This window comes from Salarias fasciatus, chromosome 17, assembly GCF_902148845.1.
Source record: "Salarias fasciatus chromosome 17, fSalaFa1.1, whole genome shotgun sequence".
In the NCBI taxonomy this organism is placed as follows: Eukaryota; Metazoa; Chordata; class Actinopteri; order Blenniiformes; family Blenniidae; genus Salarias; species Salarias fasciatus.
The window spans coordinates 21,270,871-21,372,346 of NC_043761.1; the positions used below are offsets into that span (position 1 = coordinate 21,270,871).

General features: G+C 46.5%; 8 protein-coding genes across 11 annotated transcripts; 4 read left to right on the plus strand and 4 right to left on the minus strand.

The window, feature by feature from the left end:
* The first annotated feature begins 5,844 nt into the window (after positions 1–5,844).
* On the plus strand, positions 5,845–17,132 carry LOC115404160 (sushi domain-containing protein 3). Its single transcript, XM_030113380.1, has 5 exons — positions 5,845–6,406; positions 15,044–15,235; positions 15,312–15,465; positions 15,546–15,731; positions 15,811–17,132. Exons 1-5 carry the CDS (start codon positions 6,046–6,048, stop codon positions 16,133–16,135), a joined length of 1,218 nt encoding a protein of 405 aa, XP_029969240.1. The 5' UTR covers positions 5,845–6,045; the 3' UTR covers positions 16,136–17,132.
* Positions 17,133–18,108: 976 nt separating this feature from the next.
* On the plus strand, positions 18,109–19,246 carry LOC115404713 (P2Y purinoceptor 1). Its single transcript, XM_030114106.1, has 4 exons — positions 18,109–18,330; positions 18,406–18,508; positions 18,580–18,789; positions 18,864–19,246. Exons 1-4 carry the CDS (start codon positions 18,109–18,111, stop codon positions 19,244–19,246), a joined length of 918 nt encoding a protein of 305 aa, XP_029969966.1.
* Positions 19,247–21,902: 2,656 nt separating this feature from the next.
* LOC115404157 (aryl hydrocarbon receptor nuclear translocator-like protein 2) lies at positions 21,903–35,102 on the minus strand. Its single transcript, XM_030113377.1, has 17 exons — positions 35,034–35,102; positions 29,496–29,607; positions 29,377–29,415; positions 29,260–29,301; positions 28,911–29,062; positions 28,760–28,842; positions 28,581–28,673; positions 28,067–28,184; positions 27,828–27,977; positions 24,695–24,929; positions 24,207–24,313; positions 22,903–23,053; positions 22,766–22,818; positions 22,573–22,684; positions 22,392–22,482; positions 22,192–22,303; positions 21,903–22,122 (listed from the first exon to the last, which is right to left on the minus strand). Exons 1-17 carry the CDS (start codon positions 35,077–35,079, stop codon positions 21,965–21,967), a joined length of 1,854 nt encoding a protein of 617 aa, XP_029969237.1. The 5' UTR covers positions 35,080–35,102; the 3' UTR covers positions 21,903–21,964.
* Positions 35,103–39,166: 4,064 nt separating this feature from the next.
* Positions 39,167–49,956, minus strand: LOC115404159 (serine/threonine-protein kinase 38-like). 2 transcript variants are annotated; one of them, XM_030113379.1, is made up of 14 exons: positions 49,604–49,956; positions 45,109–45,248; positions 44,807–44,858; positions 44,590–44,712; positions 44,427–44,510; positions 44,220–44,343; positions 43,952–44,106; positions 43,780–43,882; positions 43,635–43,696; positions 43,370–43,487; positions 43,085–43,208; positions 42,699–42,794; positions 42,528–42,616; positions 39,167–42,430 (listed from the first exon to the last, which is right to left on the minus strand). In XM_030113379.1, the coding sequence occupies exons 2-14, from the start codon at positions 45,240–45,242 to the stop codon at positions 42,303–42,305; spliced, it is 1,392 nt and encodes a 463-aa protein (XP_029969239.1). In that variant the 5' UTR covers positions 45,243–45,248; positions 49,604–49,956; the 3' UTR covers positions 39,167–42,302. The 2 variants fall into 2 exon arrangements, with proteins under 2 accessions (XP_029969239.1, XP_029969238.1); XM_030113378.1 differs by having other exon boundaries at positions 42,525–42,616.
* Positions 49,957–52,046: 2,090 nt separating this feature from the next.
* On the minus strand, positions 52,047–54,789 carry med21 (mediator complex subunit 21). The gene is made up of 4 exons (XM_030113593.1): positions 54,732–54,789; positions 54,327–54,441; positions 53,508–53,608; positions 52,047–52,609 (listed from the first exon to the last, which is right to left on the minus strand). The coding sequence occupies exons 1-4, from the start codon at positions 54,771–54,773 to the stop codon at positions 52,430–52,432; spliced, it is 438 nt and encodes a 145-aa protein (XP_029969453.1). The 5' UTR covers positions 54,774–54,789; the 3' UTR covers positions 52,047–52,429.
* A 20-nt stretch (positions 54,790–54,809) lies between these two features.
* On the plus strand, positions 54,810–57,636 carry fgfr1op2 (FGFR1 oncogene partner 2). Its single transcript, XM_030113592.1, has 7 exons — positions 54,810–55,098; positions 55,551–55,601; positions 56,124–56,260; positions 56,381–56,498; positions 56,634–56,776; positions 56,869–56,982; positions 57,198–57,636. The coding sequence occupies exons 1-7, from the start codon at positions 55,071–55,073 to the stop codon at positions 57,333–57,335; spliced, it is 729 nt and encodes a 242-aa protein (XP_029969452.1). The 5' UTR covers positions 54,810–55,070; the 3' UTR covers positions 57,336–57,636.
* Positions 57,637–57,871: 235 nt separating this feature from the next.
* tm7sf3 (transmembrane 7 superfamily member 3) lies at positions 57,872–65,344 on the plus strand. Its single transcript, XM_030113591.1, has 12 exons — positions 57,872–58,289; positions 59,322–59,476; positions 61,741–61,891; positions 62,128–62,248; positions 62,830–63,001; positions 63,092–63,269; positions 63,452–63,538; positions 63,741–63,821; positions 63,895–64,047; positions 64,133–64,233; positions 64,308–64,470; positions 64,553–65,344. Exons 1-12 carry the CDS (start codon positions 58,214–58,216, stop codon positions 64,804–64,806), a joined length of 1,692 nt encoding a protein of 563 aa, XP_029969451.1. The 5' UTR covers positions 57,872–58,213; the 3' UTR covers positions 64,807–65,344.
* A 2,294-nt stretch (positions 65,345–67,638) lies between these two features.
* gas2l3 (growth arrest-specific 2 like 3) lies at positions 67,639–88,459 on the minus strand. 3 transcript variants are annotated; one of them, XM_030113217.1, is made up of 10 exons: positions 88,322–88,429; positions 80,419–80,543; positions 78,924–78,981; positions 73,639–73,825; positions 72,813–72,931; positions 72,577–72,718; positions 71,030–71,093; positions 70,822–70,963; positions 70,166–70,270; positions 67,639–69,752 (listed from the first exon to the last, which is right to left on the minus strand). In XM_030113217.1, the coding sequence occupies exons 3-10, from the start codon at positions 78,945–78,947 to the stop codon at positions 68,364–68,366; spliced, it is 2,172 nt and encodes a 723-aa protein (XP_029969077.1). In that variant the 5' UTR covers positions 78,948–78,981; positions 80,419–80,543; positions 88,322–88,429; the 3' UTR covers positions 67,639–68,363. The 3 variants fall into 3 exon arrangements, with proteins under 3 accessions (XP_029969077.1, XP_029969076.1, XP_029969079.1); XM_030113216.1 differs by having other exon boundaries at positions 80,419–80,547; positions 88,322–88,418; XM_030113219.1 differs by lacking the exon at positions 80,419–80,543 and having other exon boundaries at positions 88,322–88,459.
* Between the last annotated feature and the right edge of the window lie 13,017 nt (positions 88,460–101,476).

Genomic DNA, 101,476 nt, shown 5'->3' on the forward strand with positions numbered 1-101,476 from the left:
CTAGCAAGCCACATGCAGCTCGAATGGTAGCTTATAACAGTATGGTAACACCGCCAATACATTTATCTGAATGTGTTACACAAATGTACAGCGAACATTACTCTACAGACACACAAACATCTGCATTATACTCCTCATGTCACATCAATTAATGTTGTTTTTCAAAGGGGTGCAGTATCAAACCTGGCAACCAGCCCGTTGACGGCATTGTTTACAACACTGACACTTGAACGCAGCACATGCTTGCGGGTCACCATACCTCAGTCAGCCAGGGATGGAAATAGCACAAGATGGATCGGCTTGCAATAAAAAAGGACAAAAACGATCTCTGCAGCAGCACTTCAGCTACAGAGGATTTGTTGAAGTTTTGGAGGAGCTGAAGGGTGAGTTTGAATCCAGATTCAAAGATGTAACCTCTCTGGTGGTGAGGTCATTCCTGTCCATTCATTCTGTCTCTGCATCTCAAAATCACTCACTACACACCCATTGCAATGACAATAAAACAGCTATTTTATTCTTTTTTTATTTATTTCCTGTGGGTTTCAACTTTTACCTTCTCTGATGTCAGCCTGCAGAGGAGCTGTCCAGCCTCCTGCGGTGCTGAATGTGTCGGAGACACGTTCACTGTCATGACTGCTACCGGCTTTATTAAGAGTTTATGTGTTTTCGAGGGACTATTTCCTTTAAATTAAAAAGAAATATATGTTTTAAAAGTACCTCAGTCAGTATTCTATTCATTTATGTGACAAACCCAAGTTGAAGCATTTACATTAAAAGTATGTAATTTAAAACTATTAAAACAATAAGTTTTTTAAAGTGTCTTAAACACACCCAAAGGTACGATGGTAAAGTAAATAGCAGGAAAACAAACGGTGACTCCAAAGAACCAGATCATTACTATTATTTGCATTCATATTTTGATTTTTGGTTTATGTTATCATATTAAATTGTACCATCAATGCAATATATCGCATTACAACATCCATTCTTAGGTGCTTTTTTTGTTTGTATATTCCCCAGTGTGTTAAGCTCATCACTGTAAATGTGTGTGACTCTGGTGTTGGACTGTGTTCAGACTGTATCCTGCCTTTGTTCCTGAACAGATGAATCCAGGTGAACTGGGACTGTGCTCAGGTTGAAGCTGCACATCCTCCGACGGCTGCCAGATGGTGCTGTGCATCAGTCCTGCAGATCTGAGCTCCAGATGTCTGCAGCGTCCAGAGAGAGGATGTGTTTGCATCGGTTAAGCAGAGCAGTCTCTTTAGCTCACACTTCTCATGACCACTATATTTTTTCCCCTGGTTTTCTCTGTGAAGGTTATGCATGTTTGTATTAATTGTAAGCTTTTTAAGCTCCCTGGCCGTCTTTTTCTAGGAGTGATTGGCAGCGGCGAAGCTGTTTTCCTCTGGACTGCAGCTTAGCGAAAGGCCTCAAATGTAAATAGAAAATGTGGCAGCAGATTGCGGCGAACTGTGAGCCCAGATTAGGAGCTGCATCCAAAATGCATCACACACACAGGCACACACACACACACACAGAAATGCATGTTGTTTCATCTAAATGTTCCTCACTGATTTGCTTGGAACCATTTGGAAGCGTTTGCTGTCGTCCCAGTTATTCCTGGCCTCTCTCTGAAGCCCCAGACTCGCTGAAGAGCTCAGGGAAGCTGCACTGGGAGCAAAAGTCACTGCACGTTTGCATGTTTTACCATCTGACTGCTTATTTCTAATCTGCGGCTGCTGCTCGCCTCCCAAATTAACGTCAAAGCTGCAGGGAGTCACCCAAAGCTCCGATCTTCACTTAAATCCCTCCCAAGCACAGATTAAGAGGCAGTTTCAATCTTTAGAGTGGAGATTGTGCACGTGCGGAAGCCAGCGAGGACTCCGAGTGGAAACATGAACTTGCAGCAGGTAAAAATGAATTTATTACCTCACCTCACTGCTGTTGTGAAAACAGCGCCTCAGTCAGTGCTGAAGTCGGCAAGTACGCTCCAGCGGCGGTTTCCTGCCGAGGATTATTCCCCAGCTGGCCCGGGGTCCTGATCCGCCCTTCCTGCCCTTCAAATCCTCCCCTCACACGTTTGACCTCTGCTGTCCTCCTCACGGGTCGGGATGTGTTTGTCGCAGCGGGAATCAGAAGCCTGGAAATGCTGCTTGTGTTCAAAGAAAGAAAACACGCACGTGGTCCGGGTTCTCAATCTCCGGCCCCCCGGCTGCGTCGGACCCTGAGGGCTGTTTACTCTCAGCGCGATTTAGACGAATTATAGAAAGGCCAGACGTGCTCAGACTAATGCTGGACTCGCTTTAGAAGCAAATGGATCTGGAGAAAAACGGAAAACAAACTAAAATATTCAATACATTTAAATACATGATGGGACAAGAAGTGACCTTGAAAACTAAAGATAAGCCTGCAGTAAATGCTTTAAGAAACAGTTGCCGACTTCACTGCATTATGATCATGTAAAGGATACGACTTGATTTGCTGGTGCTGCCAATATGAGCCAAGTCCGTTTTAAAACCTCAGTCAGAGAAGCTTCTGGCTCTTCGTTCCAGATCTGGCCGATATTGGTAGAAACCGGCGTTGTGTGAGCGTCACAGATAACCCAGAGAGGAACAATGTCCTGCATTGAGCTTCGTTACAAGTCGACCTCTTTGTTTTGCGTGACCGAGCATCCTTCACACACACACACACACACACAAAGAACCACACATACACACACACACACACGTGTCCATAGAAATACATGCAAAAACCACCAGGCGTGTGTGAATGAACACTTATTGCATGGAGGAATAAGAGGCTATTGTACGAATGTGTGTGTGTGTGTGTGTGTGTGTGTGAGTGTGTGCATGTGTGTGTGTGTGCATGTGTGTGTGTGTGTAGCATGTGCGCTGCTGATGCTGTGTTTTCGCATTATATAAGCGCATTTAGTGTATCCTAAGATGTCGCATTAGGGATTAGGCTGATAGAGACAGAGCTGCAGATCGCGAGCGTTTGCACGTGCACTCACACACACACACACACACACACACACTAACACACTCCACATGCACGCACCTTTATTACTGACCGACCCAGAGCGAGCATGTGAATACCTTTGCTTTACTGTTTTCCAGTGCTGTAACCGTTTTTCTTTCAAGTTGACATCGCAGTCTAAAAAAACGTCCACATGTGAAGAACGTGTCAGTTTCACTTGACTTCTACTACGTTTGACTCCGCTGAGCAGTTTCCAGCAGATTAGCTTCCACATCCGGTCAGTCGTAATGCGAAACGCTCTGCAGAGGCCGATACGCCGCTCCGTGACGCTTTGTTTACACTCCTCAGCATATAGTCTGTCTCGCGATTATTTATTCATGTTCAAAATGCAGCAGGAAGCGCATAAAGCACCTTGTACATAATTAAACTGTGGACAGACGACGCTGCTAAACGTTGTGTAATCAGCGGGAGCTTTAGCTTAAAGTCTGAGACTGAAATGATGAAAAGAAAGAAGACTCTTGAGGAGTATGATATGTGACGGTGGAAAGGTCGGGATTGGTCATATACAGTGTAAGATGGTCTCGAAATGGAGCGCTGCGCTTTAATTTACCCACATTACAGTCATGAGCACGAGGACTTTTACATGACAAACTCATATGTGCTGTCAGAGCAGTGGATGTCACATTAGAATGAAAACAACCCACCCAGCAGCTGACTAACAACACATTTTACCCCATTTCAGCAGCCGAACTACCAATAAAAGAAAAAAATCCTCACCTTTAATCTGCTTCAAGTGCATCAGCTCTGAGTAAAGACTGTGTATTCGCTGCCAAGCAAACAGACGCAAAAAGCATCAAGCTTGCTTTCACTGGAAAAATTCAATAGAGAGAGAGATTCTTAAGAAGCAGACCAGACAGCAAACAACGAAGTATTAGGAGATAATCTGAAGGCAGAAGAGACGCCGCCGGATGAGCTGATTCAACACAGTCACAACCAGTCAGGCTGGAGGAAACCTTCCTCTACCTTCTCATTTATAAAGCCTTCACAGCTCTAAGCAGCACCGTAGCAGAGATCACTGGTCGCAAATGGAAGTTTACAACGGCTGGGAAAGGCCCGACTCATGGGAGTCCAGGAAATAAAACCATAGTTACAGACGAACCACTGCCATGGCAGGAGAGCAAAACCCACCCGTAAAAGTGGAGAGGCCGGTCTGCGGCGGGGCTGAAGACGGAGACCTTTACAGGTCCTTGTAGGCAAACTCCAAACACATTTAAAGGAATCGAGACACTCCCCGCACAAGTTGTTTTCCTGCAGGAGGCAGAGACTGTGTCGCCATCAAAGCCTCGCCTGGTTCAGCTATAATTTAATGGCTCAGAATAAAAAACTTTCCCGGTGTCCACTTTGGCGAAAGCGCCGCTGTAAATAATGCAGTCTGTGGCAGGCGTGGCCGCCACGTCCCCCGTCTACCGGCCAGCCGCTTGATAGATGGCGGGTTTTCTCGGGCTTGGATCTCACTTCATCTGTCTCTCTTTTCCGATCTCTCGCCGCCGTTCTCCCCGGCCTTGTTTTCCCGCTGTTCCTGTGTCATGGCTCACCCCCCCCACCCCACCCCCCGCTGCTCCGGCTCTCTAATGGCTCTCCCACCGGCTCCACCTCTTGTCTTTCCTCCCTCCGTCGTCCTATTTTCGGCCCCACAAAGCATCAATTATTCATATCTTTGGCCGACGGGAGAGCGATCGGCGAGGGCCGGCGGGGTCGTCACATTACACCTGAGCGTCCACCTGTGCCTCTCACGGCCCCTCCTGAGGAAACGTGCACATGCACTCGGAAGGAAAAACACAAAAAAAGCGGGCGCTGGAGAGCGAGGAGCAGGTACCCGAGTCACGTTTTCCTTCACATGGGCGCAGCGAAAGAGATATTCAGATACACAGTTATTATGAATTTATCAGGCAACAGAGGAAGTCTCCAGACTGCGGTTGTGTTATCTAACACACACACACACACACACACACACACACACACCGCCATGTGCATTAAGAGAAACCCTCAACTCTGACACGGAGTGAACCTGCAGCGCCAGGCCCCGGCATCCAGAAAGGCGTAGCGAGGCGGTGATGAAGCGTCCGTTTAGCCGGAGTTCGTCTTTGTAATCCGGGGCCCCGACAGCTGGACGCCGGGCTCATTTCCCAGATTTCAGTGAACACGGCAGCTCAGCTTGTTTCACCGGACATGTGAGGAAGAGACGTATTTTATACGTTAGAAAGAAGATTCTCCTCACATCATGTTCATTCATCACTTCACAAATAGTCTCGACGTGCGTTTTTTTTAAAGTTTTGTTACGTTTTTTAATACGCTGCTGTGACAGTAAACTCTCGTCAACTCTTCAGACCCTGTTTGTACAACATTTTCAAGTGAAATCACATCGTTTTCACCCTCTGCCTCTCGCTGCGCGCTCGCTCTGTGCGATAACATGCGTCCCCCTGACCTGGGGGGGGTCAGCCCTTCTGCTGGCGACCTCTGCAAAACATCGCCATCAGTCTGAAACCTGTAAAAACTCCCCAGTCTGCAGGAGCGGGACGCAGCGAGACGGGGGCTGAGAGGGGGAAAGCAGCCACCAGGAATATCGGGACTTAAGGCTGCATGAGTTACAGCTCAGCACAGCTCAGCGAATGAGTTACTGTTATGCAAGAGCTCCGTCAGCCCAGCTGGAGATCAGAGAGAGAGAGAGAGAGAGAGAGAGAGAGCAGTGGGGTGAGCGAGCAGCAGAGCACGAGTGAGCAGAGCTGAGGGACGGCAGGAGGAGGAGGAGGAGGAGGAGGAGTGGAAACAACAGCAAGTGAGCAGAGTACAGGCAGATTACAGCTGGATCTATCACATCAGACACATGCAGACGCTGTTCCCTCCCTGCTGCAGCTCCGAGCAGCTCCTCGCCGGCGTCATGAGCAGAAGCACACAGTTCTTCTTCCTCTCTCCTCCTGACCAGTGATATGAGAAGTTCAGAGAAGACGAGCAGAAGGAGGCAGCAAACTTTCCCCTGAAGGACCTCTCCACCTCCTCAGCGGCCTCGCCATGAGGCAGAAGTCTTCCTCTTCCTCACCGCCCGGGCCAGCGGCTGTGAGCATCCGCCTCTGGATGCTGCTGTGGCCCCTGGTCTGGACTCTGGTTCTGGCCGAGGACTGGGGGAACGCCAGCGTCACGCCGCGGCCGGTGGAGTTCACCGGGAATACGGTCCCCCTGCAGCCGGACCTGCAGACCGAAGCCCAGACGCCGGGAAGCACAGAGACGGACGTACAGACCGAGGCTCAGACCGAGGCTCAGACCGAGGCTCAGACCGAGGCTCAGACCGAGGCTCAGACCGAGGCAGGAGTGGAGATCCAGACCGAAATCCAGATCGAGGCTCAGACTCAAACCACCACCAACAACTACACAGGTTGGTAAACTCAACAACTGGACCGTCACTTCTGGAGTGCTTGAAGTTGAATCATGTTGATGTTTGATGATAAACTTGTGTTAAAATGCTTTCTGGATTTCTAAGATTAGACTGAATTTCAGAAGTTGTGTTTTCTGATACAAACTTCCTGCTGGTTACAGCTTTCAGTAAACCAGTACAGTAAACTCAGCCTCTTTATAATCTCCCGTGTTATGTGGATTCCAGTTTGCGTAAACTCTCTGGTAAATAAGAAGGATTTATGAGATCTGTTGAAGTGATTCTACAGAGAAAATGGAACTGAACTCTGTTTGATTTCCTACCTGAATCCTCCTTTAACCCTTTCCCCAGGACCCCATAAGGTCTGAGGCTCATATCTGAATCAAAAGAAGAAATGTTTTTGTTTGAGGAGGAGATCCGCAAAACTACAAGAGATGAGTTGACTTGCCTGTTAAGTCATCTGGAAAGTGTGATTTCAGGAGGCAAACAGCTGAGTGTTTTTGTGCGTCTTCACATGTGCTTCCCTCAGATCGCGGATATCCTTCAGGAGGGGCGTGTTTCAACGTTCTGTTGTTGTTTCGAGCCCTAAAAGGGCCGTTTGACGGCTTAAAAACTTAATTCCTCACGGGGCGGACCCACAGAGGTTTTTATGAGGCACAGAGCGCCGTGCTGAAACCGCAGGCTGCCACTCATTCCTCTCTCTTTGGAAATAAACTTTTCATTTGCTCAGTTAAGGTTTATTTGTTCAATCTTTTTCCGCGTAAAGAGGCTGAATGTGGCTTAGTGCAGTTTGTAAGCTTTTCAGATGAATCCTAAGCAGCTTTAGAGCTGCAGAACGGCACCATTTCACCATTTCTTTTCAGCTTTGACAAAGAAAAACGTACAGAAAAGAAAACGAAGGGAATAAAAGGGAACATTAGAATGCAGTGTAGTTCTCCTGTCCCCGTCCCGTCCGCGTTTTGGGGAAGTCGGGTTGAAGTTGGGGAAGCTGGACGCTGAGTGAGGCTGCAGGTGATGCTGGAGCCGCTCGGCCCGAAGGGGAAGCTGCAGCGACTCCCGCTTGACTTCACCTCCGCTGGAGCATGAGCCCCTCTCTCCCTCTCTCCTCTCCTCCACTCCCTCCTTTATCTCTCCATCTTCCCCTCTTTCCGATTCTGATCTGTCACTCCCTCTCTTCTTCTTTCCTCTCCTTCTAATTGCTTTTCTTCCCTCCTCTCTGCAGCGTCTTGTTTGCATCCCTCTCTCATCCCTCTCTCTCTCTCTCTCGGTTTATTTTATTTCTTTTTCTGCCGTCTGTTCTTCTGTCCCTCGCCCGCCCCTTCTCACTCGCAGTGCCCATATTCTCACGTGTTCGCACAAATAGCCCCGGGCAGATGACAAAACGCAATCCTCACGTGCCTAATACACACAAACCTTGCTCCCTCGTGCGCGCACACGCACAAACACGCACACACACACACATTAGAAATGGATGCACTCGGCCCAAAGGACGCCAATCTTCTTAAAGGTTTAGAGAATAAACACAGTTGCTCATTTCATAACAGCAGCTCTGTGTGTGACCGGGCGGGAATAAGCACTTTATACTTTAATAACACACACACACACACACAAACACACACACACACAGGTGATCAGCTGGCTTGCCACGTTGCAGCACATGCATGAATTACGCCACACCAGAGCTTTTCTGTGACGGGGCGTCCAAAAGTGTATGTCCTGGAGGTGTGATTACAAGTGTGTGTGTGTGTGTGTGTGTGTGTGTAAATGACTGGAGCATTAATAGATCATTTGTTTGCCTGAGATGTTGAGGCTGTTTACCTGCCGTGGGGCCCGATCAGAGCGGCGCTGCCGTCTTTCAGTTTTATTGGCTTTTTTTTTTTTTTTTTACTGCTTTCACTGTAAAACCAGCTCCAGCTGTCATTTATAGCACAAAGAGTTAAAAATAGAAGGCTTTTGTCTTTGATTCTGCAGCCACGTCTGAAAGCTTGAAACCACAAGGATGTGATGGTTCCTTCAAAGCGTTGTTGTCACAGGAAGTGGAGTACGTGTTGGCGAAGCCTGGGGTCAGACCGTGACCCGAGCAGAGGTCACTCAGGGTGGGGAAACATCTACCGTCTGCGGTCTGAAAACTTCTCCGCCTGCCTGAGAAAAAAAACAAAAACCGGTGTCGAAATCGATGTGAAGGTTTGGTTTATTGATCCTGGGAGTGCGGGATCTCAGACACCGTCGATAGGAGCCCTGATTCATGGCGCGGCGCGTCCAGGAATCCCTGCGTTCGCCGTTCCTGGAAGTAAATTGATCAGACTTCAGCTGTTGATGAAGACGCTCGCAGAGGCTTCTCTTTATAGAACCCAATATGAAAACTCCATCGTTCTCCAAATGAGCACGAAACCTTTGTTCGCGTTCGGGAACTCGTCTCCTGGGTTTGTTCGCGTTCCCAGAATAACCGGGTAAACAGCAGACCGTGCCGATGCCGCTCGCCGTCACTGACTTCCCCGTCGAGCCGCTGGCAGAGTCCCCGATGAGCGGCGGCTATTTCCGATTTGGAGGAGCCGTAAGCCTCGACGTTAACACGGTAACACAACCTATTGACCTGAGCGGAGTGTGTGAGAGTTAATGTTAGTGTTAATCCCCCCAACAAGAGCCTATATCAGTTACTTAGCAGGCAGTCTGCCTCTTTAATCTGCCAGAGCAGGTGTTCGCGCGAATCCTTTCTGCGGATGCTGCTGTTCTTCCTCTGCTAAGAAGACTTTTTTTTGTTTGTTCTCACCAGGTTTGCCAGCTTTAGATTTGTGGGACGCTTCCCTTTTTAACTGCTGTAGGAAATGATTCCCCCGTTACTGTTTCTGAATTGGGTGCTGCGGTGTGAAACTGAGCGCGGCAACAACAAGCAAGAAGCTCTCTGAAGCAAGCAGCAGAACTCCGCACTGGGTTTTCCGATGCAGCAGCTCTCTCACAATGACCATAAGCAGCTTAGTCTTTCCTCTGAGTCTCTTTAGACGAGATCGTCAGTAGAAAGCCTGAAACGTAAATGTGAAACATCACAATGCCTCTAATCTGATTAAGTTACGGCCAAAGCCAATTACCCTTGTCTATTTCAGTGTATTTTTAGTGGCAGGAATCCCGCGAATGGCACGCTAACACACAGGACTCCAGATGCTCCTACCGGGTGTCAGAAGAGGGCAACATATTTTGGAGCCAATTACTTCCGTCCTTTTGGGATCTGCTGCTGACCAGCAGAGCAGAAATCTGCCCTCACAGATTTATTAGACGGAACAGAGAGGAAGCGTCTTGATCCCGTACTGATCAGAGCCAAGAGGAGCGATCTGTGGTGGGTTTTTGTGATTTTTTTTGGTCAGAAAACTATGCTGGAAATGAGAACTGCTGTGTCGGAATATGAAAACATGAAGCCGCATCCCAGGGCAAATGCATACTCACATCTGAGCCACATTCAGGCCTGGTTTATATGATAGCGTGTGAGCGTGCGTTCATTACAAAAAAACTAACGAAAGCATGAAAGCTGCATAGTTTTCACCATCGTTTCTGCCGTTTCTGTGTACACGGACATTTTTTTCATTACGCTGTCATGTAAACGAAACCTTTCTGGAACTATAATGCAAAATAGGCACATTTTTACTTAGAACATCTTATAAATGTCATGGATGGATGGATGGATGGATGGATGGATGGATGGATGTTAACCAGACCAGCTGAAATAAGTCCGAACTCACAACGTGAGTGTTTCAGTCACACCTGCTATCGACTTATTCTGAATAAAAGCATAACACTAACGAAAAACAGCCAATAAAATCTCTTGACTCAAGGTAATTCAGACAGATTAGAAGATACAGGAAGCGAAGGAACCAAAAACTTCAATTCCAAAACATAATCATTTCATATTTAATAGGAAAACAAGACAAGAAAACTGAAGGGATGAGTTGTTTTTTTTAGCCGAGATCGAAACATCGTGCAGACTTTCCTGAGAAGAAATCCATCTAAAGACAAAAGGTACACTTGGATGGACACCCAGAGACACACACACAGATCCAGGGGTGTTTCTGTCAGACACACACACAGTTGTGAAGCTTCAGACAAAGCCTTCCTTCAGCTTCCTGCCTGTCAATCCCCGTACGGCTGCTGGCAGGGACTCAACTTCATTATTACCTTCCCACAGCTTCCAGCTCGCTGCAGAAAGTTTCCAAGCGAGAGTCTGAATGAAGCTCGTCTCTTCACTCCGACGGGAGGAGGACAGAGACAAACGAACACACGGAAAAACTTTTTTATTAACATGTTCTGTCCCGCCACGCCGACATTTTGAAACACGGTACTTCCATTCCCTTTACAGATTCCAAAACATTCTCAGTTCTCTCACTTTGATGAAGGAGTTCTGCTCAGTCATTCAGCAGAAGCCAGAAGCTCCAGCCGCCTCCATTCAGGGCTTAGCCCTGCTGTCCCTGCTCTGTTTAACAGGACAGATTATCCTCGGCCGCGTCCAGATAAAGCTGCTGGTTCACGGAGACGCCGCCTTTCAGCTGGAAGCTCTCTGCACAGTCAAACTGTCACCTGAAATGTGTTTCTGACACCGAGAGGACTCTCTAAACCCAAACGTTCCTGCGTGGAGGAACGTCTTTTGGATCATTTCACATATTTGCCACGCATGCCTCCGTGCAGGGACGGGGCGAGCCGAGCGGTACCTGAGAGGATTAGGTAATCGCTCGTGATGCGGCGCATCAGCGAGGTGCCACAGAAATAGATCCACCGACGGAGGGAGAGAGAGGACAGCGAGGCAAGATGTTCGCTTGAGGTCAGATCACAGGAGAGAGCAGCTGGAGCAGAGCGACCCGGAGACAGAGGAGAAAAACACAAGGAGATGGGAACACAAAGAGCAACGCGATGGAGCAAGTCGGCCCGTCTGCCAGGAACGCCGGCTTCCATTTGCTTCAGCGCAGACTTGAGTGTCAAGTTTATTTTTAAGCTTTGTTTATCCAGGGAAAACTGGCTTTTTCTGCCCTGATGTCTGAAACTCTGAGACGCTCAGTCGCCTGTTTGTACACGGCGAGGCGGCTAAACGCAGAGCTTATGAAGCTCTAAAGTAAACAAATCTCCCATTTCCAATAAGTCTGCCCATACGGGGACGAGCATTCGTGGTTCCCAGAGTGTGTTTGATCTGCTCACCCTTTCTGTGCATGCGAATGTGAATCTTTAATGCACAAAGCCTAATCTTTATTTAATCACAAACTATTCCTGGTGCGTCCCTGGCAGAGGCAGGCAGGGCGTGCATGTTTGGTTGCCAGTCGCGAGTTGCCAGGTTCAGGGGGGCCGGGGTGGTGTGTGGAGTGCCCCAGAGGCCTGGCAGCCCCGTCCGGAGCGCCGACCTGCGTTTTGCACGATGACAGAGGAATTTTTTCTCCCCTGAATGGGCCTGAATAACCCGGCCTGAGCAAACACAGCGCAGAGTCAACATGAAGCCTGCTCTTTGTGGAAACACTCACACACACTCACACACACACACTACCTGGACGCCAGCACAGACACACACACACAACATTGTGCAGCCAGCCAACCCCAAGAAAGACAAACTTGCACTACAACAAAGCAGCAAAGCCACCGCATGTTTGCTTGTGCATTTTGTGTTTACTACAGGAGCTGCGATTTATCATGACTTTTATAGAAATGAAAGCTTCTTCTTTTAAATATTTTATGCTTCTTTACACGAGGCGCTTCAGTTCTTTAGTATCTGAATCTAAATAACACCTATTTCTGTTAAGCTGCTTTCTTTTACAGAGATAGAAAGTCATTACACTTTCATCCCCTGCAAGTGAAAATGCAAAACCTTCATTGTGGTTTTTGCATTTGTTCACATGCTTGCAGTCACTGAAAAGGCAATTTTGTCGTGTAAACCAGTCTTAGTGAAGTTATTATATGATTGAAGTAATGTTAGAAAAAACTTTTAATGTAAAAACTGCATAATTAGGACAGCATCTCTTGAATACCAAAACTTTTCGCAGGTTTTGTGGAGTTTGTTGATCAAAAATAGCTTTAAGGACGAGATGGGGCAACATCTTTCTTAAAACCTGGACTAATTATTCAGTAGAAAATAAATTAAGTGAGGTTCAGGTGGCACAAAAAACCAGCTAATTGACAGCATCAGCTCATAATAAACACAGGAGAATAGATAACAGCTGTTTTGTGATGTGATTCTCTAATGGATCATAATTCATGTCCTTACCTGATCAGTGTCTGATGATCCTCCTCCTTTTAATTAAATATCATAGCACTTATTCAGATGCTAATTTTCTCGGCCTGGTATTCTTCGGGTGAGACGTTTGCTTCTCTCACACACAATGAGGGGATTATATTCCTTTCAGAACCGAAGCAGAGTTATCACAGAGGAGGATCAGGGATGTGGAACACAGTATGAATTCAGACTTTGGTTTAAGATACTCGTCACATTTCAACTTTGCAGAGTTAAACTTAACAGGACTGCTGGATTATTTCACTACTAAGTAAACAGATTTTTTTTTTAATCTCCTATTGCTGTACGTGTAATATAATGTCCAATATCGTCATAAAAGAAACTTAAACAGTGAAGATGAGACACTGAATTATTTCCAGTTAATGGGACGACCATATCCCACACCGGCAGGTTCTCCGAGAGTCGGGGCCTGTCCCTGCTGTCCCTGCTGACGCTGGAGGACCTGTGAAGGTCGCACCCCGAGGGGACGGTGTTTACCGCTACACCACTTCACTGTCACGACTGTCATCCCGGCCCCGAACCAGGCGGCTGCAGTGACGACCCTCGGGGTGAATAGATGTCCAGTCCACCTGTTAAAGGGTCAACGCACTTCCAGAGCCTCAGCTTGTTGGAGTACGCCGTCTAAGATCATCTATTCCGTTAGTTTAATAAAATACACACATTTACTACGTGTAAGAACATCTGTTTTACTCTGAAAAAGAGGCGCGGAGATGCTGCTGTTTTCCTCAACTGGCCCGTCACGGCTTTTAATTGCAGACTTTAGGAGAATTTTTTTTTTTTTTTTTTGCAAATTTGTGTCAGGAAATTCAGATTTTTTTGCTCACTACTCATTAATTTCCTCCACTGGATTGGGAATCACTTAATACGAGAGCAAGTGACAATGCAAACAACAGTTTCCTTGTATAAATGGGATCTAAAGCCTACAATACACACTTGAAACGTGTAAACAGGGCCTGAGCTGAGAGTGTGTATTCAGTGGAACAGCAAGCTCTCACTGGAGCGGTGTTGTTCGGGACATTAATGTTGGATCGTGGAGTGTCAGCTGACGGCTCCAGGTAGAAGTGCGTCTGCGTTCGGCCTCCGGCTGAGCCGCCGGCTCTCATGGCAGCAGGAAAAAGTCTCTCCGGGGAAAAAGAACGGCTTTAAAAAAGAAAAAAAAAAAAAAAACAACAGTCGGTCTGCTTGTTTCTCTGTACTGTACTGTACCCTTTGCGCACGTGTCTGGTGTGTGTGCCCTGATGTGCATTCATGTGTGTGTGAGGGAGGGCATGCTGTCATCTTCACACAGGGTCACGGGATCCTCTCCCTCACCGTCTCTGCCGCTGCAGAAATCCTCCCATCTGTCGCTCCTAATCAGCAGAGAGCAGCTTGCATGTTCACAGGGTCTTATACTCGGCCGGCATGTCTCTCTCCCTCACAATCACACACACACACAGATTACACTGACACAGCAAAGCAGAGCGCAGCGTTACACACCTTCAGGGAACTGCTCATTACGACCAGCGACGCTAACACAACTGCCGTTTCCTCTCTCTGTTCATTTCTACAAATGTTGCACGTGAGTCAGGAAGCTGCATGTCTGCAGAAACAGCTGAGTCATCGCTTCATGCAACAACGCTGAAATCATTTTGAAAAAAATAAAATAAATAGTAAGGGGGATAATCTGAGAAATCATGTTTTTTTGTGAGATTTCCTAAGAGGCTCAGAAATCCCCCGTAGCGTAATCTAACAATAGCCGCTGCATCACCAGACCTCCACGAGGCATCTGCCTGTTGTGGGGATAAAAATAGTGCTTTGTATCAGTCTGTCGAGCAGAGCGATTGTTCGTGTCAGTGTCCCGGCACGACAGCGGCGAGCCGGGCCTGGTGTTTGACACGAGAGGGAAGACAGAGAGCGCTTCAAAAAGGAAGCGGCGCACAGGAGTTGACGGAGTCGAAATCTTCCACTCTGCTAAAAACCGTTACAGCTGTAGGAGAAGAAAAGACGTCAGATCAGATCACAGACCGAGGAGAGGACAGACTGAAACGCCACGAGCTGAAATGAACTGTTAAACAGAACAGACGTGTGGATTTGGTGGATTTCTGGCAGTGATAAAGATGGTTAATGACAACATACTTGTTCAATTTGCTCCATATCAAAGATGTAAGGACAAAAAAATTACTCTCCAATATTTTAACATTATATTTAGATTGATTACATACCTGTTTAGCCACAGCTGCACCTTGTTTGCTTGTTAACCAGGTGTGCTGGTAGAAATAACTGAGGACAGGTAAAGACACTGCCCCCCTGTGGCCAAAGCAAGAATTCACCTGCATCAGTGTCTCCACCGCTGTTTCATACTCCGGATGTGTTCATCATCAGCTTCTGGTGTTCCCGCTCCCCAGGGCTGTCCTGCACGCCCGTCCTGCCTCCACGCCGGGGCTCCTTCTACGTGGAGGGCGGCACCGGCGTCTCGGTCGGCAGCGTCTTGGCCTTCTGGTGCCGGGAGGGGTACCAGCTCGTCGGCAGCGACAAAATCCACTGCAGCGTCAGGAACGGCAAACCACAGTGGAGCAACTACCTGCCTGTCTGCGAAGGTACAGATCTTCTGAAGTCCCTCCAGTGAGCTCCTTTATGGATTGGACATTGAGTCATTACGTACGTTCTAAACAGCGATCCCCCGGCCGGAGGACCGGGGGCTGAGGGTGGCCGTCCTGGCCTCGGTCGTGAGCGGCGTCGTCATCCTGGCCATGTCCCTGTCCTTCCTCATCTGCTGCCTTCAGGAGCGATCCAGCCGGGACCGGGCCAAGAAGGAAGGGCGGAGCAGGTAGGGCTGGAGACCGGACTGCGTTTTTGTTTGGGAAAGACCCGGCAGAGACGGTGAGGATGTTGGCGTTTCCTCCTCAGGCGCAGGGAGAAGCGCTCGGCCCGGCGCAGCGAGTGCTGGCTGGAGAGAGAGGAGGGCGACTGGGAATCCTTCCCCCCTCCCAAGATCTTCCACCTGTCCCAGAGGATGAACCCCCGCCTGGCCCCCGACAGCCCGCTCTACCTGACGGGGGGCCTGGGCGGATACGAGAACCGAGGATACCAGAGGTAGACTCGGTAGACTTGCTTGGTTTTCTGTAGGTATTGATCCGGGGATCGCTCCTCACCCGCTGTGTTTCTCCATCAGGAGTCAGGAGAGTCTGCTGAAGGCCTCCCTGCCGGGACTGTACCGCTCCGAGTCCCAGCTCTACCCCCACGTGGTCCTGCAGAGGGTCCCCACCCCGACCGCGCCGTCCGCCCCCTCGGCGCCGTCCGCCCCCCTCTACCTCCACCTGCCCTCCTCGTCCTCCGCCGCCTCCTCCCCGGCCCACGGCCAGCCGCACGTCATGGCGCAGTACCCCACCCCGACGTACCCGCCCAACCCCAGCACGGCCGTGCCCGCCTACCCGCACCCGGCGCCGGCCCCCATCTACCCCAACCCCAACCCCACGCCGCAGCGGCCGTGGCAGTAGCTCCGTCTCCTCCACCCCTGGAGGGAGGAACCTCGCCGACGGGAGAATCCCAGGCAGACTCTGGGAATCCTTTGGGAATCGACTGCATGCTCCATGAACTTCTGTAGTTTGGAATCGGCGAGTGAACCTTTTCTCTGGCAACCGAGACACAAAAAAAAAAAAAAACTTCATGTCGCCGGTCAAGGAAACAGCAATAACGCATTTAGGCAGCTCTGAGAACTGTTCCTTCTTCTCTGTCTTATTGTATTTGTTTGACGGCGTCCCGGGGTGCAGTTCATCTCCTCCAGGCCGGCTGGAGCCAACGTGCGGCGGAATGAATCTGCTTTGTGGTATTTTCCCCCACATTTAGAGGGGGGACAAAAGACATGAGTAGCAAACACACTGTGATTAAAGTGTTTCTTCAGAATGAACTGAACCAACCGTCTGTCTAATAACACCAGAACAGTCTCTGTCTTTCTATCTCAGCTTTTTTTCTCGTCGGTATTTGTGTAACATAACTGTTCACAGTAAAAGCTTGTTTTTTGTGGTCAAAGCCGGTCAAATACTCAGACGCCGTTGTGGGCCGAGGAACTTATTGACCCGTATTTTCGTAAAATTACCATCGATCGCAAGCGCGGGCACCCTGGAGCCCCGGGCGGACTCAGCCAATGAGCTGACGAGGAAAATCTATTGTAATTTTTAAGACGCCACATTGCAGGAGGTTTCTGTTATGAGTAACGAAGACGTGAGACACACTGTGAGACCGAGGCACGAAAACCTGCACTGAACAGCAGAGAAACCTCCTGAAACGGTTCCATCGACTCTGTGCAATGCCCCTTTACCGATAGCAGTTTTATTTTAATAGAGGATCTTTATTAGGAACACTAATTAATATGCACTTTATTGTTTTTTTAACAGCCTGTACTGGACAGGCTTAGATTTGTCTTTCGTTGTAAACTATTTCTTGTACAGCGGTAAGACTGCCAAGAAAGAAAATAAAGATTTTTTTTTTTTTGGATTTGTTTTGTTTAACAGCCTCTTTGTCTTTTTTTTTTTTTTTTTGGAGTATGAAAAATGTAATTATAGTTTGAAAAAAAACACAGAGTAGAGATAAACATAAAAATGTTGGGAAATACTGCTAAAAATGGATGGAAATCATAAAATTGTGGATATGACCATGTGGTTTTGAAGATGAATTTTATTTTGCTTTTTGAAAGTGTCACATATGTGTGAACACACACACACAGCCTGCTTGGATGAACCGAGGAACGAGCAGCATTCAAATCAGGCCGTACATGCAATGGAAATCACCTGTTCTGTGATTTTTTTTTTGCACATATGCAACAAACTTATTTGCATTTTGCATTTCTGTGCTTGATAAAAAAAAAAAAACTACAACCAGTGACACTTAACACCTGCTCATTTGTTTTGGTTCCATACGCATGTTTGCATGCTGTGGACGTCGGAGCTGCTGTGATCTGCATTGAGGTGAGAGGCTTTAACTTTTTAGCGTTATATAAATATGGGTTTCTAAAATAGTTGCATGATGGAAATTGGCTGCTTATACAATTTTAAGTAAAATACTACTTTAAAATTGCATTTTTTTATGCCATAAAATAACAAAAAAACTCCTTTTTTCTAGGAGTGTCTGTGTCTTTGCTGTCTAAATGTAGCCGAGTCCACCTTTTTTTGACCTTCAGATTAAAAGAGGTTTATGCATCAGTGCAGGCCTGAACACGACTGAAGATAGCAGCGACAGAACTGTTAAGCTGTTCTGTTTACCCACTTATCTCAAACGAGGCAGTGAGATGTAAAACATCTGGCCAAGATCTGAAAATACCCTCCAGACTCTGCGGGCACGTCCTGCAGCACGGAAAGCTTCTTCTGCTTCACCAAAGAAAACATTCAGAACTTAAAGACACAGAAGATCCGGAGGGTCCAGGCGAAATAGATTGAGATCACTGTCCATCGTTTGTTTGATTTCTCAGGATCTGATGGAGAGGGAATCGTGGAACGGGCCCAAAGAGCCGACGGACATCTTCAAGTCCCAGCACATCAGTGAGATCGTCAGCCGGTGTGAGGAGCTGGGTCTGGAGCTGGGCCTGGAGTCCGTCTGGGACGGCGTGGACATGCTGGTTTTCACTGCAGGCCTGCTGGCCAACGCCGCGCTGCTCGGCCTGTTTCTGAGAGAAGGAAATCCTCTTTCAGCTTCAAAAGTGGGTCCAAGAGTTTTCTCGTTTCCTCCTAAGCTCCAGTCCATCGCTGAGCAGAGCCAGTGTTCTGTTTTCCAGGTCTTCGGTCTGAACCTGGTCTTGATGGATTTCCTCTTCTTGTCCATGATGCCCTTCAGCTTGATTTTCAAGAAGATTCAGAGCATCGGGCGCAATCATACAGGTGGGAAAATCCAGATCCTGGCCAGCAACTTGTTAATTGACGGTGTAATCATTGATCGCTTGTCTTTCCAGACTATCCTACCAGTCCGGTGGAAAAAGCCCGGAACACGTTTGACGTCTTCAACATGATCGGCTGCCCGCTGCTGCTGGCCTGCATGTGCGTGGAGCGCTCCCTGGCCGTGATGAGGCCCGTCCTGTACCTGAGGGCCAGGAAGTGGGAGTACAAGGTGGCGGCGTGCGCCGTGGTGTGGGCCGTAACCTTCTCCTTTTGCATCGCCACAGGTGGGCATGGCGGGAGACGTCGGACGCTCGCACAGCGGAAACGGAACTACTGAGTCTTGTCGAATTCTTCACAGGCGTGCTGGAAGACGCGGCGAGCGTCGTGGTCTCGGTCTCCGTGATCGTCTCCTGCCTCTTCGTGGTCATGCTGGCCTGCCTCGGCGGGATCGTCTGGTCGCTGTGGCGCCAGAGCCCCGCCCACTCCGACTCCCCGCTGAAGAGGAGGGCGGTGGGAAACGTGCTGGCCGTGGCGGTGCCTGCGGTGCTGTCCTACCTGCCCGTGCTGGTCATGCTGCCCGCAGTCCTTTATATCTTCTACTGGACCAAAGTGGTGAACCGGTCCATGTGCGAAGTGTTTGAAGTGTCCCTGTTCTTCCCGAAGTTCGGCGTTCTCATCGCTCCAGTGTTCTACCTCTCCAAGGCCAGGCAGATGTGCTGCAGCTGCAGCAGGGAGAAGTAAGGCGGAAGCAGTTTCACTGGAGTCACGTAAATAAAAACATGTCCTCGGTTTGCTTCATGGGGTTTGGTAAAAGCTTTTTTCAAGAAATCCTGATAAAAACATCATTGTAGTGGAAAACCATGATTACTTTTACACTTTTTACCAGTGAATTTTTTTTACATAGGCGTAATGAAGATGGAGCGATGAAGAGTGAGGTGGTTAAACATCCCTTAAAATGCTTAAATTAGACTTTTTCCCCCCCTTTCACTCTTATATACTGTTATAATTAGAAGGATTGCCAAATTTAGAATGAACGACAACAGAAAATCCAACAATTCCTGAAAAAAAAAAAAGTATTTTACTGTGAAAAGACTTCAGCCTTCATTCGTTGTTTACAGCAGAGACACCAACAAGACATGACACTTTACAAATATCACACGCCGCGCCGCTTCCGGGCGCGCGTTCGCTATCCCCTCCTCTCAAAAATATCGTCAGCTTGGCTTTAAAAATCGGTTTACAGTCGAAGCTCTTCAGACACAAAAAAGAAAAACAAAACCATAAGTCAAGGCAGCGGCTCACGTGACACTTTCAAGATTCAAGGAAACCAGTGATGCACCAGAGTTCATGAGTGCTGCGACGAGGCCAGTAACGAGGATTTCTGGTGGGATCTCTGTTTTTTTTTTTTTTTTCTTTCCTCCAAGCTGGACGACTCCAGGCGTCTGGGATCAATGTGATCAGTAAACATGGACATTTAAAAAAAAAAAACTACTGTTCAACAAATGAGGATGTGGATGGAGGTCAGGAGAGTCGAACAAAGTCTGAAACTGAGAAGAAAAAGCGTTTTCTGCGTAGATGCATTTGGCTACATGTGGCCCCTCGTGAACTCACTGATCGTCCTGATCAATGGGCTTCTGTAGCAGTGAAGATGGGCGTTTTCCAAACGCTGCCGGGTAGAAACGAAACTTTTCTTAAACGAATCGTTTCCATTTGAAAGCTCGTCGTGTAAACAGGGTGGTGAACATTCAACACTTCCTCACGTCAATACTGCAGGTTTTCTTTACTTCCTGGTGATTTTTCTTGAATTTTGAGCTTCATGGTTTCTAAAAAAAAAAAAAAAAAAAAGAGTTCGTCCTGCATCGACCGAAGAGTGAGGATCAACAGACTACGGCATTATAAGACTTCTGAAGTCTAAACCTTTAGCATTTGTGTCTTGGCCGCTTTAATTTAAATAAAGATTCTTTATAAAACAGGTTTTCTCTCGTATTCATAGATTTCGAGGGGTTAAGAATTCAAGTAATCATTTTAAAAACAGTCCTGGAGCAACGAGAGAGTTTTAAAATACATTCCCTTCATGGTCCAGCTCAATTTAAATATCCTATCTGGTAACTATTACACTTGATCACATCAGCTTTCGCTGATACGCTCGGCTTCCTGACGAAGAAGAGCGCTGGGCCTTGAAGAGTTTCTCCACATGTTGACCTTTTCTCGTTTCGTATCGTGGAGCTGTGTGACGGCCGTCTTCTTGAACCCGGACCGGGTCAAAAGGTCAGAGAGAGACGTTCACGTTCACATGCATTCGCAGCTCCAGCTCCCTCACAACAACGTCCCGGTGAAGCGGCGACCCCTCCGACCCCCGCCGGACAAGCGGCGCTCTGTCTCTTTAAGGGCCCTCTCTGTCTGAGGACCCATTGTCTTCTGAGTGGCCAGCTTCAAAAAAAAAAAAAAAGAAAAACAATAAAATAAAAAAAAGGCTCCTTTCAACAGCAGCTGAGCCTGACGGCGCTCAGCGGGGGGTAATTTGACACCAGCCTCATTGTCTTCCTGATATGCACAGTGCCTGGTGCAAACGGCCGCGTAAAGAGATCTGCGACTTCAGCCTGTGCAAACGCGGTTTCACCCCCTTCCCCCCCCCCCCCCCCCCCCCCCTAAAAAAAAAAAAAAAAAAAAAAAAAAAATCCGCTCGTCGTTACAGTTACAGACATTCAGACGCTTCGCCTGCAGTGAAGAACCGTCTCTCTCCGTGGATAAGGCAAAACTCGACCGGTAGAAAAGCTTCTGAAATGACACTCTTTTTTTTAAATAAATTCCTGCTCCTGCTCCGTCACTGACAGAAACACACAGATTAGCGTCGTTCACAGCTGAAGTTCAAGTCATTAAATCCAGGAATTGCCTTGTGTCCTAAAGATTTCACTCTGGATCAGTTTCAGCGTTCTTGTGTTCCCGCCCACTGCTGCTGGTCTGGGGGTCGACGGGGGGGGGGGGCGACGGGGGGCTCTCCGAAGCGGAATGTGGCGGCAGTGCAACCTTTGGGGCCTCAGCGAGATCGCAGCGCTCGTCTGCAATCGTAATTTAAAAGATAGACATTCTTTTTTTCAACCTTACGGGACACAAACACACAAAAAAAATAGCTTTCATAAAAATGTTGGGGGATCCCTATAAAAACACATAATGAAAGACTTGTCTTGACGCCACAGGAGTTCAAGAGTTTCTCTAGCAGCACTGGACAGGACCAGAGTCGGACTCCTCCAGACCGGAGGGCGGCGGGGCGAGTCTCGGTCCGAGTCGCCCCCCCCTTTTAACCTCGAGGAAGCCGAGGAGGGCGCCGGCGGCCCCACTGCTTTCAAGCATGACCACAGAGTTTCCTATCAGCTCACACTCCATCCGGCAGTCTTCAAGTATGACGGCGAGGGCCTTTGGTACGAACGACGGCGGCGGCGGCGGCGGCGGCGTTGTCGCGCTCTAGAAGGGCCAGTGCATCTCCTCGAAGTCCCCCGACTGGCTCATGTTGACGTCCGTCTCCAGCAGGCTCATGATGACCGCCATGGCGGCCTCGTCGCTGCTGAAGCTGCTCAGGCCCGGCACCACCATGCTGTCCAGCTCCAGCTGGGACGGCTCGCCTGGGGACGGAAGAGCGAGGCGTCAACGCCAGTCTGAAAACGGATTCCATGCGTTCCATCTGAGAGTACCTGAACTCTCAGAAGTGGCGCTGCTGCTGGCGCCCGTCGTCGTCGTCGTCGTCGTCCGCGAGTCCAGCTGCGTGTCCGATGAGCTGCCGGCCGCGTCCTCCCTGCCGGGCGCCTGCGGGCAAACGGCGAGCGGTGAGACGCGGCGCCGCACCGGCACACACTGATCACAGCTGAGACGATGAAATCTAAGTGTGACTCACGCTCTTGCCGGCCTGGGGGGACACCAGGGGGGATTTTTCCCGGACCGGCCCGAACGGACTGGAAGCTCCACTTGACGGAGACGAGTTGATCCTGGCGAGAGGCAGAGGAAACGCTTTATCTGAGCGCGGACGCGGCCTGCGGCTGTACGAGCTGCACCGATGCACCTGCTCGAACCGATACCTGTTGGACTCGATCAGCTCGTTTGCGATTTGCGTCCCGATGCTGCCGGCGTAGATCATGGGGCCCACGCCGCTGGAGAGGCCGGGGATGACCGGGATCTGCTTCGAGTCGTCTGGTAGGATTAAAGCAAGGCAGTGAGGATCTCGCTCGCTCCCGTCTGGGCGGGCAGCAGGCCGCACTGTGCAGGTCTTACCCTGAAGGGCTTTGAAACCACCTCTCTCCTCATCTTTTGTGTGACCGGGCCCCCTGTTGGCGAAACACAGCATTACACGTCAAAGTTTTGAGCCTTCTGGGAACGAGAAGCCGGCGTGCTGTGTTCACGGTACTCACGAGACGACCCTGTTCGAGGACACGATGAACTCCACCTCCTTGGTCCAGGGATTGGTGAAACTGGACCACTGGCTCTGGAGGTGGACGTAGGAGCCGTGTTTGGTTTTGAACTTGTAGCTCTGAGTCTCCACCTTCTCCTTGGTGTGGAGAGCTGAAGCGAGAGCGCAAACACAGAGCGTCAGCACAGAGCAACGACTTCCTCAGAGTTTTAACATGTGTACACAGTGAGGGTTTAACTGGATCAAACTCGTCAATCCTTTCCGGAAACATAAAAGAATAGCAGGTGATTCATTCGGTGCTCAGGCTGCCTGCGTCATGAGCAGCACTGCACAAACACTCATAAAGCTTTTGACCTCTCACCTCTTCACCGTGTCAGAAGACAGGTTTCACCATCTGGTGGTGGAGGCAGCCGGTTTGCTTTCGTCACATGGTTTTTGCGAATGCAGCAGAATTAATCCTGTTTTACGTTGTGTTTTCTCAACAGTACAGAAGTTTTACAACGTTTTCTTGGTTTACTTTTTAACAAAACATCGGCATCTCTTCCAAAATATGATTAAAAAAAAATCTAACACAACAAAATATAATAGTAATTTAGAACTATGATATTCCACATGTTTGCATTTTTTGCTTTTCTCTCATAGTTTCCTGTGTTTCATGGACATTAATAATATCAGAGATTAAAAATGCATTAAAGCCAATAAGGATAAAAAAAACACAACTGTAATTGAGAGGGAAATCTATCTTCAAAAACAATCTTTTATCTCCAGTCATTGAAGATCTTTTGGTTGCATTTATTACATTTGTTAATAAATAAAAAGCATTTGAGAGATTCATACATCGTTTCTCTGCATTCTGTCGTCTGTTTTACGTTCAAGGTTATCAATTTTCATCAAATATACAAATTGTGTAAATATTAACTGAATACTTATTCCATTTCAAAATTACTTTTCTACATGCTATTTCTAACTAGTGACAGTGAATAATTAATCAAATGCTCCTCAAGTAAAAAGACGTTTTAAGAATCATCTATTTCCAGAAATCGAGAGTCAGCAGCACCGTCTGTTCAGAGACTTCATACTTTTACCAATTTAATTAATTTTTTCATTTATACTCATGCATAATTATGTATAAATTCTTTTAGAGTAACAGACCTTCCAGACACTCTTCACAACTCTTCCCTCTTGTCATGAAAGTCTTTTAGTTTCCACTTTCTCAAACATTTCCAGCTCTGGCCCCTTTTTAAAGCTGAATTATTTCATAATCTCCCGTCAGAACAGGCTCTCCGCTGCTTTTTGCTCCATCACCTTGCCTGTGTTTCTCTGCCAGGTGCTGCAGGTCGTCTTGGTGGAAGTACTCGTAGCAGGACGTGCCCAGGACCTCCTGCGGCAGGTAGCCGATGATGGGCGTGGCTCTGGGAAGAGACAGGAAGAGTGTTCAGCCATCCCGGCTTTCCCCCCGCCGCGCCACAGGACAACTTCAACCGGTGTGGATATTGCAGAATGGATCTCTCGTCCAACAAAAGTTGACAAATCAAAAGCATTATGTACTTGTGTTGTGTAATTACTTCCCATTAAATGAGAAGCTTCCGTCAAGATGCACAGCTCCTACTGAGAAACAATGGCAAAGACAGAATTACAGGATTATCTCCAGTGACAGTTCCACTAAAAAAAAACAACTCCATGCCTCCCTCACCACCACCTCTGCCATTCCTTTCTCAGGGGGAGATCATATGCACGACCGCGGTGTGAAATAGTGCGTGTGGGACGTGCAGAGAGAGAAACGGATGACTCACTGTTGATCTACAAAAGTGAACTTGCCGTCGATCGCACAGCGGGTGACGAACTCGGTGGGCTTGATCTGGACGTCTTTGGGCGGCTGGTGGGAGACGTGGGGCAGCAGGCGGCACACCGTCACCAGGCAGGTCAGGCTGGACGGCTCCTTGTCGCCGTCGCCCTCCGCCTCCAGCTGGCTGCTGGGCCAGCTGCGCATGTAGCCGGTGCAGTGGAGCGTGCAGTATCGGTGGGAGTCTGTGGGAACAGTTGAAACAGGAGGCTTCAGCTCGGTGGACACATAATAAAACCATAATAACTGTAAAATTTTAATTTTAATGTTTGAAAACGTGATGAAAATCTCTAAATTTTCACAAAAGCCAAACAGTTATGAATGAAAATGTCATTTTATTCTATTTTGCATCATTAAAATTGGCTCTATGTTGAAATTCTTGCAATTTTCAGTAGAAATTTCTTGGTTTATGAACATTTTCATCATGTATACTTTGCACCACAAGAAAAAAACTTTAAAGTTTATGTAGTTTACTTGTTTCAATAAGATAACTAATTACTTTTATAATCCAATAATCACATTTTATCATTGTTTCACATGAATTAAAAAAAAACAGACATACATAAAGCTACTGATGTAAAAGAAACTGATCGACTCCAGACTGAAAGCATCGGATAACTGAGCTACACAAAAACTTATATATGCAAAGGCTAATATATACACGCATGCTAGAGTTCTATTATCACAAATGTGACCACAGATGGGAGCAGAACTGTCCACTCCCGGCCTTGAGGAGAACTCCTCTCCATGATTTCAATGCCAGAATCAGATAAATGTGTCATTATCTGGTTGTGCTGAAAGCGTTTTAATGAATAAGTGTATTATTCCGTTCCATTAAGTGGAAGGACTTCCAAAAACAGGACCGGACAGCACATGTGGCTCTTTAGCTCTCTTCTGTTATCTTTTTCTCCATGTTTTTATTCCATTTGCACAAGAGAACTTTAATCTTCTGGCCAAATAGGGACGAAAAAATATAAATTGGACAAAACAGGTAAAAAAAAAAAATCTGTAATAGTTAAAACCTCAAAAAGGAAAAAAGAATTCAACTTTTTAACTTTAGAAATGCATTAACAATCACTTTAAATGGTTTAAACCTTCTTTAAAGGACACAAAAAATGCATCATTTAGTGTCACCCATTAGCCTCAAACATATTCGAGCAGTAAAACTAACTCTAGTACAGGAAAGAACATGCAAACTGCAGACAGATAGCCTCAGCTCTGGACTGTCATCAATTTTTAAAAACATGCACATGAAAGTAAGCAAAAATTGTGCTGCCTGAAAAACAGCGATGCTCATATCGTACATAAAGAAACTGGGGACTGTTCATCAGTATGTGCAGGTTCCACCTGAGCTGCAATGCTGCGCCCTCCCTCTCCTGCAGTTGCTGAGATTCTCCACTGTGTGGCGCTCTTCTCCTACTATTAGCAGCCGTCCACAGGCTTACAGTTAAGTGGAGTTTGAACCATCTTCTTACTCCGGGGGTTATACAATGCTATAACACTGACCTCCTTCCTTTGCAGGACAACACGTGAGTCCTGGCATCAATCGGAGATGGAAAATTAAAAAAAAAAAAAGGAAAAGAGAAATGCCTTGCTGGCCCTGACACACATCCAGAAGAAGAGTGTGTGTGCTTTTTATCAATGGACTGAGATCACGCCACTGTAGTCAATTCAGTGGGAAATTTTGAAGCTCATCTCCACCAGATCTCATCACATCGCTTCATCTTCCAGCCAAAAAAAAAAACACAAAAAAAACTCCAGAAATTTCCACTGCGTTCGACTTGTTTTCCACCAGCAGACTCAAACACTGACCTCATTGCCTGGAAACGCGCTCAAACATCTTTTTTGTTTTTAATCCTCTGAAACACATCCCGTCTCCTCTGCCGTGCGGGGCTGTGCCAGAATGCCCCGAAGCCGAACGTGACGGCCTGCCTACGAACGAACGTACGTACGAACGCACGCAGAGCTCCGGCCTCTTCAGGAATCGACTCATTCGGCCTCCGCTGACTCATCTGGAGCGTTAGCACACACAGCGGGATTTAAAATAGCACAGGAAGAGTGATAGTGAGCCGTATTGCAGTCCGTTTGTGTAGTAAATCTGACTGCATTGTACCTCAGAGATCTAAGAACTGTGGGTTTTCTTAGAGATCCGTCTGAGCAAAGGGAATCTGACATGGCCTGAAAATATGAGGGTCTGAAGACCAGCAGAACCAGTTCACACCGACTTTCTGTCATTTGAGCGCTACCAGCAGTTCTCGGGCGTCTGGACCGGCCCAGACGTCTTGCCTTGAGCGCGGCACAAACGTCCACGTGACGACCAGGCCTTGTCTTCAACCCAGAAAGTGTAAACGAAACAGCTGACGCTAATCCCAGCTTAACTTCTCTGGGCGGAGACGACCCGCGTCTGATGTGTAGCGCCTTGCTAACACTTCCATCTCGGGTTTCCTCCGCTTGAAATAGCAAATAAATGAAATTAGCAGTGCCAGATAAATGGGTGATAGCTGGAGATGGTGCTCAGCTGCGTCTGTGCATGTGGCAACATGACCAGCGAGTGTTTTTGACGCCACTGGAATATAAAATATATGAAAAACTCTGACAGCCTCGGTCTGGTTTAACCGGTTCGTCCTCGTTTTTATGGCAGAGTCTAAATAGAAAGGAAAACGGCGTGGCGTGAAACTGATGTTTTGTTATTAGCAGCGATAGTGAAAATGTTTTAAAGGAAGATCACAGAGACATAAAAGCCGGGAAAAAAAAATCTTCAAACACCGAGGGGAGGACAGAGTGTTTGTTCTTTTTCTCCAGGTGTCTCAGTTTATTCTCACAGCCCAGAAAGAGGAGTACTCTTCCTTTTCCCGCAGTCTGCAGGGATTAACCCCAACACGATGTAGCCTCAGAACGGGTACACCTCTACTCTACTTGCTCTTTTATGCATTTCCACTGAGAAGAAAACGTTGCTTGCCTGCTGATACTTATTTTTGGTATTTTTTTCCAAAAAAAGACACACATCAGGCACCGATTGGTTCAGAAAATCGTCAGTTTTCGTCCCTCGTTCTACAGAGTCAGCGTGCTGGGTGTGAACTGGCCTTTCTTTTTGGACGTGCTGGGGAGCGACTGGCTGTCCTCGGCCTTCCCCGCCGTCCGGCTGTGCTTCATGCGGCAGAAGAAGGAGCGGCGGGCCCCGGTGGACAGGTTGGACGGGCCGACGGGGGCGTCCACCGGCAGCTGGGCCCCGGCTGCACTCAGACAGACAGAAGAGCACGTCAGGGACACGTCCTCCTGCCGGGATTCTGTCTCGCGGCGGCGGCGGCGGCGGAGGACTGACTTGCTGCGTCGATGAGTCTCTGGCGGGGGTACAGCTCCGAGGACGACAGCTGCTCCTTCACCTTGTTGATGTCTTTGTGGTGAATGAAGTCAAACAAGCTCTGCCCGGTCAGCTCCAGCTGTCAAACACAAGCACCAGAAATGTGTTTATCGACTCGTATCATCAGCTTTAAATCACATAAAGCGGGTCCAGGTACTTTATCGGTGTAAAGTAAACCCATCTGGACTGAAACTGAAGGTTTTGGATGCAGACAATCTCCACTTCCTGGATCCAGTCATGGCTGAGAGATAAGTCTACATATAACACATGCTTCCTCTCAAATGTGGGGTCAGGTTTCTTTAGCAGCTTTTCTCTTCCATCCCACTTAATCCCAATTCCTCTCAAAGTCTCTCAAATCTGGAAAAATCTGAAATGTGGAGCAGGTGTTGCTCCGGAACCTTTCGAAAAATGTGAAACGACTTAAAGACTGCAGAGAGGAAGGACGCCGAGCTCAGAACCGCCGAGCCAAACGCACCTGACTGAAGTTGAGGATCTTGCAGACGGACTCAGAGATGAAGAGGATTTTCGCCCGGTCGCAACTGACGACCAGCAGGAATCCGTCGGCGTCCTGCGAGACGGGAAAGCAAGCAGGCGTTAGCGGGGCAGGTCGGCGCTTTGAGGAAGGAGAGGCGCCCGGTGCTGAGTGCGATCTACCCGGAGCAGCAGGTGCCTGAGGTCGTCATGCGGCAGGAAGTAAGGCTTGCAGGCGGTGTCAGTGAAGGCGTTGCTCGTCCCAGCTGGAAACACAGCAGCGTTTAGGCTCCGGCGCACCAACATCACCTGACACCTCCGGCCCCGGCTCTACCTTTGAGGGCTTTCAGGTGCTGCACGGCCTTGCGCAGCACGGTCAGCTTGTCCAGCTTGCGGGCCATGCAGGCGGGGATCATGGCGGACAGCTCGTCGATGAGGTTGTTCATTTTGTCCCTCCGCCGCTTCTCGATCTGGCGGTGAGGCTCCCTGCGGGGACGAGCGGCTCGTCAGTCTCAGCACAAAGAGCCGGCGTGCCTGCAGGCTGCATCCGCCGCCTCTCCTTCGCGAAGGTATTTCAGGACTCGGGAAGTCATTGTCGGTTTAAAATAGCTTCTGACTCCATGAACAAATTGAGAATCTATTCTGAGAAGCATTTGGCAAAGTTAATCTGACAATAGAATCACCTGAAGCATTTCATTTTGATCTGCTGATCATCCCCTTCAGATCTGCAAACAGAAGGATAGACATGTTGAAGAGAGAGAGGAGAGAGAGCGAGAGACGATCGTCTGAGGACAGAGTACCTGCTGAGCTCGTCGTCCATGTGGTAGTCCAGACTGTCCCTGTCAGGGCGGACACTCAGCGTCACTCAGAGGACAGAATAAACCAACAGGACGGGAGCGACGGCAGGAAGACGACTTACTGTCCGGGGGTGTCTGACCTCTCCTCCACGTCCCCCTTCCTCTTTCTTGGCAGCTCGACAGTTGGCAGCGAGGAGCCCGCCTGGCTCGGCCCTTCCTCCTCTGCGGCGGCGTCTGAACAGAGACGGGGAAAAAGCCACCGGCGGTGAATACGACGGCGAATTTTAGAATTTTTCTTTATATGATATTTAACCTGCTTTTACATTATTTTAGCTCGTCAGTCAACAAAGCTCCAAACAGCAGGTCTTCACAGACGGGAATCCGCAGACGAATAATCACTAATGATGCATGCAGCACAAACACTTTTCTCCTTTACGTTTCTGCAATGCATGAAATGAAATGTGTGGCCGCCTTGACTTGCAGAGCTCATGATTGCTACCTGGTGAACGTAGAGGCTTAAAGTAAGACGGGAGATTATTTCAGGATGTAGTCTGTCTTTACGGTAACGTCAGAAAGTTAAGCTCAGCGTTTAATTCAATCACTGTGGGAATTGAAATAATGCAGAGTGAAATAACCTCCTCAGTTTCTTTTTTTTTTTTTTTTTTTTAAGTGACCCCTACAGAAGTTTGGAAAGTGCTGCGCCGACCCCAGGAGAATCTGGAGCCCTACCCTACTTGCTGAACGCCGTCCAGTTTTTAGGTTACGTCACGGCGCGGTTTACGTAGGCATAACCTGAAAAGCCTGGGCCGTGAACCGCTCCGCGTTCAAACAATCAGGGTGACTCACGGACGCTCTGCAGAGACAGAGGACGGTTATAGTAGAAAGGCTTATATCTCCGTCAGGAATGCTCCTCCGGGGAAGTGTGCCACGTGAAACGCTGACCCAAAAACATTCCTCGGAGCGCGACGGCCGACCATTTTCTTCCCCTCCGTCTTCTAATGTCACATTTGTCTCGTGCCAGACCAAAACCCCACCGGCCTCGCAGCCGCACACACACTCCTGCAGCATCACTGGAGGGGTTCAGGACATGAGACATTAGAATCAAAGATCATTTCACTGATCCTCTACTGGAAATCTAACACACATCGGTTTTTGCACTGCAGAAAAGTTTCACGTTTACATGGAAACATTTTGCAATGTTCAAAAAGTTCCGCCTTTCAAACCGTTTTCAGAAAGTTTTCAAACAGCTGTAGAGCACACAGTTAGAATGACAGTACACACACACACACACACACACACACACACAGTTCTGCACTGTTTTCATCTGTTACTAGGAAACGCTGTCAAATCAAAACCATCAACGATGATCCAGGTTCGTGACTTGACAAAGAGGCACGTGAGAGCAAATTAGATTTGGGTTATCGTCTTACTAAACGCTTATATAATAACACCGGCTCTGACCTACTTCCTCGTCGGGGCTAACACACTTTAAATTGTGACATCGATTTGTCAGGAAACGGTGCTGATAAAAAGGTGAAGCCGCCGAGCGTGACTCGCTGGCCGGGGCCGAGCCACATGCTCCTGGAGAAAAGGTAGGCCTGTTTGATTTAATAAATAATCCATTGTTTTCTCAGCTGAACCGTCGGACGCCGAAGATCAACCTCATCTTGAATATCTGAAATGGTTCTTAATGGACGTCATCTGTTGTTGGCACAGAGGAGAAAGCGTATCTCCAGAAATCTGAGAGTTTTTTTGTTCCTGACAGCTTTGAGTTCGGCTCCACTTCTCTAAAACACGTCTCAACCCACGACGAGTTTCCCATCCAATATAAACGGATTCCTCACACCTTCACTTCCCTGCACAGCCTCACCTTTATGACCTCTGACCTCCTTTATAGTCAGGACCGGACGGGTCAAAGCCTTCCCAGAAACACTTCAATCAATATATTTCAATCAGTAATTTCAGAATTTTGAACGTAATAAATCTAATAACAACAAAAAAGAATAAAAAATTAATAATATGTGCCCTTAGTAAATGAAAATAACCACTCCATTACACTTATGTGTTGCACAAAACCTGCCAAAAAAAAGTTTTTACTCATATTTATATATTATTGGGATTGTTGTATACATGACTGGTTGTAATTATAACACTTTGAAAGGATTTATTTTTAAATGCTGCTTCATGTAAAAATAAAATGTTATTAGTCCAATATTAGTCCAATATTCTACTACACTGTTAAATAGTTGTTACATTGTTGACTTTATTGCCTATTAATTACTCTTATAAGAATGTAAGTAATGTCACAGTCCTTGTCTGATTACATATTTTAACTGCTACTGTTGTTCTTGTTTTACGATGCAAATTTCCAGTTTGTGGGACAAATGAAGATATATCTTACAAAATGGGCAAAAATGATCCCATTATTGGTTTTTACACCTTCTAAAAACAGGTTTGGAATGCTCAAACTGTTTCATGCTTTCTTGGAAAAACCTGTCAAGCATCCAAAAGCTTGGTTGAAAACCCTCATTACTGTCATGACTGAATATTTTCACATCTATTGTGAAAACTCCTGCGAGTGGGAACGAATGCCTGAGGCGCACGCCGTTTTTCCTGCTTCCTGGTGAAGGGTGACATTTTCCCAGAGAAGCCGGCACGACAACACGACTTCTAGGAAGAGACGCTTCAGAACCCGAGTCAAGCCGCCAGCCAGACCTCCACCTGGGTGGAACCGACTCGTGATTCGACCTACATGCAGCTCTGCGGCGTTTAATCCCACATGAATGACCTCCAGGAATTAGACGGCGATAAAGAGAGGCCTGCTTTACATTAACGACGGTGGAAAGATCCCAAACAATAGAAATTACACGCGTTGGCAACAAGCGAACTCCGGCCGTCTCCGATAAGCCGCTGTAAGACGGCGAGCTACAGCTGGCGAAAGCGCAGATGTACTTTCTGCCTCAGCATTAGTGCTGCTGAATGTTTGTAAAGATATGTGTAATAAAAAGAAACACAAAAAGACACAAAAAGACCGTAAAAACACAAAATGGCCATAAAAACACACAAAAGGACCAAAAAAAAAAAGACAAAATGACAATAAAGACATAAAATAACCATACAAAAAAGGCCCGAGTGACCATAAAAAAAGACACAAAAGATGTGCCCAAATGAACACAAAATCAAATAGAAAGACACAAAATGGATAAAATAAGTCACAAAGTGAAATTCATGGATAAACTAGTCAGCTTAAAAAATTTTCAAGAGAAAAATGGCAACCAGGAAGTAAGACAAGAAACAACTGCCCAAAAAAAGCAACATTAAAGTGAGAAAATAAGCAGGAAACAAAAAAAATTACAAAAATGTGACAAAATAGCTACAGAGAGGCAAAAACACTAGAAAAGTAACTGTAGTTTGCATGTTCTTCCTGTGTGAAAGGTGCATCTAAGATAGTATATGTAATCAAGAAAAGTTAAATATCTGAAGTAAATCAAAGAATGAATGTCTGAAGAATTAATTTTTGTATTCATTTTCCTGAATCAGCATGTGCAGCAGTGCACATCTTTAAATGCAGCATTTACGAGTGTAATTACGAACAGGAAACCCTTTGTCGTGCGTAATTACTGTGTGTTTTTGTTCCTGAGATGTCTGGCTGTACAGCCTTAGCTAAACGGCTCTGTAATCCACACAGGCAATGCTGCGTAAACATTTTTAATCGCTGTATATTTGCACCTCGGTGGTCACTGATACTGTGAGAATCACAGCAGGATGCGCTTGGCGCTCACGCGTGAGAACCGCCTCACACTGAGAAACATCCTCGCAGGTTGAGGATTTAGTGGAATTGTAGATGATCAACAGGAAACAAGGCGGAACGAGGCGTCCCGAGTTTAACGCGGTTACGCTCTTCAAAGCAAACAGAGACCCCAGGGTTGTAAACAGCATCATAAACCCACAGTTGGCTGACTTCAGCCTGCTGATATTACACCTGTTTACTAACATTTTCACAATTCCAGGCAGACTAAAGCAAAACCAAACCAACACCAGACCATGAAATGCAGTTTTATCGTCCGTCCACGGGCCTGACACGCCAACTACATGGTTTTCACAACATAACTGTCAAAACAGGAAACTTTTCTGAAACCAAAATGGAAAAATGATGCACTTTCACTTGAAAGGTTGTCATGTTGGGGCTTTAAAATCACCACTTAGCTTCAATCTCAGACATTTGGATTGTGAGTGTAAACTGGAGAAAGTCCAGTCGAACTCCACACAGAAAGGCAGACAAAGAAGTATTTTGAATTTGGTTCAAAGACATTGCTTAAAATAATGAAATACATGTGATGGTCAGTCTGTAAAATCAAATCCCCCGGTGGTCACATCACCTCAGCCAGATCCCTGACAACCTGCTGCACCTTGGTGCGGCTGCCGCCACATTCTAGAAATAAGACGGGCTGATGCAGGGAAAGGAATTTCCCCAAGGGGATGTACATTAGTGTAGTGTGCAGCTCCAGTTTTCACTCTGGAGGGTCCTCCTATGGGCTGGATCAGACCCTATGGGAGGCCGGTTTGGGAATTTATGAAAACATATGTCAACATTAAGTAATTTAAATTAAATATAGAGTGTCAGTCTGAAGCTGAACTCCTTTAGAGACCGGATGTGCAGACCCCGCCTGGTTTAAAGGCATTTGGTGGGAATAATGGGAGATCTATGGCCGTGCCCCGGGTTTTGGAGGTGTGGAGAGCTGACATTCCTGCGTGCCTCTGCGGGAGAGAGCCGGTGGAGAGCCGGTGGAGAGCCGGTGGAGAGCCGGGGGAGAGCCGGGAGAGAGCCGGCGGGAAGCCGCTGCCTCCCTCTGCCGCTCGGCGCGCGCAGCGCTGCTCCACTGCTCCACTGATCCACTGACCCACTTTCCACTGAGCAGACCGACCGAGCGACCGAGCGAACGACCGGGGGAAGAATAAAACCCTCCGAGGGCGCGAGGCCGCGCTGAGCCCCGCAGGGGGGCGCCGTTTGGTCAAGGTTATCTTTTATATTCATCTACATCCGCAAAAAAAAAAAAAAAAAAACTCGATAAGTTTATCTGGACGAACAATAAGTTTCGAGGCCGGGAGAAAACCCGTCGCCATGGCGACAGTGACGTGTTTGCTGGAGTTTATCTATGAGTATTCCCCCGCGCGCGCGCATGCACGCAACCCCCCCTCCCCTTGCCTCCACTCGGACACGCGCACGCACAACGGAATAATGAATGAAGCGACTTGAACCGGGACGCGCGCGGCACGGAGCCGGTCGCCGGTTAGCGTGCTCGGTCCAGGGGGTTAGTAGTAGTAGCGGGCAGGTGTCCTGTCCGGATGCCGCGGTGCAGCAGCGGGTCGCTCTGCCGGGGGGGGCGACGCGGCGCGGGGCTCGAACCCAGACTCGTGCGTACCCGGTGAACCCCCTTCCTCGCGCTAACATAAAGTTAATTCACAACGATTAAGCTGCTTCTGGGCGAAGGATTAGACTCCAACCGCGTGAATCAAACAATAAAGGACCGTATTTCTTTCTTTATCTCTAATTTAGTTATTGTGGATTCGTAAAAAAAATAAATAAATAGAAAAAAAAAGTCTGCGACAATTAAATGACATTTAAAAAGTAGGAATTCCAGTGCTGATGAGATGCGTACCTGCCGGGCGGTCCGCCGTCCCGTCCGAGCTCCCGGCCGCCGACATGCCTGCAGACTGGGACCGGTGCGCCCGGGAAGGCTCCGGAGCTGCGCGCCGCATGGGGAGCCGTCAGCCGGAGGAGTAGCGCGGAGGAGAGGAGAGGAGAGGAGAGGAGGGCGCTCTGGAGAGGGTTGTATAATTGACTTCATTCTTTTTCCCTCCCTCGCACCACCCTCCTCCTCTTGTAGTTTTTTTTTCTTTGCACAAAGGAGGAGGAGGAGGGGGGGGGGGGGGGGTAGAAACGTGAAGGTCGGGTGAGAACGGAACACCCATGTCCTCGAGGAAATAAAGAAGACTGATTTCACGCTTCCTCGATTTTACGTCTCATTCATGATCACTTCACTGAGCTTTAATTCATTCATTCATTCAGCTCCTCTGTCTCCAGCATACTTTAATTTACTGGAAAAATAACACAGTAAACTTTATTTATTTTGCCTATTGATTCCACTGTGGACATCTGATCGCTAATAAAAAAAATATAAAAGAAGAACTTTGCAAGGGAAGAAAGGGCTGGATGTTACTTTCCCATAAAGGCAGACATGGACCAGGAAGTGCGTGTTGTCCAGCCCTAATAAATATATAGAACGTTTAAAATGCGCCCCGGTCCATCCGTGACGCTGAGATGTGACTTCCTCCGCACGTTTCTCATTTTGATGACCTATAAAAAAAAAAAAAAAAATAGAAAAAATAGAAAATAAGCGCCGAACGTCATCAGACAGAGATCCTCTCCCTCTGTCTGTCGCAATGATCTACGACGGGAAGACATCTCACTCCGATCAGATTTCTGGGAACATGACCAGCAGAAACAGGCGTGGATGTGGGGGGAAGGGCACAATGGGACCTACAAATAGAAGAGAATAGAATGGAATGGAACAGAATGGAATATTATTTTCAGAGAGACGTTCTTTGTAGTAGTATTATTGTATGTGTACTATTCCACACAGAATAGTACACACAGTAAAAATAGAATTGAAGCTAAAGTGTAAATACACAACAAACACTATTTACAAGAGGAGTTTTAAAAACTTGTGGAGGATTTCCTGAAGTCTTCTAACTTTTAATGTATGATTTTGGGGTATTTAAGCTGCTAATTTTACCTAAATTATCTTACTTTGTACATTTAGTTCCTTTTTTTCATGAATAGTAAATGAAGATTTTATTTTATCCCAAATGTGGCCATTTTAACTGTGTCAAAGTCAGTCATTTTCATTACCTTCCAGGATGTCCCAGTGACGCTCTGAGAGCGCTGCTCCGATTTATCACGTTAAAGATATCAGGAAGTCAGTGGCCATCTGTCACCACGTGAACGCTGTCTGTCACAGACATGTGAAAGCTTGTCCTTATGTGTTAATGACCACTGGGACCAGCGTAAGGCCGTCTGAATGGCCACAGATGTTATCACCAAACAAACACACACACTATTGTTATTGTGGTACTTTCTCAGCATGAAAACAGCAGCTTATTTACATTAAAAAAAAAAAAAAAGCTTTGCTTATGTTTTTAATTTCTCTGCATTGTAAATTGACTTGTTTTTGAATTCAGAAAAACATAAAGTTTCAGTTTTGGGCTCCTGTAAGACAGCACAATTTAAATTCCTGATCACAATGCATTACAATTTGTAATATTTGTGGTTTTGAAATGGAGTTATGGGGAATTGAGATCTTTTATCATTTGAAAAGTATGAAAACAGCTGTACAAACAAGACACACAATGGAAATGAAGTTTCGTCTCACCTTCCTACACTGTAGATCACCCAAAAAAGAAACAGTACATGAAAAAATATATATTAACCAAAAACAGAAATGTAGTTGACCTTCAATACGTCTTGATTGTTCACAAGTACACTGTGAAAAACTAATATAAAGTAGAAACTTATGTGGTAAAACGGTTTTCAAGAGCATTTATGAATTCCTCCAAACATCAAAAAAAAAAAAAATCTTTTTTAAAAAATACTCTAAACAGCATGAAAATTCTATTGTCCTCACTTCCCCCATCGTGTTAAAAAGACGTCAGAGTGAATCATCGTGCCCGCTATAGACGATCTACGGCCCTCACCTACATAGTGTAATTCGAGACCTTTGCACGAGACTTTATGTAAGAATGAAGGCTGCACGTGCCAGTGAGAAACGTGTTGACCTACATATTATATAATTTTACGTCACGTGGCGCCGGCCGGCTCGTTAACCCATTTAAAGGCCGTCTGTGGAGAAAGTGCCGCGCACGTGCACGCGATGCCACACCGGAAACACGCGCGGTGGACGGAAACGTTCAAATGATGAAATCACTTTTCTTCATTCATTTAAATCAATTACTTTCTTTTATATTTGCGTTTCAGCCATAATTCCAGAAAGATTTGTTCTGTTTAACATATTTATGTAATCTTTTTGATTCAGTTAATTAATTAAATCAATTGAAGGACTGCTTTATTATTATATTTTTATAAAAAAAATATATTATTGTAAACTGTTAACATGCAAATTGATGAAAAAATAAATAAGCTGTCTTGTTTTCTCTGTGTGGTCTTTGTGGAGTCATCGGGTTCAGCGTGAAGCTCTCTCTCCTCCAGGTTTGATTTAATTGGAGGTTTCAAGGTTTTACTTTTATGTCCTGTTTTTCAGTTTTCTGCTCCCTAAATGAAATATGTTTTTTTTTCTTTTCTTTTCTTTTTTTTTTTTTTTTTGCAGGTTCACACTAAGCAGGCAGATTTCACATTTGATTTAACATTTTATGTTAATGTGATTTCATTACACAAAAAAAAGTCCCTTTCAGCAGGCAGAAACCTGCAGAACCATATGGAGGACGACTATCTCTCCAGCAAATATCCCAGGTCAGCGTGAACCGGGCTAACTTTAAGATTTATTAAATCTTAAAGTCTTCAAGACTAAATAAATAAGGGGAAGCTGATATTCAGGTCAGTTTGACCACACGTGCAGACCAGTGTTATGTAAATTAAAGGAGGGTAGAGTTAAAGATAAAGCTGGCAGTCTAGTGTCAGTTAGTTAAAAATAGCCTGTACAAACACTGCAGCTCAGGTTTCAGGTGTAAATAGCTGCTTGTGTCTGTTTACTGTCACAACAGACCGATAGGGAATGACAAATGGAGCATTAAAGGCCGGGGAAGTGAAAAACCCCCGGGGAATCAGTGCTGGAGCTGAAATCTCTCAGGTGTTATATGAAAAAATATAAAGTAATAATAAAATATGACAAGATAATATTTAGTACTCAAACTGAAATGTGTTTGTTTTCTGGAAAATGGCTTAAATGTTCATTATTCTTGTTGCACAGGTCCATGAGACACGGTAATGTTTCTCCATTCATATGCAGAGGTGAAGAGGCCTGACGTGCATCATCTAATCCTTCATTCACAATAAATACGAGCACGTGCTGGATCCGCATTCAAACGCCGTGCTGACGGTCAATGCGGCCTTTAAAAGACGAGACACACACTTCAGCACCGCGCTGCACCTAAAAACTGATCGTTTTTTAATTGAGCTATGATTACAAAAGATTGGCGTTACACTCGCGTCAGAGTTTTATAGAAAGAGACGCCTTTCTTCCCGCCCAGAAACAGCATAATCAGCCAGAAATCAGAAAAATAAATAAAAATAAATAAATGTAAAAAAACAAATGTACACGTAAAGTGATGTGAGGGGCTCCCTCTAGTGGCCACAGAGCGTCACAGCAGCTGCACTCAAAACTGGCAAATTCAACATTTACTGTCAATAAAATTCATCCAGATTCATTATGTTTAGTAGATTTTTTAAGGGATTAGAGAGCGTCCAAAAACATACATTGTAGTGTAGTCAGCGCCTACAAATTGATTGATTTAAATATTTTTTTTACAATGACTTTAAAATCCAGTTGTTAAAATACATCGGAATAATTCTGTTTTTCATGAACAATCAACTTTAACGGGACAGTTCATTTATATGGGCATCTTTAACACTGTAAATAGGATAAATATAAAATATAAAGGACCCATAAGAGCATGATTGCATAGGTTATGTAGGTGTACCCATGTATTTGAAATTACTTGTATTATCTACAGTAAAGTATCCCACACAGGACAACACAAAAGAATGACACCACAAGACTCAAGTGTTTAATTTTATTATTTTTTAAGCATTTTCTCAACAAAAGGAGTCTCACCCCGACATGAATGAATATATTAATGATAATCTCCTCCTCCGCGCCGCACACTGTTTGCCTTCGAGTGTCTACACAACAATATGTACACATCAATACACGAGTTACCTCACGACATGTTCCTGGCCTGCAGAGGTGTGTGTGTGTGTGTGTGTGTGTGTGTTGAAATCAGGAGCTAGAATCCTCACTTTTAGGGGAAAATAACACAAACCAAAACCAGCAACAGTTTCCTACGACTACATTCTTTTCCTCTTTAGTTTCCTCTTTTTTTTATCCTTTATATACAAACACACACACATTTCCCTGTTAACGACAGTGATCCGAGTACCAACACACACACGGTTTGGTCCATCACAAAATGAGTTGTCGAGCGTCGAACGTGATAAGAAGTGAAAACGTTTCCTGAACTTCTCCTTTTATTTTACCTCGTGGCAACAATCTCTCTCTCTCTTTCCCCCCGCTTCAGTTAAAGTGACGCAGTAAATGGATTTCAAGTCATCTGGTATGTTTATATACAGAGAAAGAGAATTGTCTGGATTTACCCTCTGATTTCACCGAGCGAAGAGAGAAAACAACAGCGTGAGTTTGACACCGAACCCGCTCACACCACTACTCACAAAAAAACCCAGAAAAAATAGTGAAGATGTGTTTGCCTCACACACACACACACACGGGTTTGTGTTGAACAGTCTGTTTGGCCGTGAGACGCGATGCTCAGTTGTGTTTGTGTTTCAGTGATTCATCTGCAGGAGCAGCCGTCAGGAGGAATCCCCCAGCATGCATTGCTCCTCCACCCAGAGCTTCGAACTGCAGACTCACACATGACTTTAAATATACATCGGCTGGTCGGGATGAAGTTCGGCTTTGATTCCCAGCAGTTTCACTCCAATTTAATTTTCTGCTGCTTTCCAGCTGCTTCGGACGTGAAATGTTCCACTTCATCACAATCTGTTCTCTTCTTTTTATGAACAACAAAACATGAAGAATGCACATTCTGGGACGTTTCACTGTATTTCGCACCAGAAGGTTTAATTGAAATTGGCTTTCTGTTGAGACTGGAGTTGTTTTCTGTTCCAAACGACGAGTTTTGTGAAAATATAGACAGATGCATCACGCATACTCCCCACTGCAGTAATGAAAACATTATTTTACAGGTAGGGTCCACTGGGACCTGGGCTGCATGCAACCCGGACGGCTCCTGAACTCAGTAAAAACAAAATCCAACTATGAGATTTGAGGCAACTGGAACCCAGGTTTGAGTCAGGGATTAAAAAAATAAGAAAAACAATAGTGTAACTCCAAACAGGAAAACCATAAATCATTTAAAAACAGCTACACATGCATCCCCCTGTATTCTTTCAGTCTTGATGAGTGTGGCCCATTGAAGCTCTGCTCATGACTCATTAGTGTCTTTATTTCTAGATTCCTGTGACGGCTGCAGCTCCAACTCCTGGGTGGAGTCCCTCCTCCTCCTCCTCCTCCTCCTCTGTCTCCAAACACGTCTTTCTCACGAGCACACAAATAAAAAAAAATTTAAAAAAATGGCAAAATATTCTCCGACCAGCTCTTGAACATGTTTTCTTCTTCTTTTAAAGGTAGTTTTGAAGTAAGTGCAGTGAGCGACAGCTACATCTGAAGTGAGTTCAGACCTCGACGGGTTTCAGTGTTCTTTGGTAACTATGTTTTTAGTGGAGTCTCTACTCTGAGCCTGAAACCGTCGGCGGTCCTGCCCGGCCTCTCAGCGAGGCGGCGAGGCTCCGTGCCAAACGCCACGTCCTCCAGCTTCACGGCCGGAGCCCGTCTTCCCAGCGGCGGGATGAAGAAACGGAGGCGACGATCTGAAGCCCCGACGACTCCAGGATGGTTAAACGTCGTCGTGTAAAACAGGGTCTGAATGTTTTTAAGTTTCAGTTTCATAATCTGATGAAGTCAAGCTGCACAACAAATGCATCTATTTACTGTATTGCAAATTCTAAAAAGCTGCCATCTTCTTTTTAAATCATCCAGATTGTGGGCTGAAACAGCTGAATCCAAACCTGCAGAGCAGCAATGTGGGTCTAGAGTTTGAGTTTTTCTCCTCCTCCCGTTTCTCTCTCGCTCTTTTTCTTACAAAGCTTCTACTTTTTTTACTTTTAACCAGCTGCTACTTTCCTCCAACAGCACCAGTGTTATTCCAATTTCCAACTCCTCTCCGCTGAAGTACGCGCGAGTGTCTGGTTAAATACGGATGAGCGGTTTATAAAAAGGCACTTTGCATGTTCGGCTCCGCGTGAGGCGGGACGCGGCCGGCCTCGGACCGGGAGGAAACCCCCAACCCCGACCAGGGGGGACAGCAGCGATCTGGACTACCGATCAGAGGAGAAACCCTATTTACATCTCTTCTTCTTCCTCTGTTGCAGAGCGTGTGGTTCATCGGGGTCGCTTCCAGCATGATTCCAGTGTTTAGACTTTGTTCAACACGTCAAACGATCAAGTATTTGATACTTGCTGGAAACAGAATAAAGAAAATGCTAAAAAAAAAAAAAATAGACCTACAGCGATAAATGAAATCTAAAAAAAAAACTAAATTCAGGAGACTTAAAAGAATCAAAGACACTTTTAAGATTTTAAAAATGATAATTTAGGAGAAACTGAATTGTAATGCCAGAGGAGAGAGGAAAGACTAAAGACGACGCTGCTGATAAACGCTGGGAATCAGGCTGGAGGACAGACCGGAGGCTGCAGGGTTTAGAGTCCATCTTCCAATCAGACCTTCAGTGTCCAGACTATTGGTGATCGTGTGTGTGTGTGTGTGTGTGTGCGTCGCCCCGGCCGCCGGGCTGCTGAACATGCAGATATGCTGAGGAGTGTCCTAGTTAGTGAGCGGAGGCGACGGCAGGTGGACGGTGCAAAAACAGCCGAGGTAAAGCGGCCGCCGGTCTCCCGCCGCGCTCGCCGAGCCCACCCGGATGACGTCGTGTGATGAGGGTTGAATTTAGACTGAGAGGCCGGTGGCGGCGGCCTCCAGCACCAGCGGGGCCCCGGGGGCCCGACCCTGTGTCCGTAAACGTCTACAGTGTGTTTGATTTTTTGTTGTTTTTTTGCTCAGGCCTTCCCCGCCTTCATGTAGGTGGGGATGGTGCCTCGCTGAGTCAGACCCTCGAAGCGCTTGTACGTGTAGTTGAGGAACACCCAGTCCTTCGACTTGAAGTCTGGCTCCGTCGAGTTGGCCGCTTCAGGAGGAAAAAAAAAAAAGACAAAGACACAAAGGTATAAATAAATCCATTCCCTTCGACGCCGCTTCGCTCTAAACGCGCTAAAACCCACCTGGCTGCAGGATGTCCGACTCGGGGAAGTCGTCAAAGTTGGACGTGTCGTCGATGCTCTTGATCTCGATGGAGATGGCGGCGGGCCGCTCCCTGGCGGCAGACGGGCGGGAGAAAGAGGAGTTAGAGCGGCAGTCGGCCTTTCTTCTCCGTGAGCTGCAGGCCGGTCCGGTACCTGATGTGCTCCCAGTCCACCGACTCGAAGAAGGCGTGGCTCTTGATCTCGTCCACGCTCACCGCCCCCACCCTGTTCTCGGCGTCCGTGCAATACCTGAAATCAGTCAGTACGATCAATATTTACTCCCAGAGAAGCTTAAAAAAAAAAAAAAAAATCAATGGAATAAATTTAGTTGATTCACGTGTAATTCGTGCACATGTCCACTAGAGGGCGCACGCCACTCACAATCCCTCCAGGGAGGAAGAGGAGGTTGCAAATTGAGGTGGTGAAGATGAAGAACCCAGCACTGCCAGCTGGAAGTCTGAGTGGAGTCTGCATGTTTTTCCTGTCTGCACTGGTTTCTACAGTGTGTGTGTGTGTGTGTGTGTGTGAGTGATCAGCACCTTAATATCAAGTCCTTGGCCCTCTCCGAGATGGGGACTTCAGGTGGGAAGACGAGCGTCTCCTTCCAGTTCATGACCTTCCTGTACGTCTCCTGCGGCGTCTCGGAGCAGAACGGCGGGTAACCTGGAGGAGGAAGGAGAAGAAAAACCCCGCCGACGTATTGAACAACTACTAAACATCACAGCTGATAAGAGCTACTTTCATTTCGGCTCTATCTCTACTTTTATGAGCTGTTACAACATTTCCATTGCGGCTGCAAGTAGGCCGAAGGCGTCCCGGCTTACCGATGAGCATTTCGTACATGATGACACCCAGAGACCACCAGTCGCACAGCTTGTTGTAGCCCGTCTGCATGAAGACCTCGGGGGCGATGTAGTCCGGCGTGCCCACGGTGGAGTAGGCCTGGAAGTCACGGGACAGCGGGGTGAGGCCTCTCGGCAGGGGCGCATGCAAATTATTCAAATGCGAGCGGGAAACGCGAGCAGTTCCTCGTTCCAGTGGAAGCGCAGAGGCTGGTCTGGAAAACGCCGATTCAATTCAGAGGCGTACCAGCTGTCTCCGGTTCTTCTTCCAGGTCTCTGCTTTCCTCTTGGAGTTCATGTTTTGAAAGGCTGAAGAAGAGAATTACGTTAGTGTATATATTCTTTTTAATTTTCTGGAAATAAGTCTGAACTCGTGCATTAATCAGACGGACAGAAATCGCTGGGCGGGTTGTGCGTCAGGTTCCGGTAGAACTCGGTGCGATGGGCCTTCTTCAGCCCCGTGCACAAGCCGAAGTCCGACAGCTTGACGTGTCCCTGCGAGAGAGACGGGAGCGGGTTAAAGACTCTGCAGAGCGTCTCCGACGGGCGCGCTCGCGCTCTCACTCTGGAGTCCAGCAGCAGGTTGTCCGGCTTGATGTCCCTGTGGATGAAGCCCAGCTGGTGGATGGAGTCGATGGCCAGGACCGTCTCGGCGATGTAGAACTGCGTGGCTTCCTCGGACAGAGTGTCCTTCTTCATCAGCAGCGTCATCATGTCGCCTGGAGACGAGAGCGGAGGGCGCCGCTTGTCGTGAAACGGCCTTGAAACGCTTTGTTCCTCCACTCTGAGCCGGCCAGTGACGAGCTATTCTAACGGCGGCTGCGATCACAACCTCCGGGCAGGAACTCCATGATGAGGTAGAGGTTCCTCTTGTCCTGGAAGCTGTAGAACATCTTGACCACCCAGGCCCCGTCCGCCTCCACCAGGATGTCCCGCTCCGCACGGATGTGCGCCACCTGCAGGAGGTAGAAGAACACCACGTCAATGCAGCAGAGGCAGCGGAGTGTGTGAAGACCGGGCTGATGAGAAAACACGTCACCTGCTCCTTCTCCAGCATGTCGGCCTTTCTCAAAATCTTCATGGCGTAGATGTGTCCCGTGTCTTTCTTCTGCACCAAGCGCACCTGCAGGGGAACACATGAGACGCGTTAGAGGGAATAAACCACAAACACATGAGAACAATGTCGAGTTTTTTTAAAGCACCTCTCCGAAAGCGCCTCGTCCGATGACCTTCAGGGATTCGAAGTCGTCCAAGCCGAGCCGAGTCCTCTTCAGCCGCAGGAACTCCGTCTCCTTGCGAGCGTGCTGGGAGCGCCGCATGACCTTCTGCGGGACGTAAACACAGCGAGCTGACCCACCGAGTCCAGGAGAAGAGGACAGACCCATCAGACCCATCAGAGGAGCGGGTGTCATACTGCACCTCCTCGTCCGGCAGTCCCTCTTCCTCCATCGCCTTCTCCAGCTTCTTCTGCCTGAGGAGGATCAAGAACACGTGAGACCGAAGGAAGAGATGCAGAGAGGGAGGGCCGTCACGGTTCAGCCGCGGCTGTCAACAGCGGCGCGGCGGACCGGAGAGACGCTCCCGGGCAACTTGAGAACGGGCGACACGAGGAAAAGCCTCGTGTTTAGTTCACACCTGGGCCTGGTTACCTGGCCGACACCCGACACTCAGAGAGCAAGTGAGGACGGCGTGTGTGTGTGTGTGTGTGTGTGTGCGCTCACCTCATCTCGCGCTCCTCGTGCTGCGTGAGCAGCGTGCTGTAGAAGTTCTCCAGCGTCAGCTTGGCCACGGTCACCCGCTCCCGGGTGTGGTTGCTCATGGGAAGGGCGGCGGCCGTCCCTCCCGTCATGGCCATGCTATCCTGCGAGAGCCAAGACGGACGGACGGATCACAATCTGACCGACGCAGCGACGAGAGGCGGACGGCCGCGTTTCTGCCTCGACTCTGTTTTGACCACAAACTCTCCTCCAATCAGGAAGTACAGGGGGGGGGGATCACTCTGCTGTCTCGTCGCTGACTGACCTGAGGAGATGGCCAAGTCAGATCCCCGACACACAAATATTCCTGTGAGCCCAATCATGTGCCGAGAGGCTCATGATCTGCAGGTTTTATTCCAGGAACTAATCGCTGGAATCTCCACAGACCTTCCTCGGCATACATTCCTCTGCATTTCTTCTTCTTCTTTTTTTTTCTTTAAAACAGTCCTGATCAAACTGCCAACTCAAAGTGAGTGCTCTCACATCCCGGGGGGGGGTGTTTGAGAAACGGAGACTGAGACGAGTCGATTGTGTGCATTGGCAAAGCATCACAGCAGAACAGCCTGAAAATGAGCAAACAGTTCATGTTTCTACACAAAATTTGATGATTTTAAGCTTTTTTTTCTTTCCCCCAATTCAACGTCACATCATGACCGCTTTAACTGGACATGCAGTGAAAACAAAACTTAAAGTGAGCTCTAAATTTAGAAGCATGTTTTAAATTGAAAGAATGGCGACGGGGTCAGATTGGGAGCGACGCGCGTTTCATCAAAACACTTAGCGGAGCGCCGTCAGGAGGAATGAATGGGCCTGATTAGCCGACGGAGAGATAAAGCAGCCCTGCAGCCTGCAGATAGGGCCCGTGTTTCGTCTAGTCACCGGCTCCTTTTCCCCTCTCCACAACAACAAGACGCTTCCTGACGCCCGACCTCTGAGGGAAATCACTGCGGCGAGACGCCGAGGCGGGGCGTCAGCTCGGCGGATTCACCTGGACGGACGGAAAGCAGTGAAACACTCTCCAACAGCTGCTGCATCATGTGTGTTTTCATGAATTTTTACAATTTCTTGGCGGTTTGGCCGGATTGAAGCGTCTTGTGGTCCGATTTTAGCCCGCAGGCCTTATGTTTCACACCCCTCTTGTAAAGAAAGGAGGCAGCAACGCGCTCCTGTTCCCAATCACAGAAGTCTGATTGGAAGCAGGAACTGCAAAAAAATCTTCTAAATATAGCACAAGCTAACAGGCTATCGATTGTTTAAGAGCCGTCGACGTCTGCCATCTGGAAGCAAACACAGAAATTTACTGTTTGGATTCTGTGACGCATCGTCGAGAAAAGCTCTGCTCCAAACTTCAAAGGTGAGCGTCACCCCCAGGAGGACGGAAAAAGCCTCGACCAACACTGTAACCCAGGTGTTCTGCGTCCGACGGGCTTTGAGCCAAGGTCCTGGATGAGAGCTGCGCTTGTTTTCTCACCAGCATTTAAACAGTTGCATCACAGCAGAGAGAGAGAGAGAGAGAGAGAGAGAGAGAGTGAGAGAGCCGGACCTTCAGCTTTGCCCGTCAGGACTCGCTCCAGCCTGAAGATACCCAGATCCACCCTCTGGCCAAACAAGCAGGGCTGCGCCGCTCAGGCACTTATAAGGAAGGCATTATAAAAAGCAGGTTGTCTATTTCCACGCTCAAGCATGCGGCCTAAAACGGGACCTCGGACCTGCAGTCCGCGCGCGGCTTCTGGAAAACATTCAGCTCGAGAGCTCAGAGTCTGCCCGAAACTGGAAAAAGATCCTTCATGAAATAGTGAATAAATATCAATAATTCATCCGAGTTCATTGAAACGTAGAAACGGCAGCTTCCACCTGAAAGCTCTCGACACACACGGCAGACGACGATCGAGAGCTCACACTCCGAACACAACGTGTGCACGGAGCGAACAGGGGCGCTTCTATCCTGAAATGAGAGGAAAAGCCAGGCAACACATCCAGGGCCTCACTTTTTCCCCCTCGGTAGGTGGAAATCTCAGTTTGGTGTAAAAATTCTTCAGTGAGTGAGCGAGTCAAAAACACACACACACACACACACACACACACACACACACACACACACACACACACACACACACACACACACACACACACACACACACACACACACACACACACACACACACACACACACACACACACACACACACACACACACACACACACACACACACACACACACACACACACACACACACACACACACACACACACTCCACCCTTCAGGAGCTGTTAAACCGGCGCACAGGAAAGCCTTTCCGTCCTGAGAGAGAGACCGCAGTCATGACGCCGGAGAGGGGAGCGGGCGACGTATGTTCACAACACGTCACCGCCACATGGAACACACATACACACACACACACACACACACACACACACCGGGAACCTGCATCTCTTCTGAAAACAGGGAAGCTTTGTGTTCATTATGTAGATGAAATAAAAAACATAAAATGAATGAACCCCTCCGACTGTCGACTCTCCCGCCAGTTTTAGAGGCAGTTATAGGATGGAAGGAGCCACAGTTATCCATTAACCGCCTGAATCACGGATCCTGAAATGACGACCTGAGGCTCACCGAAGAGCGAGAGGTCAGAAAGTTGTCTCATTTTATGATGCGGCCCGCTGCAGTAAAGAGGCAGCCGTTTGTGTAACTCACAGCCGGCGTTTAACTGCGACTGTCACAGAGCCGCACTCCGTGCGTGGCTGGAGGCAACGTGCATCCTGGACGGGTCAGCAGTCCGTCATCGAGATGGCAAACAGATGATTAAGAGCTCCGGATGAACAACGCACCAACGCCGTAGGTCCTGGAAATGTTTATATAGTCGTGTGTAGTCATGATATTAATCATCTATTATCTTCCACACTGCTGAAGCCAAAGCCAGCCACCTGTGGGTGCTGGTAACCAGTCAATCAGGCGAAAGTTTGAAAGCAGGGGTGTCAAACATGAGGTCCATGGGCCAAAAGCGGCCTGCAAGAGGTTTCAATCCAGCCTGCCAAATATAGACGATTAAAATATAGACAAAGAGACACCAATTAACCTGAAATGTGTTTTTAAAACTGCAGGAAAAAGTCAAACGCCCTGGAAAACACTTCTGTTTCTTACTCGACAATCACCAGTCAAAACATGCATGGTTCACATGAAACAGGCTGAATCCGGTTATTTGCACCTAATCTTCACTGTGTTTTGACAGACATGATGGTGGACTTCATTTGTGTTCGTAATTGGTCGAAATCAGAGGCGTCAACAACATTTTTTGTTTACTGGCCCACCAAATTTGGTTTTGAATGGGTCAGACTGTTAAAATAGTGAAATAATAACCTTTAAATTTAAACTTTAAAGATTTATTTGTTGTGGTGCAAAGACTACATAATTAAACTGTGCGTCTTTTCACAAAAATCAAACAATTACTACTGAATATGGCTACAATCTCAACATAAATACGATATTTAATGATACCTTCTGGTGTAAAACACAGTCAAATGTAACAAAGATTTCATGCCAAAACCACAGTGTTGTGTTGTTTCCACCAATCTTATGAAATTTGTTTTAAAAAATAATCTGGTTTCTTTGGAATTATTACAATTTTCTTGGAGGTCTGAATTGAAGCCTCTTGCGGACCAGTTTTGGCCCACGGGCCTCATGTTTGATATCCCTGGCATAAACTATGGAAATCAATCCACAATGTGCCAATTGTTCAGTGATCCAAACATCTCAACGGTGTACTTAATAATAGCCATGGCTGTACATGATGAGAGGTGAGTTTATTTCAAGATGAAGCTCTTAAAAAGTCAGGAGATGAAAACTTGATAGGGCAGCATTAATAATTTAAACAAATTCCAAGCATCATGTTAAAGAAGTAAAGGTATGAACACTGTAGAGGGATTATTGGATTATTATCATTAATTATTAGTTGATAAAACACTGACATGCTTCCAAGGGAACATTGACATTGTGCTTTATTCGGGTTTTCTACAGCAGGACAGTGTCATTCCTCTGTCAGATATCTGCGATCTGCCCCTGCTACCTTGCTGCTGTTAATCTGCGAGATGACTTTAAGATTATTACTCGGTCTTTGTGGAAGACTGTTAGGCCGGTGTTTCGAATAAACCGGATTCCCTGTTAACTGGTGACCCACTTCTTTTCAGCATTCCGTGTAGCATATTTTACCGAAATACACAGGTGTCCCCACGGACGTCGCTTAACCGCATTTACATCCAGATTTAAAGTGTCGGAGCTTTTGTGAATCGTATTTTATCATTTTGTCGTTACTGGAAGCTGTTGCCAGAAGTCGGTCACCAGTTAGCCGGGGAACCACTTGATCCGAAACACCGGCTGGATGCCGTGCAGCTACCTGATGTAGGCTGAGATACAAGTCAGGACAACAATGACCAGCAGCGAGTCTCCGGTAATGTCACCTACCTCCGTGTCCTGCTCCAGAGTCAACTCTTGGCTTGCCGCCAGCCCCCAACCAAGCAGAAAAGGGGATAAAATATGCTCGTTCGTGCCTAATATCTAGGCAGCTGAGGGCTAGAGGCTCCAATTATTGGCGACCCCTCAGAGGAACCTACACAGTAAACATCACCGATATCAAAGCCAAATCATAGCGACGGTCCTCACGCGGTGGCGGCAACCTCGTCGGGAATTATTTGGAAATATTCCGATGTCCTCATCTGTGTCCCACACCTCGAAAATCCAGGTGTTTTAAACGTGTTTTTCGCCAGAAAATGAGAACTAAGCGGCGCTGCTTCCTGACACCGTCGGGCTCATCACACGTTATGGCAAACGCAACGTCGTAGCACCTGAATGACGTGGATTCCAGCCAATCAGCGAAGACCGGGGAGGGACCAGGTTTCCCTTTGACCAATCAGATGTTGAATACACAAGATTGACAACTACGTCAGCCAATCAGAAGATCCGCACTGCCCCGCAGGGGTTGTGGTCCAGGATGCAGCGATTGCAGCTATAAAGAATAAACTGTATCGACAGGAGTTATGATCCGGTTATATAATTTAAGTGGTTGTGCTTCATGCAAATCTTTGATAAAAATAACTAGTTTGAATTGCATTACATAAATGCGGCTTAAGGATACAACAAACACCGAAAGCCATATGATCAAGAGAGTATCTAAGGTCAATGAAAGGTCACATTGTGATTAAAACACAAACTGCAGATGAGTCATTAATGTTTTTGACCACAGCTGTGACTGCAACAATGACTTTAGACATACTGTAATTTTTAAGCAATTTTTTTTGCTATTCAGAAATGTATCTTATTTTTAAAGATCAACAAAAAATACAAGTTACCTTCCATTTGGCAATTCAAACATTGCAGAAACACCATGCAAAGCTCGCACTCATATTTCAGTCACGTTGTTATTGTGTAGGAGAAAGTGATCCAAAGTTTCCCTAAAAGCCAACATTTGTTCATAAGATACTACTTGTAGCGTAGCTTCTCTCCATGTTTTGATGGACTTTTAGATAAACTAAGGATCATCCTGGCAGCTGTGATCATTGCCACCTTTATTACAGTAAATTCAAAGCAGTTCTTTTTGATCCACAACTAGACATGTTCATGATGAAGCATAAAGGAAACTTTACATTTCCAGATCACATGTATGAATGTTCTGATTTCTGTGTAACATTTCCAGCATTTCATCACTGGAATAAAGAAATATAGACATATATGTTAAAAAAAAAAAAGTCTTAATACCATGAACGTTTTACTATGTCTGCCAGATGACAATAAACTAGATAAAAAACCATAAAGTGTGATAAGAGTCCCTCTGAGGGACAGCCCTCTTTTATACTAAACTCAGCTTAGATGTGTCGGATTTTTTTTTTTTTTAACAACAAAACGGTGTTTGTTTAAGCACCATAAATCACACTGGCACAACCTAACTGGAAAAAAAAATTCTAAAGGAAATTGACTCATTTCCTCCAATATTCACATCAGCGCAGCTCAGAACTGTAATCTGTCATTTCCCGGCAGACTACATATCCCAACGGTCCTCAGGACAAAGAACAGGTGTCGGCAGATAAAAAACAGCCACCCTACTTACAACTGAAAAGATCACAACAAAGCTTTTGTTGGGTAAAACTCAATAAAGTTCACCTGGAACTGGACGGTTGGGTTTCCTCGTTGGAAATGTCCTTATTTGGACGGGATAAGTGCTTTTACTGTTGGGAGAAATGATGTCAACGTGCAGAGGTGGGCGGGCCCTGCCGACACTCCTGGGTGTGGCGTCCAGCGCACAAGGCCGTTTTTATATTTCTCACATCAATGGGGCCTACTGAGCTGTGACACGGCACCTATTTAAAGGTTTGGGCTATAAACTCTCTGGGCAGCAGCTCGAGCTCCGTAAAGTTCAGTCTGTGTTGGATTTAGACCACTGAGCTACATTTTGAATTAAACACTGTCACATCACCGCTCCAGTGGTACTTTGTAAATGCACACATACACACACACACACACACACACAAAAATCCCCAGATTACGATGTTATTTTTAAAATGTTTAAATGGAAACACACTTAGGTCATCATGTGTTTTCTGTTTCGCTGTCAACTGTCTTTTTCTCACGCTATTTTTACTCTCTGAGGCATGATGAAACACAGAAAACCCATCGTTTCCTCAAAAAGCTGGTATTTTAGAGAAGCACGTCGTTCACTGGAGCCTTTAAAAGCCACATGATCTCATATAAGTATGAAAACCATGCAGGTCAGCCTTCAAAGCGTCATTTCCAGGCTGTAATTCATCAGCTGGATTTCTTTTTAGGTTCACAATCTCCAATATTTGCGACTATTCAAGAAATAATCAGAAGAATCACCAGAGAAACGTAGGAAACAGAGGTGTATGAGAGAAAATCCTGAAAGTGTTCAAGGTTTTTAATAAAAAGGACTCATTAGCTGTACAGAAAGTCACTTTTCAATTTAGGAAAGAAATGAGCAATGATCTTTTAATTCATAAATATGTACAAAAACTGACAGCATTAGTAAACAACACACACTGTACATCAAACTTACAAAATAGGACAGAAGAGTAGCTTTGGGACTGAAGAGACATTTTTCCTAATATTACAGGAGTCCAGGACAGGACATCGTCTTCAGATCAGAGCAAACCAAGGCCTTTCTGTTTCTCCGAGATGAATCCGGTACAGGAAAGTGATCAGAAAAGAAGCTCGGCGACACTTCGAGGTGCCGACAGTAAAGATGTTAGGAGTCCAGAAGTGTCCTGCGCGCTGCGGCGGTCAGGACTCGGCAGGCGACGGCTGGCTGGGGGCGCCGTTGCGGGTGCGGAGCTGAGACTGGGCGATGTCGGCCAGCGCGCTCTGGATCTTCTCCAGCAGCATGTCGCCGCGGTAAACCACCTCCTCCAGGCGAGCTGCCGCATCGTGGTTCTCCTCCTCCAGCTGCCGCAGACTGGCCGCCTGATGAAAGGTCGGACAGGTCAAATACCCGCTACGTTAACAAGTTTCAGCCAAAAAGGATGAATACTGTTATGGATAATAAATAATGAAGACATCAGTGAGGATGAGATGATGAACACTTGAACTGAGCAGGAAGTTTCTTTGCATTAAGTTCCCCTTTGACTTATTTAGCTTTCTAATGGTTATTCCATATGGGAGCAGCTTGACACACGTGAGTGCAGAATGCAATTCAATTCTCAGACAACTCACATCCTGCCACTGTATGGCTTCCTTTTCTAATAAACACAAAAATTCCACAACCTTTCAAAAGGTTATTCCAAAAGTCCACATGCTCAAATTACTTGCATCTCTCTTTTCTTTTCAAGCAAGTCACGGTGGGGGAGGGAGGCTCGTGCATTTCCTCCTCAACGTATCGTCTTTCATTCAGGAAAATGCTCAACGCGGAAACGTCAAAAATAACACTCCTCAAGGCAGATTGCATTCACGAAATGACTCCAGTGTAAAGTGTGAATGGCATCTGAAACTTCAGCACTTAAGCAGGAATCCATCATAAGTTACATTTACCAGGAAAGATTTGAATCCAAACCTGATCAGAACTTATTGTACATGTCAACCTGACACCGGTACATTAGCTCTATAGCAACCTTTACAGTGGGCCGGATTGGAGTCTGCTGCAGGCCAGTTTTGGCCCACAGGCCTTATGTTTGTCAAACCTAGTTTATATCAGTGAGTAGGCAAAACCTGAGGTCTTGGGCTGTTAGCAGCAAGTGCTCCCCTGGCTCCCTCTGCTGACTGAAGGTTATAAATACTAACTGAGCCTCTCTATGCCAGTTTGGTTGTTTACTGGCTGCCAGACGGAATGTGGAACTGATATGCAGGTTGTGATAAAGATGCTGACCTGCAGAGTCGCCGTGGACTCTTCACTGGGGAGGGAGTCGATCAGCACATCCACATCTTTGGCCGTTCTGGCTATGAGAGCCGCGAACAGCTGGGCGTACTCTGAGTGGAGTCGAGGAAAAAGCAGATTAAGATGCGATGATAACAGAAACGAAAGCACATCATACTTAATAGAAAGCTGTGCAAGATGAGAGTTAAGGATTAGAGTGAAATCTAAACCAGTTGGAGAAGAATGCTTCAAACACATGGTAATTTAGCAAATGACCGGTGAAGCATATGACTGAATATAGGTTGCATTACACATCATAGACTCTGACAAAGAGGATGTAAGACTGTTAAGCAGCTTAAATCCCACACCGGACAAGCATAGGGACACACCCCATCCCCCAAAATAAAGCTTTTACTCATCTCATGTCCAAAATATTTTCATACTGCCATTACAAACCAAATAACACTTCATTTGGTCAGTTTTGGACTTCATCAGTGTGTGAAATAAAAATAAAGAAATATTTAACTAGTCAGACATTACTAAAACCCTTTTAGAGAAATTCTTCATTTCAGTATTAACTCATCCTATTCCTAGAATGCAGGGGGCAGTCACATCAAGGCGCTCCACTGAGCTGATGGGGGTCAAAGGTTACGCTCTGGAATCCAAATTGTTTTAGTACTTGCTCATCATGTGCTTCGTTTATGTAAGGACACTTGTGCTCCTTGTGCTTGAGAGGAAAGATGGATGAAACAACGGAGGTGACTAAAGGTAAATAGGAACGGCAGTGCTTTATATGATTAATACTTGATACATTATATATTTGAGCCAAACCTTCGGTGGGGTTTGCTGGCTGGTCCTTGTTGATCGCCGTCTGGATGTTGTTGAAGGATGCAGGAGGAGCACACTGCTGCAGGACGCCGATGGCATTACAGAACTGATCGGCCAGCTGGACAGATAGACAAAATATCAATGGCAGAGGCAATTAACCAAGCAGGGGACACTACAGAAATTTTAATGTAAAAATGTCTGAGTTGATCTTGTTTACAGGCCCTTCTTCTTGTCTGCTAGCTGCTATCTGGTTAGCCACGCAACTGTGTAACACCATTTCCTCACTACATTTGGGGTTCTATTTTGAAACACATACTACATATAGATCCCATAAGACACTCGATTTTATTTAACTGCCATTCCCTGTTCTAACAGCACGTTTTAAGCCAAAGTTGACCTTAAACTTACTGAATTCACGGCGTCTTGAAGCTGTGTCAACCGGTCCGCCATATTTATTCTATCAAATCTCGCGAGAACTTCACGGTCTCGCGAGATTCGACGGCGCTGTGCAAGCTTGGAGTCGTTTTCATACTTAACCTGTCAGCTACTTCAGCCGGTTTAATTAACAGACGACCTACTTCACAGCAAACTACAGCCGCGTTTGTGTCCATAGCTTGGTTTTGTGCTTTTAAAAGGAACGGAGCCGCTTCGGGGACTTCTCGTCGCCCCTCGATGGGGTCTTGAGTTAGCTTGAGGCTAATGTTAGCTTCCAAACATCAACAGGAAGTAAAGAGCTAGTCCTTTTCAATGTCTTCTTGTACTTTGAGTTCTCCAGGTAAGAACATCTTTCTCTCAATCCCTCAACTTTCAAGAGAAAATACTTTAAATGGCAGTCAACTAGATGTACTAACTTATCCCTCCACGTGAGATTAGAGTTGTTCTGTACGGCGGCTTGTTGGTGATGAGTTTACAAGCTTAGAAGTTGGTGAATAAATAATCTGTTAATATGTATTTAATCTGCTGATTCAGTTCAACAAGAAATTGCATGTTATTCATTTCCCCCACGTTTATTACACGGGGACACTAATATACTGTTAATTCCTGACAGCAGCTGTCATCCAGAACTTAATTTACGATCGAGAAGGGGTTATTTTACAGCGTTGCTCCACGCAGAATAAATAAAAAGAAGGCATGTCAAATAAGACGAGATAAAAAATTAAATATGTTCAGAATTTGTTTGGTTATTGCTCTGACAAGCCATGTCTTTTAACCTTTGTCTCCATCCAGGGGAAAACCACCCTTCGTTTGAGGGCAAGAAGTGGGGAGGTGAAGACTTCGGTGAGGAATATTATGCTTTAAAGGAGCTCGACTAACATTCATCCACCTTCTGTATCACTTTATCTTGATCAGGGTCCAAGGGCTCTGGCGCCAGTCCAGGCTGATTATGGGCGAGGGCCAGTTAAACTCTGGACAGATTGCCAGTCCATCACATGGCAGACATTCAGAGACAGACCAACACAAACACTCACATTCATGCCTAGGAGTATTTCAAGGTTTCCAGCTGACCTCAAGTGTTTTTGAACTGTGGGATGAAACCACAGTACCCTCATTTCCTCATTTTGTGATCTGCATTCAATTTTACTTGATAGTACAATAAACTATACACATCACTTCAATTTAATAATGCCAAAAAATACTGACATTTTAAGATATATTAATTTGTTAACTTGTTATATAGCAGCCTTCATTGTTTATTGATTATTGATAAAAGCTGGCCACCTTTTTTTTGATTAATAGTTAACAATATGGTATTTCTTATGAAGCAGAATAAGCATGTTGTTATTATACATTTCGTTTCAGGTATGAACTGTACCCTAGAGAAGGTCCTGGCAGATGCCAAATCTTTAGTGGAAAGGCTGCGTAACCATGACAACGCAGCCGAGATGTTAATCGAGCAGACGACGTCTCTCAACAAACGGGTGGACGCCATGAAACAGGTACTGTATCATCTCACAAACTGTTGAAATTTGAAGGAAACGTTCGCACAGGTTTAAGTTATTTCAGCACTTAGTGCAGTTTCCAGTTGGTGAATCGATCTGCTTATTTCTTCTCTGCAGTACCAAGAGGAGATCGACGCGTTGAACCAGGTGGCACGCCATCGGCCTCGCTCCAGTCTGGTCCTGGGAATCCAGCAGGAGAACCGGCAGATCAGAGAGCTGCAGCAGGAAAACAAAGGTAAACGGTTCAATCAAGACGAAGGGCTTTTGGATGAATGGATGCTGCAGTCTTCCTGTTCGCCACCTTCAGAGTGTCTCTGGTTGAATAAGAGTCTGACAGATGATTGACCCCACTGTTTCTCGGTGTCTGCAGAGTTACGGACGTCATTAGAGGAACACCAGTCTGCGTTAGAGCTCATCATGACTAAGTACAGGGAGCAGGTGTTCAGGCTTCTCATGGCCAGCAAGAGGGACGACCCGGCCATCGTCACCCAGCTGAAGGAGCAGCACACCACGGTGAGACTCGGATATGGAAAAGATTCTGGAGAATTTACTCTTATTTCATTGTAAACTGATTTGTTCGGATGGATTTATTGATGTCGGTGCAGGAAATGCAAGCACACATAGACAAGATCAATGAGATGGCCTCGGTGATGAGGAAGGCGATCGAGGTGGACGAGGGGCGGATATGTGAAGACGAGGAGAGGATCAAGCAACTAGAGGTAAAAATAAATAAACATGCGGCTCAGCTGGGGTGAGCTTCACGGGTGGAGGAGGAGGGATGGATTGGAGAGATAGTGACCAATTATTGGAGAAAGGGCATGCAAGATGAAAGAGTTTCACTGTGAACAAACCAAAGAGAATTTAGAAGTGAAAAATCCTCGTTATCCTCATGGTGATTGTCCAGAGGTTTGATTGGTGTGTTTCTGCCTCCCAGCTGGAGAACAGCGGCCTCCGGGAGCTGCTGGGAATCAGCCGAGAAGCTTTCCTGGTCCTGAAGAGAGACGACCCGTCAGACAGCACGTCGCTGTCGCCCCTCCTCACCAGCGCCGACGTCAGTTTGCGGAAGAGTTAGACCTCGGCCCCCCCACCCCGACCCCACTACTGTCCCGACTGCTGCCACTATAGTTTACAGCCTGTACAGTCCGTTGCCACACACCACCTCACCTCCGCCCGGCACCGCGCTCCAGAGCTGCGCCTCTCTCCGTCAGCTTCGTGCCGCCACGTCTTTCTCTTTCTTGTTTTGGTTTGTCGGTGTCAGTGTAATGTCTGCTTTTTTTTGCCAGCATGCATGAGCCTGTGGTGCCTGCAAAGACTCTGAAGTGTGAATGAGTGAACAGAAGGGCTTGAGATGAAATAAATACGCCTACATCCAGTTCCTGTGTTTTTTTGTTTTTTTTTTCGCTTCTGTCTCGGCGCTGCGGCGTGTGTGCAAGGAACTTCTCACTTTCACCGTTGGTGGTATTGCTCCAAGTTAGCAGCTTGTAAAGCGGGAAGTGAACAACTTTCAACACAGAGGAGCTGTTTCAACCGCCAAGTCCCTCTGCTGCAGCCAGTCCTGGAAGAAAGTCTTCAGATCTAATTAGTTCATCTATTTTATACAATGTTAAATGGAATTATTTACATTTTTCTAGAGGTAGAATTGTTAAACTATTAGTGAATCTGTCAGTTATTATACAAGATAAGTCAAAATTTAATAGTTCTAGTTGTAATTTTAAAATAAAGAAGTAAGCTCAGTCGAGAAGCTCTACCACGCGGAAATCTCGCGAGACTCTACGAGATTTGAGTAGAGAGCGGCGGAGGAGGAGGAGGAGGAGGAGGGAGAGCTGCATTTCACTCCAGCATGTTTGTTTCCGCGCTTCATGTCACTTCTTCTACTCAGAAACAGGCGACCGCGAGCTGAACGATGATTTTACCCGCCGGCGAGCAGAGAAGCGAGTCGTAGCCGCATCGATGATGTCTGGTTGGATTTGGTGTCCGCTGCTGCTGCTGCTGGTCTCCGTCCGTCAAGTTCAAGCTCAGGAGGAAAGTGAGTACATTACATAGTTTATTGGCTATTTCCTTCTTTTCAGTGTCGTCTAAGTTATTGTTACTAAGCTAAAATTGCCAGATTTAATGCACTTATTGGCTAAGTTAGTGCAGCGTGTTTGTTAATGAAAGGATATTGTATTGAAGTTAGGTTCTGGTGTGTAGCCCAGCCATCTGAATTATTATACTGAAAGTCTTCAAATTTTTGTACAAAAATCAAACTTTTCCTGATTATTTTCAATGCTTGTGGTACAATCTTACTTTCTTGACTTTATTGACTGTCAGATGAAAGTTAAATGTAAAAATCAAAGTTTATTGAACAGATTGTAACTTATAATGTAATGCAGTCTACTGGTAAATCATGTCTCACTTTGTGTCCTGAAGAGTGATTAAAGCTTTATAACATCAGCATTGACCCATATATATATATATATATATATATATATATATATATATATATATATATATATATTAAAGGCGCAGCAGTTCAGCCAATGTGATTGTAATGAATTATTGCACCAGTGAATAAATAAACTTGGGTGGTTAAACCTGGCATTACGGTTTCCACTTGTTCACCTTTGTACACGTGCTGCTTTATCAGCAGAACCAAGGCAGCAGGTCAGGATCTGACCTGGAATCTGACAGCTTGTAACAGATTTACAGGGAATTTACTCTCATACCTGCTATTCTTTCTCACAGAAATATTAGATTTGACTGAAATAAACCAGGAAATCCTGTTGAACAGTAAGATTTGAGTTATATTTGTTGTCAGTGAGGACAACTGAGGTTAAGTTCTAACTAGTGGGTGCCCGTTAATGTGCAATGGTTTGATCTGATTGTGTAGTAGTTTGAGGATCAGTGCACCGTTTTTATTTTTGATCTGAGCTCCGTCCACCTTCTGCCCCATCGCCACACCTGCCATTCAAATATGAAGGTGGATTGGAGCCGAATCATCAAAACAAATATTGACACACTGTGCATTGTAACCACGCTTGTGGGTTTTGTTTTTTTTTTTTTCCTTCTACTGTCTCAGACCGGGTGGTTTTTCTGCCGGGGGCGTTCCAGAACGTGAGCGTCTCGCAGAACGAGACGGTGCAGGCCGTGGTGTCCAGGATCCCCGAGAGCGTGGCCTTCATCACGCTGCAGTTCCACACGCAGCACCGCAACGCCACGCTCTCCTACACCCGGGTGAGTCTGCCCACCCCTCCTGGAGAACTTCATCATCGCTTTAATAGATCCGTTCACAAACTGTTTGTGATTTGTTTGTGCCATTTTCAGTGAAGCTTGTTCCTCTGACTGAAAAACTTCAATCCCCAGCGAATTAGTTTACCATGAGAGCTGCTTTTATTGAAAAATCACATTAATTTTCACGCTTTGCACGGCCGTCCCTCAGCCCGAAACGCAGCACGCCGCTGGTTTACGGCGCTTTGTACTCCTAGTGTCACATCTCGTTGTTCCAATCATGTGGTTGACACAAACGGCATTTTCATTTAGTCAGAATTCCGACGAGCGTGTAAAGAAAGCCACAAACAGCCGCTCAGCTGACTCACCCTGGCTTCTGCTCCAAACTGAACATTTCCTCTGAGTGTGAACCGGCGCCCGAGGCCGATTCAGACGCATCTAACCTTTTGTTCACAACGCAGGTGATCAAAGAGAAGCAACAATAGCAGCCCCGCTTCTGATCGCGGAATAATAAACCGCTGTCATGCAGCGCTGAGCAGATATATGAAGCTGTAATTTACACACACAGTTTCTTTTTTTTTTTTGTTGAAATTGTGCAGGAAAGCATCATGTTCAGGTTCCAGTTCAGTTCAGAATATAAAACAATTAAAAAAAAAACAGGAAGAACAGTGAAAACAAGAAATAAAATGTGTCCTCTTTAAAAAAAAAAAATCACTTGAAGGCGATTTAAAAAGGGTGTGTGCTGTCAGAGTGTGTCTTCGTTTTTTTTTTTAGGGCACGTTACGTCTGAGGAAGACTTTCAGTAAAATAATGGTGAAACAGTTTCTGAAACTGTGTGAGGCTCGTAGCTGTTTTTGGAGATCAGAAGTGCTTCATTCCAGCACAGACTGAAGAAAACCCTGCTCAGGGTCACGCACGCTGGATCCCAGCTGACTGAGTGAAATCATGTAACAAACACACACACACACACATTCACGGCCTATTTAAAGACTCGGAGTGTCCTCTGATGCATGCCTCCACACAGAAATCACCCCTTTATCAATACCGTGCGATTCAGTGGATCTTCACGAGGTTCAAGCTTTTGAAAATCGTTTTTATGTCCCCGACCTGTTGCCGTCCAGCCTGTTCGATTCCAGACTGCTCCTCAACATGTTTTTATTTTTGCACCATCTATTTTCCAGCTGCTGTTGCAAAGAAAACACTTCCCAGGATGATCAGTCAAGATCAGCGCTGTTTTCAAAACGTCGTCGTGTAAACACAGAAGGTTATCGTGTAAAAGGGGCCTTATGGGTTTTTTTTTTTTTAAGGATCTCAGAGGTTTCTGAGCTGATGGAACTCTGTGTAATCTGCTGTCAGCGTTCTGCTGGACTGTGTAAACTATAGGAATGTGGCGGCTTTTAACGCGCACATCGATTTCACCGCCGCTTTGAAGTGTGGGTCACGGTCCGTAGCCGGCGTGTAAGTGGCGTCCGCTCATTAAAGAGGCTTTGAAGTCGCTCCGGGGAGAAGCGGACGGTCTAAAATCACTTCGAGTCAGATTTCTCTCATCTCCGATTGTTTTTCCTCCGATTAAATCGCGTGAAGCAGCGCGACGGCGAACTGGACGGAGATGTTCCCGCCGCGTTTCACGGCGTATGAAGGGAGAGCCGGCTTCTGCTCCGGGGTAATGAATGAGGCTTTGTGAGCGAAGGTCGTCTGACCCTCTGAGAGGAGTCGCAGTCAGCTGATCCGCCGGTCATGAGCGGCAGACTGGAGTGGAGGTGGGGGGGGGGGGTTGGATCAGAGCCCTCCTCAGCAGGGGCTCGGTTCAGGGTTAAAGCAATAGAAAACATCGTAGAGACGAGTGAACAAACCCGGTGCGCCCGTGAGAAACAGGAAGTGTGCTTTCCCTGCAGAAACTGACAGGTTGATAAAACGTCGATGCTGCTCCCTTCGTACCGGGGGCGTCTCTCAGCTCGGTTTCAGAAGCAGGTTGGACCGTCTTTACAGCGTCAGCCGCTCTGAATCCTAATCTGCAGCAACGTCAGCGAGGCCGGGCGGCGCCCAGACAAAGCGGCCAGTGTTCAGTTATTAACAAGTTTCATCAGGGGGGAGTATTTGTGTAGGGTGCCTGGAAAAAAAGGTCATCTGGTTCTCATGATTCATCATAATTCTCTGGATAAAAAAACCAGAGAGGATTCACTTTGAAAACATTTTCAGTTAAAGATGTGTTGTTAATGTGTGTGTTTGTGTGTGTGTGTGTGTGTGTGTGTGTGTGTGTGTGTGCTCAGGATCCGGGTCCTGGTCGGTCTCTGACGGCGGTGGACTCGGGGCTCCTCTCTTCGCTCCTCCCGGGCCAGACCTCGCTCGCCCTCTACCTCTCGGCCCCCGGGAACGAGACGGTGGCGGGCACCGGGGTCATCCTCCCCTACGCCAGCACCGGTACCTCCCCGCGCTCCCCGCTCTCCTGCGTTCGCTCGTCTTGCTTGAGAAATCAGAAATGAGGAAGGCGTGCTCTCAGTAACAAAAAAAACAAGTTCCTCAAACTGTGCAGCAGCTCTGACCGCAGGCCTCAGATGTGTGAGGACGGCGTGTGTGTGTGTGTGTGTCAGGCACTGATTGTGTGACTGGCGGCGTGGCGGCGCGGCCTCTGACCGTCTTCCTGCCGCCGTTTTCAGACCCCGTTCCCGGAGCCTGCAACACGGAGTTCGACCTGGAGATCGACCCCAACGTCCACATCCAGTACAACCTGTACGAGACCGCCGTCCGCTTCGCCCCGGCCAACCTGGGATATGAGAGGTAGGACGCCGCGAGCCGGGTCCCGGAGACCTCGGACCACCTCAGGAGACACGAAGGCCGTTTATTTTCCTATTCAATAGCGTTTTGATAGAATAAATGACCTTCTCTAATCTGCAGCAAACGTTGACAGAGCTGCTGAGATCAGGGTGATGTGAGGGAAGTCTTCCTATTTGGCTCATCAGAGCATTTCCTCCATATTAGATAAGGCTTAATGAATGCTCTCTCTCTCTCTCTCTCTCTCTGTCTCTCTCTCTCTCTCACCTGATGTTTTTCAAGCCTGGTCCTCATGTAACCTTTTTGTTTTTTTTTTCCTTGATGTCTCGCTGCGTCAGCTCGTCTGATTCTAATGAAAAGATCCTTGTCGGGTTTCTCAGAGGTTGGCGCAGCGCGGCGCAGACCACAGAAACTCCGCAGGAAGGTCGAATTAGAGCAGGAGTTTGTGGAAATCAAAGCGAGACCGACACGTAAAAATATCAAAGCAACTTCAAACTGGAATAAAAAAATAACTGTAGCTTCAGTAGGTGGACAGAAAGTGAGAATGTGAGTGTTTGAGTTGAGGATCTGCTTCTCGTGTCTCTCAGAGGAGGATCTCCGCCGGCGTGCGACCAGGCGACGGGCGCCGCCACGCGCTGGCGCCTGCAGTACGACGTCTACCAGTACTTCCTGCCGGAGAGCGACCTGTCGGAGCGCAGCCTCTTCGCCGCCGTGCAGAGGGTGGCGGAGCGGCGCGGCGTGGCGGAGCACGGCAGGCGGGTGGGTGTGCGAGAGGGGGCGGAGCCAGGCGTGAACGGTGTGGAGAAGAGCAGCGCTCACAGGAAGTGTCCCCCCCCCCCCCCCCGGCAGGTCCTGACGCTGCGGGCGTCCGACCCCAGCGTGGCGGTGTTCAACTCCATCCCCGGCCAGGGCGTGGTCTACTCGGTGGTGGTGCGCGACCCGCTGCTCAACACCTCGGCCGCCTACGTGCCGGCGCACACGTACGCCTGCAGCTTCGCCTCGGCGCTGGACGGCTGCCAGACGCTGGGTGAGGAGGAGGAGGAGGAGGAGGAGGAGGCGGCGCTCGGAACCGAACATCTGACTCGTCACGATCAATCATATGACCGCTGATCCGATTACCGTGCAGGAAAACAGCTTCCCGTTGCCGTGGAAACGCACCATTCACACTTTGGAGTATCTAGTTTTGATTGTATTTGATTTGTGTCACAGGGAGGATTTCAACAAAGATCTTCTTCAGCGCCGCCGGGCTGGCCGGACTCTTCATCTGCTTCTGCGGACATCGCTTCTTCAAATGTGGCGAGTAGTTCCACCCAGAGGTCTTTTTGTTTGTTTTGTTTTGTTTTCGTCCTCAGATCATTTCTGTCTCTGATCGCCGTCCAGACCTTAAAGCGGCGGCGGCCTCTCTGGCACGCCGTCCACAAGCACAACTCATGACTGTCATCTGCAGCGGGTTCTGGCGCGACCCGCCGCTGACCTCTGCTCTGCGTCTGTCTCTCAGAGCTCTTCTGCATGGGCTTCAGCTTCGCCACCTTCTTCTTCTTCGTCTTAATCACGAGAACCACGGTGCTGGACTATAACGGTAGGCGACGTTCGGCCCGCTGCCGCCGCCCCGTCACAGCGCCTGACTAACTCGCTCCCCCCCCCTCCCGCAGTGCGTCTGGCGCTGTCGGCCGTGGTGGGCGTGGCGGGCGGCGCCCTCCTGGTGATGAGCTGGTGGCGTTTCGGCTCCGTCATGGCGTGCGTGGTGGTGATCGGCCTGATGCTGGGCTTCCTGATCGCCTCCACCGTGCTCTTCACGCCGCTAGGTGAGCCCCCCGGCGCCGCCGTTCTCACGCCAGACCCCCCCCCTCCCCCCCCCCTCGCTCCCCGTAACGCCCCGCCTCCCCGCAGGAGACCTGGACCTGTTCCGCCGCTCCGCCGCCGTCTTCTGGGTGACCTTCTGCTGCATCGCGGTCATGGTGCTGATGCTGTTGGTGCGCTGGCCCCGAGAGGTAACCCCTCCACACGCAGGACAGTGCGACACACACACACACACACACACACTCTGACGCCCAGTCCGTCCCAGGGGAACATCGCCACGTGCGGCGTGGTGGGAGCGTACGCCGTGGTCCTGGCCGTCAACGCCTACGTCTACACCAGCCTGTCCTACATCACGCTCAACATCCTCAAGCGGCTGCTCAACGACAACTTCAGCCTGGTGTTCACCGACGTGCCCTTCCAGGGGATCGGTGAGTGAGAAAAGCGAAAGCGAGCGCCGCCGCCGCCGCCGGCCATCTTCACCCGACGCCCCTCTCTGCTCCTCCCCCGCAGACTACGCCCTGATCACAGTGTGGGTGGTGCTGGGCGTGTGCGGCGCGGTGCTGCAGCTGTACCGCGAGCGCTCGCGGCCCTTCTTCCCGCCCAGCCCGTACCTCATGTGGCTGCAGGAGCGCGAGCGCCGCAAGACCAACGTCCTGGACCCCAGCCACCACTTCCCCTCGCTGCCCAGCCGCGTCCTGGCCCGGGCGCGGCAGCTGACCCAGCGGGCGGAGCCGGCGGGCGAACACACGCCGCTGCTGCTCTGAAAACGACAACACACACACCTGAGGTCTCCTGACGACTAACGCCACTTTGTTTTTTTTTAACTAAACTTTTAAAGACTTTTGTTTTTTAAACCATCAGAGTCGTCTCCGATCTGTTTTGCACTGAAGTCACGAAGCACTACACTTCTGAAGCCAAACTGCCAACTCAGCGCTGTGTTTTATACAGAAAAGCGTATAGTTTGGATTCACAAAGCCGCCTTTTTTTTAATCCTGTCCTCAGCAGACTCGTGTAACTTCACTTGTTTTTTGGTGTTTTTGTACTTTTTGCACTCTGGATTTTTAATATTTGCCTTGTGCCGATCGATGGCCGCCTGTCTGTGAATCTGTCTAAACTCGTTCTCAGGGTTTCACGCTCGGCTTTCGGACTTCTGGTCAAATGTCTCTCGGTGTTTGTGCCGTTGCTACTGAACTCTGACCCCACCACTGCAACAGGTGTAATTAAATAAGCAAAGGTCAGTCGGAATTTGTAACTATAATGTGTTTTTGATATTTAATAAATGTTTTGATGGCTTAAACTTTCCATCTGCTTGTGTCCACTTTATTTTGTTGTTTTTCCTTCACAAAAGCCCCAAAAAGTTGTTTGAATGAGTTCAAATGTAAGAATATGTAGTTTATTTTAAACCTGCCATACCCGGGTGTGGCCACCAGAGGGCAGCACAGCACATCAAAACACATGGCAAAGCTGGAATAACTTCGTCCATATTGTGTTTTGAAGACATAAAGAGCTATTTTAAAGCGACACTAAGGAACTTTTCAACCATAATAAAATAATTTTAATATCTTTTGTGATGATACATCGACTTACAGCTAGTTGAATGACCCCTCTGTCACGGCCTGAGGGCGTCAGTATTGCTTCCACTTGGACTAAGCAACTGTGAGGAGGGTGGTAGGAACCCTGCACACTAAAAAACTCCAAATGTGCGGACTGCTTTACGGCATGCATCACTTCATGATAGAACATTGTTTAGCCACCATTAGATTCATTACCTCGTCGCTATCTATCCTTCACACAGCCACTGGAAGCAAATGAAGGCGAGTTCAGTCCGACAGCACGCCACCGGGAGCAGCGTTTTACGAAGCCACGCGCAAGTCCTCATGGGAACTGTAGTATTCGTTAAGGCAAAACACTACCACTTTTGTCCACTGGCGCCGCCAAAATCAACGAAAACTGAAAGTTCCTTAGTGTTGCTTTAAACTGTTAACTCGGTAGATCCCATACTCCTCTTCTCTAAATTTATTTTATCACGATAATATTTTTATTTATTTTTTTTTATCGATGAGGTTTTTTTTTTCATTTTTGTTTTGTATTCACGTATATTTTGTAGCCCACTCTGTGTTCCGTGGTCATTTATATTTTCTATTGTATTAATAAGATTTGAAGCTACCGGGAATTAGAATGATCCAATCCGTTCCCAAGTGTATTAAAGTAAATATGTGTTTCTGGTATTTTACTTGAATTTTTCTTGACAACTTGAAAACTTGCTGTTTCTATCTTTAAAAAAATGTTCTTAGAGTAATTAAAATTATTAAAATGAACTCAATAAAGTAAATGCAGATGATTAAAACAGGTTTCTGCTCTCGTCTGTCGTCACAGATTAAAGTTATAGAGAATATAAACGCATCAGTCATCAACTATAACCTGTGTTTAGATCACCGTGTTAATGCTGGATGTTAAATTAATCCAGTGAATGTTGGCCTCTTATTGAGTTCATTACTGCTGTCTTCTCCTGAAATTGCCATAGTTCACCACCGCCACCTGCTGGATAAGATTATAATTACAAGAACAACCTTAAAAAAATAAAATAAACACATTGCACTTTTGACAGAACATCTTACATTAAACACTTTTCCATGAAATGCTTTACTGAGTAAATTTAGTGTGAAATTTTAAAGGAGATCACTTTAATTTTGCTGGTAATCAAATGCTTGTGGGGCAGCAACCAGACGAACAAGGCACCTTCTGTTAGTTTGCTTTTCTGTTAAATTAACATAACTAGATTCCACAAAACGGGTCCTTTGTTTCGTTTTTACTTATTTCTAATCTGACTCGCACTCAGTGAAGAGCTCAAATGACAAATGACAACGACGTGTGGTTTACCACCGCCCCCTGCTGGACAACAGTGTCATTACAATAACAACTGCTTCGTCCTTTCTTCTTCTGTGTAAGATTTACCATATGGTTTACCACCGCCACCTGCTGGACAACAGTATCATTACAATGGGGACAGCTTCCTCACTTCTTTTTGTAGGTTTGCCCACGGAGGCAGAACTGTATATAGACTTGTTTTTTTCTTTTCTTCGAGACTGGCAAGTTTGTGGAATAATCTGTTGCATACGCAACATATTTAAAACATAAAAAGCTATATTTAAAAAAAAAAAAAAAAAGTGTGTGCTGCTTTCAGAAACATGTACACAAACCCGAAATGTCTGAATTTAAGCAACTGTTTACAAGCTCGAGGATGACAAAGATTCCACAGCACCACTGTAAACCTCGGTATTCAAGCACCTCTCAAATAATTTATGCAAGCTGCCAAATTAATTGTGTACAAGTGAAACTTAAGATCATTTCAAATTCATTCATGCAGTTAAAATGTTTCATGTTAAACTGTTTCAGACCTATTGTGATGTGCGATACTGTCGATCCTTCAGTTCAAACTCACCTGTTCTGTCTCTGCAGGTAAAAAGCGAGCTGCACTCGTTTGTATTTCACCTTCTTTTATCACCAGTAACGTCAAGCACTCCTGATTTGGAACCACACCATGCAGCCACTCGTGTTCGGTGCAACAAGAAGCAACGGAGCCCACAGCTTTTTAAAACCACTCATCCGTTTATTATAATCAAAAAGTAGCAGGAAGAGGAGACAAGATCCACATTCAAAACTGTGACAAACGCAGAGGTTTCTGTAAAGTGCCAAATGAGGGGAGAAAAAAAAATTAAAAAAGCCTCACTGATAAAACACACATACACACACCAACATATACAAACACCACATAGAAAACTAGATTGTTTTTATTAGACACAAAAATTAGATATAAAAGCCGAGTGGATTTTGCTCTGGCTGTGTTGAGGCGTCCATCAGTAGTTTGAGACTGAGAAACCAAAGTCATGAGTGCTCGTTCACACTGTGCAATATCCATCAGTAAAAACTCTCCCACGCTCCCGGTACATTCTAACGATCCCCGACCAAAGGCACACGACAGGAAGGACCCCCGACCCCCCACCTCGATACCGTTTTTAAAAATCCTCGTCTCAACGAGCCTCAGTGGAACGTCTGTTCTCACTGAACGTAAAAAAAACAAAAAAAAAAACCAAACAAAATAAACAAATCATGACTTTGGTAACTCCAAGCTTTAAAACCAATCCCAAGACAAAACTGAAAAGATTTGATCATGGTCTCTTATGTAAACAAGTAGTTTTATTCAGGTAACATAAAAAACCTTTACAGATTTAAAACAAAATTTAAAAAAAATCAACTATTAAATAATAATCGAAGAAAAAAAAAAATCAACAAAAGGAGCTTTGTCCTGGCGTTTCCTGATTCACGTCCTCTGCCTCCTTTTGTTGTTCATTTCGAAGTAAGCGTCCTCGGTCTTGGCCTTGCTCTGCGGGAGCTTCTTCCCGCCGCCGGGCTGCGGTCTGGCCCCCCGGCCGTCGGGGCCGGCCCTCTGGGGGGCCGCCGCCGGGGCCGGCTCCGGTCTGGGAGTCGACCTCGCGGCGGCGTGGCTGGTGGCGACGGCGGCTGGTTTCCGACCCGTCCTCTGTGGGGGGGCTTTCTGATTGGCCCTGCCGGCGGGAGACGGGCCGGCGCCGGCCCCCGGGGCCCGCCCGGAGGCAACGGCGGCCCCTCGTGGAAGCGAGGGGGTGAGCTTGGCGGCGGCCGGCCCCTTGGCTTTGGCGGCGGGCTCTTTGGCCTTTGGCAGGGGGCCGGTGGGCTTGGCCAGTGCTGGGGAGGCAGAGCGTGCGGCGGCGGCGGCGGTCCGGGGCTGCGGGGTCGCCGGCGGTGGTGTTGCCCCGGCTCTGGAGGCGGTCCTCGCTCGCCTCGCTGCCTCTAGACGGAGGCGCGAGGCGGGCGAGCCCGGGCGGCGCTGCGCCAGGCGGGAACGCTGGCCGACGCCCGGCGGCAGCCGGGCATCTTTGGGGGCGGGCGCCCTCGCCGGGGCCGGGGCCGGGGCGGCGACCGGCCGGGGCAAGGCGGAGGCAGACGTCGGGGAGGTGCAGGGGCTGGAGGGCTTGGGGCATTTGGAGGACGGCTCGGGGCAGACGGGGCTTCTGGGCTGAGCGGCGGCGGCGCCACGCAGGGGCGGCCTGAGTTTCTGTCTGGAGCTGGAATTCACGGGGGGCTTGGAGGCGTGGCTGGGATTGACGGGTAACGTCGACGGAGTCAGGGCTCTGCGGTGCACCTGTGACCCCTGACCCCCCGGACTGGCCGCCTGTTTGGAGCCCACCGGGGTGGAGGGCAGGGAGGCGGAGCCTTTGGTGGCGGCGGGCAGCGGCAGCTGGGTGGGCTTCCGGGGCGACGACGGCGCCAGCTGGATGTTCCTCCTCGGCGCCGAGGCGGAACCTTTCCTGGACAGCGTGGGCGTGCAAACCGGGGAGGCGTTGTACGACCGGCACGTCTGACCGGCGGCGGTTAACGGCGGCGCCTTGCAGGTGGGGCCCGAGGCGGACGACGAGGAAGAGGAGGAGGATGAAGAGGAGGAGGAGATGAGATCGTCCACGGCGGCGAGGGGGTCCATTTCAGGCGGAGGGGGCGGGGCTGCGTTGCCGTGGTGACCACCCAGGCCCGGGGGGCCCTTCTGGAAGGCCAGGATCTTCTGCTCCAGCGTGGTGAACTGCAGCACTCGCAGCGGGTCGTACTTCATGAGGAAGCCGCGCAGCGTGTCCCAGCCGCCGCCCACACGCACCATCACGTGTTTACCGTGGAGCATCTGGGAGGGGGGAGGGGCAAAGAGAAGACACGTAAATCACCGAAAACACAGCGTCCTCCAATCCTGTAATACCACTTTCTACCACAAGGTGGTGAAGTGTGCTGTTAGAATTTAAACTGACAGAAATTCTTAGAATTCTCCGCCTCCTCTTGTAACGCAGACGAACATTAATCGACACGATTCTTTTAAATATATCCGAGACGCCGTCTGCCCTCAGTGATGTAACTGCTGGTTAATGAGCTTACACGTGTCCATCACAGCCTGCAGTGATGCACTTAAGACCACTACATCTGCCAGGAGACACACACACACACACACACACAAACGAACACACACACCAGTGTCTATCCCACTGCGTACATAAGGAGTCTTTAACACATGGAATTGGTGTGTCGAGTGTTTTTCCTCCTCACCCTGATGAAGATGGTCTTGTCTCCGAGCCGGTAGCGTCCCTCGGACAGGTACTCGATGGAGACTCTGTTGGTGCAGTTGCAAGGCGGGTCGTCCATGCCGAGCTCCTGCAGGAAGAGGGGGATACATGAGAACCATGGAGAATCTATCATTAATCTGCTCCAGGTGTAAAGCGTGGAGTCATCTGGGGATAGATTCAAACTGCCTTCCACTCCGGCGAGCGCGGCTATTTTCAGTCCGTCCGTCTCTCCTGGGGATAAAACCGTCGGCCTGATGGTGATCGGTGCCTGATTTCACCCGCCGAAGCAGATGGGCGGACGTGAACCCGCCGCGGTCGCCGCTGCGTGTGCGTATCCGTGGCCCCCGGCCGTCACGTGCGACGCCGAGTGGACGGGTCCGGGGCAGCGCGCGGTCACGTGGCCCGCCGCCGTGCGTCACGTCGCCCGCGGGACGCCGCTGGAGCGGCACTGAGGAGGCCGTCTCGCCTTCATCTGGGTCGCACATGCACCACCTCCACGATCAGCTGCTCGCTCAGAAGTCTCTCCGCCGTTGCGTCACAGGGTCCGAGGCCGGGCCGCACGTGTTTCGCGCTCCTCTCGTGCGGTTTGCTTTCCCAGAGGCAGCGCTTCGCGCCGCGTGTCGTGCGGTTGGAACTCACCCCGGGCTGGTACAGGCCGCCGTGCTGGCAGCACACGCTGAAGGTTTTGACCACCGGCGGCGGCTCCTCCGTCATCAGCAGCGTCTCCTCCAGCTCGATCTCCTTCTCCAGCTTCACCAGCACCGGCGGCTCCACGCCGTACCTGAGGAAACCCGGCCGTTAGCGCCGCGCGGACCGGCTCAGAGCCACCCGGAGCCGGAGGACTCACTTTGAGACGATGCGGCCGATCTCCAGCAGGCAGAGGCAAACCTGCCGAGGCTCTTTGTGCAGCACTGAGGACGAAAACACACCCGAGGTCAGCTAAAACAACGCGAATAAAAATGAAATGTGACACAAATCCACGTGTTTAAGTCCCGGAACGCGACAACGCGAAGGTTAATGACTCCCTGAAGGGACGCTGCGCGATTCATGTGGAAGAGAACACAGATTTTTCGCCAGTTCAGAGGAAACGAACAGCATCTCTCTCCAAATCAGCCCGATCTGTCGCTGCCATTACTGGTAATGGAGTGATCCCCCGCAGAGGGTTACTCACAATGATTGCTCTCCCTCAACAGATCCTATTAAACTGTTAAGAAGTGAGGCTTAAACAACAGACTCGGCTCACGGCCTCGATCGAGTCGGTTTCATCCCGTTAACAAGTTCAACATGACGACCAGGATTAATGAGCTCCGACCCAGGTCAGTGTGTGGATTAATGAGAACGTAGTAACTCGGGCTGTGAACACGCTGCATCTGCGACCTTTCCTCAAAATGACAATCACTACTAACTAGAATTATCACGTTTGATTTTGAACAAAAGTCTTGGAATCCATTCTTAATTATATATATATAAAAGAGAATTTCTAAATTTCCAGCTTCAAATAGGTTGATAAAAAAATATTGTGATTAAAATTTGCATTTATACGTTAGAAGTTAATGAATGGATCATGAGAAAACACTACTTCCTTCAACAGAACACGTTAAAGATGAGAAATAAGCGTGTTTACTGCTGTGATACGAGAGAGAAAAACAGAGCGTGCTTTAACCACAGCGCCTCGTGCGATCCGCACGGTTGATTCAGCAGGAGTTTTACGCCGGAGGGCAGAATGTCGGAGTTGGGAGATTCGTTCTTATCGTTCGCTCTGGGACTCAGAACCCGAGATTAAAAGCTTATTTTCCTGCCCCGGCATAACCGGCGCTAATTCAAGTGTTTAAGTAGCTTTCTTTAGGAGAAAATCAAGTTGAGTGGTTCTCTTCTTCACAAATAAAACAACGAAGCTGATGTCAAATTACAATCATTTGCCGCATGAAAACCACAACTCAGATAAGTTAGTTTAAAAAGAAGATTAAGTGGACAGAAAGCTGTTTTCAGTGGCTCTGAGCACAGTTTGTCCTGGGACAAGACGCCACTTTCGCGTTTTGACTTGCAGACTTCAATGTGGCTCAGCTCCGTCCGGTTCTCTTGTACAGAACAGACTGAACTCTGCAGCACCTCCTGCCCTCGTTACTGGGATATGATTATCTGGGAAGTCAGGAATGAATTTTGAAATCTCGGTGTGGGAAACAAAGCGGCCTCTTAATGAGTTACTCAGTGTTTCTGGGAAAACGAGGCCGGGTCACTTCACCCGGGGACAAACAAAAAAAAAAAAAAAAAAAAAAAAAAAAAAACCCCGTTCCAAACTCTGAAAGGTCAGATTGACTCACGTGGAGCTCAGACTCCACCTGAGTGTGACAAACTGTAAGACGATCAGTAGAGGTGCGCTGTGTGGCGCCGTACCGAGACCCTCCGACTCGAACAGGTAGGTCTCCTCCACCCCGATGTGCCGGCACCAGGCCAGGAAGTTGGCGGTGTTGTCTCGGGCGAAGAACGACCCGGGAGACGCATCTCGCTTGCACGCCACCTTTCGTGTGGGAAAGAGCTGTAAGGGGAATAAAAATAAAATTTTTAAAAAAAATCAGGCTGAAAGTTGGAAGGCTGTCCGTGAAAGCCTCTCGCCGTCTGACTTGACTCGCCTTGCCGAGTTCGGCCGGGCAGCTCTGGGAAATCTTGGCCTGCAGCACTCCGATGAGCTGGCAGAGCTTCACGCCGTTATTCAGCTCCTCCATGAAAAACTCGGCTCTCACCTCCTCTCCTGGAAGAAAAACACAAGTTCACAAAAATAAAGTCAAGCTGTAAATGTTCCATACGTTTGTGAGAGAGGTCATCTTGTAGGTCAGCTCCCACGACCCCCGACCGGCCCGGGGATCCCCCACAACGGCCACTGACTCAATATAATTCACACGGGAGACAGAATCCACAATACCAGCAGGTTATGTGACAAAGATCGCTTCACAAGCGTTTATTTTCCGCCCGACAAAGGCGATTCCTCCGAGGCCTGAAACTCCATCCGCCGCACGCCACCCGTTCCTGCAGCGTCCGGCGCCCCAGGACCCACGAAACTCTGACAAACAAGTCCTCACGGTCATGGTCGGGCGTTTTTGTACCTGCCTACATTCCTCAATCCAGAAACCTAAAATTAAGCTTCCGCCAACAATAGGGTCAGTTTCGATTTCCTCACTGTGCCATTGTGCGTCCGCAGACAATAGATGTCGGTATGACGGCAGGGAGCGATGAAACGAGGGATTCTGTTCCGCTGCCGTTTCCCCGGTTTGCTGAGAGCTGCTTGCAAATATCAGCACTCAAATCCAATTACACGGGAGGCCCGTGTCGATTGTGCTCCACTGTTTTTTTTTTCCTCGCCTGGAGGGAGTTAAACTGCGAGCGAGCAACTCTCCCGCCGGAGCCGACGAGACAGTTTCGCCGCATACTTTAGCAACGGCCGAACGGCGCTCGGCTTACCCAGCATGCCGGTGAGCCAGATAGCCAGGTCCTCCTGCATGGGCACCAGCGTGGCCTCGTGCCGCACCGCCAGCCACTGGTCGTACTGGAAGACGTCCGTCAGTCCGGGGCCGTGCCGCTGGGCCAGCGGGCTCCGGGGGCCCCGCAGGCTCGACGGCGGGGCATCGAACTTCTCGCCGAACCAAACCTGAAGAAGGGAAGAGGGGGAGTCAACAAGAGGTTAAAAAAGATCTACAGACTGGAACGTAAGCACCTCCAGATGGAGGTCGGGCAGTTTGAAACACAGCCAAGAAAGTTTTTATTCAGGCAACTATAGGAAGGAATAAAACTGCAACCTCCAAGTTAAGAAACATTTATTCCACCGTCATCTGCATACGGGGAGATGCAAACATAAGAATGACAGCTACAAGGTGCTCGAATGTTTTTGAGAAACTGATGCGGTTTCCAGCAGGGCTGTAGATCAGAAAGCACAGCTGCTGCGTAGTAGAAAACCAGACGGCGGGGAAGTGAGAGGGCCGCAGCCGAACCACATGCTCAGACAGGGTTACCACTGTGGTTCGCTGATAAACCGCGCAGGATTATCTCAAAACCACCCACTTTCATTTTAATGTTTTGAATAGCCCACTTTGGGTTCTCGTTTTCCATTTGCTTGAAATCCACAGAATGAAAACAACTTGAACGCTGCTGCACTTGAGCGCATGAATAGGCACGGCGCGCTAGTTCCCAGTGTTGGTCTGAGTGCCTGGAGCGAGCTGCACATCCCAGAGTCCGACACCGACTTTGTCCCATCATATCAATCTCCACTGTCACTCACTTCCTCCTCTTCATCGCTGGCCTCAATCCTCAGTCCTCTGCACAACTGACAATTTACTAACACCCTGATTTTAAGAGAATGTCCCGACGATGCCTCGGCGTTCTTGCTTTTGCAGATAAGTGTTAACTAATCTGCTCACTGGCGCATATGCACTAGATAAAATTCTCCAAGAGAAAAACACCGTAACAAAGCAAACGAGCCTCAAACGTGCACATGACTCATGCGTGCAGAAGGGCTGGGTTGTTTTCGGGGTATTGAATCGCTCACAGGCAGCAGGAAGGGTCATCTAGAAACTTGCAGCAGATGTGGACCGTGAAGACTCGTCCAGAAGTTACATAACTCACTTGTGGATGAACCAAACCCACCCACTCGCCCCCTTCTCCCCTCCTTCCCGCGTTCCTCCAGTACAGTCTGTTGACATCTGTTTCAGATATGCTCTTTAATCTCTGTGTCCATCACATGTCGCGAGGCGATGGTGGGACACTGCGTCCAGTATGGTGAAGGACTTATTGTGTTTTCGAACAAGGACGGCTCTTTGTGGACGTCTTGAATTCATGGTTTTCTCTCCCGCCTGCGGACAGGAAACCTTCTGCGTGGCCGAACAGACGAGTCCTCAGAGAGAGACGGGGTCCTGACGCTCCGAGCTGACCTGGTGACGCCACCGAGGGGACCGGTGTCCCGCTGCGAGCGAGTTTCAGCGAGCATGATACTGAAAGTCCGAAGGAAATGAGGGAATTAGGAGCTGATTAGCACTGTGAAGTTAGTCCTGACCTACGAACTCAGCATGTCAAGTGTAGATGGAGCAGGAAAGGGTGACAATTCCCACTTTTCTGCTCTGCTGATTTGCATTAAGCTGGGAGATTCCTGTTTCTTAACTGAAGAGTGGTGATGTTGATGGAGCTAACCGCAGGAGACGAGCTAAATACCGTAATCTGATCAATGTAAGGCTTGAAAACTCAATATGTTGACTTGAAAGACACCGTACAACCTTCTTGTGATCTCGTTCAGCCAATTTTGGGTTTCGCAACCGTTTCTATTTTTTCCCCTTTACGCCTCATGTTTGCTTTATCATTTCAGAAAGGATTTCAGTTCGGAACATTTTGAAAACGATGTCATTCATCTGTTAAACTCTGAGCTGGAATTTAACTCGAACGACCCACGAATGAGTGATCCATGTCTTGATGTCTAACCTTTTCCCTTCCCGACTCGTGTTGCCACTGCAGATTTTACCCGACCGTGTATTTACAGCGATTTCAGCATCAGGATTAAGGACAAACACTCGGTAAAGACGTAGAACCGGACGTCACTGTTCAGCCCATAAGCACGACCGCTGAACCCTGGAGGGGGTTAACTATGCAAATGCAAAGTATAAACTTATTAAGAAATAGATTGTGACAAGAGCATGTGATGTCTAGCAAATGCAGAAGTGACTCACTTGTAAAGTTCGACACACAGGTTACGTAACGTCGAGCTCGCCGGGGCCGCCCGTGGCGCTCCGCGAGGGTCACGACTGGAACGTGTGTTGGTTCCTCGGCACACGGCTAATTAGAAAATAAGGCAGCGTAGTGCGATGTGTTGGGAGTTACGTAAAAGGCGGCTGAACGGCGGGGATAATCCCGACGCCATCACCTGACTGGGCGCAGCCCGACGGTGAGCAATCGGGGCTTAACGCGGGCGAATGTTTGGAAACGACGCCCTCAGAATTCACAGTTAACCTCCGTCTGCGTCGGGGGGAGGAATGCGGAGCAATAATCCAGCGAAGAAATGCAAGCAGCTTTTGAGGCAGTTTGTGCTTGTTAGCAGTTACAAGCCGAGTTGGTCCTGATGCTCTTAGCTTGAGCCACTTAGACCGAGATCGTATACACACACACACACACTTTGTTAAACAATAGTGAATGGCAGGAAGGTCAAAGGGAAAAGGGGATGTATGTCAGATTTGACATACTGAACATTTCGCATGTCTATAATCTCGGCGATTATCTTAAAGAGCTTTTCTGGAGATCATATCATGATTCACAGACTGGAGGTCGAGCGCTCGCCGTGAAAAGCGTCACACCTCTCACCGTTCGTTCACGCCCAATCGGATCCGCTTGCCGCCTTTTCCAATTAGTCAAGCCTTTTCTACCGTTTCATACTTCCCAGGGGCCATGCGCGCCGACCTCTGACCCTTCAGGATCATAACTAACCCGGAGCCGTTTGGTTTGGTCGGGCCGGGCCGGAATAACAAGGTCGCACGGCTCTTTCAACCGCTCGCACTCACTGTTTGCTCAGTTTCGTGTGAGATATTTGTAATTGAAGGGGGGGGGGGAAAAGGACGCCGTAGCTATGGAGTCGACAAGAATTTGAAACTAAATGACGGTTTTCTGGTGCCTTTCACGAACATCTATATTTACACACGACAATGGCTGCATTCTGCCGAGGCTGTGATAGATGAGCGCATATGCTGCTCATACTTCCATGAGCGCCCCACATCTTCAGCATGGGTGCACCGAGCAGTCAGAGAGGGGCCGCTCATCCGACCCGACGGCGCTCTACATGGGCACTGGAGCTCCAAGTCGGAGCCGCGGAAGGATCCGCAAAGAGTCACGGTCTGCAGTATCGCCGCAGTCCCGCACGGATCAATAACCACACAGGGCGCCTTTGACGGCACAACACACCGGCCAAACTGAAAAAAAAGTGTCCCACATTCACAAATCTGTTTATTTTTGCCCGATTCACAACATCGACTTCCAAGATCCTCTTAAAGACGTTCGTATTCAGTGACTTTTTTTATTTTGAACCTTTTTAACTGGACGGTTTACCAGAAACGATTAACTTCGACATGTTTTGTTTTGTACTAAGCGTATGTGTTGAAAGTGAGGATTATAACACTGTTACAGAGACATGTTTTTACACATTCAGCCAGATTTTCCTGCCATGTCCGCATCAAAAGTACTTTTTAACTGGATAACTGCAGAATATGATAAAAATTATTCGATTTAAAACATTAACAGAATATCCACACATCAGTAAATGCCTCATTTTTCATGATTCTGAGTGCATTTTCCACATTAAAGCAGCAAAGAGAGCAGAAAACCTCATGAAATAAGTGACTAATGCATCTGTTCAGCTGGCAAAACATTAAATTCTTTCACCGAAACTGTATTACCCTTTAATGACCCTTTTTTTCCTAATAAAAAAATATATTATTTCACAGAGAGTCGATTCCTCCTTAGCTGTCACACACAAATGCTTTCAAATAATGAAATTGTGCAAAATACAATTAAAATCCTGACACAGTTGAGTGTTTACGTCTCGGTTTGATCAGAAAACAAACGTCCTCCTCTTTAGACTTAACCCTAAATCCTCTTTATATTTTTCCCCAAATGAAGGAGGCCAAAATTCAAAGCATCATTATTCACTAAAATCCATCCGTTGTTCATATTGTTTGAGGAGTGGGCCGCCCGAAGGCTTAAGAAAAGCCACAGAGGACGTTAAGCCAGTTGTTTTGGCATCTATACTGAGATTCTTCCACAAACCGCGATCGCCCAAACCCTTGAACAATTCACGCAGCTGCCGCTCCGCACACACACCATCTGACCGTCTGAAACCGGCCGCACAAATCCCGAGAGTCTCCACGACGCGGCGTGAAATCCAACATTCAAACAGTAACATCATGTTTGGTTTTAATCTGGTCCATGTAAAGCCGTCGGACTCGACCGCGGTCGGTCAGCGGCCTCGTCAACACACAGGCCCCCCGTCTGAAAACTTTCCCCCGACACATGTTTTGTGCATAGTTCTCATATCTGCAGTCCAAGACGGGCGGAGAGGAGCAGCCAGGACTTTCCGAACCGGATGACAGAGAAAAGCCTTCCTTTTTTTTCCTAGCAGAGGCGCTGCCATGTGACAGATCTGTAACACGATCCGCTTGTTGTTTTGGGTTTTCGGGATGTCTAACACTTGGTTGCTGGGAGGGGAAATGTGTGGAGAAAGTCCTCGGGGTCCGAGCGGTGGAACGTCAGACATGCGCAGCGAAAACAAGGCGGCGCGCTGCGACACAGGTGGGCCCGGCGCAGTTGCCGAGAAGGAGACAGATGTCCGCAGTTCTTCTTTCAATCTGTGTCTTCTTATGTCCGTCCGAAAGAGGGCGCGACTTCCAGGCCTCAAAGCCAAGTTCAAGCGAAGACGGTGAGGCGAGGATGGAACTCCAGCCTCACACACAGCATGTCGTCTGGCTGATGTTTAACTTTCAAAGATTTCCCATTAAATGATCCCTCTAACAGCTGCTGGGCTTCACGGGCAATAAAAAGCTTTGTTCGAGGAATGCTAGTTAAAGACGTTCACTTTGAACCTGGACAACTGGTGGGTGGGTTCTCTTATTTACTGCGTTAGCTTTAAAAATAATTAGTTTTAAATGTCATTTAATCATTTTACAGGACATTTGGTTTCCCCCCCCCCGAGAAATGTTCCATTCTGTGTAGACTGAGATTACCTGGATGCCGGTCTGGACAGCCATGACTGAGACCAAAAGCAGGACTCACTTCTTCATTCTGTGGAAAGAAGAAAGAAGATCCATCATGGAGAACAATCTGACCTAAAACTCTGGGCCTTGATATACGAAATAAAGGCTTCCGATACATTAATCTTAAAAATCGCACAGTTTGTCTTGTTGATTCCCACCCAGGGACAGAAAATCTGTGACAGGACATGCAGACCGACACAAGACATGCTGCAAACTCTGCAGAAATCACAGCAGTGATCAGGCTGAACTGAATTAGATTGGTGGAAATGCTCCACAAGCTGCAGTGGGGAGGAAAACAAAACATCAATCACTGTCTTGGACTCAGTCTTTTGTCTGGCGAATGATCCGAAACAATGACTCAGTGTTTCACAAAATCAAGAAAAACCAAGCAGCATGCAGCCGTTTGATCTTACAGTAGCTTTTCAGTACAGGAACCTTTTATATGAAATCTGTTTTTTGTTTCCTCATTGAGTTTAGCAACATCAAGCAGTTTAAACAATAACCTGGATATGTGTGTAATCTGACGGATTAATCAATAGTGAAGATAACAATGATCCAACAATATACTGAATAGAGAAAGCCTCGGAGTCAGAGCTTCAGCGTCGGGATGGTCAAAGAGCCAAAAAGAGGCATGAGAAACCCTCCGGGAACGAGCTGAACCGGCTCCACGCAGCCATTTCCCAGCTCTGATCATCACATCCAGGCCATCCAGCGCTTCAAGCAAACATCAGCCGTGAGCGCAGACATCTGAAGTCTCTTCATTTATTGTGTTATGGGGCGTAATTGAGTTTACAGAGAGGGGAAACTAACAAACCAGTTAGAAAGCTGAAGCGGTGCCCGGATCAACCAGACGCAGTAGAAACAGGGACGCTGCCGCCAACACTGCCAGGAGCGCGCTTTCGTCAGGAGTTCCAGTAAAACCCAACTTTCTCACGAGGAAGTGATGGGGTGAGTCTGAGTGCTGGCTTCTCCCCCTTTCCCACACAGGATGTGAAGGATTACCCCAGCGCTCTACTGTCCCCGAGGGTGTGTGTGTGTGTGTGTGTGTGTGTTTGACAAAGAGCGGCAGCGGGGTGGGGAGAGAAAGCAATCACAGGCACGTAGATCCTAATAACATTGATGATCTGGTCAACACAGCTGAGGCAATAGAGCGCCACGATCCACCCCCGCCCCCAACCTGCCCCAAAACATCAATATCAGCCTACGTCAGCCAGAAACGCTGCAGAGAAACAGCTTCCAAACTTCTACACATCACAGTGTTTCATGCAAAAATTAACAACTAATGCAGTTTTAACAGCAAACGACTCAATAATCAAGGCGATCAAAGGCCACAGACAGAGTCCGGAGTCCGGTCATCTGACACCGGGGCTGCAGCCGGGTGCAGGGAAGATGCAAGTCAGCGGGCAAGGACAGGACGACATGGGACGGGACGGGACGGAGAGGATGACAGCCCAGCAGGACCTACCTCCAAGCCGAACCAGAGCAGTACGGAGGGAAGCCGCGGCAGTCTGAAGTGTGATCAGTCTCCTGACATCCTCATCCCCGCTGCACTCCCGACTCCGAGCCAGCGCCGTCCGGACACAGCGGCTCCTGCCTCTCTCACCGGGCGAGTGAGCGGGGAGGGAAAGGCAGCGGGAGAACGACAGGGAGGGAGGGAGGAGGAGGAGGAGGAGGTGGTGCAAACGGAGAAGCCCTGATTAATGAAGTGACCACCCCTTCTGGCTCCCCCCCCTCCAGCCCAACAATCCTGTCACGGCGGGACCTCTCACAAAGCCTCCATTGTTTTGCGAGGCTGCCACCCTCCCCTACGCTCCCTCTCATCTCCGAGCCCGCCGCCGGCCAAGGGACTCCCCAACCGGGACGCAATCAAACGGAATGAGTTTGGACAGAGGTGGTGGCGGTTGGCAGAAGAGAGGGGGGGGGTTACCACCACCACCCTGATGGGCTCATCCACCCGGAACACTTCCCAAAACTTCCTATACTCAGTCCTGCCCCACTTTCAGGGGCAGTCAGGGCTCAACTTGTCACCCAGTTTTTCGCTGGGCCATTTAACTCCGTGTCCGAGAAATTGGCAACTTTGTGCACACATGAAATCTGCTTCCCAGCGAAGTTACCTTGGGGAGAGTAAATGAAATCATGCGATTGTCATCAGAGCCCCAGATGTTGGTTTTCCTCTTGTTTACATTAGTTTTGTTCCAGTGATTGCGGCAGTGTTTGGATGAGATTATCCACTCAATCAATGCAAGCTGGCCTTCAGTATCCATCATCCCCCCTTGAATCCTGACATCAGGGTGGAGCAGTGGTCCCCAAACACTGGTCCATGGACCATTTGGTGCCGGGGCAAAGAGAGAGAATAAAAAGCTTTATTTTGTTACTTTGCATTGAGTTTTACTGTGGCCAGGGAAATAATATATTGCTTTAAACCAGTTTGTTAAACGTGAAAAAGCGGGGAAACACTGGTTTAGAGAATACACGCTTAATTGGAAGCAAATCACTAGTCTTCATATTGGCCACTAGTGGGTGCTAGTGGCTGAGAACAATATGCTATACACATTAAACAATGTTGAGAACACAGACAGACGACAAAGTTGGATTGCTATGTCTGTCTCAACTCAAAAATTGCCAAGTCCAGGAGAATCTGGAGGAAAACAGATTGTGTTCTCAAAACAAAACAGCTCTGACCGGAGCAGCTTTGTGTTGCCAGATTGGGCGGAGTTTCTGCCAAAGCAAGCGTCTTTTTTGAACACGTTGGATGGGTTGATTAAATGATTGTGTTTATGACGTGTTTTTTATCATACAAATACGGTTTTAACGTGCATTTTCAACCGAGATGGAGGTTTGGGCTGCTTTCTATGAGTTTCAGATTTTTTTTTACGGACGAGATCGACAGATCTGGCAACCTCCTCCACTGGACTGCAGAGGCAGACTGCTGCGGTGACTCCGTTCTATGGACGGAACGCAGACAGAACGGTTGTTCTGATGTACATGATTTTTCTGCAGGCTGTACAAATTGTCGACTTTCAGAAGGAAGCATGTGCGACGTGCGCGCTCAGAATAACAGTTTGTATCGTGCGTAACGGAAGCCTCACACGGACAAAAGTGTGGTGAGTTTCACGCCTACTCATTGCTGGACTCAAAAGACCATGATTCATTGCGGATGGGAGCATGCGCAGAGCCAAAAACAATGTCCCTTAACTCGATATCTGTTTACATGGCAGCACTTTCGAGTTTGAAAAGGAGTAACCCAGCGGTCTTTATCGGGTTTTAAAAATCTCGAAAATGAGCTTTTCCGGGTTTTGGCAGGTGTTTACATGGCCACACGCTACTGGGTTATTGCCAACATTCGAGTTTGAAGAGGGTTTGAAAAGAGTTATTGGCTGCATGTAAACGTACTCCTAGAACATGTTACCACGTCTTGCTGGCTCACACTGTTTTTCTAACAACATGCAGAGAGCCTGCAGCGCCCTTCTTCTTCTGTGGTGTCTGTGTAAAATAAGGTTGAACATGCAAACAGCACACCTAGTGGCATGAAGTGCAAATGCAGGCATGACGTCGTCTGTGCACCGTGGTTTGAATGGGGATATCCCGATTGAATGCGCCGACTTGTAAACGGGGTAACTGTCTGTTTAAGCATGTAAACGGGGTTTTCCGAATATTTCAGAAACTGGAATATTGAATTTAACCCGAATATTGACTGCATGTAAACGTAGTCACTGTTATTGTCCAACTACTCACACATGTGGAGAAGAACCAATAACTAATTAAGCTGTATAAGCTTTGACTATTTTCCCTTAAAACCCTACTGTCAGACTTGAAAAGCATTTATTTGTTAGGCCAAGACAATAAAACCATAATTAACTCAGCAAGAAAGGACATAGATGAAGACTAACAGGCTTGCTTTTGAGACAGATTTTGAAGAAGTGTTTTGAAGACATGTTTTGGAAAGTCCTCAGGGGCTCCAGCAGAATAACAAGAAACCAGCAAAGAATGAAGACATTTGGATTTCTAAAGAGACGGACGATCCAGATTGGCTCTGCTTCCTTTCAGCTCGTGAAGGGTCACACTCAAAAACACGGGGACAAAGGACAAACCTCTGTCCCCGGACTCCAGTGGTGTGCATCTGGGGCCCCGGCGGAGCCTGAGAGCGCGACTCCCAACAGGGACCAAAGGCACCCACACACGGTCCAAATGTCAGGCCCAGAGGAGGGCCGGAGGCCGCAGCCAGAAAGAGGGGGAAGTGGAAACAAAACACATTTTATGACGACGGCGGCGGCTCGCTGGAAAAGAGCAGAACTCGACACTGTGGCACGGACGGCCACCACGCACATTCCCCAACGGTCATCGGGAGGGAAAAATGTCGCACAATGCCGGCGTTATAATGAGGTCTGTCCTCCTCTGAATGGAGTCAATATTCCGCAGCACGACCCCGATTGTTCAGGTTAGTGCTCGGATTAGGCTACGGGCGAGTTTAGCAGATAGCTGGCCGGGGTTAAGCCGGGGTTAAACAAACTCAAGATAACTGGCTGTGGTCACTGATAACGTCTGAACGAAGGGAAACAGATAAGAAGCAATGAGAGCCTTGTTTCAATCATCCTTCCATGTCTAACGTGTGTCGTTTCTCCTTACTTCACAATCCCCCTCCTACCAGGAAAAGGCGCTACTTATGCTAAAGAGGAACTTCCTTTGGGCACAAACGCGAGGTATTAGAGATCTCCGGTCTATTAATGGCAGGAGATCTGGCCTGAGCTCCCCTGTAGCATAACCTAAACATAGATGCTGCGTGTGTTTTGTTGATGGTGGGGGTGAGACATCTGCCCGAGTGCCCCCCCCCCCTCCCTCCCTCCCTCACAGGTCGCCGCTCTCTAGTTGCAGCCGGTAATCATTTAAGAGGATCAGCGCTATTCCAGACAGCAGAGCGCATCCACCTCCACGACGCTCCGTCACTACGGCTGGGAGCACGTGGCGCACGCATGCCGCCCGCGGCGCCGACTCACTCGTGCAGAAGTGCAAAACGAAGAAGACGTGAAAACGCGTTGCGTAATGAGTTAAAAGTAGAAGGTCCAGGCGGCGTCGGGCTTTTGATTTTCCACTACATGGCGTCGTGTGCGTCGGGGGGATAAAAACAAGGGTAAATATGAGTCAGAAATACACCCAAAGTCAGCCATGCAAACTTTAACGGCTCCCCGCGGCTCCGAGAGGTGTTTCTGAGACCGTTACGTAAAAAGGCTATTTGTGGTTCAACTGGATGGCCTAATTCCTACGAAGATGATAAGTTCTCACAAAGCAATAAATCCTATTTATCCTTAAATTGAGGAGATGAAGCGAGAAAAATGGTGATAAACTACATAATGGAACTGAATGAAAATGGCTCACATAATGGAACTCTCAATCCTTCACAATCTGATATCTCCGTATCGCACAGCCTTGCTCCCAGTCCATTTTCCCCTCGCCATTGGTTAATATCTATATTGATTGTTCTCTGTGCATGCGTGTGGTTTCATTACAAACACAGCTAACAGCGCCAACCCGTCACCGGTCATCCCAGCTACACCATTTTCAAAACGTCGCCATGTAAATGCACAACTTTTCTCAAACAAAAACGATTCATTTTCACTAGAAACACTGACTCATGACTCGTCTCTTCGCTAAAGAAGCTGATGAATAGACAGAAGGAATATCTTTGGGTGTGTGTGTGTGTGTGTGTGTGTGTGTGTGTTCCTTGTTCCCACTGTGTTCCGTGGGCTGCTGGCCAGCGAACCTCTTTCCTGCAGTCCAGAGAGGTTCTGCCGGACCCGGCTAACCCCCGGAGAATACCAACTCCTCCTCTATTAAACTCCTTCCTGCTGAGCCCTTTGTGTCTGGACTTAATTACCCCGTGGAGGAGAGTTTCATTTGGAGCTCCCCCCTTTTCATTACACATGGGGCCCGGCCGCAATGTGCCCAGGAGGAAATTCATTCGCTCGAGGAGAATGAAAAGAGTAAATAGACGTCAAAGGCCTGTTGTCAAACTAAACCCCACATCTTCAAAAAAAAGAAAAAGAAAAAAGGCTTTGCTTTGTGAAGCGCTTCAGTCTGGGCCTGTACAAGCCTGCACATCACGGTTCCTATGGTAAAAGACAATTCCTCTGACAGCGGGGATTTAAATCATTTCTTGGCCTCGACCCTCTTGCCCTTGGAGTGGTCTTTCCTCCGCGGTGAGACAGCGCGAGCAAAGCCCATCTTAAAGGCTTCAATGAGACGGAGCCACCTGCCAATCCCATTTTGATTTGTTGACGCTAATCCACGGCTCACTACACGCCACCGGGTCAGCGCCAGGATTTCAGAGTCCCTCCGCGCTGACTCGGGATCAGCCCTCCCACCCTGCTCCCAACCGAGGGGAACAACTCAAACCGATATCAGGTCGGCACAAAGGGACCGCTGGCTGGTCGTAAGCCACATCCTGTCCAGACGGATTGACCTCCCCACAACAAGAAGATATAATCTGTCAGGTATATTTACCCACAAACATGTTGGGTTCACTGGTGAGCTTTTCAAACAGCTTACATACGAGTTAGTTCTGGTAAAGAGATCATCAACAACATTCATCTGATCTGCTGCCAAACTGCAGCAGGCATTTCTCCGCAGGAGTTTCCTGAAGGCACCGCGCCGAGGCGGCAGCGGAGTCGAACCGTCACTCGCTTTATGCGACCGTTCAGTCACCACAGAGGCGCCGCATCCTTGAAGCTGCGGCAGGCCTGGCAGGGTGCCCACTCCGAGGCGTTTCTGCTGATCGCACACACATATACACACACACACACACCCCTACAGGGAAAGCTAACTGCACTGACATCACCTCTTCACTCCAGCCCAGACAGGCCACTTCAAACACACACAAGAGCTTTCATTGGCTGGTACCGACTCCCCGTGTTATTATAGTTCATGCAATTCTGAACATGCTAAAAATAAACACCCAGGCCCCTTTACAAGATGTTTCAAGTGAAAACATCGGATTTGTTTTGCATTTATGTTTCAGGAAAGTTTCGTGTGTCTACCTGAAAACATTCAATAAACATTCATAAAGCTTTAATGTTACAGGCTTTTTCAGGGTCATTTCACCAAAGCCCAAACAGCCACGGCGGCCCCTCCCATCCCTCCACGGGCCAAGGAGATGTTAAAGGTCGAGGGGTCGTCGAGCTCAACCTAATTAGCCGCGTTTGTTTGTGGGATAATAATCCTGGATAGAGGGGAGGAGAGGATTTTAAAAACTGGGGCACCTTTCACCTTAATCAGCCTCAGCAGAGTGAAGACACAGGAGAAGAAACCTGAAGAGAAGAGGAGCTGAAATATTCACTATTTTAACAACAAATAAATACAGATGAATCCAATTCAGCCCTGAAGAGCACTGAAGGCTTAAAGTGCTGCTGCTGCTTCCCTCCACCCCCAAAACACTGCCCAAGTGATCAATTCTGGAAAGGAAACACCACATATAAATAATGCATGATGTCATTCCCAACACACACACACACACACACACACACGTGACCCACCTATAGAACAACATCTCCTGCTCACACACGAACCCCCCACACACTCATACACACACACACAGCACCAGATGAGACAAAGCAGGCCTAATGAGTTCAGAACGCACGTGGGCACATATGGGCTGGGATGCTGCGAGTGTGCGAGGACACAATAGAAATAATGAAATCTTGGATTACCCCTCATTTATTTGGGGTACAGCTTACTGGAAGGTGCAGTGTGTGTGTGTGTGTGTGTGTGCTTCATTTGGCAGGCCCAAAACATGAGGCATCATGCCAAAGATCAGGCAGATGGTGATTATGAAGATAGTTGAAAACGAGGTTGTGTGTGTTCATTTATTAATAGATGCCTTTGTGCGAAAACTTATCTGCAGAAAGAGCAAAATCCACAATGGCTTCAACACAACGTCACGTTTGTTTGATCCTGTAAATATAATGCTAATATGCACAACTAGAGATAACTTCAACTTGGTGCAGTTGCACAGAGAAAGCATGTGCACAACAGTCGCAAATAGCTTTTCCTGCGAATTGACAACAACAACAATACAGAAGCACTGTTAGAAATGGACCAGAACCAGCGGAACAAAGCGTACCGTTTACTACAGCATCATCTGGATCACATGCAGAGACACACTTCCATGCATCATATACAGTTTAAAGGGAACTTCAACGTTTACATCACACTGATCTGCACATGAAAGGAGAAAGAAACACTTTATTGATCCCCTCGGGGAAAAAATTCCTTCTCTGCATTAAACTCATCCTATTCATAGATGGAATCCAGGGAGCAGTGGGCGACAGGACAGCACTCCAGGGAACTGATGGGGGGGTCAAGGGTCACACTCAAGCACCCACAGTGGTGATCTGTCTTCACTGTTTCTGCCATTTCTCTGGAAACGGACATTAATTTTAAAGCGTTGTAGTGTAAACATGAAACTTTTCTGCAACAACAACTGCTTCCGCTCGGAACGTCATGCAAACGACGCTGATGGATGTTCCTTTTCCCCCCTTTATGAAAACCACATGTGGATGAATAATGACGCCTACTCTACAACATGCACTTCCCTGAAATTATTTTTAAGAAGCATGAGTTACAGCTACATCAGTGAAACCCGCTGCTTCACAGAGGAGCTCGTAGTGGAAACGATCACTCACAGCCACGTTCAGGAGATCCAGGCTGGAAAATGTTGTTGTGAGGACAGAAATAGACACCACCATAAAGCCACCAGCACTGGGTGTGAATGAATGAATGACAACTCTTAGATGTTGCATCCTTGGCAGGAAACACCTGTTGATCCTTTTTCCTCAAGCAGGAAACCAGGACTGCCACTTGTGAGAGTGTGTTTAGTGTTTTCTGTGTAGCTGTAGGTGAACCAGCAGGTGTCCAGGCCTGCCAGTAAAGGAGAGCTTTGATCTCAAACAACAGCCATCCTGCACACCAGTGAAATATCGATCCCCTTATCTATTTACTCCCATCTGCAACTCAGGGATCACGCCATGAAGTTTCACACCAAACAGGCACAGACCTGCTGAAGTCACTGAACCAACCTGAGATTATGCAACAACAACAGCAGCAGCAGCAACGTGGAGCTTAAACTGCAGCCTCCTGCTCTAATCCGCCTGAAGGGGAAAGTGCTTCCAGCAACTCATTCACGAGACAACGCCTGTACATTTTACCACTGAAGCGCACGTTTTCCAGAGGAAATCCGAAAGAGGAAAGACGGTATTTTAAGATTCCTGCGGGGAAAACTAAACGTGTTGCAGCTTCCATGAGGCTGAAAGGAAAAAACATGAAAAAGAAAGACGCAACTTCCAGACAAAACTTTCTCCTTTCAGTTTCAAACTTACCGGCTGTGAGAGGTCAGCTTCTGGTCCGTTAGGAGAATCCTAAAGTATATTTCTGTCTCGTTTCCAGCTTGTTAAATCAGTGTGAGTTTAGTCATTTTCTCCGCCGCTGCGGCTGCTGCGTGTTTGTGCACTGCGCTGTTCGAACCAGCCAATCAGAGCGCTCGCTGAGGGTGAAGGGGGCGGGGCCAGGGCTGCCTCACCTGAGTGACAGAAAATACACACCAAGAACACACACACCCACACACATCCCAACTTCTGACAGCACTTTTAACGAGAAGTCACTTTTAACTGAGTAAAGACAGATCAGACAGAAAACACACATTTGTTCTATTATTTGTATCATTTCTTATTTATTTATTTATTTATTTATTTATTTTACCCTTCCTCATGCTTAATGAATGCATTTTTAGAAACTGTTTTCTAATGTCTCCTGCAGCTGATTGACACAAAACATGTGACAGTAATCATTCTTTGTTATAATATAATATAATATAATATAATATAATATAATATAATATAATATAAAATTGTTAATTATACAATTGTTTATAGAAAATTTGATATGTGGCATTTGTGCAAAAATCTACATTAGTTCAGGAAGACATGTATAAGTTACCTTATTAAGATTTAAAGGATAAGTTCGGTTTAAACAGTTTTCACGTTGTTTATAGAACGAAGTAGAACAATATCCTCACCCAGAAGGGTTTTCTGATCCGATAAGTGGCTCGGGAGAAATTTAGATCCAAAGTCGAGCTGCAGACCTCCATATACTGTTAGCCAATGGGGCATGTGTCACGCCCGGCTCCCAAAACGGCTTTAATCGTCCAAAAACTCATTAGTTTCACTAATATTTCCTCATGATCCGCTCACTCCACTCCTCCACGACAGCCTGGTGTAGCAAAATACATGCTGTTGAGGTTTTACAGATCTCTGAAGTGAATACGGTGATCAGGAAGTAAACTGAAGTACATTCACCAAGAGACACAGTAGGTGGCGCTGTGCACCTAAGTTGTTGGTCGCCACCCGCTCCAAAGAAGAAGAAGAAGATGTTTGCAGTTCAGAGATCTTCTTCTTCTTTGGAGCTGGTGGCGACCAACAACTTAGATACACAGCGCCACCTACTGTATATTGCGACCCCGGGCTGTGGTGGAGGAGAGGCGTGAGCGGACCATGAGGAAATATTGGTGAAACTAATGAGTTTTTGGACGATTAAAGCTGTTTTGGGAGCCGGCGCCACACATGCCCCATTGGCTAACAGTATATGGATGTCTGTAGCTCCACTTTGGATCTAAATTTCTCCCGAACCACTTATCGGATAAGAAAACCCTTTTGGGTGAGGATATTGTTCTACTTTGTTCTATAAACAACGTGAAAACTGTTTAAAACGAACTTACCCTTTAACTGTAAAAATACATCTCTTCTGAAATGTAATTCCCAAATGCAAGTGAGAATTCATCTGGCTTCATCATTTCATATTCCAACATCTCACTGTACTAAGCACACTGATGTTTATGTCCTGAATATAATGACAGTCATATCTCTGTTTATGTGAACAAACTTTCTGTGAAAGAGTTGCGGTCTGCTCACATTTCAGGGTATTATTCCCTCCTGTGTTACCATTACACTGATCTCTATCTAAATTGTTCTTTTCCCCAGAAAAAGGTCAGTTGGAAAGGAGCTTGTGACCGACTTTTTGGTCATGACCTCACTTTTATTTAGAGTCACTGGTGTTATATCAAGCTATGGCTTGAAAAAGAGTCTTTTGTCTCCCAAGAGCAGATCTGGACATTTATATATGCATTTACAAAAATCGAAATTGACAAAAATTTAATATACTTATCAAGGAATAGAATTTCACCATAATATGTGTGTATTTCACCTTCTGATCAAGGGCATCAGAAACATAAAGAAAGCGAAATATTTCTAATGTTTCCCACTTGTCTTCTCCTGTGACTCTCTTTCATAATGTCCATACGTTACTTGTTTACAAGTGAAGAAGGCAACAAATCCAAGACAAACATTCCATTATATGTTCAATGCAATAGCATGAGAGGGAAAAAAAGTTAAAAAGAAAAAAGAAAAAAGCTATAAAGAAATGTCAACCTGACCTGGGATGAGTTCAGAGCTCAAAAGGCTTTTTGTATTCAAGCCAGTGTCTGATATAAACATCAATCTGCCTCCAGGTAGGAAAAAAAACCCCTCTGTTTTGTTTTATAGTGAACAATGACGAGGATGATGATGTGGGGCTTCATCGTCTCGTGAGGGGAAGGATTACGGGTCTGTGTTGAGTTTCAGCCGCGCCCTTGCTATTGTGACAGTCTCCACTCTTTTTTTTTTTTGTTATAAATACTTGAGGAAGCAGCCAGTCCTGCAGCTGCTGGGCCTCGCCCTCTCTGTCAGCCAGATGACCCTCCTGAAGCCCCTGAAACTGGATCATCCTCTCTTGTTAACCAGTAACACACAAACCTTTCAAAGGCTTGCTGCAGGAAAGGATTAATTGATCATTCTGCACCTTCTTAAAGAATTGTGATCGCCCTCAGTAAAGAGGTGAAGTGAGCATAGCATGTCAACCAAAACAAACAGTTAGTGTAATTATTAATATAAAATGAATATTCTTCTATAAATGAGATAAACAAATGCAGTGTTTGTTCATTTAATTTCATTTCCAATACAACAAAGGTTTGGCTCCTCCTTAATAACTATTCGATTAAAGTTAAGGAAACATCTTTGAAACTGTTGTTAAAGTACATCCTGCAAAGACTGATGGAAAACCCAGATTTAAGAAACATATTGATGTAAAATGTAGCTTTTATACATAATTGCCCCAAATGATTACTCATTTCACTGTAACATTGTTTTGGCAGTGTGAATTCATTTGAATGACATTGACAATATTTTTGACCTTTTTCAGAAGAAGGTGTTGTTTGGATTTGATGACTGTAATGTTAAAAACAATCCTATCTCATTACATTCACAGCTGCAAATACTCTGGAGGAAAAAAAGCAGTTTTATTGCTTTTTTTACTAGAAGAAACATACATTTTCTCAATTAATCACTATAAGCAGTAGGATTCTGTACTTTTCTGATGTTTTTATTTAAAATGAAAATTTTTTCTTTCTTTCAACTTGTACTGTTCATGCAAAATTGTTACTGTTTACTGAATGCAATTTGTACTGTTGACATTTTTTCCCTTAATAAATAATGACATTACACTTATCACAGGCAAAAAACAAAAAACAGACACGTGAAACAATCTAGTCCCACATGTTTACCATCAGCTCATCTCACTTCATCAGTTCCAGCTGAGCGATGCTGAAAACACCATTAGTTTGTTTACACTGCCCCCTGCTGGTGAGAAGCTATGCCGTTCTTATGGAACCAAACAAAACTGTACAGGAAGAAACATTTAAACATCTGAATTATAAATGCTGATAGAGTAACTTACTGATTACGTTTTTCTTCAATTAACTTATAATTGTATACCTCAAAAAAGATTTTCAGGGTCTGAGCATGAAGTGCTAAGACAATATCAAAATGCAAGGGATTATATTCTAATTTGCTTTTTGTTGTTGGCGTTCAGAGAGAAATGTAGTACGAACAGAAACTTCAGTAACGAGTAACAGGATTTCAGCTTGAAAACCCTTTTGTTTTAAATTCGTGCCTTATATTTTTTGTCAGTGATATTCACAGCGTTGTAATGCTGGAAAAAGTAATTTGTTAGATTATCCATTACTAAAAACACTAATGCCGTTCGCCTTTATTTTAACCCGTTACTCCCATCACTGTTCTTGACGGTAAAGCTCATTTTTGACCCAGATATGCAAATGAGCGCTTATGCAAATTAGATGATGTCATTTGGAAAGTCCCTGACTGAGGAGTTGCAACAATGTATCGGTTTTACAGATACATTGTTTTTTTTTAAACAAAAAGTATATCATATTTAAGTATCAAGTATTTAAACAATCAATCAATCAAACTTTATTTCTGTAGCACTTTTCATATCAAAACAAAAGAACACAAATTGCTTTACAGCACATAAAACATAGAGTAAAGCGAGGCCATTAAAGCCATTAAGGCATTTAAAAACTAATAAGAGAATCTTAAAATCCATCCTGAAGCAGACTGGGAGGCAATGCAGCAACTTTTAAACTGGTGTAATGTGGGCCCGCACCCTGGTCCTCGTCAGCACACGTGCGACTGAATTTCATAATAATTGTATTTTTGAAATATTCTTTATGGGACGAACAGAGAGCAAGGCATTGCAGTAATCTAACCAGCAGGAGATAAAAGCTGCATTAGGTCCTCCTGCTGGCCTCAGAGACAAATTAGCTACATTCTTAAAGGCAAAATGGAGGTTTTTCCATTATTATTGGACACAGGCATAGTACACAGTCAATGCAGAGCATTTCTTTGCCACAGCAACATTGGACAGGCTAGTGGTAAATTCTAAGGTTGGGACCTTCATCATTCTTCAATTTCAATGCGTTTATAAACCAGATAGCGACGGGTGACTTTAAAGTCGCTGGAGCCTTCAAACGGTGCTGGTTGGTTTAATTTCATGTCATCAATTTATTCTGTTAATCAGTGATTGGTGCAATTGCTACTAATACCTCCTTTCCACCAAACTGGTTCCCGTGCTGGTTCGGGGACGCTGCCCAACTTTGAACCAGGAGACCCAGGCCCCGAGCTCCGATACCTCTGTGTGTTTCTGGAGAAGATGTACCAAACCTATTTCCTTCACAAAACTCGAACTTTCCTTTGATACGCAGAAAAATCCACCCCCTCTTGTAAAAAGTTTTTGTTGAATTTCTAGTGTTTCTATAAATGTTCATTTTCACTATTTTCGAAAATTCAAATAAGAATAAGTAGACACTTCTGAAACAAACATCCACAATGAAACAACAATCACACAAGAGGAGAGAAGGGTATGAACAGGGAAGACACAGGTGCAGCTCATGAGAGTGACGAGCACATGTGGGAAGACCACTGGCTGGGAGAACATGAGGCGAGGAAGACAGAGATAACAGCTGGGGCTGATCACACACACACACACACACAAAGAAAGACAGAGGAGGATGGGAGACCCACCCAGGGGGGGCAGGAGTCAGGATCCATAGAGTCCTGACAGAAGTTTGAATTTATTGAATGAAACCTCAAATATATTGAATAAAAACTGGAAGCCAATTCGTACAGAAGCCATATTCTCCATGTTTATTGTGTAAACATAAGTTACCGTTAGCTGCTGCAGATCGTGCTGGACCACTTTTCAGTGTTTCCAGGCAGTGGGACAGTCAAACAGAACGACGACAGCCTCCATTGTAAAAACTGAACGCATAATGATGTGGACTGAATCACAGAGCTAATGAGACGGTCTCCACACTGCCTCGCTACAGACAGGAGCACAGAACCCTCATGTTCCTCCAAGCTGTTCAAAGCTCAATTTAGTCCCATACAGACTCAGTCTGTGTAAATTATTACACTATTAGGGGAAAAATATTTTTGCCTGCCTCAAACTGTTAAAACAAACCCAAAATGCAACAAGTTGTTACTGATTTTCCTCGTTTTGAGTTCAGTTTCTTGTCGTATTATCGGCCAATTATTACATTTCAGGTTTTATTCCTTTTTTTTTTCATAATTTGGGTCGCTGTGACCCTAACAAGCACTTTAAAATCAGCCAATAACTTCAAGAAAGCTGCTGTTCTGTTCTGAATGGTAATAGCCAGAAAGATAATCTCGAGAGAGGAAGAAGGACTCAGTGTTCATGTCTGATCAGTGGTTGGCTGAACTCGCAAACACACTGCATCTGGAAAGAATAAGGCATTAAAGTCATGATCTGACTGGATATAGGACCCTGTATTAAAACTTCTGCCATTACTAATGTGAATGACTGAATTTAAGGTTTTCGTCATCATTTTCTTTCTCGTTAGCCAATAGTCTTTCCCCCATGTGCTCGTTACCCTCATGTGCTGCACCTGTGTTCCCTATTTAACCCCCCCTCTCCTCTTGTGTGATGTGTTTGTCTTTCTCAGTGTGCTCCCTATCATCCTGCAGCCTCCTGAATCGCTCCCGTGCAGTAGAACAGAATACAGTAAATTATTCAACAAAAACTTTAAATGGTGTTTTCTGAACATATGTCTAAAAACAATCATGTACAACAGATTTAAAGGTGCTCATAAGTCTTACGATCACAGAAAAAAGTGGGGCAGCATTGCAAGATTATTCTTATCTTTACCAAAATTGTTCAAACAACTCAAGGCATTGAGATCAGGCAATAACAAAGTAGGGAGCAAAGTTCAGAGATTATTTTGAACAGGAAGTACAGAGTGTAAGTAAATCATTCAGGACTTCCTGAAAGCCATAAGAATCGTAGAATTATTTGTTTTTTACAGAATTTAGTGAGAGCAAGCGGTCTATTTTCTGCAAATTTTTAAATCAATGTGATGTTGATGAAATCACATGGAGTGCTTCAGTCTTCATGTTGCTTCAGGTAGTTTTGGACGGATGGTTTGAAAACGCCAGTCATTTAATAAATAAGAGATTTTGATTGTTATCCCACCAGCAGGATTTGGGTTTCTGAGGGTTAGAATACAATTTATTTCCCATCTGGGAGCATAACCTATCATTCTGAATATTGAAAAGAGCAGGTATAAAAACACATTAATTTGTTCAGTTCTTTCTAGGACCAGCGAGAATATTTGGAAAATACATTACTTCCTGTTTCATCTATAATTATAATTACATATTGAGGTAAAACATTAAAATTGGACTGCAAAGCAGAGGAAAAAATATAAATGAAGAATATATATACATATATTAACATGTTGACAAAAGAAAAGTACTGCAGGTTTGAAAAAACAACAGCTACCCTCTCAATGCTTTTTATAAGTTGTATTTATGGAAATTTGTCCTTCAAATAATACATGAGGCAGTAGAACAGGAGCTAAACATTTCTACAAATCTAGAAATGTTGTGACATATTGAAATACTTTTATAAAAATAATTATTTTCATTAATAACAAAGCAAAACACTTTTAAACCTTCCACGTATCAGTTTACATTTTGTCCCTTAGCATTGCAAAAGCTTCTCTGAATCCCAGGAATAACACTTTCATTTTTTGATAACATGATCACATTTCAAGGATTGTGACACCATATTTTAATCATTTGTTTAGAATCATATCTACATGACAATAATTGCATCGTTCTGCAGAATGTGGGACATAACATTATTTAACCTCCTGCAGAAAAAAAAAATCCCTTTTGGACTTTTTTTGAACTGTAAATCATGAAATATGTGTCTTTAGTCAGTTTCGTGGAGCCCAGACATGATAATTTGATATAAAATGGCAAATTGGAATTAAGATTTCATGGCCACAAATTGATATTTCATGGTCTCAAATTAATATTTTGTGGCCAAAAAATGTATATCTTGTGGTCTCAGATTAATATCTCATTGCCATGAATTAGCGTACTGTTCATTGTAGCTGTTTGTGGAAATCGGTAAGCAGGAGTTGCTATGAATGTTTAAACAGCTTGTCCAGTGTTTAGGTCTTGTCGGTCGTGGCTGTAGCTTTGGAGAACATGCTGCTACTAAACGTGTGTCAGGATCCGAGTTGACGGGAATTTTATGCATGTTTTCTTCATTCTGCTGCATGTCTTTATCGATCTGTTGTGTTTTAAATTGCTGTGTCTTTAAGCACAAGTTTGAAGGCAACAGACACACTGACCAAATTCAGGCAGCAATTAATCAATCAGCAACAGCTGCAGAACTCCAGATGATAAAAGGAGGAAGCAACAAGCAAACTCAAGGAAATAAGAAACTTAAACTTTGTTGACACGACAATATTTTCAAGTGAAAACACAAAACTTTTATTGCGTTTTTAGGTTCCGTTTAAACAGCAGTGGTGCTCGGAGTGGGAGCGATTTAATCAACAACAACAAGAAAACCAAGTTCATGTCTGTGAACTGTGGGAGGACAGTCTGATGTGCTGCTGCTGCTGCTGGAGGAAGATAGATTTGCACTTTTGAGCAGCTCCTCAGGTAGCTTTCCCTCACACTGATCCGTACTCAGAGCATCAGTTTGATAAGAAGTCACATTTCTTTTGGGTGTCTCACTTATTCATTATAAATTATAAAATATTTCAAACATTTCAGATAATATAAAGCTGATGCTCCCTGAAAATCATATTTATGGTAACCGTTGATTATTTCATCAGCATTCAGTTCCTGACAGTTTCACTGAAACGAGGAAAAGACTGAAGCTGAACCTGACAGTCAGTCTGATCGTCTGCAGACATAAAGGACAGCGTCTCACATTCATGAAGTCCAGTTTTTTTCTAGATGCTCAAACTCCGGACAAATTAGTTCTCCACTGTTAAAAAAAATGGCGCAATGTCACCAAGTTGCATTTGTCAGAGTTGAGTGCTGTGATGTACAGATACTACTATAAAAGTCATTCTGCTGGGGTCTTTCATTTAAGGTGGAAGCAAACACAGCTGCAGTTTGAGTGGGAGTGTTTTTGCACGACTTACCTATTCTAACATTGGTTATAAGAGTCTCAGTGAGTCAGGAAGAGAAGAGCTGCACAGTCTCTACAAAGTCATAATAATGATTATTATACTGTGGAGCTGTGCGATAAAACCATGACGATTAAAAACTGAGTCAATGTGGTCATTTTTCATTCAATAAATAAGCATACATTAGAGCTGTACTAGTAATAACAACAATAATACAAAATTACATGCAATTTTTATTTTTTTTTTTGCCAATAATTTTAGGGGTGCTTGAGTACATATGAAAATCGGCTTGCCTCACCCCTGGTAATTCATTTTTTCTTGCTTTTCCTTGATTTAACAATAACCCTTTATTATCTTCTCAAAATGTTTTTATTCTGTGTATAGTTTAGAAGTGGTTATAGTATTTTTATTTTCTATTACATGTTTCAATCACATGCTTGTGGACACGGTCATAGAATAGCAGAATTTTATTAATCCTCCACACAGAACCGACACAGTAGAACCTCCACATAGAACATACACTATAAATAGAAAAAGAAAGTTGATTATTAAATAAGACAGGGGGGAAAGGAATAATATAATAATAGAAAATACAACTTTGACCATCCTTTACAAAATAAAAAAATATTAATTTTACATACTACATGGAACAGGGCTCCCACTTCAACAACTCCCTCGGAAATATAAAAAAAAAAGTTTACTCCCACCAGAAATTTCACTGTCGGAGGACTTATCACATTTCTACTTCAAGAAATGACAAGACTTCAACTGAATCAGACTTTATTTCAAATATATGCATTGATACAAAGAAAAAGAATTGATCTGATGTAGAAAATCTAAATCCTTGCTATAGCTCAGCAGTAACACAGGTAGCTGTATTGGCTGTCTATAAACGCAGTGTGGAAATGTGTAAAAGGTTCATTGACGACTCTGCTGCCAGGATCTACTGCAGTCACGTTGGTTCCAGGTCCAACAGGATTTGCTGCAGATCTGTGACATTCAATCCAGCTTTTGACACACAGTACAAGCCAGGATTTCCAACATGGCCTGAGGTGTGATTATGCTGGCATGACGCATAATCGGCGCGTAACGTCATTATACAAACCACCATGTAATAAGACTTCTCTTTCTATTTCATTTTTCTCCATATTTCCCTCTATTTTATGGTTATTTCTAAAAAAGAATGATCCAGTGGAAAAGAGAGTGAACATCTTCTTATGTCACTACTGAAATAAACATGAACATTTATATGTTAAAGTGTGCTGAATGTCAGCATCTGAGGATTATTGATTTGTATCAGAATGGAAATGGTCGCAAATTCAATGCAGTGGCTTTGACTATTTCAGAGACAAACTTTCCACTAATGAAAAACATTCAGTGCCGCGGCTGCTTGAACTGGAGGGGAATCACGGTTTGTGTGCTTTTCACTTGGGAACACTGTGTTCGTCTATACCTGAGACTCACACAGGTCGGATCATGAATTTGTGAACTCAAAACTAACAAAACTTTAAAGCAGAACTTCAAAATGTCACCGTTTGTGTGATGTTAGAAACAGAATTCGTTTCACACAAAACGCTGATTTTAATGTAGGGCATGATTTATTTTCAAAAAAGGATCGTAAAAAATATTTGATTCTGACTTTTTTTCCTCAGAACTGAACCTGAGACTCACTGATCGATGTGTGTATCTATGTTTGCATGGTTTGGGAGACACAGGGGGAACATGCAAACTAAACACAGAAAGTCCCAGCTGCTACTTGAACACACTACCTAACCACTGCACCACCAAAAAACTTAAATTTGACTTGATAATTAAAGAAAACCCACACATCCACAGGGAGAACATGCAAACTGCATCCACTGAGGCCACAGGCTCGCACTTTGTGAACATGCTTGATTAACTTTAAACTTATTAAACCTAGAAAAACTCCAAATGTGCACAGATATTAAGCGTGACACAGTAACTTGTATCTGCATCAGGATCACTCACCAACACCCACCGCTTCCCTCCCTTAATCCCCCAGCATGCATTTCGCCTCAACTGTGACTGTATCCACTTCAAAATCTCTCAACTGATCCCTCCAAGTACAATATGTTCCTAAGGCAATGAGGTGAATCCATACCATCATTTAGACCGAGAGCCAGGAGATGGAGCCCTCCGCCTGCGAATAAGTCAACGCCTACACTGCGAGCATGAAAAGTGAGGCCGGAGGCTGCGGGGAGGGAGGTGTAAGGACGTTACATGCGGTTAGCGTCCCACTGGGATCTTTTGTCTGGGTGCTTGGAGGCAGCTTGGGCTTTACTGGCCCCATTTGCGCCATATGCCACCAGAGGCCTGGGCTGTCACATCAGATGAGGGCCTCGGAGTGACGGCATAACTGACTGTGGAGCTCTCAAGTGCACAGTCGCAGCGGCTGCACACCATCCATCACTCCCTAAACGCAGTGTAAATGGCTGAGGGAGAGGACTTTAACGTTTCATTTGCTTTGTGTTAACCGACTGGAGCCGGAGGGTCTCCCTTATTGCTGACAAATAACAGTGATAATGCATCAAATCAAAATTTGTTTTAGGCATTACACCGATCATCCGATCAGATCAAGCCCACAACTTCAAAACCACTCCTAACAAAAAAAAAAAAAAAAAAAAAAAAAAAAAAAGACACTGTTGGGTTGGGTCTAGTTAAATCCAACCAGTCTCACAAAAAATCTGACAATAAAGCAAAACAGATGCTTTTCTGGACATGTAGTGACTCAAAGATGTGAAGCTTCATTATGTAACTTATTGCATCACAGGTAGATTCAACCAGACAATGGACCAAACTGCAGGTCTGCAAATAGAAACAGCATCACAAAATACAAATATCAGGACCTTTACACTATCTGACAGGGCTGCTTTGATATATATCAGTGAATTTAGAATAAATAAGCTCATCACTCCTATATATACTTGATAATGAAGGAATTATAGCCAACATAATTCTTCACAAATACCTTCAATAAGAATGTGCAACGTCAAACCCTATTTCTATCGAAAAATCGTGATTACTGTGAGATCAATTAGTGATAAAAATATGAAAAACATGATTGATTTCCACTTCAGGCTGATTTATCTATTTATGCAGATTACAGTATAATCCGTTCACACAGAAAGGTGGCTTTAAAGACGCAAATCCGGCCATTTGACGCGTCTATCACAAAAATAACTATTTATCTGAGCATATTTAATAAAAGAAGGGATTTCATTTGCAAATCGTAACTTTTAATCGTGAAAACGAGAAGAGAAGCATGCTACAAACGCCGTTAGCTCCTTAGCTACACCCGCAGACGACGATTTACAGCCTTTTTTCAAACATATCCCAGTGAGACGAGTTTAAACCCAACGTTTATGTCAGTATTAACTCTTCTGGCTGCTTTATTTTGTGTTTAATCCAGCAGAGAGGTGTCAGCTTGAGCAGGTAACCTTGTGAGCGGCGCTAGCTGGAATGCGGACGTGGGCTAGCGCGGATTAACGCCAAACCGTCGACTTCACGCTAAAAAGACGGATATTATGAACAAGTAACGCGGTGAAATAGTTAAAATAAGAAGCGAGCAAAGATGAACTGTTCCGTGCGGGTTTTTCTGAAAGGTATTAGGCGATTTTCCGAGCGTGTGCTAAGCTAACTGGCTAGCCTAGCGCACGGCGGAGCGCTTAGCCCCGAATTCGGTCGCCGGGTGGGGAGTCGAAAGCGAGGCGGGAGGCGAAGCTCCGGTGTGCCGCGGTGTGTGTGCGCGGAGGAAACAGACACGACCGCGGGCAGGGGACGCGCACTTTTTCCGCCGTCTGGGTGTCAATTCCTCAAAATGGGGTCTTGCTAACGTACGTCTCCGCCATTTTGTGACAGGTTTTTCATTGAGCAGAGGGGTACGTGTAATGGTTGAATGTAACCCCATCAAGAAGAGATCCGCCTGGCAGCTGAGCGCACGGCGAAGGGATCAGGAGCAATTTCCAAGCATCCCGTGAGATCTGCTGCCTCCTCCTCCTCCGCCGCCGCCGCCGCTGCTGCTGCTACCGCCGCCGCTGGCTTTTTGAAGCGGTCAGCGCTCAGCACGGGACGCAGGCAGCCGCCAGCTGCAGCCAGGCAGCGGCTCACTGGAAGGGACCACAAACTTTGTTTGGCTGCGCTGAAAACAGAAATAATCCCGTTTTGCCCCTTTATTTCATCTAATCCCACCGCACAACGTGATTAAAGTCTGTCTCAATCCATAAATTGGAAGGCAAATTATAGTTTTCGCGTAAAGCCAAGACTTGAGTTTCAGATTATGTATATGAATTCTCTCTAATCCCACTAAACAACATGTCAATATGATCAAAAATATATCAAATCACTCTTTCTTCTTATTTCTGAAATAAAACAGGGTTCAAGCATCATGTTTAGTGGGATTTGGTAGAGAAATGTTATATATGTTTTGATAATATTGACATGTACAACCAAAACAAGTGTTGGTTTTATGTGAAAACTTAATACTTTCTTTTCTGATTCGTGGATTAAGAGAGTAATCTAACATATTGTTTGATTGGATTAGATAGATTTTCTATATTTTTGAAAATATCGACATGATCTGTACCAGAAGGGTTGGTTTTATGTGAAAATATAATAGTTT

Coding starts and splice junctions, on each gene's coding strand:
- LOC115404160 (XM_030113380.1), top strand. CDS start 6,046: ATGAGGCAGAAGTCTTCCTCTTCCTCACCGCCCGGGCCAGCGGCTGTG. Junction 6,407..15,043: donor CACCACCAACAACTACACAG/GTTGGTAAACTC, acceptor CCCGCTCCCCAG/GGCTGTCCTGCACGCCCGTC. Junction 15,236..15,311: donor CTACCTGCCTGTCTGCGAAG/GTACAGATCTTC, acceptor CGTTCTAAACAG/CGATCCCCCGGCCGGAGGAC.
- LOC115404713 (XM_030114106.1), top strand. CDS start 18,109: ATGGAGAGGGAATCGTGGAACGGGCCCAAAGAGCCGACGGACATCTTC. Junction 18,331..18,405: donor ATCCTCTTTCAGCTTCAAAA/GTGGGTCCAAGA, acceptor TCTGTTTTCCAG/GTCTTCGGTCTGAACCTGGT. Junction 18,509..18,579: donor CATCGGGCGCAATCATACAG/GTGGGAAAATCC, acceptor TTGTCTTTCCAG/ACTATCCTACCAGTCCGGTG.
- LOC115404157 (XM_030113377.1), bottom strand. CDS start 35,079: ATGTCGGCGGCCGGGAGCTCGGACGGGACGGCGGACCGCCCGGCAG. Junction 28,843..28,910: donor GCACCTGAAAGCCCTCAAAG/GTAGAGCCGGGG, acceptor CTGTGTTTCCAG/CTGGGACGAGCAACGCCTTC. Junction 28,185..28,580: donor AGATCCTCAACTTCAGTCAG/GTGCGTTTGGCT, acceptor TGTGTTTGACAG/CTGGAGCTGACCGGGCAGAG.
- LOC115404159 (XM_030113378.1), bottom strand. CDS start 45,242: ATGGCCATGACGGGAGGGACGGCCGCCGCCCTTCCCATGAGCAACCAC. Junction 43,209..43,369: donor CATGTACGAAATGCTCATCG/GTAAGCCGGGAC, acceptor TTCCTCCTCCAG/GTTACCCGCCGTTCTGCTCC. Junction 42,795..43,084: donor GCCAAGGACTTGATATTAAG/GTGCTGATCACT, acceptor GACTGATTTCAG/GTATTGCACGGACGCCGAGA.
- med21 (XM_030113593.1), bottom strand. CDS start 54,773: ATGGCGGACCGGTTGACACAGCTTCAAGACGCCGTGAATTCA. Junction 54,442..54,731: donor TTCAAGACGCCGTGAATTCA/GTAAGTTTAAGG, acceptor CTATCTGTCCAG/CTGGCCGATCAGTTCTGTAA. Junction 53,609..54,326: donor GCCAGCAAACCCCACCGAAG/GTTTGGCTCAAA, acceptor GACTCCACTCAG/AGTACGCCCAGCTGTTCGCG.
- fgfr1op2 (XM_030113592.1), top strand. CDS start 55,071: ATGTCTTCTTGTACTTTGAGTTCTCCAG. Junction 56,261..56,380: donor GGGTGGACGCCATGAAACAG/GTACTGTATCAT, acceptor TCTTCTCTGCAG/TACCAAGAGGAGATCGACGC. Junction 56,777..56,868: donor TGAAGGAGCAGCACACCACG/GTGAGACTCGGA, acceptor ATGTCGGTGCAG/GAAATGCAAGCACACATAGA.
- tm7sf3 (XM_030113591.1), top strand. CDS start 58,214: ATGATGTCTGGTTGGATTTGGTGTCCGCTGCTGCTGCTGCTGGTCTCC. Junction 63,539..63,740: donor ACATCGCTTCTTCAAATGTG/GCGAGTAGTTCC, acceptor TCTGTCTCTCAG/AGCTCTTCTGCATGGGCTTC. Junction 64,471..64,552: donor CGTGCCCTTCCAGGGGATCG/GTGAGTGAGAAA, acceptor CCTCCCCCGCAG/ACTACGCCCTGATCACAGTG.
- gas2l3 (XM_030113219.1), bottom strand. CDS start 78,947: ATGGCTGTCCAGACCGGCATCCAG. Junction 71,094..72,576: donor GTTCGAGTCGGAGGGTCTCG/GTACGGCGCCAC, acceptor TTTCGTCCTCAG/TGCTGCACAAAGAGCCTCGG. Junction 70,964..71,029: donor ATCGGCCGCATCGTCTCAAA/GTGAGTCCTCCG, acceptor GGGTTTCCTCAG/GTACGGCGTGGAGCCGCCGG.